Consider the following 110351-nt stretch of genomic DNA (forward strand, 5'->3'; position numbering starts at 1 on the left):
ATCCATATCATGAGGTTTTCAATATATGTGTTTTCAATATTTTAGTAAGCATAATTGCACTTATGGATCTGTCACCCCCACATTTTAATCTCACCCAATGCATACTTCCATGCTATTGGGAATTCATATATCCTGGAGTCTCCATTTATATCATTGAAGTAATAATAGGTATGAGAAAATCAGAGAAATGAATGGACTACAATGAGATTCAAGAAATATTTTTGGTTTGGTTTATTGTCTCAGTCTTGAGCTTTGGGGAACCCCATAACAATATAAACAAGATGAAAAAGTTTTGAAATTATTCTGATGAAAGTTACTTGATCAAATTGGGATGTGACAATAAATTCACCAAAAAAATTACAGGGATGATCTATGAGAAGCTTTAATCTTAGCATTGGATTTTGATGGTATAATATAAAGTTTCCTGCAAGATTTTGAATATCCCTCTCGTTTTCACAAAAGGCAACTTTAAGGACAGAATTTTCAATCCGATGATGTGTTAAATTGCTAAATAGTGCTAAAATAATCTGTGTTAAATTGTAAAGAGTCTCCAGAAGAATAGATGATGTTCATATTCCTTACAGACTTACTCAATTCAGACTGAGCCTAGGGTCAGATCTACACCAAGCAGGATAAAACACTTTGAAAAAGTTTTGAAAACTGTGTATAGAGTGTGTCATAGGCCCCAACAGTTGTCAAAACTGTTATAAACTGTTTCAAATCAGTAGTGTAGATCGTGCCTCAGTACTCCACCTTCTATTTGCCAATTCCCTCTTTTACTTTCTGGTTTATGGTAACCATAGGGCCAAAACAGTCATTACTTTAAAATGGTATCTAGACATTTTTACTCTGAAGTAGGTGCAGGGACCCAATTCAGATCAGGACTTTAGGGTGGCAGGGGGTATTTAAGGTCCGGATCAGGCCCCCTGCACCTACTTTAGAGGTAAAATGATAAAAGATGTAGCTGCTAGGTACGGATTTAAAATAATGTCGGTATTGGCCTACAGTTTTCTACGATATCCAAATTGGGAAACAGATAGTCTTATTCAATTGTTATAAAAAGTGGTGATACTCAGCACATGAGCAGTGAGGAGACAGGTAGATGCATAGGGTTGTATGTGATTTGGGACACCATTATGCCAGGTTCCAAATCGCATGGCAGCCCACGCACTTATAGTTGTATGCGCAAAGGCCTCCCTGCTGCTGGCATTTGTGCTGTACACATGGACAACTGTGGGAGGAGCTTTGTTATGACATGACATCTGGGGCAGGGCTAGACAGCGCAGCACTGTTCCTACTTGCGTGGTTGCGTTTTACCACTTTTCATAATCATAGAATAATAGAATAGCAGAGTTGGAAGGGGCCTACAAGGCCATCGAGTCCAACCCCCTGCTTAATGCAGGAATCCACCCTAAAGCATCCCATAATGACTGAATAGGGCTTCTATTTACGATTCATCATAGCTTATCTCAAAACTAGGGATGCTGCCAAATTTCATAATCAGCTCATTGTTTGAAACATGTTTGTTTGTAATGCTCACCTTTGTAGCAAATCATCAATGTATTACCAATTCACTCTTAGGGCTCATCTACACCAAGCCAGATATTCCACTATGAAAGCAGTATATAAAAGGCAGGAGGCACACCAAGCAGGATATAGCGGTATGAAAGCGGTATATGGTATGTGTCAAAGGGCTCCAATAGTGGTCAGTGCACTTCAATACCACTATAAAGCAGTAGTGTGGCTCCTGCCTTTTATATACCGCTTTCATAGTGGAAATTCTGCTTGGTGTAGATGAGCCCTAAATTTCAGAATTGATTACGAGCTTTGGAGCATGCATGGTACAGTAGTACACAGATCTCCCCTCTAAATTTTCAGTCATCCTACCATCTACTGTAGATCCACCCAAAAACTTACTTGAAGAAGTCTCCTTAGCTGCTTCCATTGTCCTTGTTGCAGCTGCTGTCACCAGAGTAGCTCTGGCTCCATGAAAAGAGGGTCCATCTTCATACCAGCAAGGAGTCACGATAAGCAAATATCACATAACATCACCACATAGGCAGGCCACATGAAAACAACCAATCAGAAACGGTACATACCATGGTAATGCATGATGTCATACCACACTTCACAATCCTACCGCTCCCAAGATGCATCCTGATGTTGTGCATGCACAAAATCCTAGGAAAAGGGGTTTTAAAAATCCTATTCGGCACCCAGAAGCAGTTCTTTGAATTGTGATCACAACTTGCAAATCATTTCATGGACACTATTTTAAATAGAATTTTGGATTCCTATATTTTGTGGGTTTTGCATTCTTTGTTCTTGCTTTGCTGTAGTTCATTGTATCTCCTAGTGAGGAAGAGACTGGTTTGGCTACACTTGCTGCTGTGGTAAAGGGGTCCCGTCTAGATGCAGTAGCCCTAGATAAAAAGAAAAATGCCCCTGAGCATAAAGAAGGTAAGACTATTCAGTTGCACATTCTTAGTTCCAAGAAAAACAACATGTCATTAAAAATTCATGCAGATTATTTCCTCCTAAAGCATCCTGTTGGTACTTTCCCTTTTAAAAAGTCTGTCAGTTTTAGACCAACCTTTTGAAAAGGTGCTGGGGCACAATCCAGAGACAATAAGCATTTTAATGCCACATTTTTTCAGTAGGAGAACATTAGACACTTAACTCTTCCATTGAAAAAACGATTTAAAACTCTTGACCTTGGCCGAGTTGTGCTCTTAGTTTCTTCATTATAAATGTGATGTGTGGCTGAAAAAAGCTCCTGATTCCTCAAGAGTTATCATTTGTGTGCCAGTATCTCATCATTTACTTGGATTTTATTTAATGTTTAAACTGGCAGTCACCAACTCTTTTATGATATTAAGTTGGCTTAGAAAATACTCCAGATGGACCTATTTTGCAGTGCAGTAATACTTATTACATAAAAAATAGGGTTGGATCCAATGGTGCTATTCTCATGATAGAATTGTCTCTGGGCCTTGCTAGACCTACCTTTGAATCCGGCCTTCAGGCGTGGTGAGCTCATGCTACAATTAGCACGGGCCATCGTGCCTATCCAGACATCAGATGCGACAGGGAAAGGAAAGCCCTGTCGCGTCACCCATTTTTAAAAAACTTTAAAGGGGCCATGTGTGCAGGAGCACACCAATGAAAAGGTAAGTGGTTTTTTTTTAAAAAAATAAAGGGTTCCTCACTCCCCTGCCCCTGATTCCTCCCCCACAATGTCTAATGCCCCCCCGCTCGCCAGTCCGCCCCCGTTCGCCCTCCTCACCCGCTTGCGCGCCCACTCGCCCGCCCGCTAGGTCCGATGCCCCCCGGCCGCGGTCTCCCCACCCTGGCTCCACTTCCCCCCCCATCTCTCCTGCTGGGTCCACTCTTTCCCCCTTGGCCCCCATCACTCCTTCCCGCGATTCCCTTGCCCCTGGCCAGATGGGCACAGAACTCCTATGGAGCGCTGTGCCCAGTGCACGGCTTCTCCCGGCTACTCACGAGTAAGCGAGCAGCCGGGAAAAGCTGCGGAACCTGCTAGACTTTCCGCAGCCCTGTTCTCAACCCGGGGCTGCGGAAAAACCGACCCAAAAGTGGTGCCGGTTATCCCGGGCCAAGGGAGGGTTTAGCCCGGCCTGACCCCGGGATCCCCTGTGCGTCATCTGCACGCACATCGGGGATCCCGGGCCTCGCACTGGGCTAAACCCTCGTCTAGGAAGGCCCTCTGTCAGCAGAACCAGAAGGGGGCAATTCCTTGTCTCTCTACTTCTATGGCATGCCCTCCTAATCTGCTCCAGAGGCCTGGGAAACTCTCTGGAGCGTATTTTTAGGCAGGATGTTGATGAGGGGGAGAGAAAGTTCTGTTGTGCTAGCAAATGTCCACTAGTGTGACACTGAATTTAACCAATAGGGCAGTATCCAACGCTGTTACATCTCTAGCACTAATGACGACATAGTAACATAAAGCATCGCTAGTAAAACTTCATTATTGCTTGCCAGGCAAAGGGGGAAACTGACAAAACCACACTGCTGAAATTCTGTGGCAAACCAATGCTTTTTCCCTTTGCTTAACAAGTGTTAATGATATTGTGCTAACGTTGTTTTATGGTAGCATAACATCATTAGCGCCAGCACCGTGATCCAGGGGTGCAGAACCTCAGGCCTGGGGGCCAAATCCAGCCCTCCTTGGGGCCCATTCTGGCCCTCTGCGGTTCTCCAGATGGCTTCACACCTTTCTTGACTCCACCTCCCTCCCCACCAATCATTTGGTATTTCCTGAAATTGGTGCAGTTTTTCCCCCATTCTAAAAGGTTGGAAAGCCTCTCCTAAACCTTAGTTGCTGGCAGTGAGAGCTTTCCACTAAAATATGGTGGTATTTTTGGTTAATTGGCCCCACCTCTTTTGCCTTTGCCCTCACCCAACACTGGAACATGGCCCCTCAGAGCTTCTCTAAAATGAAATTGGCCCTTAAGGTGAAGATTCAATAACCGTGATCTAAATAATGCATATCTAGGGCTTTCTAGAAACAAATTAACTTTACACATCCCTTTACACACACACACACACACACACACACACACACACACACACACATATACACACACACATACAGTGTCTCTCTCTCTCACACACACACACAGACAATTTATTATTTTTCTTGAATCAGTTTTCCTTAAGCCGCAAGTAGAAGAGATTATTGCTACAGAAGAGACACCTGATCCAAATGAAAATCCAATTGTCGAAGATGGAGATGATCCTAAAGACAGCTGGCAAACTGAAGCGATCATGGGATATTCCCAGTAGCAAGGCAAGACTGCATGACATGCCAGACAAGTTCTTGAGATTCATGAAGAGGCGTTGGTGAAGAAAAGTGTCTATAAGTGAAAGCATGCTGCACACAGAGCATTTTTGTTATATTGCACTTACTTTGAAATGCATGATGATATTAGGGTACTATGTCATGCCACAGTAGTGTGTAATACAAATGGCTTCATTGTATGCTCTGTTATTTTGCGATATACTTACACTTGGTATAAACCGTGTTGCTGTATTGGAGTCAGAGAATAAGGGATGCAAAACCAATAATGTGATGTCTTTTAGGAGAACACATTCTGTTGGTGTATGGGCCCCAATTTACTGATAAGATTGTGTTGAACTCAAAAGTTTGCACTACCACACAAAGAGAAGATCTATAATAAGGGACATCACCTTACTTATTTCCTACACTCTATTTTAGCTTCATTCATTAGTTATGTTGTTTTGATTCAAAGTACATGAAATGCCTTTATGCGCTGCGTAAATCACTGACCAACAGAAAACATGTTAATACCCCATCAGTAGCATCAGATCTATTACATTGCAATAGCACAGATTGACACAACAGTGGTCCTGTACAAATGCATCTAATCAATATCTCATTCTTAGAATACATCAGTAATGATTCATATCAGTTTATCAGGATATATAAAATTACACTAGACACTGGTTACTATTAGTAACGGCAACAAGTGAAATATAAAGGTTATATGCGCACCATTATGCAACATAAATGTGAGAATAGATTCTACTTTCTGAATAGCATCTGACAGTATTGATCTGAAATGAACAGACTGATTTTTAAAACAATACGGTATTTTTAGGCACAAATATTTGTGTTTATGGAAAGCTCCTTTTGTGAATGAATGCAAATTAATGAACAAGCTTGTCAGTAAAGGTTTTTTTCTGCCATCTGAGCAGCCAGCAAGACTACATTGCTGTTAATATTATAATAGGATCTAGCTTAAGAGTGACTTTTTGAGAACATAGCTTTACCTTCCCCTCCCCAACATACACACAACAAACTAAAAGCGAGGTTCATTTTAACTTTAAAAGGTCTTTTCTGCTTTGAATAGACCACAGTTGAGAAAGAAAATCTTTAATACGCCCATGCTCTAATGTTCTTGTCCCGATAATGGTTAAAACAGAGCTAAATCCTCAAGGAAGGTCACAAAGAGAAGCATATAATAAGTGCAGTGCCATATGTACAGTATACAGCTTTCTAAGCTACAGCCAGGAAATTATAGTCTGAAAGGGTTCTTTTTAGTTCAGAAGCGGAGAACATTTTGCATGCATAAGACCCACAATACAATCATATGTATGCTTATGGGTAAACATCATTGAACACTGTACGACTTATTTCCATACATAAGATTGAGTTGACTGACAGCCTTAGTCTGATGCTTGCACTTTGCACCCTTAAATAGTAAGGGTTTTCAGACTGCAGTGACAAGTAAGAAGTGGGATGAAGTGGATTTGTGACTTGCTGTTGGTCAGATTAGTAGATGCTGTTTACAGGGACCACAGGTGTGACAATTGCTTCAAATTTTACACACTAGCAAACAGAACCAGCTTGGCACAGGTTGGAATAGTCCTTAGCTGTAAATGTATAGTACTCCTTTCTTCTAGCATACCTATAAACAACACATCTCCACATGAAGGGAATACAGATTTAGGTTCATGGGCAGTATCTCAGTGGTGGAGCACATGCTCTGCATGCAGAAGTTTCCAGGTTTAATCACCAGGATCTCCAACTAGGGCTGGGAAAATGCCTGCCTGAAACATGCAAATGCATTATTTCCAACATTATGGATGTTCTGTTTCATAAAATATCAAGAAAAAAATAAAAATAAACATTAAACAGAGCATGTGTGCCATATGGATTTATTTATTTTTTAAGTAACATATTTTACAATAAAGTCCAGATTTAAAATCCAGCCTTCTGAAGCCGTATAAAATTGAACTGTAAAATGCTTGCCAGGTCCAAGTGTTAAAAAGTCTTGAGCCAGATCTAGAGACTGACTTAAGTCATGGGTTTTAAAATACCCAGCATTTTGGTAAGGCTTTGTTTTTTAATCTGCATTTGGTATAGGGTCCTTGAAGAGTGACACTTTTCAACTATTTCTCTAAATTTATGAGGGCTACACATTTACACTGCAATACTTAAAGTGCTCCATTGGCACCAGCCCAGACCCATAAAAGAGGCAGGCACCACTGCAGCACTTGAGAGTCAGTCTGGCTGTAGTCCAATAAATAAAAGCTGAAGTTCCCACACATTCATATTATATCAATAGCATGATGTCAGCATCAAAGAGGATGAATGTTTTATTTATTCTGCATGCTTATGTATACTGCAGTACTTACAAAGACTATACAGATATGATGAGAGACTTCCATATTTTCTACCATTACATACTCATTTAAAAGTATTTATGAGCATAAACTTGGGCTTCTCCAACTGATGGCCTCCAGATGTTTTGGACTAAAACTCCCATCATCCCTGACCATAGGCCAGGGATGCTTGGGGCTGATAGGAGTTGTAGTCCTATCATCTGTAGGGCACCAAATAGGGTAAGGCTGAACACAAACAAGGGGAATCTAACCTCAGGGGTGGAAAACAATTGATATTAGAAGTATCAGATTACAGAGATGGAAGTTTCCAGCTTTCCAAGAAGCTAGTACGGTTAGGTGGATACTATGTTTGGCCTTGGATTTTGGAGCAAATTAATTAAAAAAGGAAACCTTGTGCAAGCCATTTTCTTTCAACTTCCCCATTTTATTTTATTTTATTAATAAACACACAACAACACGTGAAATATGAATGTCCTGTCACTCATGTCCTGTAAGCAGGTGTTAGGTTATGATTTTAAAATACTTTGAACACTTCGTTCAATAAGCACAGTCTATGAATGTAAGCAAAATTTACACTATTAGGTTCTCCCATATTACAGGTGAACAGATGAGGGATTTGTGTTGAGGGTCATACACTACACTTTTATAACGCTAATATTTCCAGTCCTGCAACTTTAGAATAGGGGATGTGATATATTTTACCTCTCCAGCAGGTGTGTGAACAACTGCCAAAGCAGGAAGTGCATCTACAGCAGCCTTCTCCAATGAAGTGCCTCCAGATGTTTTGGACTACGACACACATCAGCCCTAGCCAACATGGCCAATGGTCAGGGACTATTTGGAAGGCACCACGTTGGTGAAGGCTGCAGTGCCTCACTCAGTAACTTGGATCTCCCGTCCATTATATGAGCAAGAAGGGACTACAATGCTGCAATGATCACAACTCAGACAGGGGGTGTCTCATGCTTTCTGTGGAGTTGCTTAAACCATTAAGATACAGAAGCTGATATTCTGATATAACACACTACCCCACCTAGACAAGAAAGTCCAGGCTACCCTATCACTACCTTATGTTTCTACCAACCTCTACATTTTCCTATGGAACTCTGAACCGCATTTCGCAGAAATAATAGCCATGCTATTATATGATCCCTTATCCCAAGATGAATGAGTCAAAGGCCTTTGCTCTTGTAGGGGTTGTTGACTTTCATTCTACCCATTTCAGCCTCTGATTCACCCCCTGAATAGGTAAACAAAAGAGAGTCTGAACTGAGTTCAGATAAAATACAGCACACCCACCTCAGCACTGTAATTAGAGTGTTATGACTATGTAAACATTATTAACAGGAATTGCAACATCTGAGATGCTCTGCAAGTGCTATGAAACCAGTTTGTGTAGATGTATGTGAGGTGTGTGTATATTAATGGAAATTGTTTTATGACTAAACTGTTCCAGGGAAAAAATGGGTGTGAAGCATAGAGCATAATATGGCATGGCATACAGCAATACTGATAAAAGTAGTTTATTTCTTGGCAGTACCTGAGATAACGTTACGAAGTTTGAATGGACTGTTTTGTTTTCAAGATATTTAATGTGTTTTTAGTTAAGATCAATACTGAGTATTTCATCATAAGTACTGCATCTTTTTGCATGATACCACTCCACAAATTGTCAGGAGTGATAACACATTGATGTAGACCTGGTTTGCAGGTAATGACAATCCACAGTATGGGCTGAGTATGGGTTGTCATCGAATCTTGGGTTGTCATTATGTGAGAACCCTGCACTATGGTTTAAATATGGGTTGATAACCACAAACAACCCAAAGTTCACAACCCAACAACAAATCGTGGGTTCTCTCCCTGAGTTGTTCATGCAGGGCTCACACATAATGACAACCCATAATTCAACAACCCTTGATTCAATGACAAGCCATACTCGATCCATAACCTGGGTTGTCATCACATGTGAAACAGGCCATTAAGTAAGAGTATAAAGTACTGACCTGGTTTGCACATAATACTAATAATCTATGGTTTATTTAACCAATGGTAAATGCATGGTTTGTTGCCATACCCAGGCTTTCTCCTGCAGATGATCTAACAAATTCAATTTCTGGGTTGTTTGTTTCCCTCCTCCTTTGCCTGCACCCTCCCTATATCCAAAATCTCATTGTGGCACATAGAGTGTGTGTGTGTGTGTGTGTGTGTGTGTGTGTGTGTGTGTGTGTGTTACCACTCTGGCCTGCCATTTCTGGGGCCTAGCAAAACAATCGAAAAACAACCCATGTTTCTGGGATTGCAACAGCAATCCAAGATTTAAACAACCCATTCACAAACCCATTCACAACACTCTTTCTGTGTTGTTCATGGTTAGCAAATGATGGCCCCATTCACATGCGCAAGGAGGGGTGATGTTTAGTGTAACAACAGAGAAGGGAGGGGTAGTGAAACCACTGCTAGTGGGCCCACCATAGACCGCAGAACGATGCAGCACCATGTGGTTCAGCTAGCCATCCACCCTCCCTTGTTAGGTCACATACCTCCGTGTGGTTTACTGTGCACCCTGGTATCCTCCAGGCTCTTTGGGGCCTCTCCGTTCAAAAAAATACAAAACAAAAAATGGCTGCATGACCATAGACAAACTCTATGGCAGCAAGAGTGATCTCTGGCCACTGCCTCATATTGAAGATAACCTCCACACTTATTGTATGAAATAAGGTTTAACCTTTCCTTCCCCAGCTATGATCCCAACAAAAATACTGCCTATGCTGCAATTATTCATGGGGAAAAAGCTCCCCAAAGGGCTAACTGTTGGGACATTTGAAATGGCCTCCTTCCACAGGACAATTGCTTCATGTGCCTGACAAACAGTATCCTGACAAACAGTTAGTTCCAAATAACAACAAACAACAACTGGACTAGCAATAAATAAACTTCTACTCAAAATAGATTCCTCTACTCTTTCTTTTTAAGGATATACCTATTTTCTAGGAAACACCAGGAAGGGTGGCATGTTGCTTATTTAGACAAGGAATTAAGATAAGTGTAAATGGGTACATAGGATCACACTCAAACATGAGGCCTCTCTGCTTCCTGGAGGCGTTTCTTCTGCTCATAGTCAATACCTGCTATGTTCTGGAAGCACAGTAACATTTGTGTAAATTGTCCTGTCAATGACAAATCACTGAAGTGAGCTGAATCATTACATTACTTTATATACCGTAGCTTGCTGGTGTAGAAGCAGGAGAAACAGAGTCAACATGATTATGTGTTATCCTCTGACTCACTTTTTAAGCTACACCTATTATCCAAGTTTTTCTCCCCGACCCATTATGTTTAAGTGCACACTTTATGTGGCTAGCTATCTTGACCAGGTTTGATTTTGTGGCAATCACTGGGCCTTTAGAGCTTCATTTTAATCATGAAAGTACTGCAGATTGTATGTTCAGCTGGAAGTCCAAACTTGGTGATGAAGCTTTACAAAATATCTTGACAGAACACCACAATGCAGTGGTGGTTGGTACTTAGGGAGGGTCTATACAGCCTATTGACCCCATCATGGCTGTGCAGTGACACAGCGGCCAACTCACAGCCATGTCAGGCTTTTCCCTCCGAATTTCACTTTTTCGCAATGCTGTTTTACCTCAACTTTTTCAATTGCCCTGATGTCACAACATTGTTTCTTCTGTCTGTCACTGGTGGCTTCACTTTGGATTAAGAAAGTGGGCGTAGCTAGGGGCTGTTCCCAGTGTAGAGTAGGCGCAGGAACCACTGCAGGGGTGCGGGCTGGACAAGCCAAGTCATGGCCACCATGGCTGTATTACCGTCCAGGGAACAAAAGTAAGGGCAGTTGTGATATCTAACACATCAGTTCAATGAACTGTAGCAGCGCAGATGCACTGCACAGGCTTTCAAAGTTGCACAGAGTTCCCAGAAAACAAACCCCCAAAAGGTTTTTGCAGTTTTCATTCTCCTGCTCATTCCTGTCATCTGACTACGATGCTGCGATTTTTCCTCTCTAGATAGTCCACAAAGTGGTGTCATATAGAGACACAGCCTCAGTCAGTACCCTAGCCAATCTGTCCAGGCACCTGACTATATGACAATGGGATTGCTCTTCATTGAATATAAACCCAAATTTTCATAGATTTGAATATAGGCAAAGAGCATCAACAGTGATTTATCTCCTGATTATTATTATTTTGTAGCAGTTATTAATGCGCACATGCGCATCATCGCATATATGATGCTATGGAGGAGTGAAGCTATAAATTTTATATGTGGAGCTCCGCACATTCATATAAGATAAAACCAAGGGCGGAAAGGAATGAGGGAGCAGAGGAGGATGCTAGAGGGGGACTGAACACTTCTCCTCTCTCGTGCTGCCTGTTCCTCCCTCTTTGTTTTCGTTTTAAAAGCTGTTATCTACCCATTCCCCATATAGGAGAAAAAGCAAGTGGGGAAAGGAACGAGGCAGCAGACGAGGATGCGAGCGGGGGACTGAACATGTCTCCTGTGTCTTGCTGCCCGTTCCCCCCTCTTTGTTTTCATTTTAAATACTCCATCTTAATTCAACATGAAAACGGCAGGAAGGAACGAGGCAGCCATAGGACGCGATACATGGGAAGGTGGGAAATTAGCCAATCACTTTGTCCTGTCCTCAAAGTTATGCCCACATGTCAAAATGTGATTTAACTCTCCCAAGGACACATAACCATGATGTGGTGCAAACTCAGACGTTGATCAAAAGTCACAGTAAATCACAAATGCAAATATGTGCATTAGCACGTTTAAAACCCAGCGCTGCCGCAAATGGACGGCTGCGTCATGTGTCCCAAAATGCGAATCTGCGCATTTACGTCGGGGTAAAGAACCCATATAGACAAGCCCCAGCCCATTTTCCCTACCACTGAATGAAATCAAGATGGAATAATATGCAATGGAGTGCATCAATGTAACATGCAATATAAGCATGCACAAGTCAGCAACAGCAAAGAACACTGAAGTGCATACATGTACAGAGCAGTAATAAACTGCCGCATGTCATTGTGTCTACACGGCTTACAAGTATTTATCAGAAAAATGTATGATAGCGCTCACAGGCCGGCCCATGTGTGGGGAAGGAATGTTTCGGAGGACCTTACACGTATGCGGAAAGGGTACATCAGAGTGCTCACAAATGTTTAGATGGGATATAAATGTATTAAATAAATGTGAATGTCACATTGGCCACAGGAAGGCTTCAGCATACCGAAGCACAGTGGTGCACAACCTGGAAGATGCGTACACACCAGCAGCCGTTTTCAAACAACAAATGTGGATCCACCGCCCGAAAAAGAAAGAGGAAGCGCCTCCCCGCTGCCTCCGCCGAACAGCCACCAATTAGCCCGTGTCGCTCGTGCGTCGTGGCAGGGTGGAATGTTGGGGGCGCGCTCCAGCCAAGAACGTGGCCTAACCCCCCCGTGTCACGTGTGCCTCACCTTCTTCTCCCCCCCCCCCCCGGGATGTTGGCGGCGTTGGCGTTGCTGAACAGAAAGGCGAGGACGAGGAGGAGGAGCGAGAATTTCCGCCGAGCGCGCGCGCCTGCGTGCGTCACTCGTTCCTCGTCGTCGTCCCTTCCCCCCTCCTCCCCCCCCCCGCTCATCCGCGCGCTGGCTGCCTTTCCAGCCCATTCAATTCATTCAATCGCCGCTTCGAGTGACCGGTGGCTGGTCCTCCTCGCCTCTCTCCCGGTTCCCATCCGACTGAGGAAGAAAAAGGTAGGCAAAGAGGGGAGGGGAGGAAAGAAGGAAGGGGCTCCTGTCCTCCCCCTTATTCGTGAAGGCAGCCTGGGCGAGTTGGTTGGTTTCGAGGGGCCACTTCACCCATCCTCCCTCCCTCCCTCCCTCCGGTCTCGTCCTAGCAGGCTCCATCCTTCTTTCCTCTGGAAACGCGTTTCTCTCTTTCCAACTGGCCAGCCGCCGCCGCCGCCGCCGCCTGCTCCAACACCGTTGTGAGCCGGGGTACCTCGCCCGAACCGACACTGCGGCTTTAACTTGTGGGTCTCTCTCCAGCTGCCACCCTGTGCCTGCTTACTTGGGAGTAAGTCCCCTTGGGCTGTGCGAGGTCCGGCGGTGCGTCCTCCCCCCCTTCCCCCACATAGCGGTTTTTACCCTCCGGCAGGATAAGTAAGGGCAGATTTTTCGTTCGGGATGGCGTGTGGGTGTGAGAGTGGATTTTCCTTTTTTTCTTAGGTCAACCCGGCGATTCGTTTCGTTTCTTCTCACAAGCCTGTTTTCCAGCGTAACAAAAAAAAGGGGGGGTTGAGGAAAGGCAGAGGAGCAGGCGGGGGGGGGGGGGCTGCCGAAAATGTAATCGTGATGTTAGAATGGACGGGAAGGCTACCCACACGCCTCCCAACTGATTGTATTACGACTGCATTCGTTGTATTGATTTTCTGAGTGTTGTTAGGGCAGTGTTTACTATAGAGTAGCCATTAAAGTTAAGAAAGGCAAGCTCTAGCTTGTGGATTCGTAGCAGCCTCTGGCTGCAGTCCTGAGCACAGTTAGGCTGCTGGAATCCCATTGGCTTCAATCAGATGTAAGCAGCAACTGTATAGGATTACCTCTCAATACACGGCCTTTTCCTTTTTTGTATAGGATTACCTCTCAATACACGGCCTTTTCCTTTTTATCTGTTGCTTATTCATATAGCTTTGGCCTTTGGTTTCCAAGCTTCTGGGTGTTGCTGTCATATATGGCTGTATATATAATTTGATAGTGGCTTCTTTTAAAATTTCAGGTTATGGGTTGTATCTGATGTTACACTTACTTAAATCCCTTTTCATTTTGATGAGTCTACTCTAAGTAGGACTGTCATTAGATATAGTCGTGTTTAAGGTTCTGTTATAACTTATGGATGTTGTAAACTATGTTGGGGGTCTCTGGCTGAAATTTTGGAGACAGATCTACTGAAAGAACGAATAGATGAATAAATATGTTGTAACAACATTCTGAAACCTTGGTTGACAGTACCATTAAACCATGGTAAACTAGTTATATATCTGCAAATGCCCTCTTGCTGCACATACACCTAACACATCTTTTAAAATACTAGTAGAAGGACTTATGACTACATATATATGTAGATGCTTGGGATGGAATGACTCTTTCACAAGAGCACTGAAATTGTTAGGATACTTTTTATCCTAACAATTTCCCAATTATTATAAATTATCCCAATTATTATAAATATTTGAAAATGGAAGATTTGTATATCTCTCAAAACTGGAGAGTCGAGAGTGTACTCCCAAGTTATTTCCAAGCAATCTTGGAAAGGTGAAATTTAGCATGCAAGAAGCCCAGGACAGTCAGATTATTTGCAAAGTCAAATAAGGAAACATTTGAACACTGCTTGAAAAAAGAGACAGTAAGTGTGTCCCCAAATGGTTTTAAGGAATTTCTAAGGCCACTCTTCTTAAGATATTTCCAGTCTGCTCAGAAAACTGACATTTGATACACAAACCTGATACTGGCATCTATGCCTAAGCGCAAAAAGAAGGAAAACCCCATAGGGGAGTAAAAAATAAGCCAAAGGCAAGGGCGGAACCAAGGAATCTTCCATGCTGCTTAACCACAAAATGGTTAATTCCCTTAACCATTTTGTGGTTAAGCAACATGGAATACCATGTTGTCTGAACCAGGCCATTATCTTCTAGCAGAAAGAGACTGCACTGAGACTATGGTTCTATGCATTATCATTATCATCATCATTATTTGATCATAGTGGATTTCTGAATAAAGGTGCATAGGATCATATACCACAACCTGGGTACTTTTTCTGTAGCCTACAAAACAACAGAAAATAGGAAAAGAGGAGATTTGGGAGAGGTGAGGTAAGGAATTCCACATTCTAGAAGCCTCACTTATAGAACTGTCATGACTTTTCCATCCTGGATATAAGCCTGTAGATGCCTTGTGTGTTGTAGGAAGAAGTGGGTTGGCCACCATAGTTAACACAGGGTCCTTTCTGACACATTAGTCAATGCATCTATGCATTGTGAAAACTCCACTCAACAGTTGAGTTTTTAGGAGGTACTCCGCACACAACATATTCTATCTCCACTGTTATGTGACTGTGGGCTTCCATGGAGTTGAGTAAAATCCATTGAGATGTTTGATTGACAGTTCGTCCACCCCCTCTCCTCCACTAGTCCTCTTGATGGTATCCCATCAGCCATTGTTGCAAAAAACCAATCCTGGTGGCTCTCCTAGAGCGGCACTCACTCCTTTTGGCACTCTTTTCAGGGAACTCTGTAGCCAGTGGGAAAAGTCAACGCAACGGAAAACTCCATGGAGCCTGCGACATAACAGACCCTTACACTAGGTCGGTCACCTAAACCCTTCTCAGGCCAAGCATCACCACTTGAAAAACTGAGGGAGGGTTAATTAGACCTTTCCCCTAGCTATGAGGGAAACAGGTTTAATATAGCATCTGCTCTAAATACACTGTGTGTATAATCTGGTGTAAGTGTTTAATAACTGTAAGGCAGATAAATAATGCCAAGCTGACACATGGTATTTGGTAGCTAACAAAATAATAATATGTTCATTGTTATTTAAAAGTTTTAAATAAAAATATAATACTTTCAATCCTGCCTAATCTAAACTGTCCACACAACAACCACCTCACTCTCTTTACACCAATCCTAAATCCCTAGAATCCAAACTCTTCTTACTCTACAAATGAACAACTCTCCCAAACACACTCATACTCCTACTCCCCCCAAAACTCCCAACACTCCCCTTTTATACTCCTTTCCCCCCCCATTACATCATAAACTACACCAACTCAGTTCTAACATTCCATACTTAACAGACATACTAATCTAGAGATATACAAGATACTAAATTGCGGTGTAACACCACAAAGCCCACCATATACAGCATGGAGTATTTTCTAAAAAAAAACCCACCATCCTGGGGTCAAGTTTTCCTGCCAGACAACACATTTCTCAGTGATGGCGTAAAAACTGCACCACAGAGTTCTAAAACCACTGTTGAGAAATGTGTTGTCTGAACTGAGCCACAAGGCTCAGTGATTGTTTTGGGTGAGGGGGAATTGAGAATACTTTTTCCCATGGTGTCTGATTCTTGATAATCCAGCAATTATCTGACATGATAATTGGATGAGATGCTTCCTACGAGTAAAAACTGTTAATTTGGGACCTGACATGAAGAACTATCAACAAACTTATAAAAATAGGTTGTGCCTGTTTAGAGGAAAAAATAGCCCCCAACCCACTCCCCACCTCCAGGCATTCACACAGCTTCAGAGCCAATGGCTGCCATAGCCATGGAACTAGAGAATGCTGAATATGACTGTTGGGAGCCTTCTGAGCCTTCATGACAAATCATGAGTTGTTGGAAATGACAATTAGGAAACCTGTACCAGGAAATGTCTGGATCAAGTAGGTGAGGTCAGCACTTATGAACAGTCTAGGAGTTGCTAATTGAGGGTTAATCCATAGCTCAGTGGTGGAGCACATGCTTTGCATGCAGAAGTTCCCAGGTTCAATCCTTAGCATCTCCAGCTGGGCAGGAAAGAACCCTGGAGAGCTGCTGCCAGTCAGTGCTGCCAGTACTGGGCTTGATGGATCAATGGTTTGAGTCAGTATAAGGCATCTTCCTATGTTCCTAAGTGGGATAAGTATGTGAAAGAGAAATGGTGGAAGCAGAATAAATTAGAGTAGGGGAGGAAGCTGTCACCTTGATTTGCTTCTGGGATGTATTCCCTGTCTCTATTGCCCACTCATCTATCCCTCCTTCTAGGCGTACTTATTTTAGCCATTGAGGAAGGAAATAGATGTTTTGGGACACTGCAGCTGGTTTGGGGAGGAACAGCGGAGAGAAGATATCTGGTATTTAAGGCACAGTGGGGTCAGGGTGAGAGTAATATATTTCATTATTACATGCACATCTTGAACTCCCAAGGAGTGGAATTGTCAGAGGCCTTCTAGGTCTGAGATTCATTATCTCTAGCAATCATCTTTGGCATGAAAAAAACACTTGGACTCCCCTCTACCCTAACACAATAAGTGGGTTTGCATGACATTGTGGATAACAAGCCATGGTGAGTTGTCGTGCCGTGTCATCTGAACATAGACTGCTTCCTTCAGGTTGGCTTGCTTGTGGGCATCAAGCTGCCATGAGAATACATGGTTTGTTCTTGGGGTTGTCCCGAACGCAGGTCAGCCATCCCATTGTGGGTTGCAGGAAACAGTGAGCGAGCCATTTGGCAAGAGCTCTAAAAAACCCTGCCACTCTTCCTGAGCAATCTTGCCTGTGCACACAATTTGTGCACAGTTACCCACTGACAGCTCAGGAAAAGGGGATCAGATTGTCCCTTTAGCAAGGTGATCCTCAGGGTTTGAAGTGTTGACCTGATACTGGAGGCTCCCCCGCTTCCATTGCACACCTCCCTGAGTGTGGGTTTTGAGGGTGTGTTGTTGTTAAATCATAGGTTGGCATTGAACTGTGGGTTGTTGTGTCTTAAGAACTCAGCTGGAATAACATGGTTTGTTAGTGTGGCTGGATGCACACAACACAACCCCCCCCCCCCATGGTTCAGCGACAACCCATACTCAGCCTTGAGAATGGGTTGTCATGTTGTGTGAACACAGTCATTGCTAAGCTATGCATGTCTGGCTTGTTGACCCGCTTGAATGAGCAGACGCAGCAAAACAGAAGCAAATGCAGATACACTTGGCTCATGCACATAGTGCTTCAATAAGCCAGGATATTTGGCTTATTATGTGAATGCAGCCAAAATCTGAAATTCTCTATTTTGCCTCTCTGGGTTACAGAAGGGTAATAGCTTCCATCATGCTAGTGCGATAACGTCTTCCCTACATTGTAATTATCTGAGATGGGATTTTTGGCCTGCCCAATGGTATAAAAATGATCTCTCAAACTGTGTAATACAAATCTAAAAGTATCATTATGGACAGAGAAATCAGTTGAAGGATGAGGAGAATGATACAGCATGTGTCTAATTTTTCAAGACATGTATGAAAAATGTTTTTTGAAAATGCTTCTATTGGACTGTCTTGAGTAAGAGAGTAACAAAGAAATAGTTTGTTTTAGTGCTGTGCCAAAAACTTCTCCCACAAATATTTTGACTATTCTTAGTTTGATAGAAAAGAATTTCAAAAGAGAAGAAATTTCAGAGAAATTCTCATGGGCTTGGTTCAGGGTTCTTGTGCTTACCTTACTTATGAGATGAGTGAGGAGTGTGTATGCTATCTTTCATTGTATAGTCATCTCTCTGACAGTCTGTAGCCTCCTTGGCTTCAGCACTTCCACCCAGATGAAGACATCATAAATTTATTGCTCCCATAGGCCCTTTCCAGATCAGGAAATGCCGGTAGCCTGGGAGACTGTAGAGCAATGGTGAGATGTGTAATACAAAGAAAAATATAGACAGTACTCTTAGCCACCTCACAGTGATTAGTTAAGGTCAAAAACATCATCCACCCACATTCAAATTAAATTATAAAATGACCTCAGAATGAAGCGGAAAAATAGAAGCCCCTTTCATGAAGGGGAAAAACTTTCAGAAAATTCCTGAGATTTTTCTTTTCTTACCCCCTAGAAATAAAAGGACACTTTTCAGAATTGCGTCTACATTTTCTTCACCATTATTTTTGCGATGGCTGCATCCCACCCCCAAATGCCTTGGAGTATTGCTAGGTATATGGGGCATTGTGGAGGATGCAAAATGGGCATCAGTCTACCAACAATATTGATGCTGTTGCCACTTGCAGTGGCAGTACAAAAGAAAAGAAAAATTCTTAAGAAAAGAAAGAAGGAAGCTGTTCTACAACTCTTGCCAATGGCGATACCTACCTGTGAGAAATTGCTGGAGAATTTCTCCTCCCTTGGAGAAATTCAGTGAAATTGCTGCCTGCAATTAAAGTGTTAGGAGTGATCTGATGAAGATACGAAACAGCTATAAATATCCGGAGTAACTGTTATCTTACTCTGTTGTGTATACCACTTTGACTGTTTGGCATTTATCATTGTATTTATATGTTCATAGTAATTGTTCATTGTGTTATCACTTACTACAATAGTTTTTTCATGTATCATTGGTACCTTTGATTCACTTGTTCTGGTTAGTGACCCCCTTTTTTCTTTTTTTTTACATATTGAATGGAACTCTTCTCTTTTTTCTTGGTTTTTGGAGAATTTTGAGAGGCCACTTGTGCACAACTCTAGTTCATTTAAACTGTTCCAGCAACTTGCTAGCGTATGCACATGTATCTGGAGTATTCTACAGCATGAGCAGTAGCAACATAAACAGCACAGTTAAAGACAAAAGCAAAAACAAAACAAAAAACAACTTTATTTTTATTATGTACCAGATTTCTAAGTGAAAAGTTTTTCAGGCATCTAAACACCTGGAATGTGTGGGATTTCCCCCCATTCCTGACTAATACTTTGTGCCATTGGTAGTAAAACAGTGAATTTGTTTATATATTGCACATACTTCATGCTTTTTCAATTTCAAGAAGTAACAATTTCCTTTTATACATTGCTATTTTCACAGATTGACACTAATATTGGGTTGAGTGAATTTATACATGATGTTTAGGGTAGATCAAAGCTTAGTATTGTAATCACTTTATCTTCCATTGCTCTCCCCTTGCACTGTCTAGAACTAGAAGATAATGCAAATGAGTCTAAAGAAGAGTTCATCTCTTGCTCCCTTCTCATCTGCAGATGCTCCAATTTCTGAACTGAACACCAGACTGAGAGTGGATTTCTTTTAGTATAGGCTCCTTTATTTCTAAGATCAGCAAAGATTTGAACCAGCAGCCTCCTAGCCTTTAAACTGGCAACCTTTGTTGATGCACGACTGAAGGCTGCAGTGTGGGTAGGCTTGTCCTCCATGCTGGGACCTGGGTTTCCCCAGGTAGAATAGTGGTTGCTCCTGACCTGGTCCAACTATACATGCTTTCAGTTCAGGTCTGGGTATTTGTTTGAGCAACAGACAGACTCTTGCCTTGCTTGTGTGGCTTCCTAATGTTTTTCTGGTTATCTCTGTCTATCAGCTTGTCTGTTCCTTTTGTGGACTCCCTGCTTGTTTCCCTACCTGATCTTCACCATGTTGTTTTCCTTCATCCTCATTCCAAGCCCCTTCAGTCAGTTCTTCCTTGCCTGTCACCTGTTTTGCCCTTGGATTGACCTCCTGTGGTTCTGTCCTAACCCTTCATCCTGGCTGTGGTTCCAATTCTGCTGTAACTTGTGTTTGTGATTAGCTGCTGACAAACTAGTGTTGTCAACGTGTGACAAAATCACAATGTTTGTCATGTTCTATCTGAATTAATGTATTTATTTGTTTGCTGTATTAAATAGAACCAAAGGTAATATAGGGTTAATTGTATGGCAGAGAGTGAGTGAGAGGTGGGAGGGGCTTGTGTGTGTGTTGTGAGGAGACTGAGTTTATAAATGGCAGGAGCAGACAGTTAGTCCATTAGATTGGATTTTGGAGATAGGACCTTAAGGATTGATGAAACTGAGGCCTTAGCTAGACCTACCTTTTGTTGCGGGGGAGAGGAGGGGAGACCTCATGTTGTGAATAATGCGAGATCTCGCCCTCGTTTACACGTAAGGCACGATGACCTCAAGAAGAGAGGCATTGCGCCCGCCATTTTTTTTATTCTTAAAGGGCCGGCAGCGCACGATCAATCCAGCGGAAAGGTAAGGTTTTTTTTTTTAAAAAAAAATTTACTTTCCCCGCTCTCCCGCCCCATGCACGGCTCACGGCTCTGCACGAGTAATTGCTCAGAGCCAGCTCAAGCTGCAGCAATGGGCCACACCTTCCGCAGTCCTGGGCTCAGCCCAGGACCTCAGAAAAAGCAGGTCCAAAGTGTGCAGCTATATCCCTGGCCAAGGAGGGTTGATCCCTGCCTGATCCCGGGATCCCCTATGCGTCATCTGGACACACAGGGACGATCCCGGGGTTCGCCCCGGGATAAACGCTGGTCTAGCTAAGGCCTGTATCTAGTTAGTGGGAGTTATAATGAGTAGAGTACGCAGGGTGAGACCGAGAACTGAATTATTGATTATGTGCTATATAATATTTCTTGTATTAAATAAACTTTGTTTATTTTGAAATTATAAAATCCTATGTCTTGTTCATCTTTCTGCGCTCCCAGTAGTGTACCTATTTTCTGGGTACTTCTCCTTGTTGGGTAAAGGGAACCAAATAGGCATATTGGGTATCTCTTTTACCTGGTGAATATAGGGGCTGAAGCTTGTGGGACAGTGAGGACAGCTGCCGTAAAGCAGAGGCAGACTTTCTTGAGAGCAGGTCATGTTACAAGGGGTGGCAGTGTCAGATAATGTCACAGCACGCATTTACATATACGTTACAGTGACCCTGTTCAGATGATATGCTAAGCCACGGTGGTTCAGCATTTTGAGCTAAACATGGCTTAGCATGTTTTGTGAACCACGACTTAGCGTGTCATCTAAACCATTCCTAACCATGGTGGCTACATAATCACAGTTTAAACATGCTTACTAACCATTTGCTGCAAAAGGGTTAGCAGCCTAACCATGGCTTAATGTGTCACCTGAACAGGCCCAATGTGGATATAGACTTGCCCATAAGTCTACTTACTTATGTGTTTACTTACGTGTAAACAAAGTACCACATGACATTCTGATTAACAAACTAGCTAAAAGTGGGCTAGATGGAACAACTATTAGGTGGATCCACAGTTGGCTACAGAATCGGACTCAAAGAGTACTTATCAATGGAACCTTCTCAAACTGGGGAGAGGCAACGAGTGGGGTGCCGCAGGGCTCAGTCCTGGGCCCAGTGCTCTTCAACATTTTTATTAATGATTTGGACGAGGAGGTGCAGGGAACGCTGATCAAATTTGCAGATGACACCAAATTGGGTGGGATAGCTAATACCCTGGAAGACAGAAACAAACTTCAAAGTGATCTTGATAGGCTGGAGTGCTGGGCTGAAAACAACAGGATGAAATTTAATAGGGATAAATGCCAAGTTCTACATTTAGGGAATAGAAACCAAATGCACAGTTACAAGATGGGGGACACTTGGCTCAGCAATACTACAAACGAGAAAGATCTTGGAATTGTTGTAGATCACAAGCTGAATATGAGCCAACAGTGCGATATGGCTGCAAGAAAGGCAAATGCTATTTTGGGCTGCATTAATAGAAGTATAGCTTCCAAATCACATGAGGTACTGGTTCCTCTCTATTCGGCCCTGGTTAGGCCTCATCTAGAGTATTGCGTCCAGTTCTGGGCTCCACAATTCAAGAAGGACGCAGACAAGCTGGAGCGTGTTCAGAAGAGGGCAACCAGGATGATCAGAGGTCTAGAAACAAAGCCCTATGAAGAGAGACTGAAAGAACTGGGCATGTTTAGCCTGGAGAAGAGAAGATTGAGGGGAGACATGATAGCACTCTTCAAATACTTAAAAGGTTGTCACACAGGGGAGGGCCAGGATCTCTTCTCGATCCTCCCAGAGTGCAGGACACGGAATAACGGGCTCAAGTTAAAGGAAGCCAGATTCCGGCTGGACATCAGGAAAAACTTCCTGACTGTTAGAGCAGTGCGACAATGGAATCAGCTACCTAGGGAGGTTGTGGGCTCTCCCACACTAGAGGCCTTCAAGAGGCAGCTGGACAAGCATCTGTCAGGGATGCTTTAGGGTGGATTCCTGCATTGAGCAGGGGGTTGGACTTGATGGCCTTGTAGGCCCCTTCCAACTCTGCTATTCTATGATTCTATAAGATTTTACAAAGGTTATAATCAATGTATTTTTATCACATTGCCCTGAGAAGGCTCATATTAATCACTTCAAACCCAGTTGGGTTAAAGTTAACATCAAGGCATCCTCTGCATATAGAAACAACAAGATCGGCTTTAAACCAAGCTTTGTCCATTTCCCCTGCTTCTTCATATAGGCCAAAGTGCAGACAGACAGCAGACAAATTAACACAGCCCCAGATTTTAAAAAGTAGAGAACGACACAGAAAGAAGGAAACCCACCATCCTTCTATTACCCTATCAAAAAGCTCACACTGAATGTCCTGGAATGAGCAAGCATGTCTCTGTTTCACCTGCCCAATCAAGACCATCTACAAATTCAGAAAAAGTTTGTGGTACAGCAATCCTGCCGCTACATCATTTCAAAATGTAGGTAGGAAAAATCACATGGTAACTTAGAAAGGAATGAAACTAATATCATGTGACTTGGTGTAATGTGACATCATTTTCTATCACTGTAGACAGATGCTGAATTTTACCCATGTCACTTATCTCCTTCAACGAAAGACAGCTTTGGCAGTCTGCGCAGTGAAGCTTCTATGTGCTGGCTTTCCTAAGATTAGTCCTTTTTAAACTGCATCACTGTGCTGAAAGGAAGCAGAAAGAAAAACCTGTGGAGTATAAAGAGCTTCTGGCAAAAAAAGTGTCTCCATCTAAAAAAAGAAAAAGTGCTAATGTAGGTACAGCTTTAGGGTTATTAACAGGGCATTTAGCTGGACTGGTAAATCGCTAATTTGGTATGCAGTATGATTACAGAAGAGAAAAATGTCATTTAAGGTTGCATAATCAAAAATGTGCATTGGCACATACCTGTGAGAGTATTATAGTAAGGCGCTTTTTTTAATCAAAATTGACAGAAATATTTAACATTTTCAAACCTGTTTTACTGTAGAAAGGAATAGTAATAATCATCTGATCCTATGCATGCTTGTCAGTATCTCCCATGGAACTCAGTAATACTTTTGGCTTTATGACATTTATATCCTATCTTCCTTTTAAAGAAATATTCACAGTGGCATAGGATCACTTTGTAAATCTTAGTTCATGATTCATTTACTTCATAAGAGTTATATATGATGCGCCATACTAATTCAATAATACAGTCTGTATATCTATCTTATTTTTATTAGGAACTCTTTATGTATCCTTGATCTGCTTGCTGCATATTTTGACTGTTATTTCATCCTTCATATATTGTCCAATCCTATGCAAGTTTGTTTGAGGTAAGTTCTACTGATTTTAGTGGACTTGCTCTTAAGTAATTATGCATAGGATTGCAGCTTTGGCTAACTTTCCCCCCTCCCCCCCCATGTTGAAAATGTGTATCCTGGCTTTCGATCAAATGACCCTCAAGGGCATTTACAATAGATTGTAATGCTAACACACACACCACAAACCCACACAACAGATCTTACCCACCTGGCTGGTGGATCAGGCCAGAGTTTGCTGCCCTTCAGTTTTGCACTTCCAGGCCAACTGATGGTTGGAGCCAAGTGATTTTTCTGGCATGGTGTGGGGAAGCAAACTCCCTATAGCTGTCCCTTCTGTGGCCAATGGATGGGGCTGGCTTGCCATAATGTTCTTCTGGGAGGGTGAGGCTGTAACCTTCCAGTGATTCTTGGTCCAATAGCAGAGACCAGCTACACTACGAAAATTTAATAAGGCATGTTGTTTGAGTTACCTGAAAGTATAATTTTCTTGATATTTATATATTTATTTATTTAATAGGTTTATATACCACTGTCCATATTTAATAATATCTCTAAGTGGTTTACAAGAAAATTGAAAATATTAAAATACATTATGATTTACAATAAAATATAATTAAAATATATAATAATTGCTAAAACAGCAATAAAGCATTAAAATCACTACAGTATATTGGCCTGGTTCAGACAACACATTAAACCAGGCTGCTTAACCACAAAATGGCGGTTAACCTTAACCATTTTGTGGTTAAGCAGCATGGTTTAGTGTGTTGTCTGAACCAGGCAAGTACTACAATCAAGCAGACTGAGCAAACAGATTTATATGGCACTTATTAAGTAACAAGTTGGTAATTTGATCAGCCAGAAATATTGTCAAATAATGAACACCTTAAAACTTTATTTATTTAATAGATTTATATACCACTTTCCATATTTAATAATATCTCTAAGTGGTGTACAAGAAAATTATTTAGTAGAAAAGTAACACATACCTAATATTGTACAACTAAAACCAAGATATGAAAACTGGCCTACAGACTCACACATCCTTTTATCTTGTGAGCAAATTGTTCCTGGCTTCTGTTCAGTTTAAGCATTACATGTGACCGTTATCAAACCCAGGTTAATATGAAACCAGGGATTCTCCTAATCCTAGGACTGGTTCATACGTACATGTAGTTCACTTGATTTATTTACACTTGATTACTAAACACTTGCTGACAGGCAGCTAAATGTCTGAGTTATAGAGATTTTACAAATAAATCTTAACATTCCTAGAACTTTAGTAGTTGATAGATGTGCTATATATGTCATAAGAACACAGGCTGTATACCAGGGATCATGGTAAGAAAAGCTTGTTGGACTTCTATCTATGCTAGCATTTTGTCTTTTATTGATGTTCTTTGTTCTATAAACTCTTAGGCTGCTTCTTATTTTAAATTGTCCATGTTTTTATGCTTAGCAGCATTTCTTTTGATTGCATAGATGTTTTTACAGTTATGCAGAGAAGCCTGAATTTTGTTAATCTTTAGTACCTTGCTAGTCAATGGTGGTTAATAGTCAACTCCACTATTGATTATCGAGGGGGTACTCCCCACACAACATGATTTTAATCAACCGTGGTGTGGATTAAGGCCAGTGTCGAGTTGACTGTTAGTCAACAGTGTGTTTAAATGACACATCCCCTGCCCTCTCCCGCCTTAATTCTCCTGCTGGTATCCCATCAGCCATTGTGAGTTCTGACTGCTGGACTAGAGCAGCAGCAGCTGCTTTGCTTGCTCTTGCCAGAGGATTGTGTAGTCACTGAAAATAACCAATTGTGTGCGACGAAATACTCAATGGTGCCTGACACACGGTATGATAACCAAGAGTTGTTCAAATAACCAGCTCTGCACAGCGTTGGTTATTTCAGCTGAATAACCAACTGTGGCATGAAAAAGTCCTAACAGATGACACAATAACCAACTATTGACTAACCCACCGTTGATTATCGTGTCTTCCAAACCCAGTCAGTTAAAGAATTCTTAGAAATCACTATTAGCAGACAAAGGTGGCTACGTTATGGTTTAGTAAGGGTAGAAGGAATTGCTTAATCTTTCTGGAAGACTAATTTTCATTGGGTTAAGAAAATATCTTGCATCCTAAGTAAATGTCTTGATTTTGTGGGTGGGCAGGCCTTGGGAGTTAAAAATGAATGTTACTTAATCTGTAGAATGCAACCAGCTTAAAAGTTTTAAGTGAAACTCATCTTCAGTGTCCTTATTGATATGCCTGTTTACACTTCCCTGTGCTTGTTTGCATTCTCCTTCCCTCTTTATTGTTTACTACAACTTTATTAGATTGTAAGCCTATGCGGCAGGGTCTTGCTATTTACTGTGTTATCTGTACAGCACCATGTACATTGATGGTGCTATATAAATAAATAATAAAATAATAATAATGTATTGGGTAATTCTTAATGAAGTCTTAAATGCTTTAATTTGAGACATAGAAGAACTTTAATTTTCATTTTTAGAGGGTTATTCGTTTGCACTGATGTGACTTGTTTCTGAATAGTGAATAGCATTTGTTGAGTAGAATTTAGTACTAAGGCTTTCAGTTATGTTTTATTAAGGACTTCACTTAAAACTATTGTTTGTATACTTAAAAATGTAAAGAATTAATGCAACAAATGTGTGTGCAAGGAGTCACAACTGGCTGTAGCCTCTTGATGTGTATGCATTTGGTGGCAAAAAAGCCTTACTTCTGTATAACATATACATTGCCCCATAATGCAACTGTAACCTGCATTTTGTTTAGCTTCTGTGAATTAATTATCTAGCTCATATTTATTTATTTATTTATTACATTTCTATACCGCCCAATAGCCGGAGCTCTCTGGGCGGTATAGAAATGGTTCATATCATAGTCGATTATATCATAATTAGTGTTGTTGTTTTATTTTAGTGCCCTAGTAAGAAAAAAACTTGCTTAAGCAAAGTTACCCCTTGACATGTTATACACATTCACCATTCCCTTTTTTAAGCTTGACTTGTGTGCTAGCCTTTTAACTCCAACTAGTCTTTCTCAGCCTTGCTAACAGAAATAATATCTGATTATAATCACTGAATAAATTATTTAAATCAGTTTTCCTGTAACATGGGAAATGGCCTGTTTGTGTCAGTTGGCACATTTGGTGTTTTGAGCAAGTGTTATGGCTGTCAATGGAGGGGAGGGGGCTTGTTCATTCATAAAATGGCTGCCATGGTGAGTGTGGCTAGTCACAAAACACTCATTTCCCCCAAAGCAAACTAGTGAGACTAAAAGAAAACTTAATTCACCAAAGAACCTAAAAACAGGGAGGGAGAGGGAGCCTGGCAGGTGCCAAGAGAAGGGTCCGTGAGCACATTGGGATGCATGGGAACCACATTGGAGATCCCAGTACTAGGGTATAAAAGCCTTGCAAGTTTAAGGTTCTTTGAATACAGAGAAATAGTTTCAATCATTTTCTTTTTCTTTTCAGCCTTAAAATATGAATTACGTGGGACATCTTGCAGGACTTCTGGTTACTGTGAAGGAACTTTACAAAGGCATTAATCAGGCTACACTTTCAGGATGCATTGATGTCATTGTAGTTCGGCAACAAGATGGTACATACCTGTGCTCACCATTCCATGTCCGATTTGGAAAACTTGGTGTCCTGCGTTCCAAGGAGAAAGTGGTGAGTATCATGAAAGATAGGGACTTCAAGAACAATAACTATTTGATTTCATGTATATACAGCATTAGATTTACATATTCTCTTGAAAGAAAAGAGAAAAAAAGCTTTAGAGTAGAATGGGTGCATTTATGAGGAATAGTTGAGAAATGATTTTCCTGAGAAACTTTGATTGTTGGTAGTTGAAATATGGTAACCTCTGAGATGTATAATAGATGGTGAAAATAAACCTTGTAGTGTTTTTGTTAACTTGATGTCTTCTTGACAGAGCTATATTTGTTTAATTGAAGCCAGTTTCAAATTCTCATGGATGAAGGTCGCTTGGATGCTGCCTTATCTAAATTGTGTATTATATATCATCTCTAGAACATACCGACCTATCCAATGAAGAGGACAAACAAGGATTATTTAAGGTCACATTCCACTAGGGCTCACCTGGTCTTGGGAACACAGGGTTCTGTCTTTGTTTCTCCTGGCTATTCTTCCCCCAGTAGTGAAGGGGAGACTGATACTGTGCTTTATATTCTGTATTGCTCTGTAGTCAGGAATTGTATCCATAGCTTTGACCACAAGTTTGTATACAAAGGGACCTTGTTTTTATATGATATGGAAAGTCTCTTAAATACAGAAAACGTTTTGAGAAACAAAAAGATGTCATCAACTTAAGAATACAAGCAAAGCTTCTTTTATACCCCCTCCCCCATCCAGCTAGTCAGACATGTTCAGAAGATTATATTGTGAATCTTATTACTTCATCAGTGTAGGAACATATTTGTTGGTACAATACATTCAAGACTTATCTATAATGCTCTAAACTAAAAAGCCCCAAATACTCACTTTTCCTTGTAAGGAAGTTTGTTGTTGAAACTCTTCCAGCCCTATAGCATTCTTTTTGAGCTGCACCATATATTTGTACAATGGCATTTTGATACCACAATTTTATTTTCAATCTCTTAATTCCTACCATGAACATTTAGATTTCTCACAGAGGTCACTCATTGAGTGGATGTTTTCACTGAGCTATCCACCATGACCCCAAGATTTCTTTCCTAGTTAGTCACTGCCAGTTCACACCACTGATATGAAAATATATGTGAAATTTTATGTATTATGAGCTTTACCTTATACTCACTTGCATTGAGCCTCATTTGTAATTTGTATTGGCCATTCACCCAGTTGAAAGAAATCCTTTTGAAGCTTTTTGCAGACACCTTAGGTTTCATCACCCTAAATAATGTGGTGATGGTATTAACAAACTTGGCTTACTGTTCATTTCTAACTCCAGACCATTTATAAACAAACTATAATGCTCCAGTTCCAATGCACAGCTGTGTGCACGCACACTTCTTTGCTTCTTCTTCATTCCACTGTGAGCATAGTCCATTTATTCCTCTCTTGGCTTTCTGTTCATTAAGCAGTCGCTGATAGAAGACCTGTTACAATGTTGTTTTTATTAATCCTCTTATGCCTTATCAGTTAAGTTTTACTCGGGAGCCTTTGGTTAGGGACTTGGTGAAAAGATTTTTAGAAGTTCTGTATAAGTGCTGGGAGTATAAAGCTGGAGGTCTGTATAATAATGCAGGTGTTTTGGGTAGGGTGCCCATATAAAAAGGAGAACAGGGCTTCTGTATCTTTAACAGTTGCATAGAAAAGGGAATTTCAGCAGGTGTGAGAATCTGGTGAAATTCCCTCTTCATCACAACAGTTAAAGTGCATGAGCTATACTAGAGTGACCAGATTTAAAAGAGGGCAGGGCACCTGCAGCTTTAACTATTGTGATGAAGAGGAAATTTCACCAGGTTCTCCATATATACAAACGACACCTGCTGAAATTCCCTTTTCAATACAACTGTTAAAGATACAGGAGCCCTGTCCTTCTTTTTATATGGTCACCCTAGTTTTGGGGAGCTCCTCTTGGATACCTCAGACTGGAGCAAATGTCAGAGCAGCACTAAATCTTTAATGTATTAAGCAGCCCTGTCAGGGCTGTGAGCATCCCACATGTGTGGATACCTTTAGTCATATATAAGAACCATGGTGAAATTGCATATGAAATACACAAATATTTTACTTTTTGATGTAGTCACATCACGCCAGTCCTTTTCCAGCTTCATTGGCTGCCAGTCCAGGTCCGGGCCCAATTCAAAGTGCTGGTATTGACATTTAAAGCCCTAAACGGTTTGGGGCCAGGTTATCTGAAGGAACGCCTCCTCCCATATGTACCTACCCGGACCTTAAGATCATCTACAGGGGCCCTTCTCCGTGAGCCCCTGCCAAAGGAAGTGAGGCAGGTGGCTACTAGGAGGAGGGCTTTCTCCGCTGTGGCACCCCGGTTGTGGAACGAGCTCCCCAGAGAGGTCCGTCTGGCGCCTACACTGTATTGCTTTCATCGCCAGCTAAAGACCTTTTTATTCACTCAGTATTTTAACACTTAATTTTAACTTAAATTTAAATTTTACTGTTTTAACTCTGTATTTTAATCTTATATCAACTTTGCTGTGTGGTTTTATCCTGGTTGCGCTTTTTATATTGTATTTCGTAATTGTGTTTTAACCTGTTGGGTGTTTTACTGTGGTTTTAATTTTTGTGAACCGCCCAGAGAGCTTCGGCTATTGGGCGGTATAAAAATGTAATAAATAAATAAATAGTCAATACTGTTGCCCAAGGCACACAGTAAAAGCTGCAAGATTTGAGTTCTATTCAGGAAGGTGGTAAAGAATAAATACTTCCTCACAGATTCTTCATTGGATGGCTCTTGGACTGCAGGCCACATTCATAAAGGATTTCTTTCATTTTTCTTGCAAATTCTAAAAGCCAATTGTATTTTCCACAGATTGACATTGAAATCAATGGGGAAGCAGTTGATCTTCATATGAAACTGGGTGATAATGGAGAAGCTTTTTTTGTACAGGAAACAGAAGAAACATTTGTAAGTAGTATACCATAAAACTCAGGGTGCAATTGGTCATGTGGAATTTAATAAGGAACTATATTTCTTTAAAAGAAATAGATAAGAAAAGGATAAAATATGTAAAAAGAAATGTAAATACTGTTCCTTTCGATCTTCATAACCATATCCTAGTGATATATTAAAGTATTCTTTTACTCTCTCCATTGCCACCTCAATTTTTATTCCTCTATCTTTTTTTATTTCTCTGTCAATTCTTATTTTCTCTTCCCTCTTTCCTGTTTATTCTCGTACTTGTTCTCTGCCCCACCTTCTTTTAATTAGAAAAAAATTGGCTGGAAGGTGTCTGTGGATTTGGCCAGAGGGTGCACCAGCAACTTGTATTTTATGGGGAGAAACACAGAATACACTAATAAAACTTGACAAAATCTCATTATGCATCTTAGTAATTTCCCCTAGTGCTTCCAGTGTACTTAGCCTTTTGCATGGCTACATTTGGGTCCCTAATTAATGGCATCTAATATTCATAACCTGGCCTACACAACATTAGAACAACAAATAATGTGATGTTGATATACCAAAAGCAATAATTCAGCTAGTTTGTTTGTTTAAAACATTTTTATTCTGCCCTCCATGATTCCAGGGTGGTTTACAAGGTTAAAAAATACAAATGCATATGCGTAAAGCCACAAATAAAATATGAGCCCAGCAAGGAGCAGTCAACAATAGATAAGTACATTAAATCTGCTATCCTGTTTGCATTTACCCATTGAACTCAATGGGGCTTACTTCTGTGTAATCATGATAGAATTATACTATAACATACTTTAAAAGCTTCAGTAAATAAAAAAGGGATGTTGCTTGATGCCTAAAAGAAAGCAACGTTGGTGCCAGGTGAACCTCTGAGGAAAGGTGGGAATTCCATAACAATACACAGCCAAAAAAAGCCTTGAATCTAGCTGCCACTTGCTTCAGTTCAGATAGGGAAGGCAAATGGAGTAGCTCATAATGACCTTAGAGCGTGGGCAGGTTCATATGGAAGTAGGCACTGCTTAATAGCTGAGGCCTGTTAAGAGCTTTACAGGTAAGCACCAGCACTTTGAGTTAGGTTTGAAAGTTTCTTTGCTTCTCCTCCTCTACCCTGTTGCACTTCTTTCAACTTGCTAGCCTAATATTAGAGCCAATCGTAACTTTGTTGTTCGCTCTTGGTAATTTCCTTGAGCCAGAATTGATCGTTGTTTATAGTCGCTAAGTCATGGTGGTCATGATTGTACTGGTCATTTTGACAGTAACATTTATGATCTTACTATTTGTGTTAAATCCTTTCCTATTTGCATAAGTGGCTTCTGAGCAACATATTCTCTGAGGGCCTTGCTAGACGAGGCTTTAGCCCGGTGCGAGCCCCAGACTCACCTCTGTGCGTCCAGATAACGCATAGGGTATCCCGGGCTTGGGCAGGGGTGAACCCCCCCTGGGCCCGGGGTAACTGGCACCGCTTCTGGCCCGGTTTTTCCTGCAGTCTTGGGCTGAGCCCGAGACCATAGGCTTGTAGCCAGGTCCGCCGCTTTTCCCGGCTACCGCATTTACTCCCGAGTAGCTGGGGAAAGCGGTGGATGGGCCGCAGTGCTCCACAGGAGCGCTGTGGCCATCAGGGCTACAGGGGGACGGGGGGCGGGAATCGCGGCCTACAGGACATGGGGGGTGGGAAACGGAGGCCAAGGGAGATCGGGGGGAAATCGTGGCCCAGGGGCGATGGGGGGCATCAGACATGGCGGGCGGGTGGCAGGAGGATCGGACATGGCGGGTGGGCAGGTGGCGGGGGGATCGGACATGGCAGGCGCGTGGGCGGGCGAGGGATTGGACAGGGTGGGCGGGCGACAGGGGGATCAGACATGGCGGGTGGGGGGGGCATCAGACATCACAGAGGGGAAATCGGGGGGGAGTGGGGAACCCTTTTTTTAAAAAAACCCAACAACCTACCTTTCTCGTTGGTGTGCTCCTGCGCACATGGCCCCTTTAAGGTGAAAAAAAATGGCCAATGCGGCTTTCCTTTACCCCGTCGTGTGTTACGTGTAGACAGGAGCAACAGCCTGTGCTACTTCTAGCACGGGCTGGCCCCTATACAGGCCAGGATTCCCAGGTAGGTCTAGCAAAGCCCTGAGTTTTTTTTAGCAAAGGTAACACTAGCTTTATTATTATTTTATTGCTAAAACCTTTATCTTCGCTCACTCTCTTATGTATTGCATAGTTACAGTGCCTTGTATGCCAAGAAGACTATGTATTACAATGAGCTGGAACTGATATTTTTCAAAGGAAAGAAAGTGAGAAACACTTATTGATGTTCAAAATAATACTGCTAACTAGAAAGTTAGAAGTTGAGTTCTCTTGTTATGATTGATTGAGATTGCAGTCCTAAACATACTTATTAGTAAGTAAGCCCCATTGAATACATCAAGAGTTTCTTCCAAATAAACATGGCTAAAATTGTGCTGTAAATGTTGTTTGAGATAAACATGGGTAAACGTCTTGTGAGAATTTACACACAACATTTAAAAAAACAAAACAGCAGTAGGTCATGACTATTCTTGCTCAACTGTTGTTGCACTTTGTGGAAGGTTCATAGTCTTTCCTATTATTTATTAGGAAACTGGAAAAATAAAGACATACATACTTGTGTTGGTAGTCGAACAAAGAAGTTGATCTCCAAGTAAATAGGTTTTATTATGCAAATCAAGCATTCCCACAGCAGTTCGGGTTACAGACCATTTCATCTTACAGAAACCTAGCCCTAACAACCCTGATTAAGCTGTCACAATACTATGTAAAGATATCTTTGAGGGATGCACTACTCTTAGGATAGCAGTTGCTGCAAATCTGGCACCAGCAGTATAGAACCTGAAATGTTTTTCTAATCCTGCCCTCAGGGAGGGTATTCTCAACAGACCTCTTGTGACAGACCTCTTGTAACAGACCTAAAGACCTCTTGTGATGGGCCAACCTGGTAGAATACCTTACTTCCCAAAGCTGCACCTCCTTCTTGACCCGACATCTAATCCTTGCGTCTGTCACACCCACCTCCTCCTTCCTGGTGAATTGTTGTGTTCCCACAAATTGTAATGTGTGAGTGTGTTTAAAAATGTATTAATTTGAAGTAACAAAAATAGAAAAACAATAAATATATCTTAAATATTAAGATAACATTAAATACAGAATATCACTATTAATAAGATTAAGGTCAATACATATTTTATGAAAAAGACACTAAACTATATGTAAATTAAAATCTTTTATCCAAAAAAGGCAAAGGTTTAGGCATATAAATAAGACATGTTTCCAATTACATTCTTTTCCATATTCTTAAATATTAGAGTTCTGATAAGCTGATAACTTAAAATTAAACAACACCTATAATTTTCTGATGAAAACTCTGAAGAGAAGCTTGTGCTTTCCATGTCCTTACATCTGTGTTTATCTTGTTCAGAAAGTATAGGGTTTTTGATTTTTCAAATATTGAATTCATATGTTCAAGATTACTGCTCAACACTGATCCTTGGTCCAGAGTAGTGTGCAGTGGGTTGGCTTTCTGTTTCTTTTGCAGCACTTCCCGCTGCCAAAGAAAGGAGGCAGTATACCTTTTAAAACATAACTTGTCTTTTGGGAGAGGGAAATGAAGCTGTAGCAGAGGGATGCAAAAATTCAAAACCTCTGTAGTTTTTTGCTTACACAAATGAGGATGGCAGATTTGAGCGTGTTGCACTGGCTGCATTCAAATGTCATGATAAATCATGCCATGATAAGACCAAATTGCAGACAGAATTGGGCACACACAGCCCCTCTCCCCTTATGTCCATTGGCATGGCAGTGAAGAGGAGTTCAGAAGTGTTCTGTTTCATTTTGATTAACATATTTCTTCTGAACCCAACAACCTGATAGTTAATCTTAACTATCTGTTTGTTTTAATCAAGCCAAATTCAAACCATAGGTCATGAAGCTGGCGTGTTCTGACAAATCATATTTAAGGTTAGGTTTCAGATAATAGTACTAAATTTTGCCTAATCAAAAATGGAAGCAAACGTTTCAGCCACACCAGAGAAGTGTGGGGAGGGGCAAGTCGGCAAGTCTACATTCACTGTAATACATATGCCAAATATTGTAATGGTTTGCTTATGCATGTAACAAGTAACTGTCACTTTCCCAAACCTAATTTTTAGGAAAAACTTCCTGCACATCTGGCAACATCTCCCATACCTACAGAAGATCAATTCTTCAAAGATACTGATGAAGATTTGCTAAAGCTGGGTGAAAATGAAAGGATGTGTCAAAGCTCAGAAATTTCACAAATTGTGGAAGCAGAGCCTGTTTTTTCCTGTGGGTCAGTAAAGAAGAAAAAGCGTAGAAAAAGAAAATGTAAACAAGATGCCAAAAAGGAAGATCAAATTTCTTATCCTGGAACTGAAGAAGTATTTGAAATGGAAATAAGCTCAGATGATGAGAGAAGCATTCAGCCTATGAGGTAAACTTTTTTAGTACCTCCTTATTTTGCTAAACTGTCACATTATGAAAAGTTCATAGTGTAAAATCCTAAAATAAATTTTCCCCAATACTTCAGATCATTGTTTAAATACTTAATTCTTGGAAATTCAAAGTTGGTAATATCTGTACTAATAAATTGCAAAACAGCTAATAGGATGAATAATAAAAAGGATATGGTATCAGTAATTATGTTGATATCGCAATTGAATGTTTATTAGCATAGTCAAGTACCTATAATACCATAATTACCCACTCATTAATACTTTTATTATTGTCAACTGCCAAAAATATATAATTTTAAACAATGACATAACTCATTAGCAGTATGTTAAAATTCATGGAATTTTGTAAAGGATTACTGTTGAGAATACTAAATTGGGAATTTTAAAATGTGGATATATTTAATCTGTTGTACCAGCTGAAGACTTCTTTGTTTGGAAGTAATTAAATATTTGCCTAATTCTTTCCTGAATAAGTTTCAGGTTGTATTACATTGCACATACAAAAAACCAAAAACAAATAGGTAATCTTGTAGGCTATCTGTCTAGACCCCCAAAGAGAATATAGATAAGTGGAGTAGTCCCCAAGGCAACTCAGGTTACCAAAGATATTCCCTCCAGCCTTCATCATAGCTCTGATTTTTATTCACCCAAAGCAACCCTTTCTTCCATGTTGAGACATAGGCAAAGGTTCTTCACCCTCCCCCACCCCAAATACGCCTATGATGGTGAACACTTGAGGTACATAAAAGAAGGAGAGTTTGCCAAAGCTTTTGTTGCTGTTTACACTACGAGAGAGGGGGTTAAAGTGCTCTTTGCCTGTGCATCAGCTCACATGAGTATGAGTCAGCGGGCAAAGTATTACTGACCTTCCAGGCTTCGCTCAATTCAAAATATCGTACCTGTTCAAAATGAGTTGCTGAAGTTGGTGCAGGGGAAGATCAATCAACTTTCCCTTAATTTACTTTTGTTTCTTTGGGACTGTCGGTTAAAATATGTCATAAATATATATATATATATATATATATATATATATATATATATATATATATTGACTTTTATCTCCACAGAAGCTCCTCAGATTCACCACTGAAGGATGAAGATTATAAAGAATCACTGATTTACCACTCAAAGGACCATTACCCTCTATCAGATGGAGACTGGTCTCCTTTAGAGAAGTAGGTCACTTTCATATCCACTCTTTCACATGGAGAATGTCAAATACTAATGTGGTATTACAGACAATTGCATTTCTAACATAAAAATTACATAAAATAGAGCATTTGATTATTTTCATCTCGGGTCTCTTTCTCTAGCTATAGTTCTATGGATTATACACTTTGGCATATAACTCAGGTTTCCTCTCCCTAACATCTGATATTAGAAGGTTTTCAGTTAGTGCAAGAAGTTATTTCTTTAGTAATATCAGAAAGATTTTTCTGGTATATGGCTTTGGCCGCTTTTCAGATACATTGAAATTGGTTGAGAAGTAGGGTTCCTTTGCTTTGTAACCCACAAAAAACAAATTACAAGAGCAGGGCCATTATCAAGACCTGCCATTGTAGGGCTCCTGCCAAAGCCCGCACCCTAACATTGGGCCCACAGCTGACCCACCCCCAAGTATCCTTCTCTTATTCACTGTTGTGGCTTGTTCACTTGGCCTCTCAACATGTATGACCAGTAACAAGAGTAAAGAGAAGTACCACCAGCCTCCCCATTTCCTTCTTGGCAGTGATACAGATTGGGCCAGAAGATAAGGCAGGCAAAAGAGCAGGGTCGATAGTGCCAAGGAAGTACCCCAATAAGAGCAGGTTGCCCAAGGGTCTCCCAAAACCTGGAGCCAACCCTGTATGTGAGGTAAAATGGTGATGGATAGTAGGTGGATATCTAAAGCTGGGGTGGGCAAAAGGTGTATCAGGATCTACCATTAGATCTCTTAGTGTAGTGGATCCACAAATCCAAATTGTTTATTAATAGCAACAACAAAAATATTTTTTTCCATGTAAATTAGACTGCAGAAATGAAGAAAGCTTGGGGTAACCAGGTGAGCTTAGTTCAGTTCTGTAATTGAAAAACATAAATCCTAGACACAAAATGTGCTTAGAGGTAACCTGTTCTTTAATTCTATGTGTGTTCCTTTTGCACCTGGCTCTGGCTAGTGGATCTTAGGGTTCTAATAAAAAATAATGCCTATCTGAGAAGCCTGAAATCTTCCCACCCCTTGTCTGTAGCCGTACTGAACAAATCAGTGTATTTTCTTTCTGCATATTTTTATGCTTTATTTCTAGAGAAAAGAAAATTGACTAATGTAGTGATACAACCTGGAGAATTCATTTAATATACTTAAGACACCATACTTTGGGAATCCGTGCTGTCCAACATGTACTTATATTGCTACATGCTTATCTTATGCTGAGTGTTCCCTGCCACTTTATTTATTACTGAAAAAAGAACAGCATTTTAGTGACAGAAAGAATTTGTAACTATTCTGAATAAGGGCGAATGAGTGATGTTTGAGATCGCTGGTCTTCTCTGAATATCATCTCGCTGTTTGTCTCATGCCTGATTCCTCTTTGTGTTTGTGATCGCTGCTTGCTCTTTGTGAACAGGAAAATTGTGAAAACTGAGCAGTGATTGAACATGAAATTTGCACAGAGCCCCCCTCTCCAAATTGGCATAAATTTCCTCAACAAAATAAAGCTGGGCAATTTGTATAAAATCAAACTGTAAAGCAGCTCAAATTGAACATGAGCACACATCTAGCAATTTGCAAATATCTCCAGCAGGCACATGGTCACGTTGAGGACTTTGAACAGGGTGTGCTCACATGTTCTGTGAGCAAAAACAAAATTCTCATACATTCGTACTCATGAGTAAAACTGAAAATGCTTAAGTCATAATGAAGAAACTTGTTTAGGAATGTCAATGTTTGCTGTGTTGTTGTTGTTTTAAAAAGTTTTAATCCCCTCTCACAGTCCAAAAAAAACAGCTTGGCTTTCTGCCCTACCACTGAATAAGTAAAGCTCTGTTAAACTGGAGAAAACTCTCCTTTAAAGAAGCTGTACAACAAATGCCTTGAAAACAGCTTTGTTTTATCTTGACAGCCCATTTAGCCAGCCATCCTGTCCTAAAAGTGATTCAGAACTGGAAGTTAAGCCTACAGAGAGCTTACTTAGAGCAGAGTCTCACATGGAATGGACGTGGGGAGGCTTTCCAGAATCTACCAAGGTAAATCTATTTGCAAATAGATTTGTTTTCTGGATGTTTTGGGGAATGCCGTAGAAATTCTCATACATACAAAAGTAGCACTGTTACGAATTACGTGAAGTTGGCTCCCTCTTGTGGTTCACTTTTGGTCCTTTTCTAAAAGCAGCTGTCTTTCTTACTAACACACAGTATACCCCATATTTCGTAAACTGTATGGCAGTGATTGAATAAAGGATTACTGCACACGGCTCTCGTTTCAAAATTGTGTACCTTTGAAGTTTAATGGTAACTTTTAAAATGTATGAACATCTGCATTAATGTGTGTTGTGGTGGGCAGGTCGTGTTTGTTGAGGGAGTACGTTTGCTGTAGACTTTGAGTCCCAGTTGATGACAGCTTGCAGTCCAGGTTAGTTTTTAGCCTATTATATTTTAGAAGTCTGGAATTTTTAAAACATGGAAGCTATAAGCAGCTGCCCATATTAGGCATGCATGCTTTAAATAGGTGGTACCCTATTTTGTGACTTTCGTATGTGTTATGAATTAATGATGCCATTTAGATTTTACATTTGAAATGTTTCTCAAGTGTTTTTTTTACTCAGATTTGAATTGCACATATGCATTTTACTATAGAATAAGTGAATGCAAGCATTAAAACCAAGTCCTCGTCTGTGGCTAGTAGAAACTGCTGTAGGCAAAGATGTTGGGTTGTATCTAACAGGAGCCTCCCACGCATGGCCAGCCCCTTCCAGTCCTGGTGGCTGAGCGGCTGTCCCTGCTGGTGATGGTACACATGTAGCCTCTACCACTCACAGGTGCAATTAGTGCTTTTGGGGATAAGATCACAATTCACAGAAATGCTAGTTTCAGAGAGGGGCAAGTTTTCAACACTTTTTTTCAACACTTTCCCCCAGAAGCACTAATCATGCCTGAGTGTGGTAGGGGTCATGCGTGATCAAGACTAGCAGGGGCTAGAAGGCCCTGTTGGATACTACCCATTGTGTCTAACTTCCTAACTTGCATTATGTCTCATAGAATCTTAGAATAGTACAGTTGGAAGGGGCCTACAAGGCCATCAAGTCCAACCTCCTGCTCAATGCAGGAATCTACCTTAAAGTCTCCAGACTTTTAAAAATAAAAATCCATCTTCTGTAGTCATTATATTGGTAAGTGCTTTCAGTTTGCACAAGAAAGCTCCTGTTTAAATGGCCCCACTGCTACATTTGTCTGGTTGGTTGTGTCTAATTGAAGTTTGCTAATTGCCAGTGGCTCAGATCTCTTTGTCCCAGTTTGGTTCGCATAACATGGTGGGTTATCATGGCTTAATTAACCCATAATTAACGCAGTACATGTGGGGGGGTGCAGCCGCTATTTTGAATTGCAACCTCCAATTGAGGGTTGCAGCAAGCATGCCAACCCAGCCATCGTGAGTTAATAAGGAATTAAACAACCCAAAATTAATCATCATTTAGTAGTAATTATGCAGTGTCATGCAAAACCAGCCCACAGACCCAGTTTGCATGGGTTTAACCATGGCTTTCAACTCTGGATTGTCTCGCTGAACAATCCGGAGTTCTGGGTTGGACATCATAATAAACAACTAAGGGATGGATCATCCCTAGGTTGTTTATCTCAGTGAGAGTGGCTGGCTAGCTGGGACCTAGCAAGCTTGTTTGTGCTTCATTTTCAACAACTCCTGTTTTGTTAACTGCAATGTGAGAGCCATTGTTACTGAAGTGTTATGTCTGTGTGTGGGTTTCCCCACTTCAGCCTGCAAGTGGGGTTTACATGTTTGAATGTTTCATGTTTCTCAACTGAAGTAGTACAGTCTAGTAAGAACTGTGCACTTACATGTTTTGTGAACTAATTTTCAAGATTGAATTAGTGTGCAAGCAACTTGCACATTTTCCCAAGTTCGTCTGTTAATTAAACTTCCCTTTGACATTGTGGCTTTTATTTTATATTTAGGAAAACAAGTTGAAATACAATTGCTTGTGGTATGGTTCCATTGATTAGATGGCCTCATATTGAACTAACATAGCAACTATTTCAGATTTAGGGGTGGGAGACAAAAGTTTTATTGAACTGTTTTGAAGAATTGTGGGAATATAAACTCATACTCAAGGAAGGACAGATAACTTGCTAATGATGTTGTCAAAAACAAACAAATACGTTTTATGAAGTTTGCTTTATTGCTGTCAAAGACAGGATTTTAGATTAGCTAGTCTATAGGTGTGACCAGTTCGAGCTGATCATAGGTTGTTAGAACTGAATAATAAATATGCTGAATGAGATCAAAACATTTTTTTTAGCAAAAAGATGCTTTTGTTTTCAGATAAACAAGAAGGAAAAGTTGGAGCATCCTAGAACAGCTACCATCACTCCATCAGAGAAAACTCATTTTAGGGTCATATCCAGCACCGATGCAGTTGAAGATGATATCTCAGTGAATGATTCTGTCTGTACAGTACTGAAACCTCAACCAAGAACTCATCCTCTACTTAAGGAACTTGATATTAAAGAGAGACTTTCTTCTGAAGCAACAGAACCTGTCTTGGAAATTCTTCAAAGTTTATCTGCATATGATTCTGATACTCTCCCCAGTCCATTGCTGGATTCTCCATCAGAAATTAAACCACCAGCAAAACTTGATTCTCCATCAAAGAAAAAGGGTACTCCTGTTTAACCGATTTCCTGATAACATTTTAAAATGTGTTTCCATTTATCCTAGTTTCCAGATATTTAATCATTTTTCATGTGGTAAGCAACAAATGTGTGTGTTAGATCTGCTTGCAGCCAAATAAATAGCAAGTGCTAGCTCAGAGAGTGCATGGTTAGCTTCACACTCATGTCACACATCATCGTTAAACTATGGAATTCGCTACTGCAAGATGCAGTGACGGTGACCAGCTTGGATGGCTTTAGAAAGGGATTAGATAAATTTATGGAGGATAAGGTTATCAATGACTATGAGTCATGATAGCTATTTGTTACCTCCAGTATCAGGAGGAGTATAGCTCGTAATACCAGTTGCTGGGGAACATGAGTGGGATGGTGTTATTGCACTCGTGTCCTGCTCATGGACTTCCGCCAGGCAGCTGGATGGCCACTGTGGAACAGGATGCTGAACTAGGTAGGCCTTTAGTCTCATCCAGCATGGCCATCTTATGTTCAGATAACCTTACGTTTCAGATGGAATATTAGATAAAATGTGGATTCAGATTCAGAATGGATCTCTTCTGCTTGCTTTCTTCCTTTAATATATATTTTAATACACACATTAAAATACCTTAAATGGCTTCACAGGCAGTTTCAGTGGAATCTATGAAAATGCCCTTACAGTGGCTTGGATGCTAAGAATGTGAACGAAGGGAACCGTTTGGAAAACGACTTTCCCATTCCTTCCTGTCTGCTGTAACTTCCCGCACCCTCAAAGCCTCTCTGGTCAAAGGATCTTCCTGACCAATGTGGAATGGGGTGCAGGGGGATCAGCCAAAATCAGATGGTGGCTTGCCAGTTAACTTTTAATTTGAGAACAGTTCTAACAGTGGACAACTCTTACATGGAAACCTTCCCACTGAAAGGTTTTTAATTAAGCAGTGTGTTTTCGCCTGCATTTTTTTTTTAATCCAAATGAACTTTTTTCCTTCCAGGGATACATAAGAGAAGTCAGCACCAAGGGCCTGATGACATATATTTGGATGACCTGAATGCTTTGGAGCCTGAGGTTGCTGCTCTTTATTTTCCTAAAAGGTACTTCCGAATTGAGAAGACACAGGGTGTTTCACAGTTACTGTTTAGTAATGTGTAGGGGAAAAGTGATAACTTTTTCTGGATCTAACCCCAGCTGAGTAAGATAAGCCTTGCTAAAACATTTTCTAGAAGAAGTTGTTCCTTTGGAACTAGAGCTTTTCAGTTTATAAAACTGACAGCTAAACAGTTTATAAAATTGACAGTATCATTGAAAAAGTGAACGGAGAGAAATTCTGTCTGTTTCAAAACACTAAAATGTGGGTTCATTCATGAGATTATTTGCTGCAACATTCAGATGAACGCAAGCAAATATTCTAGAATTAAGAAAAAATCACTTAAGAGTTCAGGCTCATATAAATTCATTGATGCTTCTACAAAGCATGGGATTGGATTAAAGGGTGACTTCCATGTATGAAAAGGCTGTTCTACATTTTGCACTAGTAATATTAAATCCACAGCTCTTGTACAAGCAGAAATATGAGAACTATTATAGAAACTATCTCATATGGTACTGTCGGACAATTTAAGGGCTATATAAACATTTAATACTAATTTGTTTGCATATCAAATTAGAAATCCAAAATTAGTGGGTTAGAGCAGTGGATTCTGTTCTAAATACACAATGCACTTTTCTCAACCTTGTCTGCCAGTGTAACTCCTCACAGCACATGTGTCCCCACTGTCGATACACTGGACCCGTTCAGAAGACACCTTAAACCATTGCTTTAACCATGGTGGTTAAGCCAGAAAGCCAGGCTGTGTTCAGAAGTCACCTTAAACCATGGCTTTAATCACTGAATAAAGCACAAAGCCTTACTCACAATGGTTAAAGCCATGGTTTAAGGTGTCTTCTGAACAGGGCCACTGTCAATACACTTCCTGTCTCCCAGTGTTATCTGCAATCAGTTTCCAGATCTCTCCTCCCCAAAAAAGTAGTTGGCTGCCATGGGACAGTACAGAAACTTATCCCAATGCCTGGGTGCCCAAGGATGTAAGTCACCGATTTTTCACTAGGCTTTTAATTGGGCATATAATTTCCGAGTCTTTTCTCATGTTTTATTGATGTGGTGTTGTCAGGATCAGGCCTGACCATTGTGTGGGGCAAGGGGTTTTGAGGGCTGAATCAGGCTCAGAGTCAGAAGAAGAAGAAATATTATGCCAGCCAAGACAGTAAACAGGGGAGGAGATTCTCCAAGACTCTTTAGGAGTCAAGTATGAATCTTCCCAGGAGCTTTTTAGACAGGATGCCAAAGGCTCAGAGACGATTCTCCCCACCCCACCCCACCCTGGAAACTCAGCTGCTGTTGGAGGGGGAGGGGACATTGGAGTTGACAGATCCCAGAGTCCACCACAGGGTCAAGTGGGTGGAGTTGAGAGGAGATGGGAGGCGGTCCCTTAGGGTAGTCACTTGCCAAAGGCTTGTCCTCAAAGAACCTCCCTGAAGTAGATCCTGTTGGCACTGTGGGGAAGCTGTCCATTTTAGTTGAAAGGCAACTGCCTTGCTTTGTTAGACTAATTAAGCTTAGAGGATAGCTCCTAGCAGACACTCCCATCAGGTGTGAAGATATGTTTATTTGCTGAATAAAGCTTTGTGGATTACTTGGCGGACCGTTCTATTGTGGAGGGAAGGCTTGGAAGCACGGCACTTGTTAATGTTATGTTGTTGGCTTGTTTTTAATTCGTTGTAAACTCTTCTAGGGAAAGTAATATAGAAAGATTTTAATAAATATGACACTGTTGGGAGCATCTGTGAATTTTTAGAGCATTACATCTCCAGGATGAATTGCATCTGTCACACAAAAGATGGAGAAAGTTGTTCTCTTTTGCTCCAGAGGGTAGGACTAGATTCAACAGGTGCAAATTGCAGGGCAGCAGATTTCAGCTAAATTAGTAGAAACTTTCTTATAGTAAGAGCTATTTAGCAGTGGAACAGACTTGCCTCTGGAGATGGTGAGCTCTCGTTCACTCGAGGTATTTAAGCAGAGGCTGAATAGAATGGCCATCTGTCAGGGATGTTGTAGTTGCATCCTGCATTGCAGATGGTCTCCAAGGTCCTTTCCAAATCTGATTATTTGAGTTTGTTTCTTAAACTAAATGTTTGATGCCTTTGAATTATTATTATTATTATTTACACTTCCTGTAACAGTATCAAACTTTACTTAGTTTTCTTTTCATAACCCACTTTCATACCATTCCCATATTGATGTCCCTTTTACACTAAAGAACAAACTCTTGAAAATGAGATCGTTCTTAAACATTTTTAGTCCATCTCCACCTCTTGCACTTTTACTTTAAAGCTGCTGTAGACACAAATAGCAGAGTATTTTAAAATGGCTGCTGTCCTTTCTCCTCCTGTGGTGGCCAAGCTGCTTTCTAGCTCCCCCCACCCTGGCCCAGTTTATAATAGCACCTTGAAAGCCACTCCCACCAATTTTAGCTCTGGTGTTTTTAATGAAGAGGTCTGGTAACTGCTGTTGTCAATAGACGTAACCAGTGGAGAGTGGGAATGTACCTGAGAGGGAAGACCTGCCCTTTCTTTCACTTCCTCCCCCCCCCCCCACCACTAACCTCTCCTTTACAGGTCAGCCCCATCCTGAGCCAGCCAGCATGCTCAGCTGTTGTCCTTGCCCCCCCCCCCCCGGCCCCCCTGCCCACCAGCCAGCTTGGGATAGATATTGGGAAGGAGCCTGGTGCTCTTACACTGCCAACTGCCAGCACTCCGGAGTCTCTGTTGGCGTCTGCTGTGCTGAGTGTGCAATGGGTTGGAAGTCCCTGAGCACTGAGTGATTTGCAATAAGCTGCAGTTCAGGGAAAGCTAACAGGAACAATCTGGAAATGTTGGCAGTTGGCTCCATACTGGAGGCAGGTGGCTTCTGGCTGCGTTTGTTAATTAAAATTATACTAAATTGTGAGATGCAGGAGAATTGAGGGGGAAACTGCAGTACTTCAGCAGAGCCAGGAGGAGCTAAATAAGGTGTAACCTGCTACTGGAGGTAAATACCATCTGCCTCGAGTATTTCATCCAATGTTTCTCTAATCTGAAGTGCTTGCATCTCCCAAGGTATTTTTCTTGGGGAAATCCTCTATGGTGCCTTAACTATAGAGCCATTCCTGGGTTTTCCATTTCTTCATGCAATGTGTAATTGAGGTATGAAATTTATTGCTGTAGGATATGGCCATCACCACAGCTTAGGTTTCAGTCACGTGATTCCCCTTGATTGTGGGATGCTGCCAGAAAATACGGTCTGCATTGAGCGCTCTAGGCCTGTTAGCACAGTCTAAGATGGCTGTGTGATCACTGCTGGATCATGTTGAGCTCTATACAGGTTGGCGTTTAGCATCGCACAGTAATGCCTGATTATACCCTGTGATGGTGGTGCGCTAACAGCTAATCTACAGAAAGTCAGTATGTGTCATTAACAACCACACAACATTTTCCACGTATATTGCCAGGGCTGGAGCTCATTTGGGGCAGAGCTGTTTTGGGGTGGCTGAGACATTGGATGGTTTGGAAAAAGGTTAGATTGCTTCATGGAGGAAACCTTAATAATGGCATAGCTAACAGTGGAACTTACATGTTCAGAAGCAGTACAACTCTTGATTACCAACTGATGGAGAAAAACAAGAGGTGACGGCTATCTTCATCATGCCCTACTTGGCATCTGAATGGCCACCACTGGAAATAGTGATTGAGTAGATGGATCTCTGACTTGGATCTCTGAACAAGGCAATTCGTATGTGCTTACAATACAATAAACATTTTAAAATACATAATAATAGCAACTTATTGCATACACTTTTGTGAAATGATAGAAACTTTATTTTAGGTAATTACTTTGTATAATAATCTTACATTTGTATATAAGGGAATTATGTATGTAAACACCTATGTTCCTTGTCTTCAGTGACTCTGACCCAGGTACGAGACAGTGGGTGGAATCAGATACCCTCTCTGGTTCCCAGTCACCACAATCAGTGGGAAGTGCAGCTGCAGACAGTGGTACAGAGTGTATGTCTGATTCTGCAATGGACTTGCCTGATGTTACATTATCTCTTTGCGGAGGTCTTACTGAAAATGGAGAGATATCTAAAGGTATTTCGGAATGTCTTGTTTTTAATAAAATGTTGAAACCTGTATTTATATAGTTTTGGAAGAACCAATTGCTACAGACCATTGTGCAGTGTCAAACCATAACATATGTGACATTATGTGTCTTTCTAAAACTAGACAGGAAGCTCTCTTCCTGAAGGTAATTTCCTGTTGAGATGCACCATATGTGAAATGCCGAGCTGTCTCTGCTGCTGGCAGTTTTGTGTACTGCTTGCTTTTGCTATGATAGAGAGCGTCAGAACTGTGTGCATATGAGTTTCTTTAAGAATTTGCTTTCACCATTAATTTTGTTTAGTTTGCATATTTATCTCCAGCTTTCAGTGTGAGAGCTCTGCTCTTCTGTGCTTCCTTGGTTTCACTGTCTTGTAGAAAAAGAGGTCCTCAATGTTCTGTGATCCACCCTAACCACTGCATCTCCCAGCCCCCCTGAAAATTTAGTCCTGGGGGTTGGGGAGCCCTGTTGAGTAGTATGGGGCCACAGTGGGTCAGAGGCATTGGTAAAAACCAGGGGCCCTGCCACACATGAGCAAAAGTGCTTCTACACATGCACAAACATCTTTGGATACAAGATGGCCATGCAAGTGGGTATGAAAGTTTAGACTTAAAAGCTCCCCCACCCCATGTATCTGTGTATGAAAATGTAATGTTGTTTAATTCACTTTCCAAAGGAGTGCAATTATAGCATCTATAGAAACAGAACTAGATTAAGGCACTGTTTGTAAAGAGGAGCAAACAATTTTAATCAGTTAATGGTCTTTGCATTGCAGAAAAATTTATGGAGCATATCATTACTTACCATGAATTTTCTGAAAACCCAGGACTAATTGACAATCCTAATCTGGTAATAAGGATATACAACAGGTAATATTACTTGAAACTTCTGTTTTGCTGCATTGTTTTACAATAACTTGACTTGTTGATATGCATTGTAGCTGACATTCTGTTGTTTCAATGTCCCTCTTAAAATAATTTAAAATTCAAACCAAACTTTACTGAGTAATTCATGCCTATTAGCAGCAGATAGGTACAGCTCCCATGGGAATAACAACAAAATGTATTCTCTTCTGTTTACAACAAATAGTGTGTAGCATATTTATCGTACCTCTGTTGAGTGCATATTTTGAAATATATCTATTATTAGAAACTATCCTTTGTTTAACAGGTATTATAATTGGGCATTGGCTGCTCCCATGATTCTTAGCTTGCAAGTATTCCAGAAGAGCTTGCCACAGGTAATTGAATAACAGTGAATACTCCAAAATATATAGCGCTATGCTATCTAATTTGGGTCACAGTAGCAGAGTAGAGGGTGGAAAGCCCTACCCCTACTTGTACAAAGCTTCTCACATCAGAGTCATGGGGGAAGCAAGAGCTGACATAACAAGGGGACAAGGTGTACAAAGTGAGTATTTGGGGTGCCTTATAAATTCATGAGGGGGTAGATGTGTGAGGCACTTGTATACAGTTTCTAGCCTGGCAAGACTCTACTCTACATAAACCTCAGAGTAAGGTATTGCAGCCAGATGCACCCCTGAAAATTATTAATCCTCTTCCCCAGAGCAGCAGTTAAATTTAGGAGAAAAGATCTCATTCAGGCAAATAGGACCTTTTCTTCTCATAAGTTTAATTGCTGCAATGGGAGTAGGCATAGGAAATAAAGAAAGGGGAGAATTTTCTCTCTCTCTCTCTCTCTCTCTCTGTGTGTGTGTGTGTGTGTGTGTGTGTGTGTGTGTGAGAGAGAGAGAGAGAGAGAGAGAGAGAGAGAGAGAGAGATGGGGAGGGTAGTTTTAAATAACTGAGAAAGAGGGTGTGTGAAACCACTTCCCCCAAAGGAATGAGGCCCTGTTTAAAAATGTTCCCACCTTTGGTATTTACCCTGTTGTGGTTTGGCTCCCAGTCCTGCTCCTCTAATGAACTGGTTAATAACCCATCTGCTAAGTCAAAGCACTCCATAATAAATGAGTGCAAGGGATGGATTTGGCAAAGGCCTCCTGCATTATGCAGTAGTCCACATTATTTAGTGGGACTCAGGCCAGGCAGTGTGAGCTACAGTGAGCTACCCCCACAGGGAGAAGCCATTCCATGGAAGAGTACAACTCTTCCATAACTTAGTTGTGCTGAATTAAGTACGTTCCTGCATATGTATGATGAGAGGACATACACATGTCAGGAGTTCAACATTACCAAACAATGGAAGTGTCAAACGTGTATAGAGTATGATACTATGTTATACAGGTTGCAACCAGAAGACAGCCTTGTATATGCACACTAAATTTTAATGTGTTTAGGCTACAGTTGAATCTTGGATTAAAGATAAGATGCCAAAGAAGTCTGGAAGATGGTGGTTTTGGCGTAAGAAGGACAGCTTGATTAAGCAGGTAAAGTGAACTAAGCAGTTGAAATTATTGGTATGGTTCAGATGTAACATCCCAACTGTATAAATCAGTTTATTAGGCCAAAAATGAGTGTGGGGGCCTCACACTCTCCTTTTGCGTCCTCTCACTGCATACCAGCCTTAGTCCAAAAACAGGGAACTGTGGGCAGTATCCATTTGTGTCATTCTGCTAGCTCAGATAATGTTGCGCTAGTGGAAACTAGGTTCTGAACTATGTGCAAGAGATGAATCCAACTAAAGTTACAATTGCGTAAGCACAGCTGCACATCCAGTTGGTTGTGCATTATGCTTGTGCAAAGCTTTTGTGCAGCCCATTGTGCAACTGGTAGCGCAAATGTGATAACTGCTTGCACAATGGAAAGATTCAGTGAAGCCCCACTAGTGCTATTTGAGTTTGCAGAATGACATTGTTGGATTCTGCTCTGTTGTTAAATGTTGATTTACTAATCAGAGTCTTATACCACAGTTTGATTCTGACTTAAGATTTTGGTTAGTAAACTTTCTCCAAACCACAGTTCCATATTTTGGATGTAATGGGGTATAATTACTTAAAGAGAACAGGATTTCAGCAGTGAAGCTGGCACTGTTCTTCTTAGGGTGCCTTCTCCCATGGGAGGTTAGCTATCATTACAGCTATTTTTGTTTTGACGCCACTGCTCTAAAATAATTGTTCAGAAGTACAGCTATACCTTTCCCTGAAGTTCTTTACCCATGAGGTTCGTCTTCTTCCCACTGACTTTTTTCCTTCAATTTTCCTTGTATAATAAGCTGGAGAATTGTGTATTTTTCTTCTCAAATAATATGACCAAGATACTGTAATTTTCTTCTTTTGATGTTATTTATTCTGTTGGTTTGTTTACCCTATGTAGTACATCCTCATTTGTTATTCGGTTAGTCCATGGTATCTTCAACATACATTGGTATATCTACATTTCAATAGATTCGATTTTGTTCAAATTGCTTTTCTTAAGTGTCTAAGCCTCCACTCCATAAAATAATATTGAAAACACGTAGCATCTTACCATCCAATTCCTTAGTGTAAGATTAAGATCCCAATTACATAGCAGTTATTTCATTTTGACACATGATAGGATGATCACATTAACCCAATACCCTTTCCTGGCTTCCTAAACCATGGACTTCTAGGGTGTTGCTAGGCCTGAGCTCCAAATCTGTTTTGGACAGCCACAGATTTATTTCACAGAGTTCTGAGTGTCCATGGAAGGTTTTTCCCCTCAGATTAAATACCGTACAGGAAGCAACTTTCAAAAGGAATTGCGGCTAGGAAGGGAAGGAGTAACTCTCCCATTTCCATGTATCACAACACCCACACCAGTTTTTCTGCATGGTAATTGAGCTTAGGGCGGGGGAAATCCATTCGTTTGGGATGATCTGGGTCAGGGTGCAAATTTAATTGAGGAATTTATTTATTTGAGATGTGAAATTAATTAGCAAGCTTCCCCTCTTGTGAAATTTAAATAAATTCTAGTATTTTTTTTCTAAATTAGCGTATGCAAGTAGGCAGATTTGTGTCCTGTGGGTCTGTGTTTTTTAAGTGCCTAGGAACCCCTCTGATAGTCTTATAGCAGTCCTGAATCTTTGGTGAATAGTGACCTTGCTAGTGAAACACTGGAATAAATATGAAGCAGAATCCATGCATTCCTCCTTGTAGAGCTCAAAATTGTATATATATGGGACTGCCTCTCCCATAGGACATCATTGAGTCCTTTCTAGTCCTTACTTTCTTCCACCCATCCGCAGCTGTTGTGATGGGAGTGGTGCAGTACGTCTCACCATTATAATGCACTCTTCCCCTTAGAAGGATCTAATATTGCTTTCTTCCCTAGTGCAAGAGATAAATAGTCTTGTACAATACTGTAGTTCTTCAGAAAGGTCTGAACTAATCGTTAGCAGTTGGATTGTAAGAGACAGTTCAGAGGTTTTTATGTAGGAACATCACAAGTATATTTAAATTATTTTTTTACTTATCTGAACTACTGTTACAGATAGGTTTGTGAATTACTAATAGATATCAAAGTAGAATCTAATGAAGCAATCTGTTTTTCATTGCCGTGCTTTGAAAAATACACACAACACCTTACTATTTGAATTACAGTCATCCCCCCATGAAAAATATTTTCTAAAACTTGAAATGCATTAGACTATTCTGTGTGTTTCTATTTGTATCTGTTATTGGACTCAGCCTTTCTTGACTTATATGATATTTTCTAAAGTTAGTCTCCACCATACCACAATACTCCCCACTCAGCAGAGTCTCCTGACTCTCCTTGTGTAGTATTTTTAGGGTGCTGGAAGGGCTGTTGTGGGGAGGGGGAGCAGCAAGGTCCATTTCCACCAGCACAGTTGATCCAGCTTAAATCTGGATCCAACCCATTGATCTTATTTGTCAGCTGGAATAGCTGATAATTTAGCTAATGAACTGCAATAGTAAAAAATAACTTTCAGCTCATAACAAATAACCATATCCTGCAAATAATATTTCTTAAGAAATTGTTTAAATGACAATTGTGAAACAACTCAAAATTATCTTTGAGAAGCACAGGGATGTGCCTGTGTCAAGTTCTCCCCATTTAAAAAATGTAGGACAATTTGTTCCATATTTATAAACAACATCTTCTACTCCCTTGCATACCAGCCCAGAAATTGTGTTGGTGAAGTCTTGGCTTAGTATTTTATTTTATGATCTTTAGCTGTCACCTCTCTGACTAAAACACCTACGGCAAAAGATCTTATGATCTTGTTTTAGAAAATAAATTAGCTATACTGTTTCTTCCACTTTATTGCTGCTTCCCCCCTCCCCCCCCCCCCGTTTTTACTGCATAAACCCCTTAAAACTTATTCTGGCCAAACACTGTAACATTACATTTATCAGTATGAATTTATAACTTGTTATCTGTGCAGTAACTTAGAAGCCTCTTTAGTAAGTATTGCAAGCCAATCTTGGTTTAGGAGATTAATAATACTGCTTTCTCAGCTTATAGCAATCAAGAGTTATTGTGCTTTTTAAAATGAAGTGAATGAACTCTCTGCTGAAGAAATATTCATCAAATATTTGATGAATGAGAATTCAGTGCTGATGCACCTTTTTGCAACTTGATTCACATGTAAATCAGGAACATGACAGGTTTACGTTCTGTTCAGGTGGCAGTATAAAAGCATGCCCTGTACTGATGTGATCTTAAATCTGCTTTTCATATACTAGCTTCCAGAGACAAAGGAGGGGAAATTGGAGGCTCCCAAAAATGACTTATCAACAACTGCAAAGGGTCAAGTTGAAAGCCGGTATGTTTCTTTCAAATGAGTTTGTGTGTAGAGTGAATAGCTGTCCTTTGAGGAACAGAATAGAAAGTTGCTACTGGGTGCTTTGGGTTTTGAGAAAGGGCCAGAGGTGGAGCACATGCAGTAGGTCCCAGGTTCAGTCCTGACATCTCCAAGTAAGACCAGGAAAGACCCTATTTGAAACCCTGGAGAGCTGGGTTCTGTATTGAGTGCAGAACCCAGCTCTCTTGGGTTCTGTATTCTGTGCAGACTGTATTGAGCTAGATACACCAGTGGTCCGACTTGGTATAAGGCAGCTTCATATGATACTTCATCTTAAAGAACAGCATTTGACCAGGCCTGGTGGAAGTGGGGAGTATATAGAACAGACTTTAAGAGAGCAATCCTGTGTCTCTCTAGACAGCGTCTGAGGGGCCATAGGGTGATGAGGATTTCCCCCTCCAAGGCAGGCAGAGCTATTGCCTCAGAGAGGGAAATCTGAGGGAAGGAGAGGGAGGGATGGGGGCCTGCCAGGAGAAGGGGAGAGGCTGCTGTTCCTACTCTTGCCAGCAGTGCTTAGAGTGGATGGAGGTTCTGAAGTAAGAGCCCCCATCCTGTGCACATCTATCCAATAAGGTTGTGCTTTAAGACACCATGTAAATATCCCATTACATAGTGTCTTAAAGTACATTATTTTAGTACTTTCAAACAGTACTAAAATAATGGGAAAACATTAGTCAGCAATGAAAGAACATTGTCTTCCAGCTAGTAATAGCCAAGAAAAATGCTCGATGTTCACTGTGCCAAAAGTTAACATTGTCCAGAAAGGTGACTCTTCGTCTGACTTCATGGGGAAGAAAACAATATCTATGCTTCAGATGTGGAAGAAAATATCTGTATATGCTAGACTGAATATTATCTCAGCAGGGCAAGAGAGCATACTACACAAATGGCTTTTAAGCTAAGCCACTAAGTTTTAAAGCAATACCTTTGAGAGCTCTCTTCAGAGGAAATGGTGGCATATTTATGTAGCATAAATCCATCTGTCCCTTCATGACCACACTAAACCTAATTTGGAAATAAAAACTTTAAGTTAAAAAATAAAACTTAGTGCATGCCTTTAAAGTTCTCTCTCACCCAGCCTATAAAATGCTTTGCTTTTTGAAATGTCTTATTCAAAAATGGTATTGTATGTTGAGGATCTATTTAAATATTTATCATATGTCTTATATATTGCACTGTTATTTTATGTCATGTTAGGTGTACAGATGATGATTCTTCTAGTGATGATGAAGGATCACAGGAACTGAAAGAATCCTTAAAAATAGATTCTGCTTCGCTTGACCACCCAAGCCATGGTGCTACCTCTTATAAAAAGTCACTTAGGTTGTCTTCAGATCAAATTGTAAGTGATCTATTTTGTAAATATCCTGATTATTTTAAGCAATTCTGAATCTAATTTAACAAAACTTGCCATTAGTGCATGAGAGAGGGCTGTTTCTGGGTATTATTAATTATTGAATTTTGGAATCAGGGTTTAGGTCAATTTTTGCAACTGTTGAAGAAATCCTTCTGTATTGGGATGCTCCCTTATTTCCATAATTTTGGCTTAGTGATCATTGTTTTTATTTAGGTCTATGTCATAGAAAAGTTATGATTTAGATTCATGTTTCTCATAAAAGCATGTTGCAGCAAATATCAAATGGTTTTTTGAAGCCTGTTAGGTGGAAGACAATGATTTGTGATATCATTGCTAAAGTGTTAACTAGTTTAACATGTTAACGGTAGCTTAAGAACAGATAGCATTTGAATTATATGATAAATGTTTTTAATCAAGGTTATTAGTATTTTAACTTGATCTCCATCTTGTGCTTATTGAAATAAATACAAGTTAGGAAATATGTTGTAGAAGACTGTAATGTCCCCCTAGCAGAGTGAACTGCTCTGAGTGTGCTTTTAGAGCAACTAAGCAAAGAGCAGTAGATGCACCAAAGGGGGGGGGGGGCATGTGACAGTCCCTCCAAAATGTCGCTTGGGGATTAGAGGAGGGACAGTTGCTGGCAAAGAAGGCTGGGGGGGACACTGGCGAGATCGTGAAGAGCGGCATGGGCTTTTTTGCCACCCTTGCCAAGTGGCTGTGTAGCCAATTCCTGCAACCCAAAATAAAATTGCTCTCCTGGGTTTGGACAATACAACAACCCACCATGGGTATGAGCAACCCTAAAACAAGCCAATGGTCTCAGGGTGGCTTGTTTCAGAAAAATAACCCACCCTGTGGAAACACACCAGGTTGAGCAACACAACAACCCACCATGGCTGGCTGGCTGCCCAAGGCGGATCGTTGTACTGGGCATCCCAGTCTAAATAACTCAACTGTCAGGCTATAGGGAGGAGGAAGTTTTCACTGCAGCAGCAGCTTTTCTGCAAAACAAAAACTGGCTAAAACCAGATTTCAGTGAGACACACTTCCGTTCCAACCACCCATATTCTTACTTTAGTGTATGTCTTACTGACTTGCATATAACGTACCCAAATCTTATGAATGCTTCCCACAAAATGGGATGGTAGTGGCTCTACTTTCACCCATGTATTGAAAAAATCAGTGTATTATTAAATATATTAATGTTAGTATTAAAATATATAGCTTTTTTGAAGAGAAAAATAAATTCAGTTTTGATTAACATTATTGTGCCTCTTGATTTTAAAGGAAAAACTGAAGCTTAGAGATGGCCCAAATGATGTTGTGTTCAGCATTACAACCCAGTATCAAGGAACTTGCCGTTGTGCCGGGACTATATATCTGTGGAACTGGAATGACAAAATAATAATTTCTGATATTGATGGGACAATAACTAAGTAAGCTACAGTATATCATTGCATTGGTGTGTTAAAAACCATTTGTGCCCAATAAACTCTGCTTGTAAGTTTTGATACTGAAAACAAGTAATGTTTGCTTAAATCCTGCTACTCCCACCTCTCCCCTACTGCTCAAATCTTAGGGTTATGTCCAACATCACATAAACAGTCTCCTTCTCATGAAGTGGGTCTTCCCCTTGCTCTCCTCCCCCCTTCAGCCCCCCAACCAATGGGGGGTACATGGAAGCAGCAAGGGGGAAGGGAAATCCATTCCTCCAATAGTTTCATTGCACTGGTGGATGGCCAGCACTAGATACAACCCTTAGTTATTTGATCCAATGATACAGGCTAGAGAAGGCCAATGCTTACTTACTAACACAAGTGTGGCGGGTAGACTTTGAGTTGCCCTAAACAATATATACTGGTGTTGGCTCTGCTAATATGTGATTTGATTTAAACATCGTTTCACAACCTTACTTATACTTCTTGTTTCTTGTTTAGGTCTGATGCTTTAGGACAGATTTTACCACAACTTGGCAAAGACTGGACACATCAGGGCATTGCAAAGCTTTATCATTCTATTAATGAGTGAGTATCTTGCCTGTAAAAGAGTTGTGGAACATGGGAGTAACTGATTATCTCAAGTTGTCTAACAACTAACCAACTGAAGTTTGATTTTTGTGACACATTTTTCATGTTTTAACTAAAGAGAGATGTACTTTATCATCCTTTACGTTCCATTTCTGCTTTTCTTTTCTAAAGTTGTGTTTCAAAGTAGTGTAAAACCTCAATTAAAATACACAAGTTATACATATGATATGTAGAGAAGTGAAAGGAAGCTCTGCTTTGGGTCCCACTTAGACTGATATGATAAAAGTACGTTACACATAAGTATGGCTTGTAATGCGCAAGCATTGAGAAAGAACCTTCAGTGAATCAACGATGTTCAGCTTCCTCTTTTCATCCTGTGCCAGCAGAGGGAGGAAATGGGTATAGAAATGATTTTTGTAAAAAAAATTAAATCTTCTTGCTTCTAGTGTGGATTCCTGCTTTGGGTGGGGATTTAATGAGGGACAGCAATATTAGCTGTTTCATGGCAGCTACTGTTGTAATTGTCTGGACAGGTTCTTGGGTTTTCTGCCTGCCCATGGATTTTATCTCTTTGGGACATACTTTGTTTTCACTAGTTTAAAGGAGGTTCCTGTGCTGACTTGTTAAATTAGCAATGTGTTTCAAGAGACCCATCACACTACTAGTTTGTGGCTGTACTTGGAAGATACTCAGGTCCAGGCCCTAGGTCAAGATTAGAAGCAGCAAGCGATGGCAGCAAGAAGGAAGAACATCCATAGGAAAGTAGCAGCGTTAGTAGCAGCACCCTCTGGCAAGCTGCCAGCCAGAGAAAGTGGAGGCAAAGAAAGGGGAAAGAGACCATAGGAGTGGGAAATGTGCAGAAACAAACTCTTTAGTTTGCTTCAAAAATTTCTGCATCTGTTTTGTTAAAATGCCCAAACTATCACTGATTGCAGCATTGAAAACCTAGACACCCCAGCCTTGTGCATGTTTACTCAAAAGTGAGTGCAGACGGGCTGACTTTCAAGCAAGGGGGCAATTTAAATGTTGTGCGGGAAAAGAAATTACAGTTAAATCAATCTCTGTGGTTTGGAACCTTCTGAAATTTCAAAAGTAGTGTATTGCATTACAAGACACTTTTAATGGAGGAAATTATGTTCTTTTAGAAGTATTCCAGGAATATGACACTTCAGAGCTGCAGTGAAGATTTCCTGTTGTAGTTTGTGCTTTACAAATACTCTTTTTCATTGACATCTGATCTTAAGGCCACTTCAAATGTCACAAATTTCCAACAAGAAAAGGACTTCTATATAAAGGGGGAAAGCATGGCAATCAGATGCTAGATTGCATGTGGCTCTTAGACTAAAACTTAAAAATGGCTGCTTAGACACACATTTCTAGGCCGGTTCCAAAAAACAAAAGAAAAAAAATCCTGAAGATAACAAATGAGCTCAATTTCTTACAGTTCATTTAAACAATCACACTACTATTCTAAAGTGAAATGATGCGCACACGTTATTTTAAGGAAAGAATGGTCAAATTATGTGCTAAACTAGCTTCTGTGATCTTTATCAACACACCCTGATCTCTTCAGCTGTTCAGAAGGTAAATGCTTTATAGGAAAAGAAGTGTGTCATCTTTGTAAGTGCAACATCATCACTATCCTGACTGGGACCCTTTAGCATTTAAAAAGGCTACCTCCGGGATAGAAAATGTGTGTCCCTCCAAATGGTATTGGACTGCAACTTCCAAGTTCCCTCACTGTTAGCTATGCTGGCTAGGGTAATGGGTGTTCCAATCCAACAACATTTGGAAGTCCACATGTTTCCCACCCCTGGTGTAGCTCATTAAGATAGACCTTCCTCATCTAGAATATCAGCTAACAACTTTATTCTTTCTTAGGAATGGCTACAAGTTTCTTTATTGTTCCGCTCGTGCCATTGGAATGGCAGATATGACAAGAGGGTACTTACACTGGGTCAATGACAAGGGAACAATCCTGCCCAGGGGTCCATTGATGTTGTCTCCCAGCAGTTTGTTTTCTGCTTTCCATAGGTAAGTAAGCAAAGTACATCTTAATCTCTTTATAATTAGCGATTGTCAAATATAACTTCTGGAACTGAATGAGATAAGTGCTTTTGTCATTTAATGATGGTTTGTTTTTATCATGGGATGTTCTATGGTGCTCCTAATAAATTGTGGCTTCTAAATATTCCATTTTTATACAGTCACAGGTGACACTTGCATAACTGGATTTCTTGCCTGCTCTCTCTCCGCCCACTGCAATCCCATCCACTCCCTTTAAATGTACTCCAAGGGTTGGGAGATTTGGAGAGTGTGAGGGTAGGCTGCAGGCAGGCAGGAAAAAGGGATGTAGAACCCCTATTATGCAAGTGGCTGACTCTGCTTACAGTATTGCGATGTTGGATCTAATCCATAATTAGTCTAGAGCAAGATCATGAGGCACTGGTGGACCATCTAGTGCTTCCTGCACCTCGATCTGAACTTATAGGGTACATCTTATATTCATAAGTAAGAGAACAATAAATGGAACTGGTTCTCATGACATGACAACCCCCAAGGGTGAACACTCAGTAGTGGGTTGTCATAACGTCCTAACCCAGCATGATTTCCACATGTTGTCTTATTTTTTACAAACAAGCCATACTGAGAAACCATTGTTTATTGTTGGGTTGTTCAGGGTAGCTTGTTGTGGCATCCAAACCTGGCAAGTGGCTTTGGTATAGTTTGTTGGAAAGGGCTACTGACGAACTCGGCAAGAGTGGAGAAAACCCTTGCTGCTCCTAGCAATTCACCATCCTCTCTCATACCTACCACCTTGTGCTCCTATACATTGAGAAGAAATGACACCAGACAGTGTCTTGAATGTATTCACAACCTATTTTAAATGTGCAGATGCAAAAGTCCACCACTATGAAATTTGTGTAATTTCCTCCAGTTTTACTGCTCTGCCATGAAATTCGCATATTTTTAGCAATCTCCCTCACTGCTCTACCATGGGTGTGTAACTTTCACCTCAGGTTTACAACAAAATTTGCATATTTTAGCGATCTGACTCACTGCTCTGTAACCCACATACATATCTGACAACTAACAATTGAAACAAAAAAATAAGCACAAAGAAGGAAACCAAAAGCAGCCGGCAGCTGCATGAGGAAGAGCTTTTGGAGTGGGTGTAATTATTGCGGAAGTACATGAAGCAGCCTTTTAAAGAAAGGTGTTCATTAGCTAGGGAAGCTCTGAAGTGGAGGATGAAACTGACGAAGACATTAACAAGAGTGGCATATTGGCATGCTGGGCTAAATAGCAGCATGTGCAAGACACTGAATTTTTTAAAAAAAATAGGTTGTGAAGGCATTAATTACCATGTTCATAAGTGCTCAGAAAAAAAATCAATTGGTGATCTGATGCAGGAGGGTGGAGGAGTTTCAACCTTATTTCAAGGGAGTTTCACCCTTGCCTTCACACCTATAATACAGGGTTGTTGTAAAGTTAAGAAATAGTATACGTGAAGTGCTTTGAGCTTTGAAAGGCATTACATATATGCTAAGAGCGCACATTCAGTTACAGATTAATTATGCTTTAACTGTTACAAGATCCTGAGTGTGCACCCTAGTTTTGTAGATTTAAACACCCTGGCTGATCACAGGACTTGTGGTAAAATAAATAAACGGACTGCACAAGACCAAAGTCCACCCAACCTCCAGTCTGGAAGAAGCACAACACAGCTAGGTATATTTTATTATCCTGTGAGAAATGAGTTGTTCATAGATGCATCTTTCTGTAGCAGTTCAGACACGTGAAGGCAAGCAAAAGGGCCATGGAATTTCACAGCCTGGCGTGAAGTCAGGACTCCAACACTTTACCCCATCACTTCACTCCAGGTTTCCTATTCCTCTGGCTCTCTTTCCCTGTCTTGCCCAGCTGCAACTCACCCTACTCTCACAACCCTCATCTTTTCAGCCCTGTCAGATACTCTCTCCCTAGTGTGTCGACTAATCCCCATTTGAATGAGTGGCAGTCATTTACCTTATGATGGAGAAAATGAAGGGATGATATACTTGGGCTACCTTAAGAGCAGGGATTAAAAGCTGTATTGGAGTTTTCATTTGCTGTATAGACACTTACAAGTAGTCTTTCACAACCTGGAAAAAGTGCCACAGTGATGTGGAAAAAAGCCTGACCACACACTTTTGTTAATACTTATAAGTTCCTTAAGAATGGGGGCAATTTTTTTCTTGAGTACTTTCTTAGGCCACAGATAACATCTAATTCATTGTAAATGGAACTTAGAGTGTCTATGCTTTTCCCCCAGGGAAGTGATTGAAAAAAAGCCAGAGAAATTCAAAATTGAGTGTTTAAATGATATCAAGAACTTGTTTTCACCAAGTGAACAGCCTTTCTATGCTGCTTTTGGGAACAGAACGAATGTAAGTCTGCATTGCGCTACAATGAGTGAAATATTTTTCCTGCTTTATAGAAAATACGGAAATGTTTTTTGAACGCAAGTAAGGAATCTGTCAATCTAGGATCAATGTGAATCCCCTTCTAGGGAATCTCATGCCCATCTTGCAAAAGAAGCCCCAATATCCATTCCATTGAATATCTAGCAACTTTTTCCAAGCTTCTTATTAACTTGAATACTCCAATGAAGAATCTGTTTTTGTTGAAATGGGGAGCTATGAAGTAAATACATAAGGTTGGATCCTCAGTTACGTTAACTTAAGAAAGTTTTAGGAAAGGAAGTGTCTCCTCCCCACCTGCAGCCACCTAGGTCCTGAGAAGGCATCTCTGGATGTTCAGGGGCCTGTGATGGATAATGTGGTATCGGAGCCAGGAGAGCTGCTGGTGGAAGGGGGAGGAATCACCTGATTTTAGTTTATTCCCCTCCCCCAGTAGCTACGCATGCCACATAGCTGACCCATCCATCCCCCCGGAAGGCTTTTTGCAGGGAACAGATGGCTGCAGTATAGGGAGGAGGGGAAGAGAAACTTTCTTTCCATGAACTTAACTCTTCTTAAGATCCAAGTCATTAGATTTTTTCACATACTTATTCATTGTGTACCTGTACACTTATGCATCTCAGAAAAGTATTCTTGCCTGTGAGTGTGAATTGTGAAATGTAGGTCAGTTATAAAATGGGTACCATGCCCTGTAGACTAAAATGCAGTGGTATTTCTTGTTTGCAGGATGTGTGTGCCTATATGAAAGTTGGAGTTCCTGATTGTAGAATATTCACAGTCAACCCAAAGGGTGAACTAATCCAGGAACAGACAAAGGGAAACAAATCTTCGTAAGTATGGAATTTTTAAAGCAGTCTGGGGCGTATTTCCAAGAAAATGTGCACAGCATCAGACTTTAGCATTTGTCTTTAACACTGCTGCTTGGCTTTAAGCTACAGACTCGTAGCTACTTACCAGAGAGTAAGTCCCATTAAACTCAGTGGGACATACTTCTGAATAGATATGTATAGTATTTCACTCTAAAACAAGGATAATCAACAGCCATTCTTCTAATTTATTTTTGAATACAGATATTACAGACTGAGTGAACTTGTGGAACATGTGTTTCCACTTCTTAATAAAGAACAGAGTTCTGCTTTTGTGTGCCCAGAATTCAGCTCCTTCTGCTATTGGAGAGAACTACTTCCTGAGGTGAACATAGAAGACTTAGCTTGAAGTTGAACAGCATTCTTCACACACAACCTCTTTCGAGAGAGGCCACTCTATCCTTTACGTACCATGTGTCTTATTAAATACAGGAAGCGCCATGGGTGTGGCACAAGCCAATGAAATGCAAGGCTGATCTCCCTTTGTTCTTTAGACATCCTTACTCATTGATTTAAGGGACTGGAAAAATAACTATCATTTGAAATAGCAGACCATAAGGAAGATAGAGGACAAAAAAGATGGAAACCTAGTGGAAGTGTTGCATTTTTTATATACAAGCCACAGTGGATGCGTGTGATGTTATGTATAGTAAACTTCTTAATATATCATCTAAAGGAAGCAGAAAAAGTATGTAGAACAGATAGTAGAGGATATATTAGGCCCATTGTAGGAATTAGATCTAGTACTTAAACCAGCATTTAAGCTGTTTTTGATAGAACATATGAGATGCTCATTATTCAGTTCTCCAGACATGTCTTAAGAGTTTATCAGGTTGTTAATGTGTAATGGGCACTCCTCAGTTTTTCTACATCTAGAAAGAAGTGGATATTTTTATTAGCACCCACTCATGGTTGTTCTGCCACTTGCATTTTTAAACACTGTACAGTGATTGGACTGTCTGAGCTGCATTTTCTTTGTTGCAGCATTTTTGCTTCCTAAGCTGCTATGTGAAATTGGAAATCTACACCATGGTAAGAAGATTGTTGCTGCCACAGCTGTACTGTGTGCAGTGTATAGGTCAGTAGGCAACATATACAGCAAATATTCAGGGAAAAACTTTTGTTTTTTTAACAGAGAGATGATGTATATAGTCAATCTTCAAAACTGGAACTACTTTTATGCCTTTCCAGAACTCTGTATCAGGGTTTTTCAGTTTGACAAAAGTGGTATAGGACAATAGGATCCAAGTGAGAAATACTAGGTGTCAACTATAAATATCAATTCTGATATTATAATTAAACATTTTATATGTCATTTGTACAATGGATCCAAAAGAAACTGAAGTCCTGATTTAAGTAGCTTGTCTTACATTCTTTCTCCTGCTTTTTCCCCTCTTTCTACTCAAAGTTGAAATAATATATGTAAATATATTAGCAAGTTTTCATCCCCACTCCCCCTTTAAGGCAGTTGTAGCATACCATAAACCTTCTCAGACTTGAAGAGTTAAGATTATTGAATCTTCATATAACTTGAAGTTTGACCATTCTTGAGATTTGATTCTGAGATGGAATGCTTGCTAGTGCTTTTCCTGGTAACTTGAAGCATCCATATAAATGTATCTAAATGGTGTATTCTTTCCAGATATGAACTACTAAGCTTACTCTTCAAGTTTACTATTGATTCTGGTTTTATATTGAGTTAGCTATAGTGGTAGTGCCTAAGGACTAAATGTAAATGCAGCTTTCTCAATGAAAGCATAACCTGGGTCATTTCGATCTCTCACAAGGCCAGAACTAGGGACATGGCTTGATCATTACTGAATTGTACAAAAAATAATTAGACATTTCAAGGCCCAACATTTTGCCAGAGATTATAGCTAATATACTGATATTTATAATTGGCCTTGATAAACAATGACTGACCTGTACTCTGTGGTCGATCTAAAACTACTTACCTATTAGACATTAAAGGTGCAGTCATATGCATGTTTAGACATGCTGGCTGTGGAATGCTGGGAGCTGTAGGACTCTTCTTTTTCTAAACATGCATAGGGTTGCACCCCAATTTACAGTGCATTCCTATGCACTGTGCCCTGGGACTTACGAGTATCAAATGTAGGGCAGATGATGGACAGATGGGATCCTCTAGTCCATGCTCCATCCACCCTGCAGTTGTTGCTTGACACTTGATTTTGAGCATCAACCCAAGGAGCTTTGGAGTGCAAGGGGGGAGGCTACATTGCATAGGAAGCTGTCTAAAGCAGCTTCCAGGTCTCCTCCCCTTCCTGCCCCCAGGAGTTTTCGCCCTCTCCATGCTCGGTTTTACGAGCACAGAGGCAACCACTGCAGTTCATGTGGCTGCAAGGGGAAGGGGAGCGTGGTGTCCTGGCTTCAAGTTCAAAGCGCTGTCTCTAGGCTTGGAGCCAGGAAACCAAAAAGCCTATGTCCCCACCCATCCCAGACGCTGTCTAGGGGACATAGGATTGCTCCTTTAATGAATTAACAAAATATTTACATTTACCAGCAGAAGGAAGTACAAAATATATGGCTCTACTAAGTAAAAGCCTGCTGGATGGGATAAAATTCACTTCAGCATATAAAACCTGTTCACTTCCTTATTACCTTGCATTCTGTAAAGCATTCCAAAAACTTGAAATCTTCTTCACTCCTTTGAATGGAAGACTGTGGATTTCCCCCCTCTACGTTCCTGGGTACAATCTTATGCAGATTTAGAGAGAAAGAAGTTCTAGAATTTCCAGCCTGGCTGTGAATTCTGGGAGTTGTAGGACTTTTCTCTGTCTAAACACATACAGGATTGTGCCCCAAATTATTTATTCCACACTTACATTAAAGGTTAAGTTCATCTTGAGTGGTTAGTTTGCTCATCAAAAAGCAACAGCAATGTCAGCTGAAATAAAAATTTCTGTGACAAAGTGGTTCAGGTAAACATTAAGAATTTCCAAAAAGCTTCTGGAAGGATTCCCCTTCATAATTACAGACAGGCAAAATACTGCTATTTGTACTTTTAGTGCTCTTGAGTCATCTTGATCCAAACCGTTCATTTAGAATAAATATATGCACTTCTTAAAATGGTATGCTGTTGTTTATGATCTGTTGGTCTCACTTGGGATAGACTATGCAGACCATTGAATACTTAGTTTGGATTTTACCTCAGTGACTCTAGAGCTGGCCAGTGACAGACAATGCCCCAATAGTGATAGACAAGCTCACATTTGATCTGTTTCCTTGCTGTAGTGGAAATTGATGGTTTGGAACTGGCTTTGGGAAACAAATCTTGTACTACATCTATTTCAGATCAGCACAAGCTAACTAATTCTTTCCATGAAAGAGATGGACATCTGTGTTTATGAACAAGCAATCCTTTTAAGGCTGTTTTTGAATATGCATTTCCTTTTATTTTGGAAATGTATTGAACAGCTTCTGCTGCACCTAACTTATTTACTTGGAATTTGTCATAAAGTGGATGTGACCAATTTAAAGTAAGGAGCTGGGAAATCATAGCCTAAATCTCTGCAGCATTTATATAAAAATAAACAAAGCAAACTCTGTTTGTTATGCAAGAAAACAATCAATTGTTTTGTATTGCAGTGTAAGTTTTGGGAACTCTATGTTCAGACTAGTATTTTGAGGAGAGAACCGATGTTTGCGTGTGTGTGTGTGTGTGTGTGTGCGTGCGTGCGCATGCGTGCGTGCAATGGAAAAGAAGGGCAGATGTAACTCTTTAAAATATTACTCTGTTGCTATTATAATACTGGAAAACTTTTAACACTTAGCCAAATTACATGACTCAGAATTCAAAAACTCTAAATGGATTCATTTTATGCGAGTATGACTATGTGATATAAGTTGATAATTGGAGTGCAAACCATAACTAATAAGGCAACTAATGTAAAATATCTCATAAGATATATATTAGAATTGATGTCTTTGAGGCTAGCCTTTCAGCTAAGAAAGCTGCTTCTGTTAATCAGCAAATCTTTGAAGCCTTTTTTGGAGAGAAAAATCTGCATTGTAGTTAGTTCTGAATGCAAGGGAGGACAGAACTCTTCAGTACATTCTATTTAATTGTGTTATGAACAATTTTGCTTTGATATAGCTTTACTCACTTATTAATCAGTGAACATTCCAATACAGTGTTTTTTGTAAAGACTGGGTCTGTTAGGAAAAAAATAAGTCACTTCGTTGTGCTTAATAAAATTGACAATAAAATCTCGGCTCAGTGTGTTATCTCTATACATTTGAAATCACTTGCAGTAAAGCTCAGAATGACCTCTGGTCCAATAATCACAACAATGCTTACAAAGGGGAAGAAATAAGCCAAAGTTGGATGCTGGAAGATGCTGAATTAGTTGAGTCTGTAGTCAGATATACAGCTGTATTATAAGAGATGGGAGAATTAAAAGACTTTGAGTCACTGTAGCAGTGGTGTGAACATTCATTTTGATAAAGTTACTCTTTTTACTATAGAAGCAAAGATGAACAGTATGTGGTTTCTACTGAATGAAAGCAACACAGCCACTAATGGCTGCACTGAAGCCATTGCAATTACATAGCTAATGGAATAGCTACACAATGTACATTTCTAATATCGGAAGAATGAAACATAGGGTGTGAACGGTTTTTTTAGTACATTATATGTTTATCCTTGTGCAATGGGAATAAAAAAACTGAACTCAGGAGAAATGGATATTCTGTAAGGAGGTTGCACTTAAGCATGTTTGAGTGCACATTTTTTCAAAATTTAAAATCATATAGTAAACCCCTTCATCAAGAGCCTAGCCTTATGTAACCAAAACAGCACCCTCCACATACAAGAGGGTGGTATCAGCAAGGGTTGAAGAAGCCTAAACCTTTAAGTGTAAGGGGGACACAAGTTAGCCCAATGAGGATGGAGCTTGCTCAGAGGCAGAAAATGCTGGCTAACTGTTGGGAAGGGGGCCAAAATCAAGATGGGTGGATAAAATACAATTGCTAGAAATCTGAACAGAAGCACTTAACACTGCAACATTTTATTGTAGGTTCCATGTGTAGCATTTATTGCCAAGTGGCTTTCTCTGAACATTCAGAATGCTTTGGGCTATCCCAGAAAAGATTCAAATAAACATCCAAAAGAACTCAGCCAAACAATACTATATGCAAGCTTTTTGACGACTCAATCTTCTTAAAGCAACGTGTGTATGGAATGACTATAAAACGACTTACTTCTGGCAGCTTCTCTATAGGAATATGTAATACCTATTCCTATTAGGTTGTAGAATGTAGAGTGGCTGAAGAGAGGGGCTTGAAATGTGTTGGAGAAATTAAGGCGAGATTAAGTCTGTTGGGAGAGGTGACAAAAGAATTATAAAGGAAGGGATAGGACACTGGAAAGAATGAGGGCTTTTTCTATACTAGACTTTTTAGCCTGCAACTTTACCAGCTCTTTTGTTTCTGGATTCTATGCAGGAATAAGATCAACCCTTTACAAGCACTCCCCCCCCTCCAGGAATTTCTTTCATCTTCAAATTCTACAATGTTTCATTATACTGCCACTAGATGGCATTGTGGTATAGCAGCTGTTATGTACACGCAGAAATTCAAATTGCCATTTTAAAATAGCTCTTTATCCCTGTTACAAATGAAACCGCGGAAATGGTCAAAAAGCACAGGGGAGTCCCTGGAGGTTGAAAACGTCAAGTAAAGGACCTACTAACTTCCATCACAGGGGAAAAGCCTAGTGTAGAGAACCCTAAGAGTAGCCACAAAGGGAAAAATTAATGGATAGTACCACTCTCCCTCTGAATAACTTCCAATTTAATGTTTTTAGAAAAGCAGAGCTTAGATTAGAGGAGAAAAAAGTATGAGTGTTGACAGTGAGGAAGCAGGTCATCTCATAACTTTATGAAACAAGGCCAAGTAGCTCCACCTTCAATATTTGGCAGGGGACGGGGGATGTGCTGTTTGTAATAGCTTGACTGAAATGAAATAGTGAGCATTTTGTTTGCAAATTAAATTTGACCCTTTTGATACTATGAAGCACAAAACAGTTAAATTTTGCTAATTGTGACCATTTTAAACATAGCACTTCAGACACCATTCTTCCTGAGCCCATGGGAGAAGGGGGTGGCTCATAGGAAAGCAAAAATGGCTTCCAGATCTCCCACAGCCGCCTAGCTCATTCTAGTCCATTAAGTATGAATAATTTAACTTCTAATTTCATTTGATAGAAAATCAGGAATGATGCTATAGTGGATAAAAAATATATCAGCCTTGTCAATTATCAAACAGGTCACCTCATATCTTTGAGAAGAACAAGAATAAGGAGCTTTATTATTAGCTCTGTGCGAGTTTGTAATAACTTGATTAAAGTAGAAGATTGAAGATTTTAATAGTATATATTAAATTCATGGTGTGTTGTCGTCCCCCAACCATAATGTTAGTCAAAACAGTATGCAGAATTCATGCGTGTAGAAAACATTTTTCTACAGCTGATGTATTGACTTAAGCGTGTGAGGTCAACTTTGAGGAGGAAGTTTGCTTTGTGTTGCTTAGAAACAATTCTTAAGGGGGTGGCTACAAGGCTATGAAATAAAGGAATAACTATTTCTGAGACCTCAAGGGAGAAGACTAACAAGAGAGATATTTTATAACCCTAGTTCATGAGGGAAGTTCTTTCCTTAGCTGCAGGGAGGAACTTTTCTTAACACCGTCAGTAGATTACTAAGGAGGGGGAAAGAAGGGTGTGTCCTGTTTGTCAGGGTGTAGCTTTCAGCATAGCCTTACCAAAAAGAAAAAAAGCCAAAGTTATATGAGGGAGGAAGCAGCAGCCAGGCATTTCTCCACCGTGCCTGGGTCCAGCTCCAGCTGAGAGCCCCCTCCCTCCTGCTACCAACTGCCACTGCAGAGGCCACCATGAGGGAGGAAGCAGCAGCCAGGCATTTCTCCACCGTGCCTGGGTCCAGCTCCAGCTGAGAGCCCCCTCCCTCCTGCTACCAACTGCCACTGCAGAGGCCACCATGAGGGAGGAAGCAGCAGCCAGGCATTTCTCCACCGTGCCTGGGTCCAGCTCCAGCTGAGAGCCCCCTCCCTCCTGCTACCAACTGCCACTGCAGAGGCCACCATGAGGGAGGAAGCAGCAGCCAGGCATTTCTCCACCGTGCCTGGGTCCAGCTCCAGCTGAGAGCCCCCTCCCTCCTGCTACCAACTGCCACTGCAGAGGCCACCATGAGGGAGGAAGCAGCAGCCAGGCATTTCTCCACCGTGCCTGGGTCCAGCTCCAGCTGAGAGCCCCCTCCCTCCTGCTACCAACTGCCACTGCAGAGGCCACCATGAGGGAGGAAGCAGCAGCCAGGCATTTCTCCACCGTGCCTGGGTCCAGCTCCAGCTGAGAGCCCCCTCCCTCCTGCTGTCCCCTGTAACTGCTGAACTTTTCCAACTAAGATTGTAGTGCCTGAATTTGCTTTCCTTTTCCCCCTCCTCCTCCTCCCTCCCAATCCCCTTTCCTTTTGTGTCATGTCTTTTAGATTGTAAGCCTGTGGGCAGGGACTGTCAAGAAATACTTTTGTAAGCCGCCATGAGAGCCTTTTTTGGCTGAATGGCGGCATAAAAATACTTAAATAAATAAAATAAATAAATATGAAGAGGGAGTGATGCAGTTTGGACCATGTTGCATGAGCTTTGCTCTGCTCTTCCTGGTATTCTCATGAAAACTTGCAAGTCATTAAACGGGTAACTAGTGAAAGCACTTTTGTGTGAACTACCCCCTTGGAGAAGGACATTAACTATAGAAACTGCCCCAGATGTTGTAAACATCAGATGCTATATTATGAATGTCACCAGATACTTTGGTGCATATAGGCAGTAAGCCTATATACACCAGTTACTGGGGAACATGGGTGGGAGGGTGCTGTTGCACTACATCCTGCTTGTGGGTCCCTAGTCGAAAGCTGGTTGGCCACTCTGATCACAGAATTTAATTACCTGGACCCTTGGTCTGATCCAGCACAGCTCGTCTTACGTTGTTTGGGGAAGGAAGGGTGTTGAGAAATGATATTTTAGAACTCTTAAAGAATTAACAGAATTGTGGGTCAAATTCTAGTATTCTTAATGTAGTGGCTAAGAGTCACCTATGAATCAGGAACTGACAAGGTAGCCTTAGATAAGTCACACTCTCCCAGCCTCAGTTCCCACATCTGCAATATGGAAGATAGCACTGAGGTAGTACCTCACACTTTTGACTCGGACCCTGCTGACAGTCGGTTTATAACCTGCGACAGATTACACCTGAGGAAATGAAGCCCTTGAGAGAAAAAAGGTTTCCTACCCCTGGACTAAACAAAGCATGTGAAGCACTTTAAACAGTTAAAAGCACTCTACAAAAGTTAAGTAGTAGTAGTGCTCCTGGTGCAATTTTCAATAGCAAGTTCAAGCTTAAGTGGACAGAACCCTTTTAGTACTTTGTATTCTGTTTCTTTCAATATTTTAAGATATTTAAAATTAATGTCTTATAAGGTTGATGTATTTTAAAATTTGATCAGTTTGTATGTCTCAGGATTGCTATTATCTCTCTTCTAGAAGTTAATAAATATCACATAACATATTTTGAACATCTTACAATTATGCACCATAGAAACTACTTTTCTCCTTTTGAATGTTTAAATATCCATAACCTTTACTAAAAGAAAGCCAAACAAGGGGGGAACTATACAGTGCAATCTAGTACATGTCTACTCAGAAGTAAGCTCCACTGATTTCAGCAGGACTTAGTTCCAGATAAATGTATAGGATTGCAGCCATAATCATGTCAGGAATTCACTTAAACAGAGGTCTTCAGGGTGGGGGGAGGGGAAAGGAGAGAGAAATAAAATATGAACACTTCATCATTTATTAGTTAATTTCTTCAGGATTAGTTTATCTGCCTTCTCCTCAGAGCGTACCCTACGCATGAGAAGTTGAAGGGTATAAAAGCACCCCACTGAATGTAGAATACATTTCATCAGAGTCTGTGTAGGCCAGCTTGCCCCCAGTAACTACAATGCTTACTTCAGCTCCAGTTTTGAGATGAAGAACAAGATGAAAGGCCCCAGTTCCACCACAAGTCCGTTTCCCGTTTCGTGGCTTGTGATATTCAAGCAGCTCTCTTCTGTAGCCAGCTGTGTGGAGCTGTGCAACACTTGTATTGGAAACAGACAACACAGCCTCTATGTATTGATCCCTCTCAGGAGCTAGGACAGCTGCGATCAGATAACGACCTTCATATGGAGAAGTGAAGATGCCTGCAACGGAGATACACCATTAGCTAAAGCAAAAATCCACTGTATAGTTGGCAGAAATACAATTCCTACTGTTTTCTCACAGTGATACAGGTGCAAGAGCAAAAGAACTGGGAAAAAGTAGAAGTCATGTAATTTGAAAAAGTCACATTTTATTTGGCTTGACAAAGAAGTGGTGTTCTTCACATAATATTCCTCTTAGAGTACATATGAACTCATTCTCCCTTAGTTCCTGCACATGATTAATGCATATTTTTTATCCGCTGATCTGATTGTGATATCATTTTAAGTCCCAAATGCATACAGAGGAATGTGATTAGGTCTACTGATAGTCAATCCACTACTGCATCCTTCAGTTTTGCCACTTAAATTGAAAGCCTCCAGGGGAAACAGTGCTCTCTGTGTGCCTATGCAATATTAAGTAGGTCAGATGGACCTCACCAATGGCGAAGCATAACCCTAGGGAATGTGAGATCTTAAAATGTAAGATCTTAAGCTGAGTCCATCCACACCAATTTGTGTATGAAGGGAATCTGGAAGTAAGCAATCCCATTAAGAATTATTTCCCAATACTTCATATCTATCCATAGGAGGGTTGTTTTCATTAATGCACATTCCTAGGCCAGCCCAGAATGTGGAATTAGGAGGATCTTGGCCTCAAGAATTTATAGGCACCCAGATCACTTGTTATGTTTGCTCGTTTAAATTCAGGAGTGTACGCAAATTAAAGCAATGTTGTGTGAACCAGCCCCATGAGAACAACATTTCTCTGTGTATGCGGCACAGATGCACTGCTTGGCCTTCTTTTATTTGGTGGGCATTAACTGGCTTAATCAAGGCATATCTGCTAAACTTGTTTGTTGACTATTATATATAAAACACAAGCAAAGAGAGACGAAAAATATCAATCTTGAACAAACTACAGCACTTTAAAGTTTGCACTATACTTTGATCGCCATCTGTAAACCTCCTGAGCTGGCACTGTTTATTTTTACTGCAAGAATAGGTTCCCCTTAAGATCCAATTCACATGCCCTGTTCTGACTGTAGCAGTTGTGTTGAAACAGAGTGAGCTAGTCTGTATGAATCAAAAGCGGAGATCAGAACAGAGGCTTTTGATTTTCTGATCATAAGTATATGAGCAATTTTCAGTTTTCGGAGTCAAAGTAAGTAAAGGGAACTCCCAGCAATGCTCTGCCTGAAAATGTCCAAATACATTCTTTCAGCACATATTTCAGTGTGTTTCCACACTCTGTAATGTTTTTAAATGTTCCTGACTGTTTTTTAATTATTTATTTTTATCTTGTTTTTATATTGCTATGTTGTATTTTAATGTAAACAGCTTAGAGATTTTAATATATTAAACAATATAGACATGTTGTAAATAAAACAAATACATAAAAGCAAAACCAAGGGCTTTGCTAGACCTACCTTAAAATCCAGGCGTGTGGAGGGGCGAGCCCGCACTGCAACTAGGGCGCGCTGTCGCTCTAATCCACACGTCAGACACAACAGGCTAAAGGAAAGCCCCCGATCTCTCCCCCTGCCCCATATGCGGCTTCTCACAGCAAAAGCCGCGAAATGGGCTAGACCTTCCGTGGTCCCAGGCTCAGCCCGGGGCTGCGGAAATACTGGGCCAAAAGTGGAGCCCGTTAACCCGGGACAAGGGAGGGTTGACCCCTGGCTGAGCCCGGGATCCCCTGTGCATCATCTGGACACACAGGGGCAAGCCCAGGTATCAGCCCAGGCTAACCCCTGGTCTAGCAAAGCCCCCATTGGCTGCAATGGGAAGTATCCAAGTCGACTTGAGCACTAACATAAATTATGTTCCATTATCATAAGGGACCTCTAGCACAACACCAATAGTGTCAACTGGCATGACTGGGTTTAATTTTCAGAATTAAAAGTAGATCCCAAGTTAACCTATAGTTAAAAGTGGATCCTGGGTCTGAAAAGACTAAAGACTGGTATCTTAATTAGCACAGCACCAAGCTGGTTCCAGATAAAATACAGTTTCCATAGGTATTGCCCAGGCTTCCCCTTTTCCCCTTATATATACTTTTCCTACCTGTGTTAGGGTTATAATGATTCCCATCATTTACAAGCACTTTGTTAAAATGTACCACACCCACATTGTCAGGAAAAGGTTTCCGGGTGAGACCAGCAGAGAAGGATACCAGTGAAGTAATAGATGCTCCTAGAATACAGAAGTAACCATACCTTAGACACAGTTAAGAAAAACATTAATGTAACATTAAAAGTGATTTATCTTGTCTTATGTACAAAGTTTTTTTCTCAAACAAATATTTTAGCAAGAATAGAACAAGCGCACATTTGCAGTCACACATTTCCACCAGTTGTAAGATAGAGTTCCTCATCTATTTACACTTAGCCTTTTCTAGCATCTACAGAGTGTATTAGAATACTTTCCCTATCATATTCAGCAGCCTGTGAAGCAGAGATCACTGAGTCCCATGTGATAAACCATGGCTCAGCCTATTCTTCAAGTAAAGGAGTCTGGTGCTAAACCCATTTGAGGCAAATCAGTTCATGAAGTTAATCTGGATCAAGGAATGCAAGACAATCCTGAACAAAGGCAAAATCTCATGGTAGGCAGGTCAGATAGGAAAGTGCTGAAAGTTAAATGGACTGACTCATAGCCATCTCTCACTGAGCAGGAAGCTCCCAGATCCAAAAGGACAGGTTTGTTTGCATATTACAACTGCTGGCGGAAGCTGCTTGAAAGCATGCCACATGGTAGTGGTGTTCATCTTGCAAACATGTGTATCTTACACATGAAGGTTTTTTTTCAGGCAAAATTGTCTTTGTTCTATAGCAAAAATGCATGAAATGAAGTTTAAAAAATGGCTTGTATCCAGACTAAATTCATTTCATTTAGATTTTACTGAAATCAATTTAAAAAGTCAACCATCATTCAAGCCCCATCTATTTCAATGAGAATCAAGTACAACTAGCTTGGTCTTCATGTTTCATTAATCCAATTATATCAAAGGATGACACCACCACCACATTGTAGAGATGGCCTTCAAGGTTTTAAACCCATTTATTTATTTATTACATTTTTATACCGCCCAATAGCCGAAGCTCTCTGGGCGGTTCACAAAAATTGTGAACCATGGCCCTGCCAAGTAGGGCCCTATGGGCAGTGTGCTAGACCAGTCTACAAATAACAGCCATCATATGGAGGCTATTCCAAAGCGCTCAATGTCATAACTGTTAAGTGAGTTGCATAGCAGAATTTTACTATACAGATTGGGTGCTTTTCACTGCAAACTTTACTTTTTGGACATTTGGCCTGGTACAGTGAAAAACATGATTCCATATAAATACATAAACACAAAGTGAACAGTTGTTCCAATCCATGTGCAGTTCGGCTTTATGATCCGTCTGCTGGAGGAATGCGTGCAGAGCAGACCTAGAAAATCAGTCATTCCAGGAAGTGGTGGGGCTGGCTTTAGGAAGGGATGGGCAAACACCCCTGCGTCCTGTTTGCGCTCTGCTCACCAGACTCCTGCCAGTTGCCAAGCCCCACCATACATGCAGGGTGAGCTGCTATATGGTCTAAAGCGAGAGCATGCATCTTTTTGTTTTTGTGTCCACGCGCTGCAATTTGAGCAAATTCGCAGCTGTGAATTCATGGAAATTGTGATTTGTGCAAAATCGTAGCCATAATTAGTGCAAGCATAATGGACCATTTACTGTTGCAATTTTGCGCAAATCATGATTTGCGTACATATTCCCATAAATTGTAATTTACAAAAAAAAATTAAAAGCAAGAAACTGCTAGCTTGCATGACTCAGTATGATTCATAAAGTGGCATCCCATAGGTTGAGCTGGCCAAAACATGCTGATCTCCATCCCTGAACCGAATTCCTCCGATATCCCTAGATTTAGGTAATTCTCCTTCCCACTGAGCTCCTTTTTAAAAATGTCTCTGCATGTTTGCTCAGTATAACCGTTCTACATAAACCTGTTGTTACATTCAATACCGGACTTTAAGGCTGCACCCCTACACACATGTCCCTCAATGGAAGTTATATCTGAGTGCACTGTTAGTTTTTACTTACCTCAAGTTAAAAATTTTCATAGCCATTTTCTTCAATTCTTTAAACAAATCAGTATTTACTGTTACATACATGATGCTCCTCTCTTAGGTCATAGCATTAGCAAACTGTAACAGAGCCACTCTTCCAATTGTATCCTTACGGAACTTTAGATAAATTACCTCCATCCTTTTACCGCACAATTGAACAAAGACCAATGAATGTAGTGGCAGACTACATAATTTTAATATGTTCCTGATAAAGAATGAACTGACAAATTTATTATGCCTTGCCACAATAGCAAAGCATAACAATGAAGTTCACTGTTATTCAAATCTTAATCTTATTTGAGACTCCTAACTGGTATTGTTTTGGACACTTAATCCACAAATAACCTCTAACACGTACAATTTATCCAAGCATCAGCAGCATCGTGTGCTCTCTGCATATTTTACTCTAACAGTCACCTGCACAGAGAGAGGTCTGGAAAATGTCAACAATCAATTGGCTGAAGAGCTTTATGTTCTTTTTTAGCTTGGTCCTTTGGTGCTTTGCCTTGAATGGGGATAATAAACTATCCTAGAGGCAGATCCTTGGATCTCTGTGCATGACATTAGGCAAAATCTGTACAGATCCAAAGATACTGTTATTCAGTAGTGTATTGGGGAAAGGGTTTGTATTTCACTTATGATACACCCTTATTTTCCCAGCCATTGTGCTGACATAAGCCCTTTTAGCATCGGTCTGTGCATTGCAGCTTGGATAACTGAGAGAAGAGAATATTGCAGGCTTTTACTTTATAAGAAAGATGGGAAGCAACAAGCAGGCATTTAAAATTCTCCCTCTGCTTGTGTTTGTTCACCATGAAATACTGTAGTAAGTCAGTTTCAGATTTCGAAACTATATTAAAATAAATATTTTCTTAATAAGACGTCTAGAAATTACAACCATCTGAAATAGCAATTATGGGATAAACTGCTTCAATAAATACTAGCAAGCAAGTTAGGGGAGTTAGCACAGAGATATTCTGACCAACAACTGGATTACCTTCTGTGGCTGTGGATGGAGGTTGTGGTGGTTTTGGATAACCTACAAAACAAAAGGAATGGAAAATATATACTTTAAATATTACAGTCTTATAATGCTTCCCCCATCTCTTGTCAAACGGGATTCATTTCAGTACCAATATACTACTACTGCAGCCTTCAAATAATATTTGAAGTGGTCCTTCTGAAGCCAATGGCAACACTCTAGATTAAGTGCTTGGTTTGATTACCACTATCTAAAAGGTACTTAGAGAACTATGCTTGGAGTATTCCCATTCCATTCCTTCCAGAGTGGTTCACTAGAGAAGAAAGGGAAGGGAGAAAATTGGTTCCTGCCATCTGTACTACCAGAGGCACAAACAGCAATCCAGCAGATAATAATTAATACTCTTTAGACCTCTGCTTTGAAGTCCAAACAAAATATGGGAGAGTGAATTGTTAGAAGAATCTTAGACCTTGGGGTTGGGGAGAGAGAGACACATGTGAACATTAGACTTCCCAGGGTTGAACATTTTTCTTAATGGTTCAGATAATAAAATTGGATATCACAAACCCACTCCGTGAAGGCTATTTATATTTAGTATTAACCACTGTGAAGCCACTGACTTGTTTATTACCATTCAGTTCCCTTGTTGGTTCCATACCAAATCATGGATGGATGGATAGATGGATGACTAGGTAGATAATTTCCTTGGTGGTATTAAGGGCTAAACTCAATTCTGAGATTATCAAGACTTAAACCCTCAATAGGCCAGTTCACACAATCACAAGCCACCACGGCTAAGCCACTGTGACTTGTAAGCTGTGGCGTGCCTGTGCCAGGCATGATTTACATAATCAGCATTGCTTGTTGGAGGGTTAAATAACCCTCCAATAATCCTACAACAGCCCATGGGTTATTGGAGGGTTGTTTAACCCTCCAATAAGCCATTCTGCATGGGTTTGGATGACCCAAGCCACTGTGGTTTATTTTGATCATGCAAACCAGGTCATAATTATTATTTTTATTATTATTTATTGCATTTTTATACCACCCAATAGCCGAAGCTCATAATGTTTTCAATGCCATGCCAGATTTCATGCGATGTAATAACAGAGTAGTTTTGAGAGTATTCAGAGTGTGTTTCTTTTACAACTAGCCTCCCACATTAGAGATACAGGGGCAACCCTCCTCTACTCTGGGTAGATTTCAGCTCCAGAACTTTGTTTTTAAAAGTATGGTAATGCTCAGTAACACAACTGTGACACAAGTTCCACTCCCACTCAGTTTGGGTCTGATGTCCCTTCTTAGAAGGCACTAATAGTGGACTCAGGCAGTTAAGTGTTGACAGACAGGGACTCAAAACAGGGCCACTGGGAAACACACATGTTTGGGAACCCTAAGTTTTATATTAGTACCAAAATTAAACAAAAACCCAACACTTTTTAAAAGCCCCAAGGGGCAAAACCCCTCTCTCCTTCCCACCAAAACCCAAACAAACAAGCAAAAATAGCCTAAAGAGGACTGAGCATGCTCAGCAGCTGAAATGTTGGAAAACAGCAGAGGAGAAGAGGAGAATAGCTTGGTGAAAAATGGAAAGACTGGTTGCTTGCAGCCCTGAACAGGAGCACTCCTAGAAGGTGATGATACAAATCAACATTATGTTGCATGTCTTCCTTGTTAAAATCATAGAGAGTAAAGTATTTATTCACATTTCTACTGTTTTCAATAGTGTGGTTTTCTCCCTGTAGAATTTTAAGTCACAGTCTGGCATGACCCATTGGTAACTGTTTTGGAAATCTATGTTGGCATGGATCCAACATTCACTTTGTTTGTTTTTAAAACATTTATATCTTGTCCTATATTACTGCAATCTCAGGATGGCGTACAGATAAAAATCATACATAGAATGTCTAATCACTAGATTGCAACTGTTACGAAGACATGCAGATTTTGTCAATGACTGGAAAGAAAGTCTCATTCAGACCAAACTTTGGATTTACTTACCTGGTGCTCCAGCATACCCTTCAGAAATAAGCATGTTATTCTGGCCATCTTGGCCATCTATACTTTTTGGCTGTCCTCTTCCTGACATTAAAACAGTACCAGGAGGACCTGCTTGTCCAGTTACCATAAATATCCCACTTGATCCAGGCAAGGAAGGTGAGCCAGGTTTTGATCCTGGTAATGATGGCCGGGGAAGAATTCTAGAATCTGGCGGTTGAAGAGGAATTCCTTGTAATGGTGGTTGTATGATTACGTGAGGATGTGATGGCTGTAAAGGTATTCTGAATTCTGGAATCTGTAATGGGGTTCTTGGTTGTGATGGTTGCATATGGTCTCCTGGTTGTGGCTGTAGCGGAGTCCTTGGATGTGATGGTACCGGAAGCGTTTCAGACTGAGACGGCTGCAATGGTTTCCTTGGATCTGCTGGTGGCACGGGGACCACTTGTTGCGGTTTCCTTGAAGATGGAACTGATGGCTTTTCAACTAAAGGTTTGTAGGGAGAGAAAAGTTCTCCAATCAGATACATTAGTCAATTTGAGCTGAAGAACATATTTATGAAGCAACTCAAAATTAAAGCAATGAAATAGAACTGAGGCTTTTATGGCACCATGGTCCTCCTCATTCACAGAATTTAATGGGAGCTTCAAGTGTTATTGTCTTCTACTGATAACCATTCCATGTTTTTCCACAGCTTCTTCTATTTCTTTCCTTACCGTGGAAAATCCATGAAAGAAAAAAATGATGAAATTGCTGTCTAATACCAGTTAGCTCTGGCAGCCCTCTCTTTGGCAGCCCCTGAAAGGCTAATCGCATGCTTCTGTTTTAAAAACAAAAAGGTTGCATCAAGCAGCCAATCACAACAATAAAGTAGTCCTGTATCCTCAAAAAACCATGGATCAGTGTTTGCTAGTGAGTTTCACAAGAGACTACTTAGAAGTGTTTATTGAATTGACAAACCAGATAAATATTTTAAAGAACTTTCAGAATTAAAAAAAAAAGTATATAAAGTTCAGTTAGCTTAATTTATATAAATGGGAGTTGGTTATGAATTAACCTAGGAATTCATCAGCTGCACGGTACCTATAAATTAAGCATATCTATGATTATTCATTGAGGAAAACACAGCCCAGGAGTGGAGTTAAGGCATAAAGTTAAAATACCTTAAAAACACAAAAAATAAAATTATAAATTGAGCTTTTGACTTCGGTAGCAATAATAGCCTAAGCTGTGCATTGTATGATGAAGTGAAATAAAGATCTCTATAGTCACTGCTATAATCTAGTCATTAACACGACACCACTTTTAAGTAGAATGGCCACGTACGCATTGAAAAAAAAGAGCAAGAAAGAGAATAGTGACACAGATTTGCATAATATTTGCATGAGATAATTGAAAGGCACATTTGGAAATAATTAATATAATTCAAATAGAAATTCAAATAGGAAAATTGACTCTTTTCTTAATAAGAACTATACATAAATTCCCTTAGCAGGTTGATTGGGGTTGGTGGGGGATGAATCCCGACTTAATCAAAGTCCCATTAATTTCAATAGTTCTATTTTAAGTATGACTAAGTTTGTATGCAACTGAAATATTTTTGAGGCTCTTTTTATTCAAAGGATAAAAGTCAAGTGTAATTTACTTAATCATCCAGCCTGCAGATGTTTTTAGTCAAATAGATTATTTTCAGAATACAAAAGTGACATTGAGAACCACAACATTCCCACAAATCCCCAGAATATTACTCCAAATATATTAATAATGCCAAGTAAACCAAGTTAATATATAAATTAAAATTGACGTTAAAATGGCTACATATCCAATACTGTCTTGTCAGCTAATGTTTGCTGAAATGTCACACAAATATTCAGGCCTTAGCTAGACCTAAGGTTTATCCCGGGATTGTCCTGGGGTCGTCCCTGCCTGTATTATTATTATTATTATTATTATTTATTTATATAGCACCATCAATGTACATGGTGCTGTACAGATAACACAGTACATAGCAAGACCCTGCCGCATAGGCTTACAATCTAATAAGTTGTAGTTAACAATAAAGAGGGAAGGAGAATGCAAACAGGCACAGGGAAGTGTAAACAGGCACCGGGTAGGGTAAAGCTAATAGTATAGAGTCAGAACAAACTCAATATTTGAAGGCTATAGGGAAAAGAAAAGTTTTTAGCTGAGTTTTAAAAGCAGTGATTGAGTTTGTAGTTCTCAAGTGTTCTGGAAGAGCGTTCCAGGCGTAAGGGGCAGCAGAAGAAAAAGGACGAAGCCGAGTAAGGGAATTGGAGGTCCTTGGGCAGGCGAGAAGCATGGCATCAGAGGAGCGGAGAGCCCGAGCGGGGCGATAGTGTGAGATGAGAGAGGAGAGATAGGGAGGAGCTAGACCGTGAAGAGCCTTGAAGGTCAGCAGGAGAAGTTTATATTGGATTCTGGAGTGAATTGGAAGCCAATGAAGAGATTTCAGAAGTGGAGTGACATGGTCAGAGCGGCGGGCCAGGAAGATGATCTTAGCGGCAGAGTGGTGGACAGAGACCAGCGGACTGATGTGAGACGAAGGAAGGCCAGAGAGAAGAAGATTGCAGTAGTCCAGCCGAGAGATAACCAGTGCCTGCTCCCAGGATATCCTGTGTGTCATTTACATGAACAGGGATGAGCCCGGGACGATCCCAGGATAAACTTTAGGTCTAGCTAAGGCCTCAGACATACTAACTACTGAGAGGCAAGAGTCATTCACAGAAAGTACACAGCCTGAAAGCCAGGGATCTTACAAGACATTTTGCACTCAAATACAGATGCTGAAGCAAATGTGTTGCATTAATTACGAGGACAACATACATTTAGAAATAATGCTTTTCCCTTTTAAATGCAAATGCATGCGAACATAATCCTTTCCTAGTATCTATTTGCATGCATTTTTAAAAAGAAAAGAGACAAATGTATATACCTCTATAGTGACTGTCTCTCTCTTGTCTCTGTCACACTCACTCACATGCACACACATTTGTACTTGATTGTATTTGTAACAGAGTGCAAGACGGTTTGTAAAAAGCAGCCATGCTAATATTTTCTGGACTGTTCCATTGTTAACATGTGTCACCAAATCAAGCCACTTTTCACTTGACACTTTGATACAGATATGCAAGTACAAAATAAATGTGAACTGTGTCATTTGTGAATGGTGCATTGCATGGAAATAAGGGGGGTTGCTGCAAAATATATGTAAGTGATGACTGGACAAGGAATGGGTTTCTGTGTAATCTGCCAAGAAAAGCAGCAATTAAAACAGGCGTTTGACATTCACAACTGATACAAGGCCTTCTGTATTTCATATTTGGATATTTGTGTCTGAGAACAAAAGGTCAAGTTCAGCCTCCCTCAGTGTAGCTGCTGGAAAGGAAACTGAAGATTGGTTGGACGAGGAGAAAACATCACCCAGGCTAAGAAGGAGCTCTGCGCTATTGGTAGGTAGGAAGGAGAGTAAGAAAAGCAAAGAAACATAGGATGCTTGGAAAGGGGATGTGAGCCAGAAACCTGAAAGGGGCTGAATTACTGCTCTGAAATTACAGCTAAATCATATGCGCTACTTTGATATGCTGCAGGTCATAAGTGATTTTATATTTTTCAGTATGTCACCTACTTAAGCTTTCCAAAAGCTTCCATCACTGGACACATAGAATTAATTTATGCATCTAACTCTTTTAAAGGTCTTTCCATTTAAGTAGCAGGGAGAACCTAACCAAACAAGGAAAGATCTAGAAAGAATCACAAGCGTCATTTATCCCAAGGGAAATGCAAAGAATCATGAGGCAGCTTGCCTGATCTGTAATGTTTGGAGTAGCTTATGAAATAGTTGAAAAATGACTCTCTTTTTAGAAGAGGCTACCACTGAGTCAAGTGACAGGGAAAGCTAGAGAGACTACAAGCATGATATCCATGTGCTAATACTTTGCAGTAACTGCTGCTTTGATATATTTTTGGCCACTGATATAAAGGTTGCTTTATTTATAACATGGACTGCTGCTTTGAAAGGCCTAGAGAATAATGATAAAGGAGTCACCATTTAAATAAAGCATGCATTAGTTATCCAGACAGCAAGGGCAAAATTCATCCCAGGTGTCACTCCACTGTAGTTAACTCAGTAAATTACAAGGGCACATTCAGAACAGTTTCCTTCTAGCTCTGTGTTCGATAGATTGCAAAGCAGACACATTTCTCCACAGCCTGCAAAACAGCTGGAAAGACAAACAGTACTTAGATCATTGTTGAAAATAGAATATCCCCTGGGTACCATCTTTTTTTCAGCAGTATTCAGAATGCTTTGTCCGCGATTGCCAACAAATGATGACACAGCAATAGGCAAAATGCCAAGTAACGTCATTCTCTGCTCGCTGGTCAGATGCCAGCCTATGAGATAAGGTTTAAGGCTTAAGTTCTTGACTGACCATTTTTACTAATATAAAGACATACGCCAAGTATAAAGAAAATGAAGTAAAATTCAATCTTGACAAGATTTTAGTCCTTTATGTGAAGAATAGAACAATGAAATGGAAACAAAAGAGCTAATGAGTCACTGATTCCATTTATACAGAATATCAAAGATCCATGACTTGCTCTTGCAATTGTAAAATTTAAACCTTCTCACTATCAATCAAAATGTAAAATTTCATTAAACCACCAATAAACATAAAGAAACAGATTAAGTCAGAGCAAAATGTCTCAGTGCTGTGAAATTCTACAATTAAATTTTTAAGGAAATGGCATAGTGAGAGAAGAATATGCAGGTATACAGCTAAATTATTTCTAGAAAGTGTAAGAGATTATTCTGTTGCAAAACATGGCCAAGGACCTGCCACATTTTGCAGCAGAATAGTATCTTCCATACCCTAGAAACAACTGAGGTGCATGTGCGATCATAAGCCCCACTATGCCAGCTTTTTAAAAAGCTCTAATCAATTGTAGAATTTCACAGTGTGAGCTCTTCTTCCTAATGAAATGCTGTTTCACTGGTTTTGTGAGATGTTACATCTTGATTCATGCACAGTGGATATGTTAGCAACTCTAGGAACCTGTAGGAAATCAACAAAGTTTAACTTGATCCTTAATCAAAGCTCACAGCCCATGCATTTCCAGCCTTACTGGGGAATTCAGCAAAGGTCAAGAGTTTAAGGGAAACTATAGGTGCAGTAGGATCCTAGATTTAGGCTCTCCTTGGCCCTTATGCATTCCCATTGGCAGAGAAAATGCTGCAATGGATTAATGCTTGCCTGCCCATCCTTACCTGTAAGGGCCATGTATGAAAGACTATGTGATTCAGGAGAATGCTGCCATTCCTTTCATCCTTTGCCTTCACCACACTGCACATGAATCTCCATGTTGTTTTATGACTAAGGCATGACTGCAAACTAGGACCACACCTGCATTGTATTGTGAATCCCCTGCCACTTATTACTTCTAGTATTTTATCTGTTTAAGGTGTCTTCCTTGCACCTTTGGGTTGAAAGGCTTTGGACTGAAGTGTAGGCAGGAGAAGGTGCTTGGTCCCAGCACAGAACTGCTCATTATGGGCAGGCCATGTCATTACAGTGCTGTTGGATCATGTTCATAATGTGCCGAGTCCTCTTGCTGTGTCCAAGCAAAGCAAGCATCCCATTACCTTTAAAGGAAGTGTTGAGTAAGTAAGGACCAAATAAGGATTTGGCCCATGGTTTATACAGTCTACATAACAATATTCATTAACCGGTCAGCATACATTTGGACTGAGTCATTTAAATTTCCTTGGCTCCATGCTGTTTAAACTAAAAACTGAAGCCAAAGCGAGAATATACTTGGCTGCAAATTAGCACACCTTTACTGGGGTTAAATGTCTAATTGGGGCACATTACATAACAGGGGTTTGTTTGATTATTCACCTGATATCCTACTATAGTCCCACACTTATTCAAATAGAAGACTTTTATTAATGCAGTTTTCCAAACTAAAGTGCCACCATTTAAGTGATACAATATGTTCGAAAACATTTGCTTAAACCAATGCATGAAGTTAAAGCCAGCCTATATAGGACAAAAGTAAAAGGATGCCAAAATACCAAAGATACCATGCAGAGTATTGCAATCACACCAAGCAAAAAATTTAACTATGGACAACAATCTATTTTGTGTTTCAATTTGATCCCCAAAGAAAGACAGATGCTTACATGCACACAAATGATGCAAAATGTACCCACATAGTAAAATGAAACTGGCTGCTATTTCCCAAGATCTCCTCTATTTGGAGATATATGCTAGAACTCCAAGAATTTCTCCCCGACCCCCCCAATGCTGGTTGTAATTTCATCTGGAAACTTTCTGAAACATGCTTACACTCTAAAGCAACAATCCTATGTGCATACGTATTGTGAATAGCATCATTGAATATCGCAGGGAATTGCATGGGAATAAACTTTTTTAAAGGTATGACCATACAGGGAGTCTCTACTGCCATTCCAAAGATTTTTTTAAAGGGTTTCAGAGGTGTTTACAGCATCTGACATAGGTGAGGTAGGTAGCACAGAATAGCCTGCATGTGTGTATGGGGGATGGGTGTCTATGCCAGCAGTATCTCCACTCACTGCTGGCATACACATCCATCCACATCTCTCTCTCTCTCTCTCTCTCTCTCTCTCTCTCTCACACACACACACACACACACACACACACACACACCTTTCACTAGCCCACCCTTCACAAGCTCAGAGCTCATCTATCAAGATTAATTGAAAGGGGGGATTTTCCCTGCCCAGCACTGAAAGGATCCCTTTCTCAGCACTGAGCAGGGAAAAGAGCTTATTGCCAATCTGGCAACAAATTCTTATCAGCCACTTCAACACTAAAGGTTTCTCATTTATACAGCAGCATATGGGGAGGGGGATTTGATGCAAAGGATGCAGTCATGGAGACATGACATTTGGGGATACCCCAGACCAGCCAGGTTAATTTGACATCTCAGACAGAAAATCCCACAGCCACCTCTCCCCCTCTGTCAGTAAAAAATATATTAACAAGAAATTGAATACTGACTAAGGAACATTCAAAATCTGCTGCCTGAGGTGGCTGCATCAGTTTGCGTAATGAAAGGACCAGCCATTTTATATGGAGCAAAGTTTTACCACACTTGGCTCAAACTGGAATGCCTTTCAAGCTTTTGACTTAAATAAAAATAACTTAATAAAAGAAGCAAATAAAAAGACGTAATGAATGAAAACATAAACATTCATATTGTTTTCCTTGATGTCAAATAAAACTGCTATTTGGAAATCTGTTTAATTTAACTTTGATGTCACCTCATCTTTTAAATTAAAAATTAGCACATAGAAAGAAGCGGGTTAGCTTACATGTAGCAGGTTGTGTTTTCATTAGATCCTGAAGGTCAATTGCAATTTTTTGGAACTGGCTATGGAACTGTTGGGCAGAATTCTTCAGGCCAAAAATATCTTTAGAGTGGGATGTCATCGTCCTGTTCATATGATTGACACAGTTCCAGAGACTGGAGACATGTTTGTTTAATCCCTCCTTTATCCTTTGAAGGCTGCTAGACACAGAATCCAGTTTGTTGCAAGTTTTCTCAAGATGGGACACTCTACCCTCCAAATCTGAGACACCGGGAAATTTCTCTTTACATTTATTCAGGTTATAAAATACTTTCTCATTGAGCTGTTCAATTCTCTCCCTCAAGTCATTACAACAATTGTTGCTTGGGTGAGTTGTTTGATTGTCCATTGTTTTCTGTATTTCATCTATTTTTCTGAACACACCCAGCTGTGTCTTTTCACAAGTAGAATTGATACCTAGAAGCTGATCTTTGCAGTTGTTCAAACCACTCTGAAGGAATTTTACATCTTTATCAATGGCACGCAGACCATAGTGAATAAGTCGAAAGTCCTTCTGAAGTTTTTGAATATCACGTTGGCTGCCTTTAATTAAATTAAACTTCTCACTTAAAGAGCCATTTAAAGATTTCAAAAGACCAGAATTGTGCTCGGTTTTCAAAAATAATAAATCATATTTACTGTTACAATTTTCTATGTCTTTCTGGAGATCCTCCACGTTTTGTGGTATAAACTGACATCTCTGCCAGCAAAGACTTTCAATGTCCTGTAGCTTGTTCTTTACAACAGTAACCTCAGATGCAAGCTGCTCATTTCTGGATCTTGAGTTGCTATGCAAAACAGGTCCTTGACCATGATATCTCTCATCTGGATTTGTAACATTAGCAATATCTAGAATAGTAGCACCCAGTCTGTTTTCCAGCGCCTGAAGCTTTTTGTCAAATAAATCTCTCACTTCATCTACTTCAGTAGATATTTCACCACGAAGAGTTTCTTCAATGTAAAAACAGTGTTCTTCAGCATTTTTCTCTGTAACATTAATTCTTGCTTCCACTTCTTCCCATTTCACATCAAACCTGCCTTCTGAATATGGACTGGAAATATGCTTTATTTCGTTATCTATCCTAGCATTTAAAATTCTGTTTGCTTCTGCAACTCGGTCAATCTTTTCATCCAAGTGTTTTATCTCTTGTCCAAAGCCGTCACTTCTACCATCATTGCAACAAAATGACCGGTTTGATGGTGCTTGAATAAGACTCTGAAGCTGTTTTATATCTTTTCTCAGGTCATTTTCTTTTTCTCCAATAAGTTCTCTTATTTCTAAGCAGCTAGCTTCATGATCATCACAATGTTGCTGAATATCCATCAGTTTGTACTCACAAGAATTTTTCAGATCTGCCATTTTCTTCTCAAACCCTTCCAACATTTCCTGTCTCAGAGCTTCAAACTTAGCATCTATGTATACGTGATATAGCTGGTTGCTAGGCATTGTTATTGTTGGGCCTTGGGCTGCCTCTTGGAGCTGTTTTAATTGTTCTTCATAGCCATTTGTTTTCCCATTCAGTTCTTCCTGCTTGTCATTTTTGGCCTTCAAGCCACCTTCTCCTTCAGATTTCAAGTTTTCAATCCCAGATTCTTTTTGGTCTTTGATTTGAAATGGGTTAATATTCTCTTTTCCACTCTCAACAGTACTGTCAGGCCCTGGATGATCATGAAGGTTGTTCAACCATGAGACAAGCATCCGACTTGTATCTTCTTGCACAGTATGCTTCAGGTTTTCATTTGCACCTGTTAAGGAGGACTGAAGCTCTAGCACAGTCTGTGTAAGGCGGAACAATTCGTCCTCAAGGAACTGAATTTTTTTATCCTGCATATCTTGTTGTTCTAGCTTTGGATTAGGATCTGCAGAAACAAAAAATAAAGATGGAAAAAGCATTTTAATTATTTCTTCCAACAGCTTCGATTTACATTCTTATATTTTTGCAGCTTGATGTATGTCAATACTAGAAATGAGATGAGACTAATATATGGGATAGGTGTAGTAAAGAACTTTGAAGACTGAAAGTGCTATGTAAAATGCAACAAAAAGAGAAATATTAAAAAGAGAAATACTATGACATGCATACCAAGATCCAAAGAAAAAGTTACCCGAGCTTGTCTTCATATCATTTGGTGGTCGCTCTGCTGGGTAAACTGCTAGTCTTGGCTTTTGTGGTGTAGCTTCCTTGCAATCTACACCCATGTATCCGGGGCAACACCTCCACTCCAATTCTGATACTGTCTTGTATGTTAATATATATTTAGGTCTGACACTTGTACGATACCTGCAATAAATTAAATGAAAAAGACAGCACTAAAATTATATAGTGACATTAATCTATTGTTTTGCTCTTTCAAACAAAAATGGCAACTAATATCTTATTCTGTAAGACTTCTAGAATAGGAAGCACATTAAAGTCAAGAAATATCAATGTAACTCTTTGTTTGACAAGAAGACTTCTCTATCCTTCCATTACGTAGGATGGAGAGAAATACACTGTCATGTGTGAAAAATCCAAGTACATATTTCACCACATGTTACTTACACATTAAGAAACTGGTCATCAAATAAAACACCTGTTTTCTTCATATATAATTTTAAACACACACACAAATGCACATAATGCAAACATTACTGTATAGAAGTGATTATTTTGGTAGTCAATCATGAATCAGCCCCCAATAAGTTAGCTATTGAAAAAATAGTTATATTTATTCAATGTTGAAAATATTGGAAGAGAAATGCAGTTAGGAGTAATTCAGACCAGAAGCACTCGGCTTCTTCCTACAGAAGTCTAAATGGTTCTTTACCCTGGATTTCAGTTAGAGAAGGACTTAATACAAGAAATACATTCTGCTGGGGCCACTACATAGCAGCAAGCAAGCAGAAAACAAGGTAACATCAAAAATGATTATTTTTAAAAAACAATGATCTTTATGTTGATCCTATAACATTAAATATATATAAAAATGTGGTTTTAATGAGAAAGGAACGAGCCAGTAAACTAAGGCTGCAATCCTATACAGATCTAGGAGTAAGCTCCACTGAAAACACTGAGACTTACTGCTAAATAGACATGTATATGTTTGCACTGTAAATTGCTTTAACATTTGTTTTTATTTTCAAACAATTATTTCAAATATTATAATGGTTATTTCTGCTGACTCTTCTTGTCATATATGAAAAAAACAACCTAGTGATTAAACACAGTTTAGTAAGCATATATCTCTACCACAACCTTAATTCTAACATCTTACATATGTGATTTAGTTATTGTTCCAGTCTACAACTAGAAAAAATATCAACGCTAATTCTTCTGCTACAATCTAACATATTTTCTCTACTTTGGGAATACCAATCTAGTAATCCCATAGGGTTAGAACAAGAAAAAAAGTTTATCTAAAATATGTAGACCAGACTTTCTAACAACTAATGAAATGGGACTTGTATAATGAAAGCTCGCCAACCACTAATCTGAGGTAAAGCGCTGTGGAACTTGAAAGCTCTGAATTAAGAACATAAGAAGAGCTACGCTGGATCAGACCAAGGGTCCATCTAATCCAGCACTCTGTTCACATAGTGGCCTACCAGCTGTTGGCTAGGGACCCACAAGCAGGACATGGTGCAACAACACCCTCACAGCCATGTTCCCTAGCAACTAGTGTATACAGGCTTACTGCCTCTGACTTACTGCCTCTGATACTGGAGGTTGCACTTAGCCACCAGGACTAGTAGCCAACCTCATCCTCCAGGAATTTATCCAACCCCCTTTTAAAGCCATCCAAATTGATGGCCATCACCACATGTAGTGATAGTGAATTCCATAGTTTAACTATGCACCGTGTGAAGAAGTACTTCCTTTTATCTGTCCTGAATCTCCCACCAATCAGCTTCATGGGATGACCCCGGGTTCTAGTATTATGAGAGAAGAAGAAAAAAATCTCCCTATCCACATTCTCCACACAATTGTGAAGAGTAGTTGTTCATATACATGGTATTATTTTACTAATCCTGTGAGTTTGTTTAATGGACCAACACTACTAATTTGAACTAATTAAATAGTTTGCCCCCTCCCTACTTCCTCATTAAATTTCCTGCAATAGTCCATGATAATTACTCAACTCCAAAGCAATAAATCAATGTTTCATTTCTGTCTTCCTTCATACATTACATGTAGACCCATTGTATGTGTGTGCTAAAACTGAAATGTGCCAAGTGGCTTCAAGCCACTTTGTGAGGTGGAGGATGCTTGAGAAACAGAGACTTCCCCAAAACCAATTTATGATCATCATGGGAGAGCTGAGGTATGAACCTGGGTGTCCTACATTCTTTCCTATCAGGCTAGTCACTGCACCGCTTGTAAATTTAATGGGTAATTGCCACTGGTATGAAACTTGTTAAAACCTAATATGTAAACTTCCCTTCTGTCTCAAACAAAACAAAACAAAACAAAACACCCTACTGAAAACTCCTTTTGTCGGAATAGCAAACCTTTGTTCCCTGGGAGTCTGAAGAATGCAGACAGAAAGGGAAGCAGAGGCCTCCCCCGGAGTTTGGTGGCAGAAATCTCTACAACTGTTGCTGACCAGCCCATGTTACATATAGGCCCCAGCAAAAATTTTGTGAACCGCCCAGGGAGCTTCAGCTATTGGGAGGTATAAAAATGCAATAAATAAATGGCACATTTGGGGGTTGAGGCCTCAAGGGAGGCCATGGATCTGAAGTGCCCTTGTTCACACACCCAAACAGGTCCTGAAATGATGCCATCCCTGAAGTTGGCATAATTCATTCCTTTCCATTGGCTTCAACAGGAGTGAACAGTTTTGTTTTGTTTGAAAAACTCTGGCAATGAAACCAGCAAAGAAAATTACCTAGTCACTGTGAGCCACCGGGATGTAGTGGTGGTGGTTCTGCTGTGGCACTTAGGGTGGCATTTTAATGAATTTCTACAGGTGTTAGACCTAATCTTTTACATGTATTTAATGTGGTTTGATCTCCGATATGTTTTTGAAATATTTTTACAGAATCATATATAACTTCCAACCGAATACAGTACTTCTATTGTAATAGCTGCTGAAACATCTGCAAAACCGTTACTATTAATCAAATATTTAAAAGGGTATTATTTATTTATTTATTTATTTAATTACATTTATATACCGCCCCCCAGCAGAAGCTCTCTGGGCGGTTTACAACAATTAAAAATAGTAAACATTAAAAATATACAAAAAAAATTAAAAACATAAAAACAGTATAAAAACAACAATAATGACACACAACGCAAGCCTATGCATGTTCACTCAGAAGTCCCACTGTGTTTTCACGCACAGGACTAAATTGTTAGTTGAAGGCTTGAAGTACATAAACAATTCTCGTAACGGAGTAGGAAAGTATGTGAAAATCTAACATCCTGGCCACCCGTGACTTTCCTGCTTCCTTGTCCTCTACCTATAATATAAAACTACTAATTACTGCTAAGCAATTTAGTTAGGATGTCTTTTTTAAAAACTCACCGCTGGAGTCAGTGGAACAAGACACATCAGATCTTTTAAGAGGTTTAAGGTGATTAGAGAGATATCCCAACCATAACAGTATTTAATTCCAAGTTTGACCTGGTACATCTGATTCACATGCACAAACCTGTCTCTTATGCACATTGCAGTATCTGGACTGAGGTAGTTGAGTCAAGCTTTGTTAAACAAAGCCTTTTGAAAGTCCTATATTGTAATAGTTCACAGTTGCTTTAAGTAAGTTCTATTCTGTTTAACTATACAGGTATCTTTTGAGAATTGGAAAATTGATGTCTTAATAGCATTCTGAACTTATTGACTTATTAATCTAAGCGCCTTGTTATCTATTGTGTACTTATGTTCCTATCAATGAGAAATAAATCACTCGAAATGTTAGACATGCTGACTGCATTCAGATGTCACGATAACCCACTAATAAGCTACTCAAAGTATTTTTAAACAGCCCATGATCCCCCACCACACGAGCAGGCTAATAAGCTACTGTGTGTAATTTGACTCAGCCCCCAACTCCCCCTCCTGCTGCAGTCCTCCTGCCCAAGCAGTGGCGCTGTTTCACCTCTGAAGCGCTGGACATTTGCAGGATCAGAACAAAACTTCATACACAGCCTCCCCCAGTCAGGAAGCCACCCAATCCACCATTGAACTCCTGCACATTTACTCCAGAGCAGCAAAAATACCAAGTGCTCTAAAAAGGGGGAGATGCCTAGAAAACCTTTGCAGGATCAGGATCAAATTTCACATAAGCCTCTCTTAGTCAAGAGGCATCCAATCCACTATCAAATCCTTGTGCATTTACTCCAAATGAGCAAAAATCCAGTGACCCCCAAAGGGTCTAGAAAACCTTGGAGGTTTACAGGATAAATAAATAAACCTCAGCCAGTCTCCTCTACTATGGAGGCACTCAATGCACTATGAAAGCCCAGCACCCCAACTCTGAAAGCAGCAAAAATCCCAGGTGCACCAAAAAGAGGGAGATGCCTATAAAACCTTAGGGTTTGCAGGATCAGGACTAAATCGCATACCCTGCCTCCTCTACACTGCTGGCTTAATGTGTCCCTAAGCAATAAGCCAGCAAAGAACAGAGTGGCAGCTGTTTTGATTGCTCTTGCCACACAGCTTTGTAGCCAGGCAAAATAAGCCATGGTGACCACCACATGACACAATATAACCACGATGGGTTAAATAACCCATTCTGTAGACCATGGTTTATCAAAGTGGGTTATTTTGGCCAAATAAGCTATCATGAGTTAAAGAAAACTCCCACCAAATGACACGTTAATCCCATCCGTGCTTAATAACCCATTACAGCTTAATTAACCCATCATGGGTTATCATGATGTCTGAACCCAGTCGCTGTGTGTGTTACATTTCCAAACCATCCATTATATTTTTCTAACATTGGTTTAGCAACTTCTAAATGTCAATAAAATCATTTGGACTGTTTAATGTGAGTTCTTAGTAAAAAAAAAGAAGAAGTGTCTTGTGTCCTGATAAAACAACAACATTTTCTGTTTATTTAAGGACTCAAATTCCTAACAGACTGATCATCTTCATTAGTTGTTCTGTCCCAATGGTCATAACAACTGTACATCAGGAATGAACTATAATGCAGCCAAGTAATAAATAAAGCTACTGATGCACATTAACAAGCAGTACTAGTGCATATAACTGTGTAACTCCTAATTTGGAAGCGAAAAGCCATTCCTGCCCTGTGTTCAACGCTCACTTTCATGAGTCATCTACAAGGTTTTGAGGTCTGATCTTTCTGAATCATTGTCTCAGAACAATGGATCGTAGCATCAGAACTATGCTATTGATCATGACTATACATTATGAAAAACTCATAAGTGTAGCGGTTTTTGCAATTCTTTCCATTCCAATTACACTGAAGTGGAATGGAGCATATTTAATACACAATGCTTTGCAGTGAATTCTAGTTGGTGGATGTAAGGGCATGTGTCAGTTGTTATGATCTACAGGCCTGGGATTACAATGCAGCACTTTGGGACATTTGCTGGAGCCTGGGTCTTCAAAGGATGCCCACCTGCCCCCTCTAGAACACCCTTCACATTGCCCTGCAAGATCCCAAGGATCTCAACATTCCTTGCTACATGGGGCTCAGAGACATTTGTAAGAAATGAAGATGGTGGAGGATTATAGGCTGGTGCTTTCTTCTTTAGCTCACCCCGCCGCCAAGAAAAAGGAGAAGAAAAAGGGATGCCTAAACTGGAGGCAGTGGCTAAAGAGAACAATGGGAGCTAGAGAGAGCAGAGGTAAGCCAGTAGAGTGGTGGTGGCGGTCAGGGAAACTAGCAGGAAGCTTGTGAAGTAGGGAGAGCAGCAGAAATCTAGCAAGGACTGGGAGCACCAGGGGGGATGAAACTGTTGGGGTTAGGAAGGGTTGTGTGCTTGTATCTCCGAATGGATAGAGGTTGCATGAGTGTGAAGAAGAGAGAAGGAGATTTGTTTTAAAGGATAGGCAAAAAAATTATTTTGTAGAACAGTTGAAAAAAAAAACACTTAGTACCACTCCCTTACTGTTGAATCCACAGCCATTAAAAATTCCCAAACCATGAAATCATTTGCTCCTCATGGGATTTATCTTGTTCACTGTTAATAGCTATGCAGAACAAGAAGCTAAACACACAAATAGTCAAATACTGCACCATTTAAGGTGTTCACATTTCCCAAGGTTGCTTCATAATTCCTATGTGGGGGTGGTGGTTTGGAATCAATAAATGATTGCCTTTGAAGTCCATTGGGGATTTCCACTGGTTTCCTAAATGTTAATTTGCTTCACAAACATCAATGAATTAATTAGTTCACAGAAGTGTTTGAAGTCTTAAGAACACCTGTATTTTCATTACTGGGGATGTGCATTAGATTCTGGAGCAGGTAAGTTTTACATTGAATGATTCAAGTTGCCTTTTTGAAACCAAGTACATATAGACAAATCACACAGAAATCTATAGGAAACTAAGGCCGTTTCTACACTTGCCTTTTTTCCAGGGATCGTCCTGGGATCATCCCTGTATGGAAATGACACACAGGGGATCCCGGGAGCAGGCAGGGATGATCCCTCCATTTTCCTGGGATAATCCTTAGGTGCAGAAAGGGCCTAAGTGTGCTTGAAGTGAGGTGTATGTTTCAAACCTAAAGAACTTGTTCTGCATGTATGATGCTAGCAGGTGAACCCATATCGTTTTACTTGATCTTCAGTCCCTTGCTTTTTTTGTTCATCGTCTGCTATAGCAATGGATACTATCAGAAAAATAAAAAACTACCATGGAAAAGTACCTCTGAGTTCTACAGAAACCAGGGGTTTCTAATGTTAGTCTAACTTAAGTCTCATTCATCTCAATGGGTGCTGACCCCTAACCCCAAGCATTGCATGCACCCTCCCCATACCAAAAATATTGTGCACATTTGGCAATTTGAGAAACTATCCTTCGCACCACCAGAAAATGGGTGCACTGCAAATGAAGGTGGTTGGTGGCTGCATACCAACACTTTTATCCTAAGAATATTTCTGAACCCCATGTGTGGCCCAGAGGCATTCATGGGAAATTATGATGGAGCAGCTAATGGTCCTCACTTTGCTTTGAAGCTATTGGAGCTGTTTTGGTCATAAACTCTTGCTTCCCAAGTTGAAGCAGGCTTTCCCCAAAAGACAACAGAACCCAATCTGCTCCAGAATCCAATGCATATCCCTAGTGATTACATATTCTACTCTTTGGTATAAAAAACTCAAACAGATTCTTGAGATTCCTACAGGAAGGACAGGAAAGTATCCTTCCTGTCTGCTTGCCAGTAGCCCTCAACCTTCCAAAATACATTCTCCTCCTCCTCCTCCTCCTCCTCCTCCTCCTCCTCTTCTTCTTCTTCTTCTCCTTCTTCTTCTTCTTTCCAGTTAATCAACAACAGGAACAGTAGGATGAAGCTCTTCTTCTCCTTTTCATGCCCTGTCCATTCCCCAAATAAGAATAGACTTCCCATTTACTGGATTAATCTTGTTCCCAAAGTACTTTTTCAAGGAACATAGTTTAGCACAATGAGAATGGGGAAGCCTGGCAAGTGACTCATGAATGTGCTACAGGAAGGAAGGAAGCTCTGGAATACACATTACACCAGAGACAGACAGCAAGACCCTTCAAAATGTCTATATAGATAAGCCCCAAGTTGCACTAAATGGCATTAAAGAAAAATAGTTTTAACATTTTAACAGGGTGGGTTTAAAATGCAAGTTTAAACTAAACTATTATTCTCAGAGAACAGCAGACATGGTAAGGTGACTTACAATTTCTTGTGACTCACTCACACCTATATGAAGAATTTCTATGTGGCTTTTTATTATTACAGTCTTTCCCTTGCTCTAAACAGATATACAAAAAGTAAAGGTTGTGCTTTTCTATTGTATTTTATATTATGGTTTTATACTGTTGTTTTATACTTTGAATTGTCTTAATTTTGTAAACCACCCAGAGAGCTTCAGCTATTGGGTGGTATAGAAATGCAAGAAAGAAAGAAAGAAAGAAAGAAAGAAAGAAAGAAAGAAAGAAAGAAACCTAATTCTACTGAGAATAAAAAGGGATTTTGTCAATTTACAGCTGAATTCCACACAAATATTTCCAACTATCTCAATACATTCTTTCCAACTCTGAGTGATTTTGGAGCCCTCTCATTCCAGAAAACAATGCTAAACTTATGGTATGCTTTCTTCCTTTTGATAACAATCCTAATTATATTTTGTCAAAAGGGATTATGCGTGCAAATAGTGCAGTCAGTTTTAAATAATGTTCAAGCTGCATGAACAGGTATGAACCACATACTTTGCTTGTGTTCCTAAGCTATCCATACAAACTGCCAAATATAACAGGGTGGAATATTTGCCTACTTCCCCTTCTCAGGGGAGGGGTATGCGATTAGCCTCTCAAGGAATTCCACAAGACAGTGATTCTTAAACTGTGATCCAGAGATCTCCACAGTTCCCTGGTAAAATTTTGAGTGATTCCTGCAACCATAACGATAAAAGATGAAAATCTTAAGAGCGTTTTTACAAGTTTCCACTATACACGGAAGAAGTAAGCAATACAATTTATCAACGGAGGCTGTTGCCTCCAATGTCAGTGTGGTGATGAATCTGCTCCAGGTTTCAGTCAGAACTCTAAAGAAGCTGTCCAAGGTGTGAGTTCTGACTGGTTCTGACTGAAACCCAGAGCAGATTCACCACCCCACTGATATTGGAGTCACAAGCCTCCACTGCAGTTTACATATTGGTAAGAAAATTAAAAGTGGAACTGAAAATAAGTTTGCCTCTACTACTGTGTACGGAAGGAAGCCAAGGGGGGAAACAAGCTCCAGAACAGTAAGCAGTTGATGAGCAAAATACATTTGAAACATCCTCCCATATTAAAAGGTCTCTAAGGCCTTAGCTAGACCTAAGATTTATTCCGGGATTATCCCAGGGTCATCCCTGTTCATGTAAATGACACACAGGATATCCCGGGAGCAGGCAGGGACAATCCTGGGATAAACCTTAGGTCTAGCTAAGGCCTAAGTTTCTCATGACCTCAATGTAAATTAGAAAAATAATGTTGCAATTCTTCTGAGAGAAGCAACTCACCAAGCTGTATTTTGTTTTTATGTCACTTTTTATCTATCCTTTGCATGTTTTGGTGTTGATTTTGCTGGTCTGCAACCGTAATAAATAACAATGAAATGAATTTGAAACATCCTTCAAACTTATGAGGATCATACCAACAGTATGTGGACATTCTGTAAAATACATAACAACCCTAACAAAAATGCAAGCAGATACACAAAATAATGAAGATTAAAAACCATTGCCACACAAGTCTAAAATTAAGGCAACATGATCAGTTGTGACAAAGGAGTGGATCACGCCCATGTGGACTTTCTATAACCAGCAATGTCTCCAAAGAAGAAAAGTCATGAAGAAGCCAAGTAGTGAACACCGCAGCCCTGAAAATAATACTGCATTTCATACTCTTCCCATGCCAATACTCTAGGAGTAGAGGGGGAAGATTTTACCAGAAGCTTGATAGGTTCCAAGCCATCTAGGTAAGAGCTTCACGCTCTGCAGCATTGAAAATATGGGATGTCTATCTGTTTTGAGGTGCACAACATTACTTTATGAAGTTAACCATTATGAAATATCATAACATATACAGTAACCCCTTTAACTATCACTTGGGCATTTATCCAGAAATGAATAAAAGAAGCAGCTTGTTTAAAACGCCATCCAGTATTATCAAAGCCCAAACATAGAAGTATGCACTCAATTTGTACTGAGAGGGAGTTTGTCTGGATTTTTGGAATTATTTAGCAAGTTATGAATGATTCATGAAATACGCAAATCCCTTTGCAAATCCAATAAAAGAGTGTATTGTTATGCAGTGTTTACAAACAGACATAGACAGTATTAGGTCAAAGAGACATGGCCAAAAGTTCATCACATTAAGCAATCTGAGATTATTCAAATAAGCAAGCCAAGCTACTGAAGTGTGTGTCTGAAATTGTTTATATTTGCTTTTTGCTTTTCATACACTGTCCCTCAACTACACACCCCATGCAGGCAGCAAGCTGGAGCCTACAAAAGATTTTTCTCTAGTCCTTGCCCCTCATCCAATAATTTTTACTCTTAATTTATTTCAACACATTTTAAACTACTTCAAAGTATTACCTGCAAATGATGCAATTTGTCAGGACAGATCTATTTAGGACAGATTCAGAAATCCATTCAGTATGCCCTAACCATTTTAGGTCTGAACATGCAAACTCATACAAAGAAATGATGCAAATGTGATACATCCTTGTTCAAATGCACTGCTAAACAGTGATTTAGCATTATGTGAATGAGCCTGGGTAGGCCTTGGGCTCACATGCTTCAGCCCTCCCTTCTCCTCCTCTGGCACAACCATGAGGAAACTGAAAGCATTTACTTCCATTTTTTAGTAACTACAATTTAGCATATTGTCAAAACCCTTCCAAACTATTGTTGTTCTTTACTGTGGTTTCCTGAAACAAATCAGCTTCAAGCCTTGATTTATGAAGCTGGCTTGTTTCACTTAACAATAGTTAAGACTAACCACAGTTTAGAGTTTGGTAGAATAAACAAAGTCAGCACTCACCATGGTGGGGCAAATGCTGAGACACATAGGCCCTGGGAGATCCACTGTGGCTGATGCTGGGCTAAGTTTTCTTTTTTAGTAGCCTAGGGCTGCAAAGAGAAGCACCAGGTCAGATGGCTGTAGCCATCAGTATCTTCATTATTCCCAAACCCTGTGGGCCTACTCCTGACACATATTATTTCAAGGATAAGACCCAGAGGTATTGCAAATGATGAACATGATAGTGGCAGCTGTGAAATACTTGGTGGTTGGCTCTATGCTGCTTTTAGGAGCACAGCCCATCCCCTCTGCTGCCTGTCACCACCACCTAATGCTTCCTCTTCCTGATATGCTATGGGGCTCCATCAGAAGGGCACTGGGGGAGGTTGCCAGACAGCACCTTGCTCAAGGCCCTCTCAAACCCTGATAATTGAAAACGGAAGTGAACGCTCCTGATCCCTTCTTCACATTCACAACAAAGGAGAAGTCTATACATGTAACACTAAACCAATGTTTATCAATACTTCTGAAGCAGACCACTGCTGAATTCTAACAATAAACCACCAGAAAGCAGTATTTTCCAGTATTCTCTACTGGTTTATGGGCACAGCTATGGTCAGCAATCTGACAATAGAGCCATGTCCACTGGATCTCTTTCCATTCTGGGTAGAGGGATCACAGCAGGACCTAGTCCTTAACTAGGAGCTCCTGCCGCATCCCCAGACTGAGGAAAAGAACTGTTCTTCCCTTCCCCAGGATCAGCTCCCAGACACTTTGCTAAGTTCCAAGAAGTCCAGCTATGCTCAAACAGGGATCCAAGGACTTCTTGGAATGACTATGACCTGATTCACATGCAACTCACACATTGGCAGGAATGGGCAGGGGCGAGCGCTGCCTCCAGCACACTCCTCACTTATGCCTTCAGTAAACAACCTACAAATGCCCCATTCACAGGTTGTGAGTATGATGTCTGAAATTGACCCTGTGGGTTGTTTAGGGGTTAAACAACCCAAAGTTAACCTAGCAACAAATGGTAGCCCCTGCTCACCCTCATCAATTTGTGGGTTAAATTGGGTTGTTGTTTACATGAGAAATGGGCCACTGGAAAAATATTCAATTATGACAATAATTTTGACCCTGTACATGTTTACTCATATGTTCCACCGAAAACAATAGAAGTTATTCTTAAGAAAGTTTGCATCGCATTGCGGCCAAGGCGGAATAAAAAGAAAAACTAGAAAAGCATGATTTTCGTTAGTCTATATATTGGTGCTTCGAGACAGAGAGTTCTTAGTCCTAGCAGTCAGAAAGCATTGTTCAGCTTTTCTACTTTTTTTTCCCTGAACAGATTTTCTGCATTAAGGAAAAAGATGGAAGAAACAGTAAGGAAACATGGGAGGCTAGAAAGACAACGCAGCCTGGAGCCTCCCCCCTGAACTTGTATGAATGAGGGCATATTACTGCACTTCTACTGTTCGTATTTTAGCCATTTACTCTGGTATAAGTTTAGTCCAATTACTTTTCATTGAAGAAAAAGTTAACTGTCCTCCATTCTTACCCTAGAATGTTTTAATTAGCATACACATATTTTTGACATATGAATTACATATATTTGTCTCTATTTCAGTGTGCTTCACCTTGTCACTAACCATCCTGCCTGTATTTTTTATTCTTATGTCTTTATTTACTGCACTGTGGCTGTTTAGAATTGTATTTCTTTATAGAAACAGTATACTTATACAATAATAATTGTCTTGAGAATACTATTTTGACAAAACTACCAAGCTGTTGTTGTTTTTAAGGGCAGTTGTCATTTAAGGTCTCCTTCTTATTTCTTTTTTAGAACACCATCATGAGACAAAATCCAGTAGGAACTATTCCTATATAAATATTATTGAAATGAATATTATCCCCCCTTTATAAGTCTAGAATCTTTTTAGTAGGGGCAAAGGCTGGTCCAAAACAAGGTATATGGGCTTCAAAAGATTATTTTAATAGTTGGGTAGACTTTAAGATTAAGTGAGAAATATAAGAGCCACGCTAGATCAGACCAAGGGTCCATCTAGTCCAGCATTCTGTTCATACAGTGACCAACTAGTTGTCAACCAAGGAGTGACAAGCAGGACATGGTGCAACAGCACCCTCCCATGCTTCGCAACAACTAGGGTATACAGGTTCTGATGACTGGAAATATCAAGACATTGTCATGCAGATCAGACTATTAATATCTTAGAACACAGATTCCATGACATGTGTCGTTCATGATCAGCCTTCCATAAGCCTAGAAGGCTGATCATTAACCAACTAGGCTTTCTGGTCTCCTCTTAGAAACCCAAGAACCACAATTCGCACAGAGAAATACTTTTCATCTTTGATGGCTGATCTGTCGATCAAAATGTTCTTTGGAATAACACACTGGCCTCTCAGTAGCAGTATTGCTCTCTAGCTCTCCACTTACTGGAACAGACTTTTTTTAAGTCAAAGGGTAGAAAACTAGAGCTTCAGTCTTAACAGGCTACACTGCAATTATGCAATCATGACATCTTTTTTTCCTCCTTTGCAACATTGTTGGTGTCTGCCCTATAATTGTGGAATTCCCTTCCTCAGAAACTCCATCAAAGCCAGAAACTGAATATCTTTTGAAAGAAAGGTAACACCCCTTATTTTAGGTTAGTTTTTAGAGACTGGGATAAACCTTTGGGAATGTCTATTTTTAACACCTGCTATCTTTTTACTAGCTTACAATATACACTAAGCTGGCTTAAGGTCACTATCACACTGGGGATAGTGTGAATTCTATCCCAAAGAGAGGGAGGGGAAGACTGGTTCAGCCAGACAGCCATTCTAATTCTCCATATATCACTTAGTGGAGGTTGTTTGTTTGTTTTACTTCACTATGGGTTGGATCCAGACTTAGGGTTCCATCACACATGGGAAAGCACGCTCCCAACCATCGCTTCTCTGTTCCTGGTTTCAGGAAGTTACTCAGTTGCTCAGTTACTTCCTGTTTCAAAACAGGAAGTAAACAACGAGCACGAGGCCCATTCAGTCAGGCGTTCTAATCATGCTGTTTCTCCTGCACACATTAGGAGAGAGCAGCAACTTCCAGTTTTAGAAATATTTCAGACTTTCTGCGTTTTTTCTTGTAGCGCAAGGAAGGCCAGAACAGGCACGGGAGGCAGATGACGTCGTGTGAGGGACCTGTGAAAAATCCGTGAGTGCCCAGTAATGAGCGTGCAATAAAACACTCATCGGATGGAGCCCTTAGTCATGCTTAGAATTGGAATCAATGAGATTTAAACTTAGACACTAATTAGTGACTAGCTTAAGCCCCACTGATTTCAATCGGTCTACTCTAAGCATGAATCTATATAGGGATCCAACCCTAAATGTATATGGCCATCCAATAATATATTCTCTGGGCCAAGTCAATGAAAATTAAAAGAATAAAATGCAACATTAAAATGCAAGATCAAAACAGGAGAAAGCAGCATAAAGACTGATGTTTCCAAAAGAACAAGTGGGCAACAACTTGGAGCCCTCTAAATGTTTTGGCCACAACTTCCAACAGAGCTATCAAACATAGCCAATGATAAAGGAAGATGGGAGTTATACGCCAAAATGTTTGGAGGGCCACAGGTTGCCTATCACTATGGTAGAGGAAAAAATAAGCAAGATATTCAATAAAACACAAATTATAAATTGAGATTCCCAGATCATAAAAAATATGAGTTATTAAAAAGGCATGGGTGCATAGAAAGGTCTTCACTTGGCACTGAAAAGACCATAAAGAGGGTGCCTGATGAGCCTCTCTGGGAAGGCTATTGCACAGCCAGCATGCCACCATAGGGAAGGAAGGATACCATCCTACTAGCCATCCACCTCACTTCATTTGGCCAGAGTATTTGAATAGGACCTCTGAAGAGGATCTTAAGGACTGGATAGGCACAGACAGGATGACAGTTGTACTTCTCAGAAGGCAGGCCTAGTATCACCATAGAGATAGCAGCACAAAGTGAAGTCTGGTGTTGTTCCCACCACTTACTTATCATGAAGACACTCTGCCCAGAACATCCTGCCCATGATACAAATTTACAGTGGAATCATATATTGTATATTCCAACTTGCATGTAAGCCCCACTGTGTATACTCCCAGGTAAGTGTGCACAGGATTTCAATCTCTCCTCACCAGTCAACCCAGTTCAATCTTATCTATTCATACATATGAAAACTAGTTTAAAGTGGTCAGTTAAGATTTTATTAAAAGAATCAGCAGAGGAACATAATACAGAGTGTAGCTCACCCCAGTTCCTCTTATTTAGCTGCTGTAGCCCACGTTTAGTTTAATCTGAGCTATTTTCTATTTATTTCTTTGGCAAAGGCAGGCTACTTTTTTTTGGCAAAAAAGGAAATATGTTGCAAAAATCAAAATGCACAACACAAAACTTTGATTAAACAGACTTATAGAGAGTAAGCCCCATTGAGTTAAGTTCTTAACAGACTTATAGGCAGTAAGCCCCTGTAGAGGATTGCACTACGTAGTCAACTTCTATAGTAAATTCCTATCAAAGCTTAAGCCATAGTTAAGGCGGTGGCAATTTCACATGACTCTTAAAAAGTAATAAATGTACATTTGAAAAATACTGTAATAGACCTTCCAGATGCAGTCATACTTTGGCAAAGCTGATACAAGGTACTTCACTTCCATTTGACAATAAGACCAATGTTTCCATTCTTAACATTTCTTCCAGGATAGTTTCACAGAAGCCAATAAACTATTCCTTCCCTTTTAGGAATTAAATTAGCTAGACCAGAAGCTTGAGAGTAAGGATTCCAGACTGCCAGGTGGTAGAAGAAGGCCTATCCACAGCAGAAGCAATTGTGGGAAAAGTACTTCAGCAGCGTATAATTAAACATGGCAGGCTGGGGGCTTACTTGTTCTTTGTGAATATAGATTGCAAGCACAGAAAGATCAGATTCCACTGATCTTAGAAGCAGAGAAAAAGAAACAAAGGAAACCGGGGCAGTGATGCAGAGCCCTTCTCGAAATAATATATAATATAGAACTTTCTTAACTATTTCTTTCCAGCTCTGAGGCCATAGCCAGGTACTGACATCCCCACATATGGTAGGATTCCTAACCACATGTTTGCCCCTGATGTGAAAAGCAGAGAGTGGGAGGAGACATTTACCAAGGAGAAGTGGAGTGTGGGAGAAGTTGCTTAACCCTTCCCCCATTATTTTTCCCCTCTGTTACCCAGACAGTTTCTCTTACTTGTTTGGCAGGGCTGGCATAAGACCTCCCATTGCCTGAGGTAGGAGGATGCATCGCTACCCTCTCTTCTCCCCATCCTCTGCTGTGATGATGGTGTTGGTGGCAGCAGCAACCACTGCTACTCCCTTTCCCAACCCTAGTAGCAGCAGCAGCAACATGTCACTAGCCTCTCCCTCAGTGGCTTGCTTCTTCAGAGCAAGATGTGGGTGGGCAAGTGACTCTGGAGACAACCCGTCCTGCAGCAGCACAGGCAATCTCTAGGGCTCCCTCCTCACCAATGATTTGCTCTGAAGAAGGAGTTTCAGAGTGATGCATCTGAGTTGAGCATGTTCTCTGAAGAACAATGCTGAGTTGCTGGCAAGGCTTCCCAGAACATCTACCCACCTGATGTCATGATCTGAGGAGTCCTCAAAGCAAGGATTCCTCAGGCTGAGGCATCAGCCTGCCACTCTATTGAGCTGCCACAACCCTTCTCTTGCTGCAGCATTTTCCGCAGCCAGGCGTAAGCCAGCATGACTCTCTGGACCCACCCTATGCCTCGCTCAGAGAGAGGCATAGGGTGGGTGCTGACAGCCACTCCAGAGAACCATCCTGGCTGTTTTCCTGCTGCAGCAGCTGTGGCAATGGGACACACAGCATTTCTGGTGGCAGTGGGGCGCTTCAATCCACTGCCCTTTGGTATCCACTGTATGAGGAAGGGGATTCATCCTGCCATATGGGAGGGCTGGCTCTTCTGTTTGGGAAGCATGTCTCAGAATCCCTAGCTAGAGGAAAAGTAGTTCTTAGAATGAAAGCAGAAGGCAGCGGATAGTGCAGGGGACAGGGGAGTTCCAAGTCAGCAGCACATCTAAGGTTAGGAATCCTGTATTTGTCAACAAGTTTCTAGTGCTGCTGACAGTTCATACTTGGCAATTTCTGAAACTCAAAGTATTACAGTAGTAGTGGTTAGAGTAGATTATGGAGGAAACTAGGTCAGTACTCCTAGCTATTGGAACAGGGTTAGGGCTCCCAGTTGGTAGCCAAGGGCACCTAAATTGCTAGACATGCTCTGACGGTGGAAGTAAAGTATTTGTCTAGACCCTCAAACTGCTCCCCAGTTTGAGAGGGATGTGATGAAATGCATTTTGCTGGACTTGGTAACATTTCTCAAGGAAAGCTTGCTGGCAGAGGTGCCCCCATTTGAACGACCATTTCAATGGCTATATAACCTGTTCAATAAAATTATTTCCCCTATTTATATTCCAAGTCTTTTGTCCATTTGGATCACAGGGCAACACACATTGCAAACATGTTGGCTCAAAATTACTGGTAAGCTTTGGCTTCCTCCCAGTCATTTCAAAGAAGAGGACCGGCATTGATTTACAGCAAAATTTATGACTACTCTGCATGACTAGAGCCTGCAGGTGAATATAGGCTAAGGAATGTAATTGTCTTCAACAGCAGGTGTTCACAAAGCTTGCACAACAATCCAGGTACTAATTGCTCTAACTTTGATTAAAGTTTTATAAAAAAAATACTTAACGAACGCCAGCCCCAAAGTAGTTATGCAAGGATAATGTTATGGCCATTTCCTTCTTTTGTCTGAATAATGTACAGTAACTTGTTGCATGATCTGTTGACAGAAGAGTCAACATGGCTCTAATTAGTTTCAGCTGCCTTATGTTTGCAATAAAATGAGCAAGCTTTGTTCAGCTTAGGTAGTGGCTTAGAAATCAGATGTTAGAAAATAATGCACATCCTCATGAAGTAACCACATGGTAAAGATTTTAAACATGAATAATTCCACAGTCTGGCTAGGTTGTGTGATAAAACTTAGGATTTTCCTGCCTACATATGGGAATGCCTCATTACTGGAAAGATGACCAAATGCTTCCCCACCCACCCACCCTTCCTGACTTCCTCTGTTACTTACGTTGGAGTGTGTGGGCAGGGTATCTGGTTCCAGGCACATTTGTACTGAACTTGAACAAAACTCTCAGTGCCATCCAGCACAGAGCAGGTCACATTCTTGTTCACTATGTAGGCACACCAATTTCTGCAGGGTAGAAGAGAGAGAGACAAGAATAGATATATTGTTAAAGCAGGAAACAATGCAGATTATTAAGTGATTTGTCTGGGTCAAACATGCAATATCGAATGTTGCATTCAGGATGGGGTCAAGGCAGGTTTGCAATTATCTGGGTTCCCCCACCCAGTAGCCGAATACATGAAGGTGAAGCATGGTCACATCTAAAAAATGTACAAATAGCCAGGAGATATAGGGAATATACTGTCTTGAATGCTACTGTGGAGCTGAAGCATTATAAAACACTGCCTTGCTTGATCTACAAAGGTAACACCACATTCCTATACACATCTATTTAAAAGTAAGCACCAGTTCAGGTAAGCGGGTATAGGATTTGCAGCCTAAGATACACATTCTCACCAAATGCAACCAGTGTCCACAGAATAGAGCTTGAAATTGGGAGGCAAAGGCTCCTCACTCCAAACTGTACACACCCACACTGAGTAGTTGAGGTTGTTGTATCATGTGTTGATTGTTGAACCATGGGTTAGCGTGTTGTCTTAACCCAGAACATTTCCCACAGGGTGATTTGTTAACCATGCAGTGTGGCTTGTTAACCACCCTGAACAACCCAGCAACAAACCATGGGTCCTCAAGGTGGCTTGTTTGAGAAAAATAAGCTACACTACATTAACCTCCACTCAACTACTGATCAGGGGTTAGCATGTTGTGTGAACAACCCCAATGAGTGCGCTTGAACCTAGGGTGATATAATATAAACAAAAGCAAGTTCTTTAAATGAACATACACCTAGCCACCACACAGTTTCTTTTGAAGTAATTACGAGGACAAATAATGCCTGACCTTAGGATAGAATACAAAAGTGGTGCAACTTAACATTGAACTGAAGCCACATGATACTGAATCTGGAATGGATTGTGGTTAAGAAATCAATTTGAATTGGAAAGCAGAGAGTGCTGTGAGTTGTGTGGGCTAACAAGGAGCACAGAGCAATTAAACAAAGCCTGAATGGAAAGGGAGAGATGCAAACTTTTTTTTTTTAGAAACAAGTTCATAAAGCAATGTAGCTGCCTTAGATAAACTTCAAGAGATTGAATTTCTAGACGGCACATTGATTTGTCCTCATCTTACCCGTGCTAACTGAACTCTATTCTTCTTTATAAATTAGCTCAGTATTGAGTTCTGGGTGGGGTCATATTTAAGAAAATTCTGACTTGTGTTTGAGAGCAACAAGAAACAATATGAGGATTTTAAAGTGATGTCTATCTTCTTTTTTAAATATACCTTTATTGTTTTTCAAATTTAACAATACATTAAATAAGTTAACAATGTGAGATATCAATAAGAACATTCATATATCTTGATCTTGAAACATGCAACTCACTTGCTTGCCTGATCTCTTATTAATATCTGGCTATGCTCCATTAACCTAATAAATCTTTCCATAAAAGACAATGTGATTGTGATGATTGTTTTAGCTCTTTGTGCTTTGTCATGAAGTTCATAAAATCCCACTAAGTTGTGTTGAAGTTATCCCCTTCTTACACATTTCTGTATGCCCTCCATGTATTGGTTAACATTTCCATTAGAGCTATCTTATTTTTTTCGACCATCAAGCGCCAAAAACTGGTACCACAGCTTTGTGTAAAGCAAAGATGGGGAATGTGTGGCCCTCTAGGTGTGGTTAGGACTAATGGGAGCTGCAGTCCAATAACGTCACACCACTGGTATAAAGGGTAAATTGTTGATGAGGGTTTTTTATTTCTTAAATTGTGGATGATGTCTGTAATAGAACCAGCAAGAATCAATAACTGGACCTATAGCTTTGCTTCTTGTTGTTGTTGTTGTTGTTGTATTTTGTAAATAGTGAACACCGGGTCAACAAAGAAGGCTGTGAGTGGAAATAAGGTAGTCTAGATGGGGAAATACTGGGAATTAAGATATCAAAGTGTTCAAATGGGGGGAAATGCCTTAAACTGATAACCATGAATCATCATCTTGTATGTTTTTCCATTTCTGTTCATCTGTCCATTTATCATAGAATCAAAGAGTTGGAAGGGACCATTTAGGTCAGCAAGTCCAACTCCTTGCTCAGTGCAGGAATCCAGCTTAAAGCATCCTTTTATTTATTTATTTATTTATTTATTTATTACATTTCTATACCGCCCAATAGCCGGAGCTCTGGGCGGTTCCTTGACTGTGCGGCCTTCGATTGAAAACCTCCAGTGATGGAAAAACCACCTCCTCCTCAGACAGTTGGTTCTATTATCTGATTGCTCTGGTGGCTTGGAGGTTTTTCCTGATGTTCAACTGAAATCTGCCTTCCTGTACCTTAAGCCCATTATTTCAAGTCCTACAGTCTTGAATAATAGAAAACAGGCTAGGGCCATCTTCTATGGGACAACTTTTTAGGAAGTTGAAAAGTGCTATCGTATCTCCCCTCCCCTTTCTCTCTTCAGGGCAACAGATACCCAGTTCCTCCAAACTTTCCTTAGTTTCTAGTCCCCTGTTCATCTGTATTGCTGTTTTCTGAACTCATACCAATTTATCTAAATCTTTCTTTGCCAGGAAGAGCTATAGGGCTTTCTAGAATTTGTCTAGGGACCAGACTACCTTATGAAGTGGAGCATTAAGGCTGCTGAGCCTGGGGATCATTTATTAACAGAGTTAGGAATGAACAGTTGACATTTCCTCAATAGCAGTAATGGTTAGGAGGTATTCCTCGTCCCCACCACAACCACCACCATGAGCAATGTTCCTGCAGAGTAAGGACTGGGTCCAGTTACTCTTGCAGGAACATCTGAATTTGAGTTGACAGTATGAATGTATTTCTTTATTATTACATTTATATCCTGCCTTTTTTCCTTCAAGGAACCTAAGGCAGCTTAGGCAGCTTACATGACTCTCCTCTCCTTTTTATCTTCACAACAACCCTGTGAGGCAGGTTAGACTGAGAGTCAGTGACTGGCTCAAAGTCACTCACTAAGCTTCATGGCTGAGTTGGAGCTAGAATCCAGATCTCCTGAGTTCCCGTCCAACACTCTAACCACTGAAAGCTGTATGTGTGTGCAGATGTAGCCAATCAACAGCCAGAAACCTGCACAGTTGATTCCAGCTACCCTCTTTGTTCACCAACACCAGCAAGGGCGTTGGATTCCCATTCAGTCACTGCTCAACAAGTGGTCTCCCATTAGCCCACCACTTCACCAGCCAACACATGGGGAACATGGGTGGGAGGGTGCTGTTGCACCATGTCCTGCTTGTTGGTCCCTGGCCGATGGCTGGTTGGCCACTGTGTGAACAGAGTGCTGGACTAGAGTGCTGTGGCACCCTGGCTGTGGAATGAGCTCCCCAGAGAGGTCCGCCTGGTGCCTACACTGTACTCTTTTCGTCGCCAGCTGAAGACCTTTTTATTCTCTCAGTATTTTAACACTTAATTTTAACTTAAATTTAAATTTTACTGTTCTAACTCTGTATTTTAATCTTATATCAATTTTGCTGCATGGTTTTATCCTGGTTGTGCTTTTTATACTGTATTTTGTATTTGTATTTTTAACCTGTTGGTTGTTTTATTGTGGTTTTAATTTTTGTGAACCGCCCAGAGAGCTTCAGCTATTGGGCGGTATAAAAATGTAATAAATAAATAATAATAAATAAAACAGATGGACCTTTGGTCTGATGCAGCATGGCACTTCTTATGTTCTTATGACTCTTCAAAGAACAACTGCAACACTGAGCCTGTTTGTACATCACAACACCCCACCATAGGTAAATTTACCCATGGAGGCCATTGCGTCATGTCAGGCACCCGTGGGCGCCATTTTTGCATGGCTTGTTTTAGGGTTATTTGGAGGTTGTCTAACCCTCAAACAAACCCTGCCGACTGGGTTCATATGGGTTCACAGCAAGCCAGGCACCTGCAGGAGCCCAGTACATTGCAATAGCCTTTGTGGGTATATTACACCATAGTGGGCTGTCGTGTCATATGAACCAGGTCATTAAGCGATGGGCTGCATATTGTCAACTATCACAATGCTGCCCAGGGACTGCAGAATGCAAAAGAAGAAAATGCTAGATATCAGCCGGAGGGATAAGAGCCACTGGGAGGTGGCCTCTTCTGCCTTCCAAGAATATCACACTAAAGGGAAAACTAGCATATCCCCGTGTTGCATTCTTTCTTTAATTCTTTCTGGCAGGGAAAGAGGAAACATCAGCTCCCACTACCAGATGACCTGGGACAGAAGTGAAGTGCATTTTTGCTGTAGTCTAGTCACATCAGTCAGAGACTCAGAGGACTAGAGGCTGCTGGGTTGTCTGGGGGGGGGGGGGGGGGGGGTCCGGTCCGGTTTTAATGTTTTACTATATTTTCATTTGATTGCGGTTTAATGTTTTGAACTTTTTGTAAACTGCCTTGGTGGATCCCAGAAAGGTGTTATAGAAATAAAATAAATAAATGTATTTTTCAAAATAATCGCAGATCTCTTGTAAACCACCTTGGGGATCAGTCCACAGAAGGCAGGATATAAATATTCAAAGGAAATAATAACTAAATCACAGTAAACACTGCAGAAGGATACCACCTCAAATACTATCAAACACAATACTTTCCTCCTTCATACCATTCAATTCAGTTGACATTCAGCTGGGAGCCGCCGAACGATGGCACGTGGAATGATACTCCTGCACGTGTGAACTCGACTCAAATTCTTTCAGAACCTGACAAGTCCCTAAAAACGTCCTTCCCAGTCAAGAAGGTGCAACTGCCCCCCCCCCCCCGGCTAGTAATGAGATTCCCTGGACGCGCCAGACCACCAATTTCCTCCTCCCCCCCCCCGCCCCCCAATGCAGCCATTTCAACTTGCTCCGACTTGCAGGCAGGCGGCTGTTATCGGGATCCTTCCTCCCCGGGGCGCTCGCTGGGTTTCAGCCTGATCACGACTCCACAGCTGTCAAGGCGACCGAGAAGAGTCGGGGCTAAACGCCTCACCCAGCCCTACCACTCCTGCCTGAGTCGGGTTTTGATTTCAAGTTCATATTGCATTATTATATTTTAAGAGGTTTTTTTTAAAAAAAAAAATCCCACAAAACTTATTGCTCACGTTCAGTATAAAAATGTTTCATACGAATAAATAACTCTCCCGAGGCCCGGAGCGGGGTTGTGTGGGAGCCTCGGTGTGGGGAGCGGGCGGGCGCGCGGCGGCACTTACTTGCTTCTGACCCCGGGCCGGGTGGAGCGCAGCTGCGGGGTCCCCTGGCTGAGGCAGCCGCCGAGACCCAGGAGGAGCAGGAAAGTCCAGCGGAGGGGCCGCGGGCACAGCGCCATGCCCGCCGGAGCTGGCGCGCCACTGGCTCCCTTGGCTCACGAGGAACCCGACGAGGCGCGAAGAGCCACGCCGGAGCTGAGCCGCCTTGCTAGCTGCCGCCGCCTCTGCTCTTCCCTACTCGCTCTCTTTCCCCTTCTTCTTATTCCCGCTTCCCTCAGTTTCCCTCAGTCGTCTTATTGCGCCCGTCTTTCGCTTCCCCGCAGGCTCTTCTCTTTCTCCCCTTCGCTGCAGTTCTCTCCTAACCTCTTTCACTGACGCAACAATTCTCGACACCCCCCTCCCCTTTTCCCCGCGACTCTTCTTCCAAAGTTTCCGCCCTCCTGTTCACACACCCCTGACTCGCTGCCGCCGCCGCCGCCACCACTCCCCCCGACCCGCTTCGCCGGCCAAACAGCGCGCAG

The 110351-nt window shown here is 40.6% G+C and overlaps 2 protein-coding genes across 5 annotated transcripts; one reads left to right on the forward strand and one right to left on the reverse strand.

Moving 5' to 3' along the window:
* The first annotated feature begins 12834 nt into the window (after nucleotides 1-12834).
* On the forward strand, nucleotides 12835-65117 carry LPIN2 (lipin 2). Of its 4 annotated transcripts, XM_063130595.1 has the most exons (22): nucleotides 19984-20088; nucleotides 23532-23704; nucleotides 24155-24247; nucleotides 27735-27932; nucleotides 30763-30858; nucleotides 35049-35350; nucleotides 36440-36547; nucleotides 38474-38597; nucleotides 40909-41245; nucleotides 42227-42326; nucleotides 46232-46419; nucleotides 47205-47298; nucleotides 47600-47669; nucleotides 48726-48815; nucleotides 52056-52135; nucleotides 53372-53516; nucleotides 54819-54967; nucleotides 55469-55555; nucleotides 57440-57592; nucleotides 59874-59988; nucleotides 60748-60851; nucleotides 61092-65117. In XM_063130595.1, exons 4-22 carry the CDS (start codon nucleotides 27744-27746, stop codon nucleotides 61234-61236), a joined length of 2676 nt encoding a protein of 891 aa, XP_062986665.1. In that variant the 5' UTR covers nucleotides 19984-20088; nucleotides 23532-23704; nucleotides 24155-24247; nucleotides 27735-27743; the 3' UTR covers nucleotides 61237-65117. The 4 variants fall into 4 exon arrangements, with proteins under 4 accessions (XP_062986664.1, XP_062986667.1, XP_062986665.1 ...); XM_063130596.1 differs by lacking the exon at nucleotides 19984-20088 and having other exon boundaries at nucleotides 23526-23704; XM_063130594.1 differs by lacking the exons at nucleotides 19984-20088; nucleotides 23532-23704; nucleotides 24155-24247 and adding an exon at nucleotides 12835-12932.
* Nucleotides 65118-69758: 4641 nt separating this feature from the next.
* EMILIN2 (elastin microfibril interfacer 2) lies at nucleotides 69759-109949 on the reverse strand. The gene is made up of 8 exons (XM_063130598.1): nucleotides 109834-109949; nucleotides 104513-104635; nucleotides 86774-86949; nucleotides 84632-86527; nucleotides 77257-77739; nucleotides 75271-75312; nucleotides 72227-72355; nucleotides 69759-70162 (listed from the first exon to the last, which is right to left on the reverse strand). Exons 1-8 carry the CDS (start codon nucleotides 109947-109949, stop codon nucleotides 69825-69827), a joined length of 3303 nt encoding a protein of 1100 aa, XP_062986668.1. The 3' UTR covers nucleotides 69759-69824.
* Nucleotides 109950-110351: the final 402 nt, after the last annotated feature.

Source organism: Elgaria multicarinata, chromosome 7 (assembly GCF_023053635.1).
Source record: "Elgaria multicarinata webbii isolate HBS135686 ecotype San Diego chromosome 7, rElgMul1.1.pri, whole genome shotgun sequence".
In the NCBI taxonomy this organism is placed as follows: domain Eukaryota; kingdom Metazoa; phylum Chordata; class Lepidosauria; order Squamata; family Anguidae; genus Elgaria; species Elgaria multicarinata.

Bases quoted from the DNA above. Each gene is read 5' to 3' on its own strand.
- LPIN2 (XM_063130594.1), top strand. From the start codon at position 27,744: ATGAATTACGTGGGACATCTTGCAGGACTTCTGGTTACTGTGAAGGAA. The intron at 27,933-30,762 runs GTGAGTATCATG...TATTTTCCACAG, and splicing joins TGCGTTCCAAGGAGAAAGTG to ATTGACATTGAAATCAATGG. The intron at 38,598-40,908 runs GTAAATCTATTT...TTTTGTTTTCAG, and splicing joins GCTTTCCAGAATCTACCAAG to ATAAACAAGAAGGAAAAGTT.
- EMILIN2 (XM_063130598.1), bottom strand. From the start codon at position 109,949: ATGGCGCTGTGCCCGCGGCCCCTCCGCTGGACTTTCCTGCTCCTCCTG. The intron at 86,528-86,773 runs GTAACTTTTTCT...TTGTTTCTGCAG, and splicing joins TGATATGAAGACAAGCTCGG to ATCCTAATCCAAAGCTAGAA. The intron at 72,356-75,270 runs GTAATCCAGTTG...TCTGTATTCTAG, and splicing joins TCCATCCACAGCCACAGAAG to GAGCATCTATTACTTCACTG.